This window comes from Dendropsophus ebraccatus, chromosome 4 (assembly GCF_027789765.1).
Source record: "Dendropsophus ebraccatus isolate aDenEbr1 chromosome 4, aDenEbr1.pat, whole genome shotgun sequence".
Lineage (NCBI taxonomy): Eukaryota > Metazoa > Chordata > Amphibia > Anura > Hylidae > Dendropsophus > Dendropsophus ebraccatus.
Window position 1 is genome coordinate 152,202,777 of NC_091457.1, and position 121,896 is coordinate 152,324,672.

Sequence of the window (121,896 nt, forward strand, 5' to 3'; positions counted from 1 at the left end):
CACTAAAAAAAGGCATAGCTTATGTGTATTGCATTTTTAGTGGCATTTTTTGGCCCAAAAAGTGATAATTAGGCTCCCAGGGGGTTAAGTTAACTGTGCTTTGTTAAGGGAGGGGAGTGGCTGTTAAACTTACGCTACTGGTATCTTCACATTCTTCTTCCGGCAATCAACCAATCAACATCTGAGGCCACTGAAGCCTCTGATTGGCTGAGCAGAGACTTATGTTGTTTCAGCTCAGCCAATCAGCAGCTGCACCGCCTTGGCCGCTGATTGGCTGAACGGACATTTAAGGAGCCAGAGCCTATCACACTTCAAGCTGTGTGCCAGACTCTGCTGAAGAAAGAAACGTCTATGGTGAGTATAAACGACCCTCAAGCCACACACTTAACCCCCTTCCTTGCTCATCTGGGTGCATTGCAAGAACAGTCTGACCCCGAAGGATTAAGTGGGGATGACATGTATTCTCTCAACCCCTTGGGTGCCAGACTGTTAGCAGCTATCTGTACATATGCTGCATACTGTAAAGAGCAGAATGCCTGCCAAAATTATGGGCGTTTTGCTCCTGCCTTTTTTGTGTGTGTTTCTCCTTTTTGTTTTTCAGATAACGGTATCCAAAGGATTTGTTCACATTCGTTGGACTACATTGATGTGGCTTTTTTAAAATAAAAAATATTTAGCAAGTGTGTATTTTGTTTTTTTTTTCTTTACTTAACATGCTTAGTAGTGGAAGCTATCTGATAGACGGCATCCATTACTAAGCTGGGGCTTAGTGTTACCCGGTTAAATTGTTAACTCTAACCCCCTTATTATTAACCTAGTACTCACCGCCGCAGGGGTACAGATAGTCCCGGAACGTCAGAATTGGCGCTCCTGGACTGTGCAGGAGCAGGCTGGTATTATTAGGCTGGGGAGGGTCAAAATAAATGGCCCTTCCCACCCTGGTACTGCTAGGCTGCTGCTGTTTGGTTTGTGTACCTGACTGGTTAGGGAAATGGGGGGAACCCTACCAGCTTTTTAAAAATTATTATTTTTTTTTTTATTTTTTTTTTTAAGTATGTAGGGTTCCCTCCACAGACTTCAGCACCATTTTTGACGCTCTGGTACTACTGTTACCCAGCTCTTCCCAGTACCACTGGTGCAGTGGGTACTGGGGTAATATGGGGGGGGGGGGGGTTGTGTTAGCCATTTTACCTGCTAACACTAAGCCTAAACTTTGTAATGGAAGCCGTCTATCATACAGCTTTGACTACTAAGTCTCTAAAGTAAAGAAAAAACACAATACACATTAAAAAAAATGTTTTTATTCAAATAAAAAAAAAACACTCTTCATTGGCCATTTTGTTATAAAACAAGCTGCTGGTCATTGACCTAGTCCATGGAATCTAACGTGATCTCCAGGATACCAATATCTGAAAAAAACAGCAAAAGACTCAAAAAATGGCTGCTTACAGTCTGGCACCCAGAGGATCAAGTGAGGATGTATTTCATCCCCACTTAATCCCCAGGGGACCGCAGGTACGTTTGGGTCAGCGTTTAGACCTGAATACTGACTTCAGCAATGAATTCCATGTTCAGGTCCAAACGCCAATTGGAAAACATCACAGTAAACACAATACACACATACACAAAAAAACTTCTGAAAAGACCATAACCCCCCCCCCCCCCCCCCCCCCCCCCCAAACGAACACATGAAAAAAATTCCATGCGCTGCATTGATGTTTTTTTCTGGCATTTTTGTGGAGGCCAGAAAAGTGCCACAAGAAAGCTGTGTGGGAGAGCACTCCTAAAGCCTCTACTTGGTTTTTATAAATGTTTAATCCTATAGGGTACAAAATATACATGACCTTTGCTTAAAAATCGGGTTAGTTCAACATCAATGTTAGCTGACCTATGCACTTTTTGGCTTGTGCAACATCAGACGCTGTAAACATTTAACCATTTCAGGGAACAAGGATATTTACTGTATAAGTACTTTCTCCATTGCTGGTCAGTATCGGAGAGAGAAGCAACAAGCTGGAGAAGTCTCTGCTCTGGATATATCAGAATGTCTCCATCAGGATTCTTCTTCCTGCTGATATCTGCAATGTCCTGTTGTGCAGCTCCACAGCCGGAGAATGGTGAGATATCATTTACCTTATGTTGGGTTCATGCATAAGGGAAGGTCTACATTGTGCAAGTATTTCCGAGCTGGTCCAGAGACTGTACGTATTGTATAAAATGACAAATCTAAAGATTTGTATTGGATAAAGGTCTAAGGCTATGTACATACACCGTAAAATTAATAGTAAAATGTTGCCATTTGTTTTACTGTTGTTCAAAACTGTAACATAGCCACGGGTTAAAAAAAAAAAAAAAAAAAAAACAGCAGTAATTTTAAGGTAAAAAATACAGATGTATTTTCAATATAATACATTTCATTGAAGTCAATAGAAAATTGTCAGTGATATGCAGGACATTATAAGGTTTATTTCTGCTACTTTATTATGAATTTACATGTTTTTCAGTATTTACAGTATGCATCTGGGCATAGTGCAATTATTGTGTGTTGACTTTAAATCCCATGTATTCTTCTGAGGTGGTTGTCTTTTATTGGGTCATCTTTTGAGCACAAATGACATCTATAATTGTTACATTTTTATTTGCATCTAATAAATATTTAAAGATTCTTTACAATGGACATATATGCCCATGGGTTTGTCTTGGTGGATAGTGTTTTAGTGTGTTTCCAGTGATTGTCTAGAAGTGACGGTTTGCAGTATGCTTAATATAGAGGGATGGAGACCATTGTGGTTTGACCGTCACACAGAGCTTTTGTGTATAATTGTGTGTGAACCTAGTATAATAGATAAAGGTTTTAAACAAAACCTTGCTTTTTCTCAGCTTCCTCCTTTGCTCTGCCTCTCATTCATTCCTAGGCGCTTAAAGGGTGGGAGGCATTTTTTCAGGGTGGGGGGCATTTTTCAGGGTGGGAGGCATTTTTTCAATATCACTGGGGAAGGGGTGGATGAAGACAATGACGTCCGGCACCTGGCACCCGCCCTGCCTCTCTTTGCCGGCCTCTGTAGCCAGGAAACCGGAAGTCTGAGGCTTCTGGTTTCTATGGCTACCATTGGGGCTCTGTGATCACTTTGTAGAGCCCTGATTGACACTGGCAGAGAATTCTCCCTCTGAAGAGGGAGAATTCTCTGCCGGTGTCCAACGGGGCTCTGCGAAGTAGCCTATATATACTGTGTATCTATAGGGTTAACTTTCAGCACCAGAGTGCGGCTCCGTTGCTGAGAGTTGCAGGGGATCCCTGGCTATCTGATAGCCGGGACCTGCTGCGGATGACACAGGCGCAGCTCCTGCGCCTGTGTCATCCTGGATCGTTAATTAACGTCGCTGCAGCCTCAGGCATAGGCTGCAGTGACATTAATTAACTGTGGAGCGGCGGGAGAGGGTTAATATAATAAAAATAAATAAACCAAATATCTGAAAATGTTAGAAGGCAATGCAGTAGTGCAAATAATTATCTGGTCAATGATTTCATAGAAGCACTTCTTAGTCTTTACAAACCTTTTTTTGACCTTATTCCTGAAAATTCTCTTTTTATTGTTTTTTTATTTCTGTAGGTAAAAAATGTGAAATACCTCACGTAGAAAATGGACGTATAGACGGTTACAACGATCCAATAGAACCTGGAAGATCTGTAGAATATCGGTGTAAAGGAAATTATCTGTCACATTATAGAGACTATACGGGGAGGATCACATGTACTGACAATGGATGGAATCGTATGCCAAAATGCTTCAGTAAGAAACTAACCAGTTAGATAACTTGAAAACAATGGCGTTTCTTACTTTCATAGATACAGTCATGTTCACGCTAAGTAAAAAAAAAAAAAAAAAGAGAGAGAGGAAAGGCATTTGCATTTTCTTTTTAAGGCTATGTTCACATACAGTACTTTTACTCAGTATTTTGTTCAGTATTTTTCAACCAAAACCAGGAGTGGATTGGAAACACATAAAGGCTATCATCCCACACTGTTGAAATATAGTGCATGGCAAATAATTACTGTTATTTAAAAAAAACGGCTGTTATTTGCCATTAAATAACGCCCATCCTCTAAGTTTTAACAGTATGTGAACATAGCTTTTAGGTGTTTTCAATCTACTCCTGCTTTTGGTTGCAAAATACTGATCAAAAATACTGTGTGGGAACCTAGCCTATAAGTGAAAAGTAACTCATAGAAAATGTTTTGATTTATTTTAGGAATCTGTTATTACAATTACGCTTATTTTGACAATGCTAAAGTTGATCTTCAAGACATTGAATATCTGGAAGGAGAAAAAGTGGTGTTTCAGTGTACATATGATTTTCTAACACCAGATGGAAAGAATCATGGGACAAGAACGTGTCTTCCTAATGGAGAATTTTCTCCAGCCGAATGTTCTAGTAAGTTTTATTAGTTATTTGTAATAATATGGTGTTTTATGGTTTTGTGTTTTTTTTTTTCAGTTTAACACAGAAACATTGATGTCTTTCCCCATAGACTTTTATAGGTGTTTTTTTCCTGTTATTTTTACCCTTTTACAGAAGTCTATGGGGGAAAATGTCAAACATCTGTTAGTACATACTGTAGATATATTTATATCATTTATAGCAGTAATTCTTACAGAAGTTAAACTAATAAATATGCTCTTTTTTAGGACTGGCTACAGCTGTAAAAATTGTTTGTTTTTTTATATTGGTATTTCCGACCATTAAGAAAAAAAAGCTGATTTTTAATTAAAGTGTCAACTAAAGAACATATCCCAAGTTACTTATATGGTTCTATAACTATATAAGCAGCGAGACTATCCATTTATTTTTATCATAACTGCACTCACCTAAAAAAAAAGTATTATTGTTTCTCTGAAATGTCATACAGGTGTGGTCAGGGCACTGAAGTATCCTGGCCTGCAACACTTCTCCCCACTCTGCTACATGGCTTTCTCCACCATCTCCTTGTATGATTGACAGACAGAGTCTCGGAACCTTGCAAGGAATCACACTCGTGCTCTAAAAATTACTAAAAAGGACAGGCTAGATGGTCTAGGTGGTCTTTTTCTGCCGATAATATTCAATGTTTCCATGCTATCATTGTCAAAGAGATACAACTTGTTCTGGATCCACAGTGACGGTGCACCGTCAGAGCAGGTCCAGAGTGAGCTGTATCTTTCTGGTGCATAAGGACATTTTCATGTAGGGTTTTAAGAGCCCTGTCTGTCAATCACACAAGGAGAGGGTGGAATAGGCCGTATAGCAGAGTGGGGAGAGACATTACAACCTGGAGCAATTCGGTACTCTGGTCTCAACACTTTAGAACACCAATGAAAAGTGCATTTTTTAGCATATTTTTTAAAGCAAATCTATCACTACTGCACCACTTTCTTTTCCCACAAATGTTTACAATTTGTGAATTGATTCCTTAGGCCAATTCATCAGTAGGAAATTAAAGTGGGCACTCCTCTAGTGCACCACACCTGCTAATTTACAATTAGCAATTATCTCAAAGAATGGGCATTTCTCTGGAACAATAAGGCGGAGCTTAAAAGGAAGGGCGGAGCTTAAAAAGCAGGGCATTGCTGGATTCAGTACGACACTAATCAGTCAGTACAAAACAATACCTAGGTCCGAGGTTGATGAGAAACTTGCTTTAATATAATAACCTTAACAAAACATTATAACTAGAGATAAGCGAACCGGGTTTGGGTTCAAGTCCATCCGAACCCGAACGTTCGGTATTTGATTAGCGGCGGCTGCTGAACTTGGATAAAGCTCTAAGGTTTTCTGGAAAACATGGATACAGCCAATGACTATATCCATGTTTTCCACATAGCCTTAGGGCTTTATCCAACTTCAGCAGCCACCGCTAATCAAAAGCCGAACGTTCGGGTTTGGATGGACTCGAGCATGCTCCAGGTTCGCTCATCTCTAATAGCAATTCTAAATTGCTATACAGAATAATCTACAAAAGAGAGAGAGGGAATACAATATAGGGGCCTATCTACAAAGGGAGGCTGCATACAACTACAGAGGGGAATTTACAACTACAGAGAGGGATTTAAAAAATAAATAAATAAAAAGTAAAAAATCCACCTCAAAAATAAGTATTAGCCTTTTTTTTTTTTTTTTCTTTTTTTGAGAAAAAAAAACAATATAAGACCAAGTGCAGCTTTAATTTTTAAGAGCTTTATTAAAAAAAGGACTGTGATTTGTTGCTACTTTTCTTTCAGATAATTTTATAAATGTACTTAATAAATTATATATATTTTTTTTTTAATTTATAAATTTTTATTAGTTTTATCAAACAACAAACATAGCCCATAAAATCAGAAACAATACTACTACTTAAATATCCCTACCCACCCTCCCAGAGTACAACTGTCCAGGTAAGCCCATGGACCAATACAAAACTTATTCCTCCCGTAGAGTCACCCCGCGAGGCAACGAATAATGTTACTCAAATTCTTGAGACAACACATCTCTACTTCCCACTTCCACCTTCCACTAACTATTCAATATCTATTTTACTCTATCCGTACAGGGTCGCCGCCCCGTCCTGCACGAGGCCCACACCAAACCGGACCACACAAAATAACAAAACAAACTAACAAGAATAAATAATAAAATTAAATAAAATAATATTAATAAAGTAGCATGCCAAAATTAACAACCTTCTAAACTTATGACTAGGGATGAGCGAACCGAACTGTAACCAATCAGATTCGTTACGAACTCTGCAAAAAGTTCGGTTCGTCACCAAACCGAACTTGTTCGTAACGGATCTGAGTAAAATAACAATAACAAATAAAAATCAAAGAAATCCAAGACATCTTTAGAAAGTGATGCAAACACCTCTGGAATGCATCTGGGGAAACAGGGAAACAGTATTAGAGGAATCGGCATTACGGGGTTAGCGATCCTCTGCAATAATGCCGATGCTTCTAATGGTTAATATATTTAATTAATAAAACACATTTTCGTTGTAATAAAGTCACTTTCGTTGTTCAATAATTTAATTAAAACGAATCCATCATTGTGCAGTTAAATAAACTGTCAAAATATATATGTATTTTTTTTTTTTATTTATTTATTTTTTAAAGTGTATTTAATTGCACAATGATGGATTTGTTTAAATTAAATTATTGAACAACGAAACTAATTTTATTACAATGAAAATGTGTTTTATTAATTAAAAATTAATTATTGCAGGAAACTATTAAAGTCGTTAATTCATATACCCGGTAATAGAGTTTTCTGTCCTAATTAATACTTTACTTTAATTATTTACTTTAGGGTATAAACCCACACACCGTATATGCAGCAGATATGCAACAAATACGCAGCAGATTTGTTGGTACAGATTTGATGCTGTGTTCAATTATTTAGATCTAATCTGCTGCGAGTTTGCTGCGAGTTTGCTGCGAGTTTTCTGCGTATCGCAGCAGTAAATACGCTGCATATACGGTGTGTGGGTTTATACCCTTAATCTAATTATTTTATCACAATAGCATTATAAGAAGAAATATTTTGAATCATATGTGCGCTCAGCTGATTAGCTGATTGGCTCAGCGCACATATAATTAGCGGGTCCGCAGCACAGTGACTTCATTGTGCTGCGGACCAGCGAAGAGGACACATGGGGACATCAGAGGGTGAGTATACAGCTCTCCCCACCCCCTCCCCAGCACTGTACCCATCCCAGCAAGGAAGGGGGGTCACTTAACCCCTTCCTTGCTGGTATGGGTGCAGTCTGACATCAGTCTGGCCCCCAAAGGGTTAAGGGGGATGCAATGCATACTGTAAGGTGCGATCCGCTGCCGGTAGTGTATTATCCCAGGGGGTTAATGGGGCCGGGAATTACATACTGGCAGCGGGATGACAATCCCGCTTCCAGAATGTAATTTCATTGGAATTCACAGGGGCGGTATCCGCTGCGGATCCGCCTGTGTGAATTTACCCAAGCCGGAGCCGACACACTAAGCTCAGTGTGCTGGCTCCGGCGAAGATAGAAGAAAGAAGAAAGACCACTGGCACCCGGCTCTTCCCAGTACCCCTGGTGGCATTGGGTACTGGGGTAATAATGGAGGTGTTAGTGTTAGCCATTTGTTTTAATTAAATTATTGAACAACGAAAGTGACTTTATTACAATGAAAATGTGTTTTATTAATAAATATATTAACCATTAGGGGAGTCGGCATTATTGCCGGCTATTTTTTTTTCCCACTATTTTTGCACTTTGATTTTTTCCACTCTTTTCATTGTAATAGCAACTGCAACTACACGAAACTATACCCTATCACACTCCCACTATTGTAGCTGCAATTATTCAGCCGTTATTACAAGGTTCGTTTTCGGTTCGGTTCGTAAGAATCCGAACTTCAGGAAAGTTCTGGGGATCGAACCGAACCGAACTTTTCAAAAGTTTGCTCATCCCTACTGCAGACTACTTCAGCAGACTGAGCCGCGGCAGGCCTCTTTAACCATCAAACCCAGTCACACACAGTGCATCTACCAGCGCCAGCCATCCACCTTCTCCAGATGGACGTGCAACACTTGGCAGACCCACCCCACTCTTGTCTCGTTTGCGCTAAACCTCTCCAATATCACTGCAGAGGTGTCGCGCTTCTTCCGTACACCCCTGATGACCAGTCAACCATTTATTATGCCCAACAATGGCGTTGAGGGAGACCAAATTCTTTACACACTCAACACTGGGGCTGTAGCGATGCAAGGTCCACCCAAGGTTAAAAAAAAAACTAAAAAAAAACTGGAGATTTCACCTACTTCTACGTATATTCACACACGGCCACCCCCCTAAGCATTCCCCATATCTTATCACAAACACTCCTGTGCCCCACCGGTCACAATCCTTCATGGAGATATTACACCAAAACTGCCTACCAAGCCATCTCCTTGGGCTATAAAACAATAATGATTACCATGGTTATTCATGTCTTTTACCCACCCCGATCCACCCACCCTTCCAGCTGACAGGAACATCCAAAAAAATTATTATATTTCTATTAGTCAGTTCTGCATCAATGATTGATCCATGATCAATGTGTTTTTACTTAAGGATAGAGATGAGCGAACCTGGAGCATGCTCGAATCCATCCGAACCTGAACTTTCGGCATTTGATTAGCGGTGGCTGCTGAAGTTGAATAAAGCCCTAAGGCTATGTGGAAAACATGGATATAGTCATTGGCTGTATCCATGTTTTCCAGACAACCTTAGAGCTTTATCCAAGTTCAGCAGCCACCACTAATCAAATGCCGAGAGTTCGGGTTCGGATCGACTCGAACCCAAACCCGGTTCGCTCATCTCTACTTAAGGATAAAGAATCCAATAGAGTCCAATAACTCACTTTATAACAAGACAACTTTTTTTAACCTTTTTATTTTTACACATTGAGGCTATGTTCACACTGCGTACGATTCCGGCCGCATTTCGTACGCCGCCGTACATGTGCGGCTGAAACTACGGGCGTGGGAAAAATCGACATGCGGCCGGATGCGTACGAACCGCGAACTTACGCCCATAGTACAGTTATGCTTCCTTAGCTTGTTTCGAAGCGATCTGAAGCAGGTCATTTACTTGGAAATCTTCGCCCAGCCCAATAAAACTCACAGAACCTTTCGGATCAAAAAATCAAGTTCAATTTGGCTGAAATAAGTACTCTGTACAGGACGGCATGGAAATCCACGGCCGTGAGTTGGAACATTTCCGTCCTCAAACAATGGTCTTGTTCATTTTTCACAGCGCCGTATACGATCCGTAAGCTCATACGTAGTGTGCATTGTGCGGCCGTATATCGTATACTTTCAAGCGAACGCATCAACCTCAAAACTACGTGCGTATATTAGCGGTTCACAATACGGCCGAAAAGATACGTAGTGTGAACATAGCCTGAGGGTGATTTATCAAACATGGTGTAAAGTGAAACTGGCTCAGTTGCCCCTAGCAACCAATCAGATTCCACCTGTCATTCGTCACAGATTCCTTTGAAAATGAAAGGTGGAATCTGATTGGTTGCTAGGGGCAACTAAGCCAGTTTCACTTTACACCGTGTTTGATAAATCTCCCCCATTGTTCATGATGCTGTTTCCATTCTCTGATATTATTATTATATGTTATATAGTTCCCATAGGTATAAATTCTTGTATTACATTTATTATTTAATGTATTTTGCAAATTTACAAATTCCGTTTCCTACATTTTTTCCCCTTGATCCCAGAACCATGCCAGGCTCCTGATCTTCCAAATGGAAAATTCAATCCAATTAAAGATGAATTTAAGAATGGAGAATATTTGCAGTATGAATGCAATAAGGGTTATACAACGATCAATGGAAAAGTTGGTGGCACTGCATTGTGTTACAGTGGAACATGGCAAGAAAAGCTTAAGTGTATACGTAAGTCTCTTTTGTCTATTCTTTAAAAACTGATAACAAAGATAAGGCTGGGTTCACACTACGTTTTTGCAATCCGTTTTTAGCAAAAAACGGATGATAAACTGATGAAAAAAACGGATTCAACTGTGTGCAGATCCGTTTTTATTTTTTTTAGCGTACACAAAAACATGGCCAACCTCATTTTTGTGTACGCAAAAAAAACGGATGAAAGAAACGGATTGCCGCAGGCGGTCGCTCATCAGTTCAGCTGGGGGGGGGGGGGGTTGTCGGGTGCTGTGGGCGGCCACCGCTCATCAGTTCAGAGCTGGGGGGGTGCTTTCAGAGAGGGAGACAGTGATCAGCAGCAGCTGTCACTGTCTCAGTGCCCTCCCTCTTTTCAATGTGCTGGGTTAGAAGCAATGACCTAGCCCATTGAAGAGACTGAGGACACGTGATGCCGTCTCGGAGGGTCGGGGCCAGGAGCAGGGAGCGTGTCGGAGTGGACTGAGAGCTGATGATTCTATGCAATCGGTGGGGGGTAGGGGCACATAGATAACAGCAAAACTGTGCAGAATCCATAATAACTTTATATTGGAAAGATGGAAAGCTACGAATGGGCAACGTATTAATGCAAAAATAATTTAAAGGGGAAAACCCCTTTTATTCATTCTTGTGAATGTATGTAGTGTTGTGCATAATTCAGGTCAAGAGGACAAAAAGGTTTCCTGGCAAAATCTGAAATTTAGGTGAATGCCCCCCCCCATGCAGTAAAATAATGAGACAAAATACCTATTTCCACAACTTCCCTGCACCACCCGTTGTCAACTTATAGTCCACACTCCCTTTCTCTTCTCTATCCTTCCAACAGCATTCTGTTCCCTGCTTAGACAATTGCTGGGCTGAGCAGGGAGCAAGACGTTGGAAGGAAAGTAAAGACAAAATGGGACAGTCATCTATGAAAAGCCACGTAGACTCCATGAATTAATAGCTTGTAGAATCACATTTAGCATCAATGTGTCCACTCTTTGCCCACTCTTCTTTACAATGTTTCTCCAGTCCATTAAGGTTTGTTGGCATTAGTTTATAAGCAGATCTTTAAAAAGGGAGAAAAACATGACCACTTTCCTCCAGAGACAGCGCCACTCGTCTCCTGTTTTGGTGGGGTTTTGCAACTCACTTCCATTGAAGTGAATGGAGCTTAATTGCATACCACACCTGAACTGGAGACGACACTCTTGATGTCTCTGGAAGAAAGTGGCCATGTTTTTCTAATGTTGGATAACCCTTTTCAGGTCCCTCCACAGCATTTCAGTTGTTGTGTTGAGGTCGGGACTTTAACTGGGTTATTGCAACACTTTGATTTTTTTCAGCCATTTTATTGTAGATTGGCTGTGTTCTTAAAGGGGTTATCCAGCGCTACAAAAACATGGCCACTTTCCCCCTACTGTTGTCTCCAGTTTGGGTGGGGTTTTGAAACTCAGTTCCATTGAAGTAAATGGAGCTTAAAGGGGTAGTCCACCCAAAAAAAATTTCTTTCAAATCAACTGGTACCATAAAGTGCCAGAGATTTGTAATTCACTTCTATTAAAAAATCTCAAGTTTTCCAGTACTTATCAGCTGCTGTGTGTCCAGCAGGAAGTGGTGTTTTCTTTCCTGTCTGACACAGTGCTCTCTGTTGCCTCCTTTGACCATGTCAGGAACTGTCCAAAACAGGAGCAAATCCTCATAGAAAACCTCTCCTGCTCTCCAGACTCGAAATAATACAACTTCCTGTTGGGCATACAGCAGCTGATAAGTACTGGAAGGCTTGAGATTTTTTAATAGAAGTAAATTACAAATCTCTGGCACTTCATGGCAGCAATTGATTTGAAAGAAAATTTTTTTGGGTGAACTACCCCTTTAATTGCAAACTGCACCTGAACTGGAGACAACAGCAGGGGGAAAAGTGGCCATGTTTTTGTAGTGCTGGATAACCCCTTTAAGGACATATAAATATGAATCTTTATGAATAGGTATTGAGTATTTCTCGATAAACTTCTCTCCACCTATCAATCAAGGTAACACTATGAAGGGATTTATCAACCCAAAGTATGTCGGAAAAAAGCCACAGATTTTTGGTTTCCGCAAAAATCTAAAAGTTGTATAGTTATTGTACTCACTTAGTAGATTTGCTAACTTATCCTTCTTTTTCAGAAATTGGTGCACCGTGTGGTCCTCCACCAGTTCTACCATTTGGAGTCACCATAGGCTTTAGCAAACCCTCCTATAACTCTGGTGAATCTGTGGAGTATGGATGCTCAGAATATTTTATTCTTAAAGGGAAAAAGATTGTTACATGTTTACATGGCGTCTGGGAGGAAGCTCCAGTATGTCTGGGTATGTCCATTATACTTTATCACAATGAGCACACAAACAGCAAAAAGGAAATCAAATCACTATAAAATATGACATACAGAGGAAATATTCTTCTTATGCTGGATTGTCATCCTGAAAAAAGTGTCAGGTCTAGATGGTTTGGGTTGCGGGGCTAACAATATAATCAGAAGTAGCGGAGTGGGCGAACCTAGAGTCAAAGGTGGAGCTGTAAATAAAGGGTGTGGTTATGCAAATAAGGACTATGATAGGTTATTGCATGATTCCCATTCTGTGTATTCATACTAAGAAAATAATATACATACTGAATTTGAGGTCCAGATGTGTCCATCCTTACCTTTCCTCGTGGCTCAGTTTTTAGCAAAATGTGCATTGCATGATGACTAACTTGAAAAAAAAATCATGATTTATAAAAATGTATGTGCTAAATTTATGTGAATATCTTGACACCTTTTTCGTGACATAATATACTGCTTGTCAGTAGTAAATTTGGGTCAATATATTCACCCCTTTTTTGAGAAAAACAAAAAATTCATGGAAAATTTAAAAGTAAGCTTATTGAAAAAACTGCATCCTCAAATAATTTAAAACTGAATTTACAAAATTAACCCTTTCGCTGGCTCACCAGAATTAAAGGGAAGGTGATTCTTTTTTGTAAATTCTGTGTCAATTATAATTAATCAATTATAAGTCATTAACTTCCTGCTGGAACAATAAAAGTATTATCGGAAAATTTGCATTACCTCGACAAATGCCCCACATTGTGCTGGAGCCGCAATCGGTTAACCCTATAGATGCTGCCGTCATTGTGACTGCAGCATCTGTAAGGAAAAACAGAGGGAGAATTCCCACTCTGTTTACCATCATGGCTATGTGAAGTGATCTCACAGCCCCGACTGTAGCTATGTCCACCGGAGGCCTCCAGTGTCATAGCTACGGTGGCTGATCAGCCTCAGCCCTTAGCCCCTAGGCCTAGGTCCCCGTGGTGGGAAAGTTAAAAAAAAAAGTGTAAGTGTAAAAAATAAAAATAAAATAAATAAATAAGTAAATAAAGTGAAATAAAGAAATAACCCTCATATCCCCTAATATAAAGGAAAACTATTTTTTGTCAGTGACTCCTTTTAGCCAGTTATAGTTAGTCACACATTTTGACCTGTTCATCATGTGTTTATTTATCTGAATACTTCTTTATGTTTTTTATTTTAGCCACCACTTGTACAGCTCCGCCTCCTGTTCCCAATTCCAAACTTTCTACAGAAATTAAAGCCAGCTATGCACCTGGTGAAAAAGTTACTTATATGTGTGATCCTGGTTATTCCTTTGGAAGATTTACTACAGGAGAAGCACAATGTGAAAACACAAATTGGATCAAAGTACCAGAGTGTAAACGTGAGTAAAATTCCAACCAAACCTCATTTACTGAGTAACTCTCTAGCTTAATTTATCCTTTTTTTACCCAAAAAATGCGTGCAGCCATATTGCTATCAGATGCTTTGCTGATACAAAAAAAATAATAAAAATCTCTTTATTAAGGTAAATTTTAATTAAAATACATACAAAAATAGATGAAAAAAAGATAAAAAACAAAGAAATTGGGGGAATGAAACAAACCAGGTAATTAGGTGTGTGGGACTTGGTGCAGTGTATACATCCTCTTATTTGGTATGTACATTTATAATCATTTGTTGGTGATTTCACCTTAGTGTATTGATTATTCAGCTATTGGAGCTCTAGACAGGTTGTTTACCGTGTGCACTTTATTTTATGCTGCTAATTAACACTGTTTACATTACTTCTATTCAATAGAGGATGCCTACACTGCCATAGTTATCTTAGTCTCTTGCATGTGCAATATATGATTTCATAAAACATTTTTCTATGTCCCCTCACCAATTTATGTATTTGGTTTGTTTCATTCCCCCAATTTCTTTGTTTTTTATCTTTTTTTCATCTATTTTTGTATGTATTTTAATTAAAATTTACCTTAATAAAGAGATACAATTATATTTATTTGTGAGTGTCCTGCACTTTTTTTGATCCCTTGCGGATTTTTGTTTTGGTATAGTATATATTTCTATGTGCGTTCTGGACTGAATTGTTTTGGGTATTCTTTTTTGGATAAAAAAAATAATAAAAATGTTTGAGAAAACAATCTGATAGAAGCATACAACTAACCTCTGGACTCCAGACCCAAGAATCAGGCCCACAGCCAGTGGTGTAGCTACCACGGTCACAACAGTTGCCGCCGCCGCGTCCGGGCCGCTACCAGGGGGGAGCCCACAAGGCCTGATTCTGCCCCCCTCCCATTCCCCCTTGTGATCGCAAGCAGTTTTGCTTGCGATCACAAGAGGAAGGCTGGGAGGGGCCCCCGGCTGACGCAAGGCTTCCCGGCTCTGCCCGGTCCCATCCCCGGCAGCACATGCATTGTTGAGGTCAGTGTGCGCCGGGGAAGTACTTCCAGCACAGGGAGAGTCTACAACATGTGTTCCCAGTGCCAGAAGTAACATCCCCGGCGCACACCGAGCTCACTGATGTATGTGCTGCCTGGGACGGGACCAGACAGAGCAGGGAACCGCGCGTCAGCTGACAGCCAGAGCGGACTGCAGGAGAGAAGAGAGACACTGCGGGGGAACAAGTTGTCAGGTGAGTTGTGTTGTTGTTGTTTTTTTTTTGCATAGACCGGGGGCCATTATAAGGGGATACATGGGGGACCATCTATAAGGGGGATACAGGGGGGAACCATCTATAAGGGGGATACAGGGGGGGACCATCTATAAGGGGGATTCAGGGGGGACCATCTATAAGGGGGATTCATGGGGACCATCTATAAGGGGGATACATGCGGACCATCTATAAGGGAGATACATGGGGGGGCCATCTATAAGGGGGATACATGGGGATCATCTATAAGGAGGATAACATGGGGGCCATCTATAAGGGGGATAACATGGGGACCGTCTTTCAGGGTGACAACACAGGGGGGCATCTATAAGGGGGAAACATTGGGGGCCATCTATAAAGGGGACTACACAGGGGGTGTATGCAATAGGGCATGTACTATAGTGGACCACACATAGGGGGCATATACTATAAGGGGGGTCACATACAGTCAGCCTACCCACTAAAGGAAGGCTTAAAGAGGCCAATACAGATGTGCAGTTTGTAGAGAGATAACAATGGTGCCAGAGTGAGGAGCCTAATATATTTGTCTGGCAGATTCTGTGGATTTATGGATCGGAGAAATTCTCATAATGGCCCAGGGCAGATGGAGAAAGAAAATGAAAAGGGAGGAACTCCAATCAGAGAAGACGTCCCATGTGAGTCACTAAATATAACTGCACTATAATGTATATGGTGTATAAAACCTGTGTGGAGCTGGGGCTACCTCTATATGACTGGATGAGGTGATAGCGATCTGTGTACAGTGGATTATTCAGTAGCAGCAGTGGTATTAGTCAGTATGTGGTGGTGTTATTTGTTACTTGTAATCTGGTACAGTGTTTTATTGGTCTTGGAGGGGGGGCGGTCAAGTTGACCTCTTGCACCAGGGCCCCGGAGACATTAGCTACGCCCCTGCCCCCAGCATAACACAGGGCCCTAGAGTAAGGCACCCCCGGCATATTACAGACCCAAGAACCAGGCCTCCTCCTCCCCAAACATATCACAGACCCCAGAATCAGGCCCCAGCATGTTACAGACCCCAGAATCAGGCCCGAGCATAACATAAACACCATAACCAGTCTCCCAGTATCCTACAGACCCCAGATCCACCCCTTTCTCCACCTGCTGCTGCCTTCTGCCAATCAAATTCCTCCTTTCCCTTTTTGAAGTCTCTCCGCTCGCACCTCCTTGGCTGATCATTGTTGCATTGCTGCACACCAGGTAAAAGTGCATTTCTGCTATTCCGTGTATCCTGACCCATGCCTGTTTCTCAGATCATTCTTTCTACTTGACATCTGTCTGTACTGTATGTCTCTCCCACTTCCAACTCAATTTGACTTACCTGTCTTTAAAGGCGTTTGCCCTGATCCTTCACCTGTCTGACTACGATACCCATCTCATTACTGGTACTACGCTCAAGACCAGGAGTGCCATTTTTTGATGCTTTGGTATGGGTAGTATCCTAAATACCCTTTTCACAGCTGCAGTCCACAAGATTGAGTTGCTAGATGTTAGGCCAGGGCTACACTGCAATTTCTTATAACGCAAAAAGATTGACTATTGAGCTGCATATAAAGACTAAAAGATTGCATGCATCTCAGTGTATTGCTTTGGTCTGCAGCTATAACTCGATAACTTCAGTCTTGTAGCGCTATGGACCTGGTGTACCTAAACCTTCAGGCAACTTCTTACTTGTGATAGAGACATGTCATAAACTGTAATCATTGCGGGTCTGGCTGCTGAGACCACCAAAACTGCTAGAATGAAGGGACAGAAGTGCCTGGGACATAAAGTTAAATTGTGTGGCAGTAAAAAGAAAACCAACAATAAACGTATTATTATTTATTTTTTTTTTGCTATGCAATTATTATATTCCATTTACTTACTTATCCTTCTTTTTCAGAAATCGGCGCACAGTGTGGTCCACCACCAGTTGTACAATTTGGAAACACCATAAGCTTGAGTAAAGATTCCTATAAATCTGGAGAATCTGTGGAATATAAATGCCCAGAATATTATGTTCTGAATGGAAACAGTGTTGTGAGCTGTATAAATGGTGTCTGGGATGATGCTCCAGTTTGTCTAGGTATGTCCATTATACAGTACTTTATCACAATGTGCAAAAAAATTGTGGTGAGCCCCCAGATGTTGTAGCGGTGGGACGGCCGGTCACTTGTTAGGTCGAAGTGTGACACCACTTCTTGAGGTGGATGGCCGAGATACAGCTTTAGGCTATGTTCACACTAGGTAGAAAGAGTGGGTGGAAAGAGTGCAATAAGAGAACGGGATAGAGAAGAGAGAATAGAGCAGAAGAAAGAAGAAATCCTACTGGACAACAGAATCTGGTACACACATAAACAATAACCCTTTCATTTACTTCAGTTTATGAGAGGTGTAAAGAATAGCAACACCCACAGTGGGACACCACAAAATGACATAATAGGGACCTTCTCCTAGGACTGCATCTAACTTTTTCACGCATCCGGAGTGCAGCAGAGTTCAAAGGCAGCTGGCTGACAAGTCTATGGCCGAGAGTAATGGAGCCCTTCACTAATGCTGTAGATTCACTCATTTCTATTTTTCTCCTGTCATTAATCTCGTCTGTATTCTGACTTTCTGCTATTACTTTTGACTATTCTCTTGATTCTGATTTTTTAACATGTTGTCCATGTTTAACTTCTGTATTTATTTGTTTGTTTTTGTCTGCGTTTTATGTTTACACGTTTGGCACAGGCATGTCGCCCAGTTGTCCACTACCATTTAGGGTATGTTCACACTGAGTAAAACAGGTGGAATTCTGCGGCACAAAGTTCCTGCCTCTCTCAGGAGGCCATAGCGTCTATGGGAGAGCGCACGCTCCTCCACAGCCGCCGCTCTCCGCTCAAAGAAGTGACATGTCACTCCTCTGCACGAAGAGCGGCAGCGGCGGAGGAGAGCGCTCTCTTTCATTCACTCACAGCGGGACACTGAGCGGAATCCCACCATATTTGCTCAGTGTGAACATACCCTAAGGCTACGTGCACACAGAGTAAAACTGGCGGAATTCAACAGCAGAATCCCCCACCGTGGAATCCCGTCAGCCTCCCTGTCATAATGACAGTCTATGGGAGGCTTGCGCGCCTCCTCTCTGCACTGAAAAATGAACATGGAATTCTGCCAGGTTTGCTCTGTGTGCATGGAGCCTTAGGGTAGTTGCGACAAGTAGGTATGGACAGCTGGGTGGGGGTAGCATCAGGGCCCACTGTCTCCCTATTCCCTTCTGGCCAATTTAAAACATTCAAGTAATTTTTTACTTCAAACACAAAGGCACCATACCAAAAATTAGCTACTTTGCCTACCACCAACTCTCAGGTGATTCACTTTCATGAGAGCCCCAGAATGTTTTTTTTGTTTTTTTTTATTACAATCTTCCCCAATACAAGTTAAAATCCCTCCCCTTTCCATTTTACAAAAAAAAAAGTAAAAATAAACATATTTGGTATTGTAGCGTGTGGAATCGTTAAGGTTTGTACGAAGATGAAGCATTGGCTTTTGAATCCCGATGTCTGGCTGATTTATGGAAGCTCAAGGATTGCCTGGAAAATATGGATATAGCTATGGCTTGTATCCATGTTTTCCAGGGTCTTATTCCTGTTATCCAGCCTGTCCTCAGGCTTTGTCCACTTCTCCACAGAGTGGGCAGACAATGGGATTCAAAAGCCAGTGCTTTGAAAGTAGTTATTACAAAACACAATTGTCCTTGAAAAAAAAAACATACTTGGCCTTGTACATGGAAAAATTAAAAGGCTATGAAGGTGAGAAGGAAAAAACAAAAACAGAAAAATGAAAATTGTCTCTGTTCTCAAGGCCAAATGCACTGTGTACCAAAGGGGATAAAATAGAGATCTAGAGACCTAAAATACACGTCAAATATAATCCAAAAATCCCTAACTTTTTGTGAGTAGCGTATATCATATGGTATTATTGATAAGGATCCGATTGGCTAATTGTAATCTTGCTGTATAAAAAAGTTAAACTAATAATGTGAAATGCCCATTTTATGGTTCCAGAGCCGTGTACAGCAAGGGAAAGGGACATGAAAGAAAATAATATACAGCTAAAGTGGACATCTTCTAGAGACCTTTATATTCCACATGGTGATGTCATAGAATTTTTGTGCGAATATGGATATGAGTCTCCTTTATGCACCGAAATGAGAAGTCATTGTAAACAAGGGAGGCTGAATTATCCAAAATGCTTCAAGAGAGGTAAGTTCACAGAGTGATCTTATTACTACTTCCTGTGAGACAGACCATACACCTCTAACGTGACTGCAGCCTGTGAGACAGATCCTACACTTCTAATAATGTGACTGCAGCCTGTGAGACAGACCCTGCCCCTCTAATAATGTGACTGCAGCCTGTGAGACAGACCCTGCCCCTCTAATAATGTGACTGCAGCCTGTGAGACAGACCCTGCACCTATAATAATGTGACTGAAGCCTGTAAGACAGATCCTGTATATCTAATAATGTTACTGCAGCCTTTCAAACTGTGCTCCTCTAATAATGTGCCTGCAGCCTGTGAGACAGACCCTAGGCCTCTAATGATTATACATTCCTATGTAGACCAGATGATTTAAAATAAAAAAAAGGAAGCTGGGGTTCTTTTGAAAATAAAGATTAGAGATGGCTACATTGAGCATATCTGGCTTCAAGGGATATATCTGTATGCGGGGAGTGGGGTACCTGGCTACAAGGGGCATATCTGGCTGCAGGGGGGCATACCTGGCTACAAGGGGAATATCTGATATCTGTCTGCAGGGGGGCATACCATATCCTCCTCTTCCTCAGGCCACCCCAAAAGCACAAAGCACAAGAAGAAATGCTTGAAAGGATTGCTTCTTCCATTGAAAACAATAGGACATGAAAAAACACTTTTTTTGCTGAGAAAAAACAAGTTTTTTATACACAGTTTTCCAGAGGTCCAATAGTCCCATTAGTATAGACGCCATAGTTTAGCTTTTTAATGTAGTTTGTTTAGGGTTCGATTTAGATGAACACAAATTTTACGTAAAAAATCGGCGAACCTGCCGATCCGAACTTTAGAAAAGTTTGCTCATCTCTAAATATTATGTACTAGGCTATGCCTATAGCAAAGCCATCGGCATGCCGTCCTGTAGTGACCACATAGCATATGAAGAGTTACAGCTAATGTACCACTAAATTTAACAAATGTGCTAGTTTGGTGCCCTGGAGGCGGGCACATCACCCCCAGTACCCCCCTAGTTGACATGTCACCTTCTGAATCATTTTCTCCCACAGAGAGAGTCCCTTACCCCTGTCCAATGCTTCACATTTCAGATGATCACTACAGACTACCCAGCATGTGACGGGTTAACTGCCAGGAACAGACTCTCCTCCATTCCCGGCAGTAGTAGCAGGATGTGTATTACAGTCGAAATACTGCTGCTGCTGCAGCGCTGCAGTGTGACGGAGGGAGCTCTCATTCTCATTACATACAGACTTGTCTCGTTCCCTGGCAATTGCAGCAGGGTCCTGGCTGGGGGGGAGGGGGGGCTATTGGGTGCAGTGAAGACACTTCCCCCCCCCCCAGGTGCTACCGTCCATTTATCGAAACGCCATCTGGTTCCCACGTTCGGTGCTGATTTCTTCATGTGCACTGTCCCACTCTGTGCACTATGCTCTATGCCCCTGCTCGATCCCCTCCCTTCGGTGACATGCCTCTATTAGAATCAAGCTTGGTCACGTTACCATGGGGAGAGAATAAAATATTACATTGGGGGCACTGGGCCCACCTCTACTTCATAGAGTCAGCTGGTGAACATAAAAAGAAACTGCCATCGGTCGCAGGAACTTAGCAACCTTTTGAAAAATGGACCACGCCACCGTGATCTCCGTGGTGGTGCCAACCAGCTAGTGGGGAGAAAAATTCCCTTAGCAAACTGGTATATTCACCTTAATGACCTGTCCCAGCCTGAAGTCCAGACAGACGTTGGTCTTATTTTGTAAAATAGATGCTTGGAATGTTTGGAACCCTTTGGATTGTCCTGGACGTGAATCCCAAGGTTTCTTGGGGGGTGTTATTTGGTTGAGTTCACATGTAGAGTCCCAATGTAGAGTTTATTGAGTGCAAGAGGCTTACCCTTATCATGCTACAAAATAACCAGTAAGTGGGAGCAGAGTACACAATATACATTACATCTACATAAAAATTTTGGAGTATAACATAACTCAACAGCCACAATAAGCAGTTTGGTGGGTGATCTATCTGACTGTCATTTCCTTCAGTGGGAGACTATATTACTCCTCATGTACACACAAAAGCCTATTCTAAAAAAAAATCAAGGAAGGTACAGTAAGCTCAACTAAAAATTGGGGACCATTTGCCTTATATCACAATACATCCCATACAGTGCTTATCCTGATGGCTCAGCCTCTCTGCTATCCTGAATGCTTTTCTATGCTCATATCTTTACAATCAAAATGATTATTATTATTATTATTATTTATTTTGCAGGTTATTGTGTATTGGATCAATCAGCAATGCTTACCAATAATATTCATTACAAAATAAGCTCTGTAGTGGCCGATGGACGAACAATTATATTTCAGTGTAATGAAGGAATGATCCCAACATATAACCTGGAAGCCAAATGTGTACAGACAAAAATACACTATCCAAAATGTGTTACTGCAAGTAAGTCTATATGTTCCGGGACTGTGCTTGTAATCCAAATCCACTCTTACACCAAAGCAATTTTTCCCATAAGAAATCATAGAAATGCAGACAATTGGTTCCACACCCCCAAAAAAATGATTTATTATTCTGAATAACATGTAAAACAAATGAAACAAACATTCAGAAACAGCAGAATATGTGATATTATAAGTTACTGTACAGTAATGGAGAGGATGGGAAACACAAGAGCTGACAGAGACTGCAGGGAGCAGGAAGGAATGAGCAGGGCAGATGTGGGCACATATAGCAGCCCTCTCTCTCCGGGGAGAGAGGGGTTACAGCTATGGAGAGATTACCTCCACAGTCATGTCCCCTGATGTAAGCCCCAGCCTGATGTAGGCCCCAGCCTGAAGTGGATCTGCTATGACTTGGGAAGTGAGGGAGACTTCCTGGGTCAGAGTACAGTGCTGTAGACCCCGCTATGCAGACCATGCCCCTCCCCCACTCCCGCTCTTACCCAGAAAAACTGTGAGCTCTTAAACCAAAACTCTCTTAAACCAAGGTACCACTGCACTTATATTTATTTATTTGATATGAGCATTCAATAAACGTAATCATTACAAAAACCATTCTGTTTGCCATTGAAGACACAGTCCATATTTTTCACTCACAGGGCACTGTAAACTCCTGTGTTATACAAGTTGGGTTTCATTAGATTGGATGATTGATTGGCTGATTAAAATTTTTATTTGATTGTGATTTTCCGATTTTTGACACTTTTACATGAACATGGGTTAACAAATTTGTCCTTTTATAATAGTCCCAGTATTTAGCTAATACTAAAGTTTGGCCTTTTTAAAGAAATTCATTAAGATTCGATTCGTGAATATTAACGAATTGGACCCAAAATTCGGGAACCTTGTAAATTCCTTCCTGCTTCGCTCATCTCTAATTACCATTGCTTCTCACTTTGGCGCCCTCTCATATTACAGCTTAAATAAACAGAAATCTAAAGTCTTACCTTTAAAATTAGCCAAAATTACGTTGCATAATCTTTAATCAGGATACCCACTAGACGGGCAAATTACTGGCATTAAGTATCTAGGACTTACAGTTACTACCTCTTCCACAACTCTCCCACTATCTCATGGGAATTATATACCCTTCCTCCTCTTTTTACAGTAAGACTTTGCTTCTCTTAATAAGGTAGAGACCTCCTGGATGGGAGGGTGTTAAAAAAGGATGCTCCTCCCCAAACTCATTGACCACGTTTTTGTGTATGCTAAAAGTAACCATTTAGAAACGGATGCGTTAGATGGATAGGAAAAACGCAGTGTGAACCAAGCCACAGAGTTATTGTTTAGCCTTTATCTTTAATTTTCTTCAAGATTGATTTTTAACATTAGACAAAAAGCAGTAATTCTTTTCTATTTTCTCCTTTTTTAGGACCATCTTAAGTCTGATAACAGTCAATATATACAGGATGTGACTGCAGCCGACAACAGGAAGAAGATACCTGCAATGTCCACTATAGACAAACTTCTTTGTTACTACATTCACTCACATATAACAGTTATCATTTACCCTGTTTTGTAACTTCTACGTGTCTCTTGGTAAAACAGTAAAACTATAAAAACCTGGCATAGATATTTATTTATATTTTTGATGTGCTTTTTCTGTAGCTCTTCTATCTAACAGAAAGCAAACACTAATATTAGCCCCTTCCATCCTCATGATGAACTTGGTATAACTCAATGGAAGTTTACAGTGCACAGTGCATGAACAAACAATCCCCCACAGTCAGCCTTCCTATCCTCTCTGTCCCTTTTTCACTCTGTTAGTCTCTCCCTGCTCTGCTGTAACTGCCTGCTGCCATCCTGCTCTCTCCTCCACACACAGCCGACTGGCCACCTCCGTTACCAAACCGCCTTATATAGAGAGGGAGGTGCTGACATAACAGAGGGGCCTGAAGCTGATTGGATGGGCACTAGGGATTATAGTTAATCCCTTTTCGCACCCAGTGAGGCTCCAGACAGCATATGCGGCCGCCATTTTTTTTTTAGGGGGGGGGGGCAGGGATTTCCTTAACGAATTGTCAGGAATTCGCTTTGCAGAAAGAAGCAAATTGACGACCTAATTTGCAGTGAATTTTGATTTGCCGGATTCGCTTTGCTCAGCTCTACACAGGTAGAGATGTCATAGCTGACCTGTATTCTGGACAACTAGAGACCTATCAGTATAACTTAAACAAGATAAACCAACCCACGTGGCACTGCCAATCTCCGGTCAACCAGTCTGTACAGTTCCGGGACAATCCATTTCTAGAAATAGGTACAAACGTCCAAAATTAGGGTACCGGCACTCCAAAGTTATAAGTGATTTATTTCAGCTCACAGGAACAAAGATAGCAACGTTTCAGTGCCACTATAAGCACCGTTTTCAAACTGAAAACGGTGCTTATAGTGGCACTGAAACGTTGCTGATCGTTGCAGTCGTTTGTCTTTCAACATGTTGAAAGACAAACGACTCACATAGCAACAATCTGCTGCCATCACTCCGAGGAATAGGAGCGGCGGCAGCAAACTGCCTGTATCCCGCCCCTGCACTTACCTGCTCGCTGCCGCCGTGTGTAATAATTGACAGCGCTCGTTTGCTCCTCACAGTCGCCCTGTGTAATAGGGGCTTTAGGACCTACATTTATCAGATATAATTTGGCCTATTCTATGCATATATCCTAAATGTCTGAGATGGAAATGCTTTAAAGGGAGTACTGTATGTGACCAGGTTTACCTTCAAGGTGCTACACTGAGGTGGCAAAGACCCTGATTCCAGCTGTTTTTCTTTAATCACTATTAGGCCATGTTCACCGGCCGTTCTCTGCAAAGACCATCACGCCGGTTGATCTTTCCGGCCGCAGTGTTCTGATGCGGGTGCATCAACGCACGTCCACATCAGAACTCCTCATAGCACACAATGAAGCAAGCGTCCGGAGCCGCTTGCTTCATTGTGTGAACTGACAGGTCTTTCTGCGGCCGCAATTCACTGAATTGCGGCCACAGAAAACTGACATGTCAGTTCTTTGCTGCGCCGCTTGGGATCCCGGCCGGAGCGTATACGATGTGTATACGCTCCGGCCGGGATCCCAAAGAGCAACATGAGGTTAGTCCACTCATACAAAGTATGGCTGTTGTAGCCGATGGCAACAACGGCCGTACTTTTACGTTGTGTGAACATAGCCTTAGGCTATGTTCTCACGATGTAAGAAACCGGCTGTTCCAGGTCACGGAATGGGAGGTCTCTGAATAGATCATCCCGGCATCCGTGCATCCGTGCGCACGCACATCAGAACTCCCCACAGCACACTATGGAGCGTGCGGCCGGAGCCATTTGCTCCACAGTGTGCACTGACATGGTTTTCTACGGCCGCTTTTCAACGAATAGCGGTCACAGAAAACTGACATGTCAGTTGTTTGTGGCGCCGCAAGGGATCCCGGCCGGAGTGTATACCATGTGTATTTGCTCCGGACGGGATCCCATAGACAGCAATGCAACTTAGGCGAGAAGCCTTCTTTACCATGAGAAATGTGAATCTTTGGAACAGTCTACCACAGGATCTGGTCACAAAAAAAACAGTAGAGGGCTTCAAAACCGGCCTAGACAAGTTCTTAGACCAAAATAAGTTAAATGCATATGTATAGAACCTATCACCCCCCCCCCCCCCCTTCCCTGTATCCATCCCCTCCTTGGTTGAACTTGATGGACATGTGTCTTTTTTCAACCGTATTAACTATGTAACTATCTATATTTTCGTAATAATTAAATAAATGTTTTAACGAAAATATATGTTGTGTGAACATAGCCTTATAAAATACAGGATTTAAAAAATATATATATATATATATATATATATATATTACACCAAGTAACAGAGTATTATTGACCCTTTCAGACCTTCATGATTGATTTATGACCTACATAGGGTATGCCTACATGGGGGAACTGTCTACTGGGGTATGTTTAGGGGGTCTGTGTGTGGTGTCCCACCATGAGTGTTACTTGTCTTTACACCACTTGCAAAAGCCTGTACTCCAAAGTATCAGTGTTAGTGAAGTATTACCTATGTTTTGTCACTAGATGTCGCTAGTATATGTACTGTATGCTTAAAGTTTCACTGTCAATAAACATTTTTTTGCAGAAATCATTAGTACAGGCAATTTTAAGAAACTTTGTAATTGGGTTTATTAGCCGAAAAATGCATTTTTTATCATGAAAAAGCAGTTTGAACCATCTTCCCCCCCTGTCTTCATTGTTCCCTATGAAGAGGGGAAGGGTGGAGGGAGATGAGGCACCAAAACAGGACAACAAAGAGTTAATTTACAGCTACATCACCAGGCTATCTCCTCTGACATCAGCACTGACCTCTCTGACCTCTGAATAGGGGTTTTCAGCGGCTTCCTGTTGTGTAATTCTTTGTTCTCTGCTCTCTGCTGCCCATTAATCTCCCTCCTCCCCCTTCCCTCTCCATAGAACAGACAGGATCAGACTGATGTAAAACAGTCGAGATTTCCTGATTCTAAACAGTGGATGACAGAAAGGAGAGGAGGGGGGGACCTGGGAAAAGTCTTTTTAAATGCAGATAATGGCATATTTGCCTAATAAACACAAATACAAAGTTTCTTAAAATTTCCTGGACTATTGATAACAGCAGTGACTCTTAAAGTATTGCACAGCTGTAGCAGTTAAAGGGTTCATCAGGGATCATCCCAGCCCACGCCATGAACAAGTCTAAAAGTGCAGGACAGTATCCTGAAGTAATAGGAACTGATCCAGATAGAGCAAAGTTGCTAGAAGCCTACGTACTTTATCTCACAGCGTAGGTGTCACCAGGAAACCTTGGCCACTCTGCTCATTCCAGGTAACAAGGTCTGGAGCTTGTGTCACCCTCTAGTATGGGTCGCCCAACACTGGTGGGCAATAGGTTGTGCAAAGACCAAAAAAGTCAAAACACGGCACAAGTATTCTCTATACTTTCAATTATTTCTATCTATTCCACTTCTCAAGTTCTGGCAGAGCACAGTACTACCTTGGATTGGGACTCTCTCGACATCCCCCTCTCTACTTCTCTGAACTCCCTCTACCTCTCAGCGCGCAACCCAGTTAACACAGCTGTACTCTCTTTCAAGCTCTCAGCACAGATGTGGTTACTAAAGTCCAAGATATCGTATCAAGCCAAAAGCCTATTGTGTATCACTGTATCAAGTATTCCTGCAGTAAAGAAAAGTTTATTTATTGTAACGGGACTCTGTGATTCTTGTCCAAGCACCTACACCACCATTGCACTTTCCTTTGGTCATCTCCCCTTTCTGTGGGTGGCAGTACCGCTAGTCCAGGTGGGTCACAACTCCACTCCGGACCACTATGATAAGCACCCAAGGGAACCTCATATAGCTCGACAGGTTACTGACCACAGAGGAAAGGGTATAGCCAGCCTTACTAAACTAAAAGCAGGGGTGCAATCATACCTGTGTGCCCAACCGGCACTGGCGTCACGACAACATGACACCTGGCTGAGCTATATCCCGACCAACCACTACTGCAGTGGAGTCACACTTCATCATCTGGCAAGTGACCGGTCGCGCCTCAGCTGGGGGGCTGAAGGTTCCTCATTCCTGGTAGAGAATTTCAAAAGGTTTTGAATACATATAGCCTACTGTATATGAACATCTGGGCATATGCACACATTTGGTCAGATAATACATAAACATTTAGGGGCACAACTTCTATCTCCCTCCTAAATGTGGCAGCCCTGATTCTCCAGATAAAATTGTGTATTTTACATTCCAGGATATCTATATATTCCCCTGAGCAAAGGCAAGGGCTGATGGGAGCCATGACAATCTCTATGCAGCACAGAGGAATATATTGATGTGGTTCAAGGAATAGGAAGTAAATCCAATAATATTCTCCTGTCTATTATATCAGTGTTTGGAAAACATTCACTTCTTTTAGCCTTGGTTTTGTTTGTGCACAATGCACAGTCTGATACAGAATACCGCCGACCTTTGCTTAAAAATAAATACCGTCCATACAGACTGATCCTGTTATATAAACACAAATGTTAGGCAACCTATGGACTTTTCTACTCTTGTGACATTACCAGGTTTTATCAAGGAACAATGTATTTGATATGAGATAAACTCTCAATCGTTGGTCAGTAGTGGAGAGAGAAGCAACAAGCTGGAGAAGTCTCTGCTCTGGATATATCAGAATGTCTCCATCAGGATTCTTCTTCCTGCTGATATCTGCAATGTCCTGTTGTGCAGCTCCACAGTATGGTGAGATATCATTTACCTTATGGTGGGTTCATGTATAAGGGCAGGTCTACACAGTGCAGTTTTTTAACCCAAAGAAGGACAGGATACATGCAAGTATATGTCTTAGATATCCTTTCTCTCTTTAAGATTCACTGTTGCTTTTGGGCAAAAAAAAACAAAAAAAACATCAAAGACTATCCTGTGTAAGCCTAACTTAAAGGGGAACTCCGGATAAGAAAAACTTGTTTTCTATTAAAAGTACATTAAAAGTTATATAGATGTGTCTATAAAATATATTACCGTATCTGTGAGGTTCTGCCACACTAGTAGCTGATAGAAATCCAGGAAGTGAAAAAAATGGCCTCTGTACCAATCCACATTGTCTCCTGCTCCTTCTGCTCTCTCACCTTGGGAGACAAATCTTCCATGCCTCTGTCTCACATTGTGTTTGTTTGCTGAGCACAGGCTGATGATGCAGACAGGAGGCAGGGTGTGATATCACAGGAGGCTTGGCTGTATCCCCCAATCCCCTGAGTGATTCACCATCTCTGACCAGCCAGAAGCAGGTGCAGCACTTATTTTACTGATTGTGTGGGTGGGGGACTGTGATGATCAGCTGAGGGAAAGCATTGCATTCTGGGAAATGCTCAACCAGGAAAGACAAAAACACAATACAGAACACCCCCCACACCCCCCACACCCCCCCAAAAAAAAAAAAAGGAAAAAGAAGAAAAAAAAAGGATTTTTGGCAGTTTCTATTGAAGTAAATGCAATAAAGTCATAATATCACACACAACCTGAGGACTGGTGTGGTGAAGCTTTGGGAAGAAATCAGCTATGTTTTCTTTAGCCGGGATATCCCTTTTAAAGAGTTTATCCAGTGCTACAAAAACATGGCCACTTTCTTTCAGAGACAGCACCACTCCTCAATTCCATTGAAGTGAATGGAGCTTAATTGCAAACCGCACCTGAACTGTCTCTGTCATCTTGTCTCTGAAAGAAAGTGGCCATGTTTTTGTAGCACTGGATAAACTCTTTAAAAGGGATATCCCGGCTAAAGAAAACATAGCTGATTTCTTCCCAAAGCTTCACCACGCCAGTCCTCAGGTTGTGTGTGATATTATGACTTTTTTGCATTTACTTCAATGGCAATTAGATGCAATACCACACACAAACTGAGAAAGGGGTGGCGCTGTTTCTATTTTTTCCCCTTCTTTTTTAAGTGCTGCAGAGTGTGGTAATCTTTTTATTTATTTATTTATTTATTTATTTTGTGGTCAGTTGCCACAACACCAAATATACTTTAGTCATTCTCCTGACGAAGCATGGATGTGCGAAACATGTGTCGGGCAGTTCCAGGGGCCCCAGGGGTACTGGTGAATACCTGATTTTCTTTCAAGTATTATTTTGTTTGGTCTCCCCATACCATTTTTTCTTTTCTGGCCTAAATATACTGTTTGTTTTGGCTAGGCCTTTTTCGGTGATATATGTGTTAAAGGGGTAGTGCGGCGCTAAACACCACAGAGGGGGGGCCAGCATGAAGGACTGTTGGAGTGATTCGGCCGGCCTCCCAAAGACGACATCATTGTTACAAGATGGCAGCTGGGGTCGACACGAATCAGGTGAGTATAGAGCACTACACTTCCGGGTCTAGCTTGGGTGGGGGGGAACAAGTTGTATAATTTTGCAATGTGTGTTTAGTGAATAATTGTTTAGCGCCGCACTACTCCTTTAACCCCTTAAGGACAGAGCCTGAAATGGCCTTAATGACAGAGACAAATTTTATGAATATGACCTGTGTCACTTTATTCATTAATAACTTCGGGATGCTTTTACCTATCCGGCTGATTCTGAGATTTTTTTCTCGTGACATATTGTACTTTACATTTCTGGTAAATTGGAGTCGATACTCATAACGAATAAGTTTATGAAAAAAACCCAAATAATGTGAAAAAATGTGAAAAACTGCATTTTTCCAACTTTGAAACTTTTTTGCGTATACAGAAAGTGGATATACCACATAAATTATATATTAAATAGCATTAGCAACATGTCTACTTTATGTTGGCGGCATTTAATAAACGATCTTTCATTTTTTTTTAGACAATAGAAGCTTAAAACATTAGCAGCAAATTTCCAAATTTTTAGTAAAATTTCAAAATCAGATATGTTTAGGGACCTGTTCAGGTTTAAAGTGTATTTGAGGGGCCTGTATGTTAGAAAGCCCCACAAAGCACCCCATTTCAGAAACTGCACCCCCGACACTCTGCAAAAGCATATGCAGAAAGTGTTTTAACCCTTTAGGGGAGTCACAGAAATAAAAGCTAAGTGTGTAAGAAATTTGAAAATTTTAATTTTCTGTGCAGAGATTTTATTGTAATCCAATATTTTTCATAATTATAAACCTATTACCAGAGAAATGCACCCCAATATTGATTGCCCCGTTTCTGCAGTTTATAGAAATACCCCATATGTGGCCCTATTGCGCTATTTGACGCAACCAAAAGCCTTAGCTATAAGGGAGCGCCTAGTGAATTTCAATGGCTCCGTTATATTTGGTCATTTCTGACTGTACCACTTCAGGTTGGCAGAGGCTCTGGGGTGCCAAAACCTAAAAAACACCCCTAAAGGGACACCATTTAGAAAACTACACCCCTCAAGGAATGTAACAAGGTGTGCGGTGAGCATTTGGACCCCACAGGTGCTTCACAGATTTTCCAAACAATATGGCGTGAAAAAAGAAAAATGTATTTTTTACACTAAAACGTTGTTCTAGCCTTCAATTTTTCATTTTCTTAAAGGGATAAGAGGAAAAAAAAGACACAAAATGTGTAGCGCAGTTTCTCCCGAGTACGGAAATACCCCACATGTGGACAAGCACGGCGCTTTATGTCCACATGTGTGGTATTTCCGTACTCAGGGGAAATTGCTCTACACATTTAGTGTTTTTTTTTATCTTTTAGCCCCTTGTGAAAATGAAAAAATCATGACAAGATTAATGATTTAGAGTAAAAATTTTACAAAAATTACACTAAATGTTGGTCTAGCCTTGATTTTTTCCATTTCCACAAGGGGTTAAAAAGAAAATGAACACAAAACGTGTAGGATAGTTTCCCCTGAGTATGAAAATACCCCACATGTGGGCATAATGTGCCATATGGGCACAGGGCAAGCCACCAAAGGGACAGAGCGCCATTTAGAGGCTGGAATGGAGGATGGAGGCCATGTCGCAATTACAAAGCTCCTGTGCTGCCAGGTCAGTAGAAACCCCTGACAAGTGACCCCATTCTGGAAACTACACCCCATAAGGAATCTAACAAGGGGTGCAGTGAGCATATGGACCCCACTGGTGACGGGCACTTACGTAGAACATATGCCGAGAAAATAAAAAATACCATTTTTTTCATTTTCACGTCCCAAATGTGGCCGTCACCAGGGGGCCATATCCCCGCTGCCCCCCTTGTTAGATTCCTTATCAGGTGTAGTTTCCAGAATGGGGTCACTTGTGGGAAGTTTCTACTGTCCTGGCCGCACATAGGCTTTGTAATTGCATCATGGCATCCTCTAATGGGAATGGCGGCCATACCTACTTAGCTGGGAAAAAGGGACAATTCTAATTTATTTTGGGGTATTAGGCCAATTATTAGTTTATAAGGTTGGAAATGACAGGTGTCCATCAAACTCAACCTGTGTTGATCCAGAGGAAGGCAAAAACCCCTCGTGAGGCAGACGACAGTAGCCTCATCACAGGGGAAAATTCCTTCCCGACTCCATATTGGCGATCAGAATAATCCCCGGACCAACGTGACCCCTGAAATAGGAATAAGGGACAGAATTTAGATAATGTACGTGTGGTACGCCTTGGAGCGATCCAGTATGCAGAGGCCGGGGTGATCAGGACAGGCGTCACACTGGAAAATGGCGTCCTTTCTGATCCCCCTGTTACGCCACACTCTGCACTTCTTCTGGGGTCTCCCGTTCTCCAGTGTGGGGGACGTCACCTGGAAAATGTTGTCCTGGTGCGATACGGGGTCCCTCATATCCAGAAGCGCTGGGTCCGCTCCATGGCTGCTAAATATTAGGGCTCTATTACTACTTCTGATATTTTCGTATCGTGCCGCAAGCTACAGTAGCTCGGGCAGCGAGGGACCGGAAGAAGGGGTGCTGGTATAAAAGTTATCCCCGTACAGGTGGTGACCTTTATCCAGCAGTGGGAAGATCAGTTCCCGGACGATCTTCCCACTTGTTCCGAGGATGGGGGGGAGGGGGCATCTAGGGGCTGCATTCGGGTGTCCCTTCCTTCATACACTCTAAGGGTACATGCACACTGCGGAATCGCGACAGATAACCCTTCGTGCATTCCGCAGTTGGCACCCGCCGGCGGAGTGATGCAGGCGCTCGTCTCCATCCGTGTCATAGACTCCATTCTATGCCCGGGCGGATTCCGCTCTTCGTCCAACGTATTCATTCTTTGGATGGACGACGGAATCCGCCCATGCATAGAATGGAGTCTATGACACGGGTAGAGACATGCGCCCGCATCAGTCCGCCGGCGGGTGCCAGCTGCAGAATGCACGAAGGGTTATCCTTCGCCATTCCGCAGTGTGCACATACTCAAAATCTGTAAGTGTTCCCTGAGGTACGCTCACAGAGTTTGTAGAATTTCACACCATACCGTCATCTCTTATTGGGACGGTACTGGCAGAAAAGACGTGTCTGGGGGGCACCCGGAAAGGTTCCGATCGCCGCTATTGGCTGATCTGAATTGATCAGCCTATAGCGGCGATCGTAAGCACGGGGGGTGTTAACCACCCCCCGTGCCGTGAAGCTAAGATGGCCTGCTATGATTTATAGCAGGCCATCTTCCCCGATCGCTGTGTGCGAACACGCAGCGATCGGGGAAACATCGGGCGTAAATTTACGCCCTGATGCGCCAAGTACCAGGGCGCGAGGGCGTAAGTTTACGCCCGATGTCTTTAAGGGGTTAATGCAATAGATGGTCACTGAACTGCATGAAGCATTTTACCTATATGGCCAGCAGATGGAGCCAGAGTACTATGTAACCTAATATTATACTTGTTTCTGTTGTAACACTATAAAGGCCTGCAAAATATTGATGCCTGGCATCCTTACCAGTACCCTGTGCATTCCCCTGGATGTTGTTTTTTTTTTTTTGTCTGTGAAGTAACCGGTGAAGTCTGTAAGGCTGGGTTCACACTACATTTTTGCAACCCGTTTTTTATTTTTAACATGCACAAAGACGCACAAGACCTTATTTTTGTGTATGCTCGAAAAAAAGGAGGCGTTTTGATACTTTTTTATGGATGTCGATGGAAAAACGGATCAAAACGGATGCACACCAATGCATCTGTTTTTTGCAAGATCGCAGCGTTTAAGGGTTTAATGGCGGGCGGCCGCGTGATCGCGGTGGCCCACCATTGAGAGTGAGGGCATGGCTGCACATAGCAGCCGGTCTTCACCTGCTATGGGGTGAGCTCAGCTCGTAAGCCCACTCCATAGCCCGGAACCCCGGCAGGGCCAGTGGCGTAGCTACCATGAAGGCAGGGAAGGCGACTGCTATGGGGCCCCTGCAGGAAGGGGGCCCGAGGAAGCCTGCCCTGCCTTCATGGTAGGTAATGACACTAACATCCGACCACTGTACTCCCAGGGGTCCAGAGAGGAAGAGGGACCCGCCACTGCACTGTTCAGCCCCCTCACTGTAGTGAGCGGGACCTGCTAGGTCCTGTACGGCACAGGAGAGGAATGAAGGACCTTATTGTCACATGACCCAAAGGTCCTTAATACTTCTATGTGAAGATCAGCCCGGACTACTGGAGGAGGAGGAGGAGGGGGGAAGCCTGGTAACTGTAAGTGCTGTGTATGTGTGTCAGTGAGTGTATGTATGTAACTGTGGGTATATGTATATGTCAGTGTGTGTATATATGTATCTGTGTATACAGGGGCGGTCTTGGCATTTTTGGGGCCCCAAGCGAAGTTAAGTCTTGGGCCCCCCTCGACACGCATTCCAAAACAATAGAGCGCTGTGTGTTGCCTCCAGTAGTATATACCCCTTGTGCGCTACCGCCATTAATATATACTCCTTGTGTGCTGCCCCCAATAGTATATACCCCTTGTGTCCTGCCCCCAATAGTATATAGCCCTTGTTTGCTTCCCCCAGTAGTATATAGACCCCTGTGTGTTCCCCCAGTTATATATAGCCCCCTGTGTGCTCCCCCAGAAGTATATAGACCTCCCGTGTGCTCCCCCACTAATATATAGGCCCCCTGTGTGCTCCCTCAGGGGTATTTAGCCCCCCTGTGTGCTCCCCCACTTGGATATAGACCTCCTGTGTGCTCCCCCACTTGGATATAGACCCCTGTGTGCTCCTCCCGTAGTATATAAACCCCCTGTGTGGTTCCCCCAGTAGTATATAGACCCCCTGTGTGCCCCACCAGTATTATATAGACCCCTTGTGTGCTGCCCCAGTAGTATACAGACCCCTGTGTGCTCCCCCAGTAGTATATAGCCCCCCTGTGTGCTCCCCCACTTGGATATAGACCTCCTGTGTGCTCTCCAAGTTGTATATAGACCCCATTCTGCTACCCCAAGTAGTATATAGACCCCTGTTTTCCCTGCGGTCACAAGAGGCCGCACTCCCCTTGTCCTGGCGCCGATGCTCCAGTGATGTCACTGGAGCGCCGGCACCACAAGGACAAAGCTGCCACTTGTGACCGCAGGGAAAACCCTTCCTGCGGCCACAAGAGTGACTGACAGGAAGGGAGCCAATGTCTCCCGCCCTGTCAGTGCTGCTGCATGTAACTATAAGCACTCATTACGAGTGCTCATAGTTACAGTTCAGATGGCAGCAGCGAGCGGGGCAGAGGCCCTGTCCAGAGGTCTTGAGCACAAGAGCGGGGAGTGGGGGCCCCCCTGGATGTTGGGGGCCCCAAGCGATCGCTTGGGGTGCTTGGTGCCAAAGACCGCCACTGTGTGTATATATTTATATGTCAGTATGTGTATGTATCTGGGGCTATATGTGTTTGTGTATGTCAGTAATGTCTGTAGCACTGGTGTACTGTATATGTGTGTGTTTGTGTATGTTAGCAATGTCTGTAGCACTGGTGTATATGTGTGTGTATGTCAGTAGTGTCTGTAACACTGGTGTATGTGTGTTTGTGTATGTCAGTAGTGTCTCAAGTGATTGACAGGATTGCTCCCAAAGATGTTCTGCAGCAGCTTCTATTAATGCTGGGCTCTAATAAAGGAACCCACCACTAATATCTGCTGCATTTTCTTTTATTTCTGGTTGAGTATTTCTTATTACAATGAGATGATTTCCCTGTGTACAGTCTATTCATGGTGTATACATCAGCACTAGTGTAATTAGATTACGGCGTATATATGTGTGTATGTCAGTGGCGTGTCTGTATATATGTTAATGGTGCCTCTGTGTGTGTATATGTGCGTCATTGCGTCATATTCAAGTCAATTTACTTTATTCTTTTTGTTTTTTCAGGAAGCAGTGCACTGTGTGGTCCACCACCAAATGTACCATTCGGAGAAATTTCGGGCTTTAGCAAACATGTCTACAGATCTGGAGAACATGTGGAATATAAATGCTCGCAATCTTATACTCTTAAGGGAAACAGAGTTGTAAGATGTATGAATGGCATCTGGGAGGAAGTGCCAGAATGTCTAGGTATGTCCATTGTACTTTATCACAATGCATATGTGGTGTACCCCCGGTTTGATGTTATATCGGGGGAGCGGACAGTCACTTGCTAGTTGTTGTAGTGTGACACCACTTCTGTGATGGATGGCTGAGATTCAGCCGGACCTTGAAATGTTGTCATTTGACGCCAGTGCCTGGAGGGCAAACAGGTGTGCTAGCACGCCTGCTTTTAGGAGGTCGGCTGTACCCTTTTTCCCTGTGGTCAATGTCCTGCCAGGATGCTACCGGGTCCCTTGGGATGATGTAGTCACGGATGGCCAGAGTGGTATGGGTGACCCTTCCGGATAGTAGGGGAGAATGTCCCAAGGTTGCGGTGTGTGTACTGTGTCAGTGGTGGTGGTGAATAATCACAGACTCTTGAGATAAAGTTGAATTGATTTACTACTTGTAAATGTGCAGCAGGTAATACAGAACGTCTCTGAGACACACTTGACAAAGTTCCAATAAACTCTTGATAAGAGGACGACCAGAGGATAAGGATAAGTGCAGTGTAGGATAAAGTCGTGTTGGTTGAGCTGTGTTTAGTAAAACAAGAAGTAGAGTAACAGAGAGGAGGATGCCGTGAGAGTCTCAACCCATGTAGTACTGTGCTCTGCCGGGATGTTGGAGGATGAGGTAGAATACTTGCAAGAAGAATAAGAATATGAAGAACACCTGTGCGCCCATGTATTGACTTTTGACTTTAGTCTTCACACCACCTTATGCCCACTAGACTCAGCTGAACCTTCCTAATGGGTGACACAGGCCCCAGGCCTTGTTACCTGGGATGAGCGGAATGCTGAGGGTTCCCTGTTTACACCCACGCTGCAACACAGAGTTCATAGACTCCTGCTACTTTGCTCTGTCCAGATCAGCTCCTGGCTTTTTGGCTCTGTAGTGGATACTGTCCTGCTCTGTGACTTCTCCTTGTCCACGTTGTGGGTTGAGGTGGTATCTGGCTAGTCCTCTCTTAAGAGGAGTTTAACAGTGCATAGTGCTTTGGAGTGTAGCTAGTGAAGAAGTTGGTAGCAGTGTACTGTCTTGCGTCCTTCCCATGCGAGGTACTAGCTAAGACTGACTTGGGTATGGGGACCTGGCAGAGGGCCAGGGCCCAGATAGGACCACTGTGGAGAGCTATCTAGCTTGCTTGCGTCCTTCCTCCACAATGTCCAGAACGAAAAGCTCATGCTCCTCCTCCACCCATGAGACTAACTTCCTCCCTAGCATGTAAGGTATGTTGAGAGTGAATAAAAGAGTGCAACAGAAGAGGAAAGGAGGGAGATGATAGGAGAGAAGAAAGCAGATATCCTACTGGTCTACAGACTCTTGTGACACATAAACACGATAACCCTTTGCGATCCTTTACCTGTACATCTTCCATACAGATATGCATATTACAGCGACATCTAGTGGCTAACTTCTTGTTCTACTTTTACCACGATAAGAATACAAGAAGTACAGACTCCTAAATACTAAGGAGCTCTTGTACAACGTCACCCCTCAGACACAAAAATATGATCTAGGTTATCTCAATTTTTTTTTTTACTAATTAAAGTAAGATATTAAAAAATTTCTGACTGTAATCTTTTTATTTCACTTTTTGTACATTGTTAAGGTATCGATCATCTAGCCTGAGCTGCTTTTAATAGGATTAAGTGACATGCTTTACAGCAAGCCACATGGACATAGACATGGGCTCTTGGCGGTGGTCATCCACTGACTGGCTGGCAACCTTGTTGAACTGGATCACTGGGGCAATCCATGAGCCCCGCACAGAGTTGGCCTCTACAATGTTGTGGGTTGAAAAAATGTAGCCTGTCGATGAGAATGATGCCAAAATGGTCTTGTGGAGGGTGGCACAGAAGAGGTAGCCACCCCCTCAGTTGTAGTCACTAGAGATGAGCGAACTTTTCAAAAGTTCCTTCCGACCAGACTTCCGGATTTTTTCGGAGAGTTCAGTTTGATCGAATTTCAGATTTCTTCGGATTTCATAGTTTAAAGCATCTATATGATACGGGGGTAGTGTATTTGGTTGAATTTAGGGCTCTACATGTCTGTAACATCATTATATTTTCGATATCTCAAAGTCATTTTTTTTTTTTTTAGACTTCAATATTCACCATTACAGGGTCTATGCAGGAAATTCACCATTACTGCACCAGGTATTTTTGTCTGTCAGGATAAGACGGGTGTGATATACACACTATCAGAAAGGTCCAAGTATAGAAATTGTCTATATGTATAGCACTTTTTTAAAAGACTTTTATGCTATACACCTGCACCAGGTATTTTTGTCTCTCAGGACGGATGTGATATCAGAAGTATAGGACTTGTATATCTGTACAACACGTTTTTGTACCGTGCACCCTATGCTGTCCTATGCCTAATCTATCTATCTTTCGCCCTCTCTATATTTCTCTCTCAATCACTAGATGTTTCTCCTCTCCGCTTTCCTAATCTTTCCTTTGCTTTCCTACAATATCTTCTCAGTAGTCTGTAGTACACAACAGCAGCAGCAGCAGCAGCACAGCACCATTTTGATAATAACAAACTGTGTGCACTGCAGCCAGTAACAACCTCCTTCCTCTCTCTCTGTGCAGACTCCTCTTAAAGCAATAGCGACGTCACACAGGGAGTGGGCTAGTGCAAGATCCCTGCTGATTGGATGTGTTCCGGGCATCATGGGAAAGCGCTTTTCCCACCCGGAACACTTCCTGCTTTCTAGAATCGTGGCTGCCATTTTAGAAAGCAAGAAAAAAAAAATCGGAGTGGATTTCCAAAAATCAAAATCCAATCGGACTCGGATTTTTGGAAAAATTCGAACCGGATTCCATACTGGCCGAACCGGTTTGCTCATCTCTAGTAGTCTGCAGTAGAAGTGGTAGTAGATATTGATTTCTGGACTGGTATGGCCCCTGCGGAGACAGGAGCTCTCCCAATTAGTAACCCGGCTGGAACTGGTTTCAGGTGGAGACCCTTTAGTGATGGGAGTAACGCAAGGGATGACCAATTCGGATCCTCCTCCTACTTTTCTGATGTTGCCATCCTCGTGGACCCTTCATAGGAGTATACTCCACCTCTTCTCCTGATTGAAGATTGTGGAGGTAATCCCAATTTACCCCTCCCCTGACTCACAAACAGGGTTCCTTTGTCTTCTATAAACCTTAACCACTACAGTTAACAACCATCTCCTTACCTCCCACTCCTGCTGTTTCTTTGTCTTGAACCAGCTCAGAGGGTTCATGGACGGCCCCGCAGGGTTGGGCTTATGGTCCTTTTACACGGAACAATTGATCGTTCGAATTTGCGCGATAACAATCGAATTCGAACGATAATCGTACGTGTAAACACAGCGAACGATCAAACGACGAGCAAAAAATCGTTCATTTTGATCTTTCAACATGTTCTCAAATCATCGTTCGCAAAAAATTCGCAGATTGTCCAGTGTAAACAGTCTTTCAACGATTTCCCCTATGTGTGAGATAGGCTTAAGCGTTCGCAAAACGATCAAATACGAATATTCCGTACGATGTATCGTTCCGTTTAAACGCCGATCGTTATAAAAAAAAAAATTGTTCATTCAAAATCGTTAATCGTGCGATCGGGCGAATTATCGCTCCGTGTAAAAGTACCAATAGGGAGCTGTACAGATTTACAGATTTGAGACAGTCCTCATTCCCAAACAGCTATGGTGGAATAACGGGTGCTTCCAGACTTGGGGGCCTTAGCATGACAGTAGTCGGCCTCATAGTTGGTACCTCAGATGTTTGAGACTATGCCTCCGCTTGCTCCATCAGGTCACCCAAACTAGATGATACGACCCTACTGTGGGTAGAGGAGCTGGAGGATAGCTGTGGTACTCTGAGGCGTGTCAGGTGTGGCTTGTACAGGATCATACTCGTGCTGCTCTTTGCTTACCATGCTGACTGCTTCTGTTCTCTCTCCTCCCCCGGATGGTAGTGGCAGGTCATGATTCTTCCCGTGCTTTAGACAAACCTGCTACACTATATTGACGGGCAGTGGCCATCAATAGGGGGAGACTTTGAGCTGCAATAACACTACTAAAAGTGATTAGGGATAATCCCATGTTCATGCCACTGTCCAAAAACATCTTAAAAACATTTCCCAATGGCATTTTTTTCAAGTGTCACTGTCGTTACATTTTCTTTTTCTTTTTTTCAGAAAGTACAGGCGATTTTAAGAAACTTTGTAATTGGGTTTATTAGCTGAAAAATGCATTTTTATCATGAAAAAGCAGTTTGAAGCTATCCCCCCTGTCTTCATGGTTCTCTTATGGAGAGAGAAGGGGTGGAGGAAGATGAGGCACCAAAACAGGACAAGAAAAAGTTAAAGGGGTATTCCCCCCTAGAGCAAAAAAGTGAAATACTCCCAAACCTAGCTGGTCTTACTCACCAAGTTCCCCTGAGTATTTTGGGCCGTCTCCTATCTTTTTTAGAAAAAAAGTTTTTCTAAAAGATGGTCTATTATCAAGATAGGAAACTACATTTCCCATCTGTTCTGTCCCCACATGCGGCGAGTGAAGGTTTATCTGACTAGTGGGCCTGACTGGAGATTTCCTACCTTGTATTCCAGCATATGAGGCAGACAGGAACCAGAATAAGCGTCAGGTAGAGTAGAAAGTTGAGCAGAACGTAGTTTAATAACTTCACATACAGCTTAGTCACAGATGCGGTATAGTAGTTATATTGTGCTGTTGCTGCTTTCCTAGAAGATACCTTGCTGACACTTGTAATTTCTGGTCAGAAGATTATGACTCTGATAAGCCCAAGCAAGCACTACTTCTCCAGTCAGAAGCAGGATGAAGAATGCCTGCTACAGGAAGTGACGTGGAGACTGGGCTATAAGACACACCCACTAAGGGACAAACCAAAAAATGCGAAAATGGAGGGGAGTCTAAACTCTTGGCCAGCAGATGGCAGCACAACAAGAATACATGTAATGAATACAACAAGGAATGAATGTAAACAATGCAGTTATAAAAACATCTGAATAACATACAGATAAGTGAGGAGAACATCACACTCCCCGTCTGAAATTCCCTTAGGGGGATTTCACTATAAACTAATTTCTATGAAATATAGTGCAGAACCTGAAACAAAACATGTTAATATGCAATATAAACAGTGAGATAATCCTGTTTCATAACTGAGGAATAAAGTTCTTTAAAAGAAAGTTCAATCCTGTTCATCCGCCAGAAACATCCTCAACAGGCAATATCAGGATCAGTTCGTTGATAGGCCTTGCAAACGTTTTGGTCTCACCCTTCCTGGAGATCTTCAACTCCACCTTCCGGATCTTGCCATCCTTGCTGGGAAGAACTTTTGTAACTAGTCCCATAGGCCAGTCCATCCTTTCGGTTTGTTGTTCCTTCATCAATACGAGGTCTCCTTTTTTCAAGTTTGGTTTCTGGTGTTGCCATTTTCTTCTTCCTTGAAGAATCACAAGATACTCCTTTCGCCATCTGTTCCAGAAGTAATCCGCTAAGTGTTGTACACGTTTCCACTGTTTTTGGTAGATGTTTCCATGAGTGTACTCTCTACTTGGCGTCAGTTGATTCCCAGTTTTCTGGGTGAGAAGAGTAGCTGGAGTCAGTATAGCTGGTGCTTCAGGATCCATTGATACTGGAACAAGGGGTCTTGAGTTGATGATGGCGGAAACCTCAGCGAGAAGAGTAACCAGAGTCTCATGTGTGAGTCTTGAAGAATTCACATCCATAAGCATAGAGTTCAAGATGCTGCGGGAGATCCCGATCATCCTTTCCCAGGCGCCTCCCATGTGGGAACTATGAGGAGGATTGAAAATCCAGGAGCAACCCTTCTCTGCCAGCTGATCTTGGATGGGCTTGGTGCTAATATTCAGTTCTCGGCATGCTCCAATGAAGTTGCTTCCACGGTCAGACCTCAACTGCTTCACAGGTCCTCTGACTGCGAAGAAGCGTCTTAAAGCATTAATCAGGCTGGATGCGTCCATGGATTCTATCACCTCTATGTGAACGGCACGCACGCTCATGCAAGTGAATAGTACGGCCCAACGCTTACTGTTAGCGTGGCCGCCACGGGTCCTGCGTGCAGACACCATCCATGGCCCAAAGACGTCTAGGCCAACATAGGTGAATGGTGGCTCAGTACTTAGTCTGTCCGCAGGCAAGTCAGCCATCTGTTGGTATAACTGTTTTCCCCTTGCTTTACGACAATGTACACAGTCATGCAGTAAGTGCGCCACACGCCTCTTCATGCCTAGAATCCAAAGGCCTGCAGAACGTAACTTGCCCTCTGTTATTTGCCTTCCTTGGTGTTCAGTCCTTTCATGGTGGTGCCGGATCAGCAAGGTGGTAATGTGATGTTTGCTGGGAATGATGAGAGGGTTTTGCTCTGCAACTCCTAGGTCAACTTGATTGAGTCGACCACCAACCCTTAGCAAACCAAAACTGTCCATAAATGGATTCAAATTAGCAATAGGGCTTTTCACTGGAACCTGCTGTTTGTCGTACAAGCACTTCCACTCAGCACTGAATTCCCCCTGCTGCACATGACGTATTATAAGGGATTCACTATGAGAAATGTCCTCAGCAGAGAGGGGTTTATGGCAGACATGCCAGCCGCGACAATCGTGATCTCCAGGCGTATGGTGATAGCATCTTGCAATATGCGCCAACCTTGCAATAGTCCTAACAAGTCTCATCCAACTGGAGAAACGTTCAAAACGTTGACAATTGAGGTTGGAAGGTGGCTTTGTTCCAGTGACTAATGCGCCGACTTCAGTGCGGATTTCTGGATCATTATCTGGATCTTGGATGCTGTAGACCTCCTGAACATGTTCCTCTGTCTGTTCCAGCAGAAATTCTGGGCCTGTAAGCCATGAAGAGTTTGCAAAGGAACCTATAGACATAGGCCTGGTGGCGTGATCTGCTGGATTAAGCTCGGATGGTACGTAATGCCATTGTTCAGGTTTGGAGGACCTCCTGATTCTCTGAATGCGGTTACTGACGTACACATAAAATCGCTTGGTCTGATTGTAGATGTAACCTAAAACGACCTTACTGTCAGTGTAGTACCGGACCTCGTCTATGTCGGCACCCAGTTCTTGCTGTATGAAGTCTGCAATCTCCACTGCTAATACAGCTCCGCAAAGTTCAAGCCTGGGAATAGTGTGATCAGGCTTGGGGGCTAACTTGGCTTTGCCAAAAACGAACCCAATATGAACTTGACTGTTGGGTTCTGTCGCCTTGAGGTAGGCAACGGCTGCTATGGCCTCTGTGGAAGCATCCGAGAACACGTAGAGTTCCTTCCCCTTGCTGGCAGTAAGTGAGGCTTTGACATAGCATCTTGGGATGTTGATCTGATCCAAGGCATACAAAGATTGCTTCCAGGCTTCCCACTTTTGCTCCTTATCAGAAGGAAGGGGGGCATCCCAATCCTTGATGGTTTCAGAAAGCTGTCTCAGTAGGGATTTACCTTGTATGGTGATGGGCGCTACAAATCCCAGTGGATCGTATAGGCTGTTCACAACTGACAGGACACCACGTTTTGTAAAGGGTTTGTCTGCACGACTTACTTGAAAGCCAAAGGAGTCGGCGGACAGATCCCACCTCAGGCCTAAGCTTCTTTGCACTGGTGGATCGTCTTGACCCAGGTTTATGTCCTTGAATCCAGGAGCATGATCATCTGACTCGAAGGCTCTCATGACAGCCAGACTGTTTGAAGCGATTTTGTGTAGCCGTAGTTTGGCTTGGTACAGCATGCTTTGAGTCCTTTTAAGTAAATCAATTGCCTCTTCTTCAGTAGGTAATGATTTGAGTCCATCATCTACGTAGAAGTCTTTTTCTACAAAGTCTCTGGCATCCTTTCCATACTGGGACTCTCCCTCTTTGGCGGTTCTGCGAAGGCCATAAGTCGCTACAGCAGGTGAAGGGCTGTTCCCAAATACATGTACCCTCATGCGGTACTCCATTATCTCCTCGGTGGTGTCATTGTCCTTGTACCACAGAAATCTGAGGAAGTTCCTGTGGTCCTCTCTGACTATGAAGCAGTGGAACATCTGTTCAATATCAGCGGTGATGGCAATAGGCTCTTTTCTGAACCTCATCAAGACTCCGACAAGGTTATTTGTCAGATTGGGACCTGTGAGAAGAACGTCATTAAGAGACACACCTTGATGTTTGGCGCTTGAGTCAAATACAACCCTAATTTGATTAGGTTTTCTGGGATGGTATACTCCGAATGAAGGCAAGTACCAGCACTCCTCGTTCTTCTTCAAGGATGGAGCTGGTTCTGCATGGTTGTTCCGGAATATTCTTTCCATAAACGTGACAACGTGTTCTCTCATTTCAGGCTTGCTGTTTAGGGAACGCTGAAGAGAGTTAAATCTTTGCAAAGCTTGTTCCCGGTTGTTTGGGAGTCTTACCCTGGAAGCTCTGAACGGTAGTGGAGAAACCCAGTGATTGGTTTCCTCCTTAGAGAATTCACTGTCCATTATCTTGACAAAGTCTCTGTCCTCTACTGACAATGCTACTTTATCGTCATCCTTCGTTGTGAGGAACACTGATCTCCCCAAGTTGTCAGCATAGGGGGAGGGAATGACGTCAGGCAGCTGTATGAGGTCTGGCGGTTTCTCTTTGACTTTATAGTGATGAGGGCACGGCTTGATGCAAGATGTGCGTCCGTCCCTGTGCACGTAAGTCTTAAAGGAGTCAATTCCTGATTGATCCAAGCATACATTCCCAATGATTACCCATCCCAAGTCCAGTCTCTGGGCGTATGGGGCATAGTCAGGACCGTTACACTGCTGACGCACTTTGTGTACCCTTAGATTGTCTCTGCCAAGCAGGAGTAGAATTTCAGCGTCCATATCCAAGGGTGGGATAACACTGGTCAGGTGCCTTAGGTGTGGTTGGTGAAATGCAGCTTCTGGGGTAGGAATCTCATCCCTGTGATCAGGTATTTGGTCACATTCAATCAGTGTAGGTAAGGGTATCTCTGTGTCTCCATTGATGGGAGAAGCAATGAATCCCTGTGCTCTTCTTCCACAAGTCTCTATGCTGCCTGAGCAGGTGTTTAAGGTATAGGGTTTTGTGGGTCCCTCGATCCCAAAGGCTTCAAAGAATTTAGGTCCGGCTAGGGACCGGTTGCTCTGGTCATCAATGATTGCATACATTTTTAGAGCCTTTTTTGGTTGTCCTTCTGGGTAAACCTTGATCAGACATATTCTGGCACAACATTTGTCCCTTTGGTTCTCCCCACATACCTCCGAGCATGAACAGGAAACATCAGTGGTAGAGTTAGCATGATTCTGAGGCTCCCCGCCATGGCTTGTAGTGGGAATACTGGTAACTGCAGCCGATGAATCGCTGGTGAGTGGGGTTAGGTGCATAACTGTGACATGTCTGTCGCTGTGACACTCCTCACACTTAATGGCAGATTTACAGTTCTTAGCCATATGCTCCAATGAGGCGCAGCATCTGAAACATACTCCTAGCTCAGTGAGGATTTTCTTGCGTTCCTGTATGGGTTTGGACCTGAAGCCTCTGCATTTGTTTAGTGAGTGAGGTTTTTTATGAATGGGACATTCACGATTAAAGGACTTGTCTCTTGATGAGTTAGTTTGGTGTTTACCCGTGGATGCTGCAGGTGGTGGCAGGTTAGTCTTTCTAACACTCGCACAGCTCTTAAAGTCTCTGTGTTTCTGTGTGACACCTTCATACCTTGATGATGATGCAGCTGGAATGTTGAGCTCCAGGAAGTCGAGACTGGGGTCATTCCTCATCTGGGCCTGTTCATCGATGAACCTGCAGAAGTGGATGAATGGTGGAAAGGTGACATCATGTGCTCTCTTATATCTTGAGACTGATGTTGCCCACTTCTCCTGCAAACTATATGGCAGCTTTGTGACGATTGGGTTTACCCCATGGGCGGTATCCAGATAGCATAGTCCAGATAGACGAGGATCTCTTTTAGCAAGTTCCAGTTCCATGAGCAGATCACTTAAGTCCTGAAGCTTGTGGACTTCCTTCAGATTAATCTTTGGGATGTTCTGCAGTCTCTTGAATAGGGCTTTCTCTATTGCTTCGGCACTGCCAAAGGTACGTTCAAGTCTCTGCCAGGCAGCGGCAAGACCTGCTTCAGCTTGTCCCACATAGACAGTCCTTAAGCTCTTGATGCGATTTGTAGAGCCAGGGCCCAGCCATTTGACCATGAGATCAAGCTCCTGCTCTGCGGTAAGGTTGAGGTTGGCGATGGCAGCTTTGAAGGTCGCTTTCCAGGCTCTGTAGCTCTCTGCGCGGTCGTCAAATTTGGAGAGACTGGTGTTGATCAGCTCCCTGCTAACCATGTACCTTGCGAACTCAGATATATCTGTTTTCTCACTTCTTGTTGCCGTGTCAACTCGTTGTACCCCTTGGGCGTATGGGTTGGTTGGCGTGAAAGGGTGAGATGTTCCAGGGTAGAATGATGTTGCTGCAGGGTTGAGCTGTGGTTTAGCCTCTATAAGTTCTGACGACCGCTGCTTGTTCTGTGCGACTACGCCAGGAAACACTCGGTAACCATCTTCCTGTGATAGTTGTCCTTGAGAAGGCACATCTGGGTGATGATCATCAGTTTGTGCGGGTGCTATAGGTGGCACCGTAGCTGCAGGTAGAGCTGACTTGGAGATTTCAGTGTTGTCAGCTTGAATGGTGCTAGAAATAGGGGGGGCTGCAGGTAACTGATTCAGCACATAGTCATTGGTGCGATCGACAGGATTGTCTGTTTCTTGTGGCAAGCAAACTGGATCGAGACCTTGGCTCATTGCTTGCTCAAGTACTTTTACCTTGGCCAATGCAATTTCCTCTTCCATCTCTGTTTGAAGGATCTTTATCTGAGCCTCTGCTTCTTTAGCCTTAGCTTCGGCCATTACTTCCTTTTCTCTGAAGGCACGCCTTATTTTGGATTGCTCTGCATCTATGCGGGCCTCTAGTATCCTGTCGCTCAGGACTGAGCTTCTTGAGCACGAGGATCTGTATGACCGTGATGAACGTTTAGATGAATTTGATCTGTGCGATCTAGTCTCTTGTAGATGAGAGATACGGAGCTCCGCTTTATCTTTAGCATTCTGCACCATGGCGTCTCTTTCTATTTCTGATGATTCTGCCTTGATCAGCTCTGTTAAGGCTTCATCGATATTAGAGGCTTTTAAGAAGGTGATATACTTTGCAAACAGTCTCTTATATCTTTCATGCTCTGTATTCAGCCGTGCGACAGCATCTTGTTGACTCTCGGCGTCACCCTTGAAGGATTGAAAACTTGCCATGAGGGAGGTAACTCGTTTCCATCTCTCTTCCAGGTCATCACGGAGCTCATTTTTAGCAGTATGATAATTTTCAATTACTTTTAGTGTCGGTTTGAGAGAGCGTCTTGGTCGGACAACTTGGTCTGTTGGAAGTGTGAGTCCTGCTTCCTGCTGTTCCAAATCATCACTATCAGCTTGTCCATGCTGTGTTTTATCACTGGGGAGTTGCTCGGGATGCTTTTCGGCCATTTTGATTTAAAGTGTACTGTCTCTTTAAGAAAATTAACTTTGGAATTGGGGTCTGAAAATCGCAGCACAGCTTCTTTAGGACACCCCGATATGATTCCCAGCGTTATTTGAGTGATTTGTGGGGTTTTCAAGTCTGGGTGGCCAGACCAATGGGAGGTGGTATGCAGCAAGTCTCTTAGGAGGGGTATGGTCTGAGGGAGCTTCACACACAAAACTGTTCTTCTACTGAGTGATGAAAGGTTCATGTAAGATATGAGAAACAGCTTGGGGTGCTTTGTGGAAGACTTCTATGCAGGTGTAGAATACAGCAGACACACACTGTGCTTGTCCTGAGGCCTGTCCAGACGTGCTGTCTCAGATTAGCTGACCATGTGCTTGTTGCTATGGAGACCTCAGACTGGTCTGGGTTACAGGCAATTTCTAGCTGTGATTTTGGGCTTTTTAAGTGAATCTTCTGACTGTTCTGTCCCCACATGCGGCGAGTGAAGGTTTATCTGACTAGTGGGCCTGACTGGAGATTTCCTACCTTGTATTCCAGCATATGAGGCAGACAGGAACCAGAATAAGCGTCAAGTCGAGTAGAAAGTTGAGCAGAACGTAGTTTAATAACGTCACATACAGCTTAGTCACAGATGCGGTATAGTAGTTATATTGTGCTGTTGCTGCTTTCCTAGAAGATACCTTGCTGACACTTGTAATTTCTGGTCAGAAGATTATGACTCTGATAAGCCCAAGCAAGCACTACTTCTCCAGTCAGAAGCAGGATGAAGAATGCCTGCTACAGGAAGTGACGTGGAGACTGGGCTATAAGACACACCCACTAAGGGACAAACCAAAAAATGCGAAAATGGAGGGGAGTCTAAACTCTTGGCCAGCAGATGGCAGCACAACAAGAATACATGTAATGAATACAACAAGGAATGAATGTAAACAATGCAGTTATAAAAACATCTGAATAACATACAGATAAGTGAGGAGAACAGCACACCATCATGCAATGCTTCTGCCTGATGAAGAAGTAGTAGAGCTGAGATGATGAGATGGCGTAGCAGAGGTGAGATGGCGTAGCAGAGCTGAGATGGTGTAGCAGAGCTGAGATGGTGAGATGGTGTAGCAGAGCTAAGATGGTGAGATGGTGTAGCAGAGCTGAGATGGTGAGACGGCACGGGTGAGCTGCGGGGGTGTTGGGGGCTTCGGGTGATAGGGAGGGGGGTTTTCGGTGGTGCCGCGGGTGAGCCCAGCCATAAAGGGTTGGGGTGCCTCAGATGAGTCCAGCTCGGTGTGCGGGGCGAGCGGCACCAGTGACAGTCGTGGGTGACAGGTGACGGATGGGTGCTGCGATTGATTCCATTGATCCCAGTGGGGGGGGGGGGGGGGCGCCGGTAAGCGAGTGAGCAGTGTAGATGCCGTAGGTGGAGATCGAGTCCCGGGGGGGGGGTTGGGGATTGAGCAAGTGACTCCATCTCCACCTACAGCATCTATACCGTCACCGTGGGTGACTGGAGCTGCGTCGGAAGAGCCCTGGAGTGGGGGTGTGTGGTGCTGCCGGTAAGCATCGCCGTGGGTGACTGGAGGTGCCGCGCGGGGTGTGTGTGTGTAGATGGAGTGACCAGGGGGGGGAGGGTGCCGCGGGTGACAGTGTAGAATGTACAAGCTGTGGGGATGGAGTCACCCGCGGGGGTGCCGCTATTGATCCTGGGGGGTAAGCGAGCGGCGCGGGTCACAGTGTGCCGCAGGTGACGGGAGGTGCAGTGGAAGAGCCCGGGGATGTGGTGTTGCCGCCGGTATGCATCTTTGCAGGTGACTGGAGGTGCTGCGGATGAGTCCAGCAGGGGGGGTGACAGGGGTGCCGCGAGTGAGGGGGCACATTCAGGGGGGTGAGCTCTGGGGCTGGGGGCACACGGTACGGGTGACGGGGGTGGCTGTGTTTTGGGTTTTTTAGGTCCCGTCGGAGTTGTCCTATAAAGACCAAGGTCCGTTTTGTGAACCTGAGATGAATCATTTTACGTGGTTTTAATTTTTATGTAATGCTTTTGCTTATCTAAATGATTCTGACACTGTTTTTTTATCTTATGACAAACTGTACTTTATGTTTGTGGTAAATTTTGGTTGATACAATTAGCATTTATTTGTGGGGAAAAAGTAAAAATTTTGAAAAATCTGCATTTTTAAGAATTTGAATATCTCTGCCATGTGTATTAAAGTATTTTCCCCCAAAAATGAATTGCTTCTATTATTATTATTATTATTATTATTTATTTATTTATTTAAAAAGCGCCCTTAGTTCCAGAGCGCTATACAAGCAATAGGAGTAAGAAACAGGAACAAATGGCAGACTGGTACATGGGGGAAGAGGACCCTGTAAGCGAGGGCTTACAATCTATAATCTTGCAATCTATACAATCTATGTTTCTATGGTCTGTAGAGCTACTAGCACCGCTATTCCCAGGGCCGGCCTTTGGGGTGTGCGAGCTGTGCGGTTGCACAGGGCGCCTCACTCCCGGCCAGCAGGGGGCGCTCTGGCAGACAGCTGCACATCTAACTTAGAAACAGAAGTTAGATGTGCTTTCTGTCTATCTGCCAGAGCGCCTGGCCTCCTCCTCACATAGAAGTTTGTTTGGGGCGCTCTGGCAGACAGACAGAAAGCACATCTAACTTCTGTGCAGCTGTCTGCCAGAGCACCCCCCTCCTGCCTCCTGCAGTGGTATAATCCTCCTCTCCACTCTCCGTGCTTGCTGCAGGGCATCTTTGTTGCTGATTGGTGCAACTGTACGAGCTCCCCTGCTGTTCCACCAATCAGCTTAGCTGCTCTGTGAAGAGAGACAGGCGGCCAGAGCAGAGAGAGAGAGAGGGGAAGCTCCCCTCCCCCGGCTGACCCGTCCTGACAGAACAGCAGCAGACAGTGTGAGTAATGTCTCTGTGTTACCTCCATCTCTGCTCATGCTGTGATCCTGTCAGGTAGCTGGGAGTGGGCTGTGACAGGGATAGCACAGCACTGAGGTGGGGGCAGCACAGCACTGAGGTGGGGGCAGCAGTCCTGTCATAGCCGGGATGGAGGAGGAGAGGGGGGATGAGACCATTGTCCTGCTGTTTCTCCTTATCTGTAACTTTGATTTATTGGGGCAGGAGAGGTTTAACCCTAACACTGCAGCTAATGACACAGAAATATATGGTGAAAAGCAGTGAAAGAGTTAAACCTGACTTGCTGTAATAAATAAAAGTCACAGCTAAGGAGGCAGGAGAGGCCATAGGTGTGTATACTATGGGGGTCCCTAATACACAGGACATGATGAGTGCAGCCAGGGCCATACAGCAGCAGCAGCAGCCCACCCCAAGACAGATCCCATTCACTTTAATTGTAGTCAGCCAGTGACTGGTCAGGCCACTTCCCATTGATATACACAAATGTAACTGGACTAAATAGTGGGATACGCTGCACTATTGTGTCCTGTTACATGTGCGTATACCAGCAGGACGCGGTCTGACCGTAGTCACCTGCTGAGGTGACCTGAACGCGGCCCAATTATGGTGGGAGGCTGATAGCTAAGATACACTGCATACATGCTGCAGCAATCTAATATATATATATATATATGTGTGTGTGTGTATTATAAAATAGTCCTTACCTGTCACATAGCATTTTTCAGAAAAACTACCCATTTGTTTTCAGTGTTTTTCCCCCTTTTGTGGCCAGCAGGTGGTGTTAGGCTGTTTCCACATTGGTGTCCAAACATGGATGACATCGCGCTTTCCTCTCCAATAGCCGTGCAATGCTGTGGGGATTATGGGCAATATTCCACGGCTCTTGCAATAGGGACTTTGTTTTCCATGTGTTTAAAAATGCATTCTGAATGCAAAGATGGAAACACAGCATTAGATGTACATTGTACTTGCTCAGGAGGATATCTGTAAGGGTGACTTTACACAGACAGATTTATATAACAGATTATTGAAGCCAAAGTCAGAAACAGACTATAAACAGAGAACAGGTCATTAAGGAAAGACTGAGATTTCTCCTCATCTCAAATCCATTCCAGGCTTTGGCTTTAAGTTTGTAATTGTGTGGGGGCTGGGGGGTACTTGTTTGTATGGGGGGGGGTAGTCGGGTAGTTGTGTGAATGGCTGGGGGGGGGGGTAGGGTAGTTGTGGGTAAGGATGGGGGGGTAGTTGTGTGTAAGTCTGGGGGGGGGGTAGGGTAGTTGTGTGTAAGGATGGGGGGGTAGTTGTGTGTAAGGCTGGGGGGGGTAGTAGTGTGTATGGCTGGGGGGGGGTAGTAGTGTGTATGGCTGGGGGATAGTTTTGTGCATGGGGGGAGGGGGAGGGTAGTTCTGTGTATGGCTGGCGGGGTAGTAGTCTGTATGGTTGGGGGATAGTTTTGTGCATGGAGGGAGGGGTAGGGTAGTTGTGTGAATAGCTGGGGGGTTAGTTGTGTGTATGGTGGAGGAGGGGGTTGAGTGATGGGTGTTCCATGTTGTCTGCAGTAGGGATGGTCCGAATCTTCCGAGGTTCGGGTTCGTATGAATCTGAACGCTAGGCATCAGATTCCTGCTGTCTGCCCGCTCCATGGAGAGGGATGGATACAGCCGGAGGACCGCCTGGAAAACTGGGATACAGCCATAGCCATAGGCTGTATCCCAGTTTTCCAGGCGGTCCTCCAGCTGTATCCACCCTCTCCACGGAGCGGGCAGACAGCGGGAATCATTGCAGAGAGTTCGGGTTCCTACGAGGATGAAGGAGCTTTACCTTAAAGGGGGGCGCTGAAAAAAGGTTTCGCACAGGGCGCTATTTACCCTAAGGCCGGCCCTGGCTATTCCTCACTGTGCTATATGCTCAGTGTATGTCTCTGATGTTGTGGTGGGTGGGTATAGAGCAGTCATGTCAAACTCTGGCCCGTGGGCCAAATCTGGCCCATGGTGCCATTATTTTTGGCCCGCCAGGTAAGGCAGAGTTTGAATTACATCTTGCCCGCCATTACATTAGATTAAAATATGGGTGGTCAGGACAGCCGTTTGGAACACCCATATTACAATCTTGTAGGCCATAGGCAGTTTTTAGCCTGTGAAAAAAAGGAAGAGGTAGTGGAGCTCTCTATAAAAGAATGTACCTGAGGTCAATGGTCGACCCTGTACCAAAAGGGTAAAAGATGTATGGGGTAGTGAATTATATAGAATTTACAAATGCTCAAAGGTGCATTACATTAAAGTGGGTATATACTTTATTTCTGATAAATTAAAATAAGGATAAGTTCAGTAGTCTAAAAGTTCAAATAAATAAAAACACAAAATATAAAAATACAATCGGAACATGGAGCTGAGAGACATATGATTACGTAACCACTCTACCCAGATGGTATATCTGATTAGTCTTAGTGGATTAAAACAGGCAAATGATGTGCCAATAGTGCATCTGTTACACTATATTATAAATGTATTGGTTCGTCTTGTTAGTGCACAATATATATTCCAGGAGGCAGGTCAATCTCATTCCATCAAGTCTATCAATATGATAAAATGAAGTGAAATGGAATGAAAGTTGTTTGGTGTATAACACCTCTCACCGATTCGGGATTGCAGCGACTGGCCGACTTTTTTTAAATGACAGTGACACTTGAATATTGGACATTGAATATAATATGCTTCATTTTGTTATGCTTTTAATATACTCAAGTCTATTTACTTTTTTATCCTTGTTTTTATCCTTGTTTTTCAGGCAGTGCACCGTGTGGTCCACCACCAGATATAAGATATGGAGACATCCCAAGCATTAGCAAAAGTGTCTACAGATCTGGAGAATCTGTGGAATATATATGCTTACAATATTATACTCTTAATGGAAACAGTGTTGCGAGATGTATAAATGGTGTTTGGACTAACGCACCAGAATGTCTAGGTATGTCCATTATACTTTATCACAATGCATACCCAGCTGGGGGGAGAACAATGATGCAACCTGCAGGCTGGCTGGAACTTGAGGTGTGCTACAACCAGAGAAGATAATGGTGTGTCACTGATTGGCAATAAGGGCTTCTGCAGGGGCAGGCGGCTCTCCAGTGCTTCCCTACTCCGCTAAAGTAAATTTAACCCTGTTGAATTCCTACCCATAGTGTACGATTGTTTGTAATAGGTTTCTAATACATGAATTGGGCCATTTGTCTGCAAAGAATCCTGTCCCTGAAGCTCCTGAAAATCCTTCTTTCCTGGTCCACCTTGTCCACTTCCTGATCTTCTGGCCCCCCTCCCTACTGAGACCAAAGTCACATGATCTGTCGCTTCTGTTGCCAGGCAAGCTGTAACACCTCATCTGTAACACCGTACACCATTGACATCCAACCTTTCAGTGAGCACCTGACCAAGGGGTCTCCTGAGCACAGGGGCCTCCTGAGCAATATAAGGGAAAGGAAACAGTTGTTTCATATATCTCTCTTTCTAATCTATCTATGTAGATGCATATAGATAGATAGCTTACAGTGTAAAGTAGAAGAAGATTTAGCCAGCGATGGGAAGATACTACAAGATGAGGCGGATACTTGGCAGTTGGCTGTGAGGAGCAATGCATGCTGGGAGATGTAGTTTCCCGACTGGCTCCATCTTCAATATAGACCAACTTTTATAAAAACTTGTAACTCAGTATCAGGAGCCGCTAGAAAGATGGGAGGTGGTTCAATTATTTAGGTGGACTTGATGAGTAAGACCAGCTAAGTTTGGGAGCATTTCATTTTTTAGCTTTTGGGTGGAATACTCCTTTAAATGCTGGTACAGAGGTTATGAGATCTCACTGAACAAAGAACAATGATGCAACCTGCAGGCTGACTGGGAGTTTAGGTGCACTGCAGCTAGAGATGATGATGATTTGTCACTGATGGGCAATGAGGGCTTCAGCAGGGGCAGACAGCTCTCCAGTGCTGCCCTCCTTATTTTATAAGGGCTGGTGCGCACTGATGTGCTGGTCGATGGCATGGACCTCTTCCACCATGGCATACCCTGATACTGTGTCTGGTAGTTAGATGGCATTTAAGATATAGTAGCTTAGGGTACAATGCAACACTTTTTGCACTTAATAACACAGTCTTGGTGGCTCTAAATGGGTTACCAGTGTGGATAGTTTTTTTTTTTTGTCTGCTTTAGTAAATGCATCACTAGTGCATCGTAGTCCTTTAGTTATTGCCCTGACGGACCTTAGATACTTTCCTTGCATACCTTCCTTACAAGTTTGGGTCCTCATTCTCGTTTCCCCTGTCCCAATTAAGGGCCACACTTTAGAGGTTATCTGGGGGAGCTGAAAAACTCTGGGCCAGGCCATAAGCCAACATACAAGTCCTAGATAAATACTAAGGGACTCTTGTACAACTTCAGTCCTCAGACACAAAAACATGGCAACGAGGCTAGGTTATCTCAATTTCCGGAAAAACACAGGACCTGGACTATAGATCTCAACATTAATAGTTGTGTATGTGACGGACTTTGTAACTCATTCAGATACACTAAGACAGAGAAATACAATAAATACAATCATAAATATGAATAAGATATAGCCAGTGAATAGAGACCGTCTTAACAGGGTACTCCAGGGAAAAAACAATGTTTTTAAATCAATCGGTGTCAGAAATACAGATTTGTAAATTAACAATAGTGCCCTGAATAATTCGTCCCTAAGCACAAAAGATACAAATCAACAAAATGGGAAAATCTAAAACTTTATCTTCGTTAGTAGTGTGATAAAATGTGATTATCCAAACAAAAGAATCAAAAAGATGTGGTACCATCACCATAAAAAAATGCCAAACCTCATATTGGCCATGGATTGCCGTATGAAAGATGCCAGATATGTTGCAGTTTGGAGCAACAATATGAATGGGAGTTTCTATACCTGACAGCGGGCCGGGTAGGGGGTGGGGTGTCAGGAACAACTGGGAGGGATACAGGGGTAAAGGTAGGCTGAGACCTGTGACAGATCGAAGAGGCGCATTAAGTGATAACAAAGTGTGGGAAACTGGGTGTTATTCAATCTCTTGGATCGTCATCTCCCAGGTGTGAGATGTTTGGCACATCACATATTGCAAATCTCGATATAAGAACAGGTCTCACTGACAACCATCTTGAAATATACCCCACATTACGTATAACACCACACGGCGTATAACACCAGCTGTTCTGTGACCCGGCCAGATGATCTTCATTTCTGGTGAATTGAGAAGCAGACCCACCCATGTGCAGGCGCATCCCAATTTACCGCTGTACACAATGAAGCATATGACTGGAGACGCATGCTCCATTGTGTGAGCGGCCGCAGAAAACTGACATGTCAGTTTTTTGTGCGGACGGAACATATACTATGTGTATATGTGGTGTCCCACCACGGGTGTTGCTATTGGTTACACCCTTCGTATCAGCCTGTACTTCTAAGTGTAAGTGGTTATGTAGTAGTACCAGAGTTTCGTCACAAGATGTCGTTATTGCAAGTATGTATGCTCCGTTATTGGACATGTGTAGTACTCAAATGGTTATTGTTTCTTTGTGTGTCACATGGATCTGTATGCCAATGAGAGTACTTTCTTCTTCTCACCTATCATCTCTCTCTTTACTTTTAACACACGCACTCCTAACCCACTCAAAGCACACCTTACATGCGCTGCAGGTAGGAAGTCACATGGGTAGAGGAAGTGTAGAGGTCTTTTTGTCTTTGGACTTTGTAGAGGAAGGACACCAGCCAGAATGGTCTCTACCACGGTCCTGTCGGGCCCTGGCCCCTGCCAGGTCCCCAGTCTAAGTTGTGGTCTAGACGCAGAACACATGTACCTAGACACAGTTTCTTCTTCAGTAACTCCACTCAACACTATACAGTGTTAAACCTTCACTAGAGAGGACAAGTCAGGGATCATCTCAAGCCACGTCATGGACAAGGAGAGACACAGTGCAGGACGATATCCTTAGAAAGTAAAGGAACTGATCCGAATAGAGCAAAGTTGCTAGAATCCTATAAATTCTATATGGCTTGTGTCACCCTCTAGGACGAGTCAATCGACACTGGTGGGCAATAGATGGCGCAAAGACCAAAGAGTCAAAACAAAGGCACAATTATTCTCTCTTTCTCTTCTCAAGTACTCTTCTATTTCTACCTCCGAAGTTCTGGCAGAGGGTTGGAAGTCTCACAACATCCTCCTCTCTACTTCTCTGATCCTCTCTTCAACTTCTCAGCACGCAACTCAGTCAGCATGACTGTACCACTCTTTCCACTCTCAGTACAGATCTGGATCCTAAAGTATTAAGTGTTTTATCAAGTATTGTATCAAGGCAAAGCTGTATTATGTACTGCCTACCTCAAGTATCTTCAGAGTAAACAAGATTATATTTATAGTAAAGAGACTCTGTGAATCCTCGTCAAGCACTGACACAGTACACACACACTCCTTTGGTCATCTCCCCTTTCTGTGGGTGGCAGTGCCAATGGTCCGGGTAGGTCACTGCTCCTCTCCGGACCACCATGATAAGTACCCAAGGGACCCCACAACAGCCCGGCAGGTCACTGACCACAAGGGAACAAGGTATATCCGGCACCATCAAAATAAAAGCAGGTGTGACACCATACCTGTGTGCCCAATCGGCACTGGCGTCACAACAAATTACCATCACTGGGCAAGGCTATATCTCGACCATAGAACTGGCATCACACCAAACCATCTGGCAAGTGAGCGGCCGTATTTCCTCCACACCGGGGGTGGTCACCACATATACGCTCCGGCCGAGATTCCATTCATTAAAATGCAACGTATGTTTAGCATAAATAATGGCCGTTGTTGCAAATTGCGTTGTGTGAACATGGCCAGAGATTGTATATGTTATGTACCTCAAGTTCAAGTAAAGTCAATGTTTCATCTCAAGACCTCGACTCCCTGTTGTCTGCTTTACTCTGCACCCCACCAACATCAAGGGTATCTCCACCAACATCTCAGACAAAAGAGAAGCCCCGGGGGAATTTCAAGGTCCACAATGTGAAATGGCAAAGTCAGAAAGAAACTGTATTTATGTCATTGTGCATATTTTATATGGTATTATTGATAAGGATCTAGTTGTCTAATTGCAATCTTGCTGGGGAAAAAAAGTTAAACTAATAGTGTAAAATCCCCTATTTTATGGTTTCAGAGCCGTGTTCTGTAAGGGAAAAGGACATGAAAGAAAATAATCTACGGGTAAAGTGGTCACCTGATAGTAAGCTTTATCTTCCACATGGTGACTTCCTAGAATTTGGGTGCCAATCTGGATATGAAGCTCCTTTTGGCACTGAAATGAGAAGTTATTGTCTACATAGAAAGCTGAATTATCCAAAATGCTTCAAGAGAGGTGAGTGCCAAAACCCAGTCATGTGCACAGAGCGATCTTATTACTAGGGATAAGTGAATGTACAGTAGGCGCAGTTCGCTAGGCTCGGCGGTCGGCTTGTCAGCAGGCTGCCTTTGAGCTCTGTGACGCTCTGCTCTGGGTGCCTGGAAAAGGTTAATACAGTCCTAGGAAACTTCTCTAAAGTCTGCATCCCACTTTTCCAGGCACCCAAAGCAGAGCGGCACAGATCAGAGCGGAATTCAAAGGCAGCTGTCTGACAAGCCGACCGCCAAGCCTAGGGAATCACTTTGCTAGAACAGCAAATTCGCTCATCCCTACTTATTACTACTTACTATGAGACAGACCCTGCACCTAACAAGGAATGCTGATTTATTTATTTGTTTTAATGATATTCCATTTCAATCCATGATATTCCATTCCAATTCACCATCGCACTCAATGGAGTGTGCGACTGGAGCCGCACTCTCCATTGTGTGAACCAACAGGTCTGTGTGTCTGCTATTCTATGAATAGCGGCGCAGAAAACTGATATGTCAGTTTTTCGTGCAGACGGATGAAATTCTGGCCGGAGTGTATACACTCCGGCCAGGATCCTATTTATTCAAATACAACGTATGTTTAGCATAAATCACGGCTGTTGTTTCAAATTGCAACAACGGCCGTGATTTATGCTAAACATACGTTGTGTGAACATGGCCTAACTCGGCAAGTATTAGGGCTGGGTTCACACGTAGTCAACCTCATTTTTGTGTCCGTTAAAAAAAAAAACGCATCCGTTTTGATCCCTTTTTTTTGATAATGGAAGTCAATCGAAAAATAGATGAAAACGGATGCACACAATTGCATCTGTTTTTTTCATCCCTTTTTCATCTGTTTTTTTGCAAAAACGTAGTGTGAACCCAGCCTAACAGAGACATGCAGATAGACCCTAGTAGAGAGCTATATGACTCAACTATAGGAATCAGGCATGAAGGAGCTCATAGTGAGGCCTCCTTTTTCCTAGGATATTTTGCAGCCACAGAGACCTTGGGGTACCAAAACTTAAGAAACACCCCTAAAAAGACCCCATTTAGGAAACTACACCCTCAAGGAGTTTTATCAAGTTGTTTGGTGAACATTTAGACACCACAGGTGTTTTGTAGAACTTATTAGTAGTAGGCCGTGAAAGTTTTAAATTACATTTTTACATGAAAGGGTGTTTTGTTTAACCCCAAATTTGTCTTTTTTTTTTTTACAATGCAGAATATGCATAATAAAATTAATAATGAAATTTCTCCTGAGTAAGGGTGCGTTTACACAGAGAAATTTATCTGACAGATTTTTGAAGCCAAAGCCAGGAATGGATTTGAAAAGAGGATAAATTTCAGTCTTTCCTATATGACCTGTTCTCTGTTTATAGTCTGTTCCTGGCTTTGGCTTCAAAAATCTGTCAGATAAATCTCTCTGTGTAAAGGCACCCTAAGGCCAATACCCCATATTTTTGGATGCACAGAAGGGCTCAGAAGAGAAGGAGTGCCATTTTTCTTTTTTAGTTGCAGAACCCCCACCCACCTCCTAGACATTGCCTTATTTCGGAATCTACACTTCTCAAGGAATTTATCCAGACATGTACAGAGCATGTTGACCCCACAGGTGTTTGAGAAAGGTTTTGGTACTGGGCCTCAAAAATGGAAAAAAAAATTCCACAATAATATGTAGTTTAGCTCTAAGGGGGAGATTTATCAAACATGGTGTAAAGTGAAACTGGCTCAGTTGCCCCTAGCAACCAATCAGATTCCACCTTTCATTTTCCAAAGCGTCTGTGAGGAATGAAAGGTGGAATCTGATTGGTTGCTAGGGGCAACTGAGCCAGTTTCACTTTACACCATGTTTGATAAATCTCCCCCTAAGTGTTTAGTTTTTACAAAAAAACAAAAACAAAGGGAAAAGCAAAAAAGAAAATGTTCAGCAGGTTATCCTGAGTTCAGACATCCCCCCCCCCCCCCATATGTGGTTATAAACTACATTCTGGAAACAGGGGAGGGTTCAGAAGGGAAGATCTGTCATTTAGCATTTTTGGTGCAAACTTTCTTAGAATGATTGTTGGCGCCCATGTCCCATTTGTATTGCCCCTGTAGAAATTGCCCAGAAGAGCCCCCATTTCGCCAACTACATCTCTTGGGGTATTTGCAGTGGCATAGAGCAGGTTGCCGCTGCTTTATTTCAGCATATGTAGGTCGGTACTGTATGTTTGTATGCTTTGGGATAGGAAGATGTAGTTTGTACTCCCACCACTTTGTGTCACTGTCTCTCAGTACATCATAGATACAGCTGAAGCCTAAGAGACAAAAGAGTTAACTGTTTCTTGATTGACTGTATGTTATAGCCTGTTATGTGTTTTAATTTGTAAGCTGACTGAGACGAATCAAGCCGAAAACTCTGCTGCCAGCGCTAGGAAACAATTTGATCAAAGAGAGGGTACCATCTGACCAGGGGCGGATTAACTTTACCATAGGCCCCGGGCTGTTCACCAAGCTTGGGCCCCCCTACCCCACTGTAACTAAGAATTAATACTTCACACCAAAACACCATTGTAATTACTGAACACGTATAAGGGTATGTTCATATCTCGTTTTTACCCGCACGTCGGGCTACACGGCAGAAATCAGTGAAAAAAGGATGCTGCTGTGCAGCCCGACGTGCGGCCGACGGCCACATGACGGCCACATTGACTTTAATGAGCAGGACGGAGTCATTATGTGACTGTGTTCTGCTCATTTGTGGCCGTCATGTGGCCGTCGGCCGCACGTCGGGCTGCACAGCAGAATCCTTTTTTCTCTGATTTCTTCCGTGTAGCCCGACGTGCGGCTAAAAATGAGATATGAACATACCCTAAGGGTGCGTTCACACCTACAGGATCTGCAGCAGATCTGCAGCAGATGTGATGCTGTGTTCAGTTATTTAAATGAAATCTGCTGCAGAAAATCAGCTGCAGATCCTGTAGGTGTGAACGCACCATTAATGTATTAAAATAAAAAAAATACAGAAATTAAAAACAATATATATGAAAGTACAGAATGAATTAGCAAGAGAGCAAAGATCACCCTTTAGCAGCATTGGAGTACAACTCCTATCATGGAAGTTGCTGTCAGCAATGATAGGGAAGTAGTCCAGAATTAACAGTCCGATGTGCTTTTTGTTTGTTATAAACTTCACCAAACAAACAGCACATCGGACTGTTTTAATTCTGTGCGCTGATACTACTGTGCATAGTCCATCCTGATCCATTAGCTGATTCTGGACTACTTCCCCATCATTTGCTGACAGCAACTTCCATGATAGGAGTTGTACTCCAATGCTGTACTCCTGCCTGCAATTACCTGACCCCCCTCCACACACACACTTCCCCACCTGACCCTCATCCCCCCACAAACACACAACCTCACCAGACCCCTCCATACAAGCATACAACACCACCTGACACCCCTTCCCCCCAAACACACACACACACACACACACACATACATTACCTCACTTGAGCATGATTGCCCTGAGGTGAAGAAGCGCGGCGGGGCAGGACCTTGCAGGGAGACTTCCAGGAGCGAGGCTGGGCAGGAGCTTGGCGCTGCGGCGGACGGCCGCGCGCACGGTTGACATGACTGGCGCTGCGCCCTCAGGTACCGCTCACTAAAGGCGGCCAATGTATGTTGTGGGCCAGGCCAGGGGTTAGAGGTTGCGGCTGCTGCCAATCCGGCGCTGGCTGCGGCTGCGGGGGGGGCGGGGAGCGCGGACTCTAGGGACAGCGTGCCACAGCAGCACATCACTCAGGGACCCACTGGGCCCCGAAAGTGATGTGCTGCTGTGTAACCTCATGCACAGTAATAATGTGGGCAGCATGGGCCCCCCCAGAGCCTCGGGCCCCGGGCGGCCGCCCATACCGCCCACATTATAATCCGCCACTGCATCTGACCATTTTATGGTAACCTCAGAAAGAGATGGTCCTACACTAATGCGATGCCCTGGCCCCTGGGGGCCACTTCCGCAGTGCTGGTGTTATGAGCGGGCAATGACCGGGGCAGCTGCAGGGGTTATACTTGTCACAGTATAGGCCTGAGGGCGGCACAGCTGTAGAGCCGGTCTGTAGAATCTGCGGGTGATGACAGGACAATCAAACAACAGGAATGAATGACGAGAGTGAGTGTGATGAGGTGTGTTTCCCACGCCCAAGGCACAGGTGAGAAGAGAGAGAGAATGAGAAACCCTAGTGGCAGGACTTCACCTAGGGGTGCCTAACGTACTCTGGCGACCAGGTAGCTAGTGCGTGAACCATCTGACGTGTAAGCCAGGAAAACGTAACTACTGGCGGGTGACCCTCCATATTCCAGCCAGTTAGACAGTAGGTTTTCTGTTAAATGTGTTACCCTACTGGAGGAGAACGTGAAGACCTGTGTACTACCTTGGCGTGTCTGAGTAGTGTCTTGGATACCTGGAAGAGAAAAGAACAAAATAATAAGAGCAAACATACATGGTGGCCCCTTTCATACCACTCAATCATACAACACAATTATCCAATAGGCCAAACACACGAAAAGGTATCCAAGGTGCAATATGTATGAACCAGTGTGAATGTTAGGTATGACTATGTGTGATAACTACTATGTTGGGACAAGACAGAGGTGAACAAATACTGGAAACAAAAGGAAGGGAAACACAAAAGACAACAAATACTGCGAGGTCTTGAGGAGAACTGGCTCACATGAATCTGAATGAAACCTGAGAGAAATCTGCATACGAACTGGCTCAACTAAATCTTTCCAGCTATAGATATGATAATAATACACAATAATGAGACTGGATGAGAAAATACACTCCTACATAAACTGGACTTTCTCTGAGGTATATGTAAACTGACTTCTCTTACTCAGAGGAGGAGCTATCTGACTTAGACACTGGAAAATATACTGTTTTACAAAAGAGGCACTCTACTCTGAGGCAATCTATGTAACCTTGTGCTTACTCAGAGGAGGAAATACAAAGACTTTGATAACACTGGAATGCAATAGTACAATAAGTGCAATAATTAAATAAGTGCAATAATACCCTGTGTGGAACACACAATCACAGGAAAGTGCATTAGGAAGGAATGGATTAAGGGTCTCTGTTAGGTAGAGTCTCTTTTAGGCAATTAGACATCGTCCATGTAAAAGGCTCTGGGACAGGCACTAGAGAACTGTTATTGTAAGTGTCCATCAGCTCATGGCTGGTTAGTACAGGGATCTTGGTCAGGAGGACCAGGCACGAACCTTAAACGTTGCAAATCTTTTTCCAAACCTGGAATAAAACAGTTAGACAACAAAAAAAAAAAACAGTTTAACCCCTTAAGGACAGAGCCAATTTCGATTTTTGTGTTTTCGGTTTTTCCTCCTTGTGCTTAAAAGGCCATAGCACTTGCATTTTTCCACCTAGAAACCCACATGAGCCCTTATTTTTTGCTTCACTAATTGTACTTTGCAATGACAGGCTGAATTTTTACATAAAGTACACTGCGAAACCAGAAAAAAATTCAAAAGTGTGGTGCAATTGAAAAAAAAAAACGCATTTTGTTTATTTGGGGGAAATGTGTTTCTACGCCATTCGCCCTGGGGTAAAACTGACTTGTTATATATGTTCCTCAAGTCGTTACGATTAAAACGATATATAACATGTATAACTTATATTGTATCTGATGGCCTGTAAAAAATTTAAACCATTCTCAACAAATATACGTCACTTAAAACCGCTCCATTCCCAGGCTTATAGAGCGGGGCAGCTGCAGGGGTTATACTTGTCACGGTATAGGCCTGAGGGCAGCACAGCTGTAGGGCCAGTCTGTGGAATCTGCGGGTGATGATGGGCATGCGATTCTTCGCTGCACTTAGTCAGGGCACCAGTTAGTGGACACCAATGCCAGGGTTCAGTAACAGCGGTTTTATTATAGATGAGGTAACTAGTAGCAACAGTTCTGTCCGGATGCAACCGGGTATATAGCAGGCTTTGACAAATAAAGCAGGAGTGGTGCTGCATAGGCTGTGAGAATACGTGCCAGATGATGGGAGTAGGAGTATGAGAGAAATAGCATTGCTGGGTAGTTTACTGGAGAAGAATACTTGCTGTGAATCCTTGCAGCGATGAGGAGAGATAACGGAATGACACTCAGATGAGAGAGAAGACTCCGGACACTTGAGCAGGCAGATACAGCCGAAGACTTGAATACAGCAGAGCACTCGATCCACACTTCTAGTGGTGAAGTGGGAGCTGCAGAGAAGAAGCCCAACTCCTCTGAGGCAGGAGAGGGACGACACACACCCTCCTTGCTTGGAAGCAGGGGGAAGACTAACTTGTCAGGAGGAAGTGGGAGGTCACATGGTTGCTCCTGGCCAGAGCTAGTCGGCCATTGGAGGAACCATGGTTACAGGGCACTGGCACGGTCACGTGATCAACAGCCTTGCATACCACTGTACAATGTAATAATACACAGGAATACATGAGAATGCACATTACCAGAGAATACTAGGGGAAAACCAGCAGCAGTTGCAGTGCAAACACTTACCAGAACAGGCATGGACACAGCAATAGAAATGGCCATAATAGGAGTAGTAGTCCTTGCGTTCTGGGACACTGCACTAACACTGGCCTCCAGACATGAGCGAACGTGCTTGTCTGAGCTTGGTACTCGATCGAGTATTAGGGTACTCGATGGTACTCGTTACTCGGACGAGCATCTGGCGATACTCGAGGAAATCTCATCATCCGTTTCCTGTACGTTTGCTCGCTATTTCGCAGCCAATAAACATGCAGGAGACTCATTGGTACATCCTGCGATCACGTGAGACCCATACATGTCGATAGCAGCGATTGGTTGGCCAGATCAGATGACCCTGCCATATAAAACTCGGCGCCGGCAGTGCTCGCTTCAGACGCATGCTGTGAGAGATCAGGGACAGAGCTGCTGCTGGTCAGGGAGAGTGTCAGTGTAGGATTTAGCGTTCCAGTAGGCAGGGTATATATTAGCAATACAAACAAACAGCCCTTTTCAGGGCTTAAAAGCTTTTATTAATACTATTACTACAAACTGCTGGCTGGGAGTTGCAGTGCTGCTACCACGATTTAACCATCACACTGTGGTGACCGGCTGCTGGCAATAAGGGGGCATTAGGTATTGAATACACACCCCTAAGAAGTGCTTAGTGTACTCCTTTTTGATTTTGGGGCTGGTGGTCCTGGTGTACTGCACTGTATAGCTGGAATGTGTAGTGCATCCCGCATAGAACTTACTTCACTGCTCATTGTATTCGGGTGACCAAGTGTGTACAGTTGGTGCCTATACCAGATAGCACCATCAAGCCCCCCCCCTAAATTAGCGTGTACTGCACTGTATAGCTGGGAGTTGAAGTGCATCCTGCATAGATCTTACTTCACTGCTCATTGTATTGGGGTGACAAAGTGTGTACAGTTGGTGCCCATACCAGATAGCACCACCTAAACTAGTGTGTAATACACTGTATTGCTGGAATTTGTAGTACATCATGCATAGAAGTTTACTGCTGATTGGAAGGGGGTGTCAGAGTGTGTATAGTTCACAACAATACAGGATTAAACCGCCCGGCCCCCCCTAAACTAGTGGGCACTACACTATATTGCTTCTGTATCACTTGTAATGGTTCTCTGTGTCCTTACTGCCATGCTCTGACATCACACTACATCTGCGGAGGAGCGCGACTGGTTGCCGGGGGCCCGTCGATCGCGCCCCGGCCAACCTGGCCAGCTTTTTAATTTAATTTTTTCCTGTCTAGCCGTGACCGGGGCCTCACCACCCCCGAGAGAGAGGCATCAGGTGTACTCTTTATGGTGAGTGGTGAGTGAGAGCAGGCCTAGCCAGTTAGCTATCAGCACCCGGGTTCATGTCCACTACATATCCCAGCCCCTGGACTCACTCCAATTTTTGGGTGGGCTTAATTGCTTCCTCACTCACTTGTAAATGTGAGACAATTGCCAGATCCTCAAGGATCAAAGTCAATTTCAAAATGAAAAAAGCGGTAGGGGGAGAGGTGGTGAGTCACATTATGCAGGTAATGTTACCCCAACTGCTACATTCAAATTGAAAATCGAAAGGGTGGTGGGGGTAGGAGTGGGGAGTCATGTGATCCAGGGAATGTTACCCCAACTGCTACAGGAGTGGGACTAGTTGCCGGGGGCCCGCCGATCGCGCTCCCGCCAACCAGCAAGCTGTTTTATTTTATTTTTTCTTGTCTAGCCGTGGATGACGTGCCCATGAGGTTGAATTCCACCTTCCAGATGGTAGCCAGGGTTTACAAGCAACGCAGAGCCATTGTGGAATGCCAGATGTTTACCTCAGTTTTGTCCATTTCAAACCAAATGATTTGTGGTCCATATGCCTACCTCTGCCATCCTTGTTGACTACTGGTGTGCCTACCCTTGTCTCCTTGTTGCTGGGCCTTAACTGGCATCCATGTCGACTACAGGTGTGCCTGCCCCTGCCTCCTTTTGGCTGGGCCTTAACTGGCATGCATGTCGACTAATGCTATGCCTACCCTTGCCTCCTTTTGGCTGGGCCTTAACTGGCATCCATGTCGACTACTGCTGGGCCTTTAGTTTACTGGCATGCCTAATTTAGCCTCATTGTTTTGTCCATTTTGTACCAAATGATTTGTGGTCCTGTTACATATTGATGTTGTAGCCTTCTCAAATGCAAGATTGACCAGGTCTTTTTTAATAGACACTTGCCCTCTCTTAGAGACTCTTTAAAGGATTGAAAGTGTATTCATTCTTTCAAATCAAATTACGGGGCCTCTTAAGAAGACTGTATTGTTATTCTTCGTCCCTACCTCCAAAGAGATGCTTCTCAAGCAAAACTGCATGAGGGTGTGATTTGCCTCATCAAATCTAGCCCTAAACTATTTTACTTTTAGGCACAGCAGCAGCAGCACTGCCGTGTGTAAGCGTCAGCAGGCGGTGCTCAAACTGATGAACAGCACCTTCTACCTTCCTTGGATGTTTTAGCCGCTTTTAAGGCAGGATTGGCCAGACCTTTCACCAGTAGCTTCTTTCCTCTCTTGGCTGTTGTAGTAGCCTTTTTGAAGGCAGGATTGGCCAGGCCTTTCACCAGTAGCTTCTTTCCTTTCTTGGCTCTTTTAGTATCCTATTTGAAGGCAGGATTGGCCAAACCTTTCACCAGTAGCTTCTTTCCTTTCTTGGCTGTTGTAGTAGCCTTTTTGAAGGCAGGATTGGCCATGCTTTTCACCAGTAGCTTCTTTCCTTTCTTGGCTGTTGTAGGCTTTTGGAAGGCAGGATTGACCACCAGGTCTTTTTAATACACAGGCTACCACACTTGGCGTCTCTTAGAGACTCTTTAAAGGATCGAAAGTGTATTCGTTCAAATTCTGGGGTCTCTTAAGAAGACTTTATTGTTCTGTGTCCTCACTGCCATACTCTGACGTCACACTACGTCTGCGGAGAAGCGGGACTGGTTGACGGGGGCCCGCAGATTGCGCCCGCGCCAACCAGCCGGCGGTTTTATTTTATTTTTTCTTGTCTAGCCATGGCCGCGGCCTCACCACCCCTGGTCGAGAGGCATCAAGTGTACTCTTGATGGTGAATGGTGAGAGAGAGCAGGCCTAGCCAGTTAGCTGTCAGCACCCGGGTTCATGTCCACTACATATCCCAGGGGGTGTCAGAGTGTGTATAGTTCATGCCAATACCAGATTGTACCCTACAGTCCCACCAAACCAGTGGGTACTCCAAGTATTTTTCCTGATTTCTGTATTTCATACGCAAGGCCTATCTAAGTTCCATACTGTGCAGTGTCCATAAAATGGTGAACCCCAGGGGTAATGGGCGTGGGCGTGTTGTTCCAGTGATGAGTCCATGGTTTAGGGCAGGGTGACACAGCAGCACCTGTTGAGGAGGTAGCAGTGGCAAACCGCAGATCTCCACTCGCTAGCTTTTTTGCCCAACTTACAGGGGTCTCAAGGTAGACCGTTATTGAAACTGCAGCAGTGTGAACAGGTGATCACGCACCCCTTTACCTCCACTCTGCTCCACACCCTCCTCCACACCCTCCAACAAGGTGTCCAAGCGCAGCGTTCAACTGTCCCTGCAGCAACTGTCCCTTGCCTCTATGTTGACTACTACTGGGCCTTTACTGGCATCCCTAATTTAGCATCCTTATGTTGTCTATTTCGTAACAGATAATTTGTGGTCCATATGCCTACCTCTGGCATCCATGTTGACTACTGGTGTGCCTGCCCTTGCCTCCTTTTGGCTGGGCCTTAACTGGCATCCATGTCGACTACTGCTTTGCCTGCCCTTGCCTCCTTTTGTCTGGGCCTTAACTGGCATCCAAGTCGACTACTGCTATGCCTGCCCTTGCCTCCTCTTGGCTGGGCCTTAACTGGCATCCATGTCGACTAATGCTATGCCCACCCTTGCCTCCTTTTGGCTGGGCCTTAACCGACATCCAAGTCGACTACTGCTCGGCCTTTAGTTTACTGGCGTCCCTAATTTAGCCTCATTGTTTTGTCCATTTCGTACCAAATGATTTGTGGTGGTACTGGTCCATATGCCTACCTCTGGCATCAGTGTCGACTACTGCTATGCCTGCCCTTGCCTCCTTTTGGCTGGGCCTTAACTGGCATCCATGTTGACTACTGGTTTTGGACAACACAGATTACTGGGTGTTCACTCTCCTGCACCCTTGGTAGAAGCCGAACTTTTCCACTGTCATTCCTGCCGAGGAACGCAGTATGAGAGTGAATCAATATCAATAGGCCCTGGTGCAGAAGCTGAAAATGTGCTTCCCATCTGACACCACTAGCACCAGAGGACGTAGTTCTGTGGGCCAAAGACCGGAGGAGAGGAGCGGTGAAGCAAGCAGCTTGTAAAGGGGCAGGGGAACACTCTCCAAGGCTTTTTGACAGTTTCATGGCACCCCAGCAAGACTATGTCAACCGTCCCCAGTCTAGACAGAGTAGGGGGAAAGCCTTCAGGAAGTTGGTGAGGGAGTACCTTGCTGACCATACCAACGTCCTTCCCGATCACTCTGCCTACAACTACTGGGTTTCAAAGCTGGATACGTGGCCCGAACTGGCGCTTTATGCCTTTGAGGTGCTGGGCTGCCCTGCCGCTAGCGTGTTGTTAGAGCGTGTCTTCAGTGCAGCTGGTGCCATCATCACTGATAAGCGCACCAGCTTTCTAATGCTTCTCTGTGTCCTCACTGCCATGCTCTGACGTCACACTACGTCTGAGGAGGAGCGGGACTGGTTGCCGGGGGCCCGCCAATCGCGTCCCTGCCAACCAGCCAGCTTTTTTATTTCATTTTTTTTTTGTCTAGCTGCGGCCGGGGATTTATCACCCCTGGTCAAGAGGCATCAGGTGTACCCTTGATGGTGATCCCCTAAAACTCGTTGGTACTACACTGTATTGCTGGGATTTGAAGTACACCTGCATAGCACTTCACTGCTCATTGTAATGGGGTGTCACAGAGTGTTTATAGGTCCAGCCACTACTAGATTGTACCGTACAGCCCCCCCAAAACTTGTGGGAGCACAAGTATTTTTCCTGATTTCCGTATTTCATACGCAAGGCCTATCTAAGTTCCAAACTGTGCAGTGTCCATAAAATGGTGAACCCCAGAGGTAAGGGTCGAGGACAAGGGCGTGGGGTTCCAAGTGATGCCGTTGCCGGAGGCCGTGGTTCAGGGCAGGGTGACACAGCAGCACCTGTTGAGGAGGTAGCAGTGGCACACCGCAGACGTCCACTCCCTAGCTTCTTTGCCCAACTTACAGGGTCTCAAGGTAGACCGATTTTGAAACCGCAGCAGTGTGAACAGGTGATCAATCACTCACTCACTTGTAATGGATCTCAGTGTGCTGAATGCCATGCTGTGTCTGGCCTAATTTTTGGGAGGCTCACTTTCTTCCTCACTCACTTTTAATGATTCTCTGTGTGCTCACTGCCATGCTAGGTCTGGTATAATTTTGGGGAGGCTGACTGGCTACCGCTTCTACCTTGTGTTCTCACTGCCATGCTGTGTCAGGCTGAGTTTTTGGGTGGTCCATATGCCTACCTCTGTTTTAACCAGGCTGTTGCACAGAATTAGGCATAATGGTGCCATTAGGCAGCCTCAGAGGCATGCATACATGCTGCCCCTGCTGTTTCCTGTCCACTTCCGTTGTGTTTCCATCAATTTCCTAAAAAACAACTCTTAAACTTGCAGCCCGTGCCAAACAGGAGTATCTGTGCCCTAACTTTGCACCACCCCTCTGTCCCTCCTCCCCACCCTCTTCATCATTAGGAATGCAACTGGAACATTTTCTACATGCTGAACATTGCACAGGTGGCCTACCGATCCAGCCCATGTGCCGTGCTAACACAGGTGGGGAATAGGAGGCAATCTGCCTGGAGCATTCCTAATGATGAAGAGGGTGGGGAGGTGGGACGGAGGGGTGGTGCAGAGTTAGGGCACAGATACTCCCGTTTGGCACGGGCTGCAAATTTAAAAGTTGTTTTTTAGGACAATAACTGCATCACCTGCCGAACGGACCGCAGGACAGATCTTGGATTAAAAACAGCTATCCAAAGATACAAGCGGTTTGGGGTGTCAGATTGTGGATACAGATTCGCTTTAAGCCTACAACTGGACATGTAGGATCCAACTAAACTCTGCTTAAAACAACTACAGGAGGTGGGTGGAGTGCAAGACAAAAGGAGGTAGCCACACTCCCACATATAACACAATGCAAAAATTGGCCAGCACTCCAATACTACTGTTCACAAAAATGTTAACAAAGTTAACTATTGGGAACTTCAGTCCATACATAATGGGAATTGTAGTATGTTTCTAGTGTTCTAGAGAAATACTGTAAATGAAACCACAGTCCCACAGAGGGGTACTGATGCACACCAGTTGACTCTTGCTGGGTATTTCTGACTCTTGTAGTTCAACAGACAATACCCAACTGTAGTTTGTAGACAATTAGCCACAATGCATGAAACAAAGCACAGTTCTTTTTGACATTATTCAAACATTATTCTAAGCTGCTATTATGACAATCAAAAATGTATTATTATTTTTATTTTTTCAGGTTTTTGTGAATTGGATCAATCAGCAATGTTTGCCAATAATATTCATTACAGTACAAGCTCTATAGTGGATTACGGAGAAACAATCATATTTCAGTGTTATGAAGGAACAATGGCAGAAAATAACCTGGAAGCCAAATGTGAATTGGGAAAAATAACCTATCCAAAATGTGTTCCAGGTAAGTGTACAGTATATACATGTGCTTGATATAAGAAATCACTAAATCATTACAGTAACCAGGCTGTTTGCACTGACAGCAAAGAAGGGGAAAGCTGCTTACCAACAATGATTATAATTCCCTCGGTGCATTGATGTTCCCATTAAAAAAAAAATCCATGTAGGCAAGTGGTACATGGTACATATATCTATCCTAAGATAATAAGAAAGGAAATACTTTAAGGGCAAACAAGATGGGCTCGGAGGGAGCTTTTTCTACCAACAGTCTTTTATTTTTTTGTGTTTCTATACTGTGTTTCTATTACAACTGTACTGGACATCGACAGTTGGAGTATATATGGTCGTATGTGTTAATAATTAAATTATTATTTTTTTTTTATTAGAAAATTATTATTATTTATAAATAGTAGTAGTAATAATAATAATAACAACAACAACAAAAGCCTAAAATAACAAGCAGGATGATCTCATAAAATAATTTATTTAATTACTTGGGCTTTTCTTCCATCCCACTATGTAAAAGTCCAAATTTTTGTATTCATCTTAGGAGCACTTCTTAGTGTTAAGGGGAATGTAACATCAGGTACATCCACTTAATATGACCATTTTTTGAACCACGGCCCAGTTCCTGTGTATGGCGCCGTTCTATCCACGGGTACCGGGCCGGGGCAGAAGCACTGGCGGTGGGCCAGCCCGTCCCCAGTTGTGGGTCCATTAAAATTAATGAAGCCGTTTCATAGAGAGGCGGGGGTTTCCTCCCACTGGGAGCAGGCCGGCCTGCCTCCATAGCTTCAGCCCTGGCCCGGAACCCGTACATAGAATGGCGCCGTACATGGGAACCGATCTGTGGTTCAAAAAATGGACTGTGGCACTGGCTTCCCCGTTCTTGCGCTGTTCTATACATGGGTCATATTAAAGCGAATGTACCTGATGGTACATTCGCTTTAAGCTTGCCATACACCTTCAATAACTGACAACTAAACAATTGTTCAGCTGTCAGTTACCTCTTTTAACCGACTCCTATCCTCCCCATACACTGGATTGTTCTACATGTTCTCTATGGAAAGGAACAAGCTGCAGCTAGAGAGCTCTTGCTGTGGCTTATCACTCCCGAAAATATAATGGGTTGGGCAGTGATTTTCCATCATGCCCGAACCCTATATTCACTAACATCATCAATCGGTGGTTGGTCAGGAGAGCCCCATACAGCTTTGATTGACACCTAAACACACCCCAAGACTTTTAGGGACTTGTGAAAACTTTTTTGACCTTATTCCTCAAAATTTCTTATCTATTGCTTTGTTTCTGCAGGTAAAAAATGTGACATACCTACCATCAAACATGGACAAATGGACCACCCTTACCCTTACTACTACCAAATAGATCCTGGAAGATCTTTAGATTACCGATGTGATAAAAATTATCTGTCACATCAGAGAGAGTACTGGGGGAAAATCTGGTGCACTGACAATGGATGGAACCCTGAACCAAAATGCTCACGTAAGAATCTAACCATTTTAATAACTCTCTTGAAAATGATACTTTTACTTCAATGGCTACTATCATACAATTGTCTATTATACTGTACTTTCCTTTTACCATGTGGGATTATCATGTTAAAAATAAAAAGGAACTGATAGGAAATGTTGGGATTTGTTTCAGGACAATGTTCATCCATAAAAGCTGCTTTTGAAAATGCTGACCTTATAAATCCCCAGCGTGAATATCTGGAAGGAGAAACAGCGACATTTCGGTGTAGATATGATTATTTAACACCAAATGGAAGAGATAATGGAGAGAGAACGTGTCTTCCTAATGGAGAATTTACTCCAGCCAAATGTTCTAGTAAGTTTTATTCATTATATGTGAAATTTATTCATCAGGTAAGCTGCCAGAAACACATGGTCTCAAGTAGAGATTTAGGGGGGCATTTATTAAGTCCGGCGGTTTTTACGCCGGACTTAAAAATGCCCCCACAGCTCCGGCACTACGGGGATTTATGTAGAGGCGGACTGCCTCTACATAAATCCCGTGCGTGCCGGTGCGCACCGCCGAAAACCTACGCCAGCTGAGGACTGGAGTAGGTTTTCGGCGTACATGTGGGCGGAATGGATGGTAAATCCCGTGGACTCTAAGTCCGCACCCTCCGTTCCGCCCACTACACGGCCCCTTTCCGCCCCCCTGGCGTACTCGTCGGAAAGTGCCGATTTGCGAATATTTTATTCGCAAATCGGCCATTTGCGAATAAAAAAATACGCAAATCGGCACTTTCCGCCGAAAATCATCCGTTCGCCGGATGATACATGTGGCCCTCAGAGTCTGCAATATCCAGAGCTTGTGCCACAGAGACCTATGTGTGGGTTGTATGTTTGATAGCCAGGAGTCCCAGCAACCTCCTCATCCGTGTCTTTCCTTAACATCTACAACTCTCATTCTGCGGGGTTATAGGGGTACTCTGACATAGAGTACTGCAGTTAAGGCTATGTTCACACTACGTAAGAGACCGGCAGTTCCGTGATCCGGCCAGGTCACGGAATGGCCGGTCTCTGCAAAGATCATCCTGGCCGGTACTGAGTACCGTCCGGATGATCTTTATGGCCAAAGAGGTCTGATGCGGGTGCATCAGCGCGCCCTCGCATCAGCACTCCCCACAGCACACAATGAAGCAAGCGTCCGGAGCTGCTTGCTTCATTGTGTGAACTGACAGGGTTTCCTACGCCCGCAATTCACTGATGTGTATACGCTCCGGCCGGGATTCCATAAAAGAATAGGCAGTTCCACACTGTACAAAGTGGGGCCGTTGTTGTTTGCCTCAGCGTCGTGTTTTTATAGCATGTACGTAACATAAGTAATGACGCTAATTGTTCAGCCAATCCCATTAATGCCAGTAGTGAAAACTGCTACTACATTACCGGATGTGCCCTTCCTTCCCCACACGTTCATTGGCTCTTTCAAACTGGTGGGAGGAAACTCATGCAGTTGTGTACATCACAAGATAAACGTTCACATGTTGGAAAAAGTTTGTTATAACCATTCCAATCATCAAATTATTTGTGATCGGCGAACACGAACTATTATCGGCATGTTCGTACAAACATATGAACATTTACAAACATGTTCACTCATCACTACATAGAAAATTTTAGGCAGGCAGTTAATGAGCTGGAAATACACCTTCAGGCTATGTTCACACTACGTGTACGTATAACTATGTATAAGCCATCGGCAACAACGGCTGTACTTCATGCGCCTGTGAACATTGCCTGTTTCTTTATGGGATCCCGTGCGGCGCCGCAAATAACTGACGTCAGTTTTCTGTGGCCGTAGGCATTAACACTACAGAATTCTCGGGGATAACATCTAGCAGAAATCGACACTCACCCTCGCGCGCCTCCACTTGAATCTCTATTCTATGCTTGGCCAGATTCTGCCGTCCGCTCGCAGAATTGACAAATTTGTGATTTTTTATTTTTATTTTTCATTTTCTAAGATTGTCAGGTTTTAAAAACGCTACACATAAAAAAAAAAAAAACTTATGCCGCTCCGGTGGTGGCAGATTTATTACATAAATATGTCTCTCATAGTGGTTTTTAAAGGGATTCACCCACTTTTCTGTTTTAAAGTTTTAAAATACAAATCAATGAGTCGTTTTTCGGAGACTTTTGCTGCGTACAAGATTAGTGAATGTGGGAAAACCAATCAATTTTAGGAAAAATCTAGCAAAAACTGTCAATTTGATGATTGAAACACATTAGTAAATGAGGACCATTGTTCATGGTGTTGTTTGTATTCTCAGATATAATATTTAAATTTTCTATTGTAGTCGTGGATTCTTGTATTACATTTGCCTCAATATTATTTAATGTTTTTTTTCCCTCAGTTTTCTTATGCACCAACTTGTTTCCAACAATGTTTGTCTTTCTCCTTGATCCCAGAAATATGCCGGGCTCCCGAACTTCCAAATGGAAAATTCATTCCAAAAAAAGATCATTTTGAGTTTGGAGAATATTTGCAGTATGAATGCAATAATGGTTATATGATAAAAAACAGAAAACTTCATAGCACTGCTCAGTGTCTCAGTGGAGGATGGTCTGAAATGCCGTCATGTATACGTAAGTCTCATGGGTCTGTCTTTTAAAAAAGTGGGATGTGGACCCGCTGTGCTACTTGAATGGGTACTCCGGCAAAATAAATAAATAAACTGGTGTCAGAAAGTTATATAAATTTGTAATTTACTTCTGTTTAAAAATATAAAGTCTTCCAGTACTTATCAGCTGCTGTATGTCCTGCAGGAAGTGGTGGATTCTTTTCAGTCTGACGCAGTGCCACCTCTGTCCATGTCAGGAACTGTTCGGAGCAGTAGCAAATCCCCATTGAACACCTCTCCTGCTCTGAACAGTTCATGTCATGGACAGAGGTGGCAGCAGAGAGCACTGTGCAAGACTGGAAAGAATACATCACTTCCAGCAGCTGATGAGTACTGGAAGACTTGAGATTTTTAAATAGAAGTAAATTACAAATCCATATAATTTTCTGACAGCAGTTGATATGAAATATATATATATATATATATATATTAACCAATTTGACTTTAAGGCAGAGTGTAAGCACAGTGTAAGTGTCCTCTAGGTCTTTACCCTCTATTCCATTCCAGAATGCGTAAGCTGGACTAGGTAGAGGACATTGCCAAGCATGGCCCCAAGTTGGTCCTAAGAACTAGACAGTGCAAGTGTTAAGCATAGGAGAATCGGGCAGAATGTGCATAGTCAACAGGCCAGGTCATCAACACGATAATCTGTACAATACCAGGCATAAGGCAGCAGCATAATCGATCAGGATCAGGGCCGGCAGCTTTAGATGCAGGTCAGACATTCCTGATCAGTCACACAGGACAGAAACAGTCGGGCAGGCAGGCATAGTCTTAGGGCCCTATTACATGGAGCGATAATCAGCTGAATCGATAAACAATGATTAGCCAAGGCACTGACCATGCATCTCTATGTGTAATAACGATAAGCGGCTGATGGCTGACGTTTCCCATCACCTGACACGTTACCGTTCCCTGCTCTTACTGTTCTCTCCTGTGCTCTGCAGCTTCCCGTTTCCGGTGGCTGAAGCATCTGAGTGTCCTGTCAGCAATTCACAGTGATTGCAACGTTTAAGGTAGTCAGTGACAGGACAAGGACCTGTCACTGACTGATCAGGACCCCTGCAGCCTGACTGCGGCAGGCAGGGGTAAGCCACTTGCCTCCATCCTATCAGATCTTCAATCTGTAGATAGGGTCTGCTCTCAGATGTACAGATCGCTGATAATACGGACGAGTGCTATGCTATGGCATAGCATTCATCAATATATGCAATCAGAGCATTGCATATACAGTATAAGGGAAATACAAACTATGTAAAAGTATAAGGGAAATACAAACTATGTAAAAAAAAAAAAAACCAAAACGTTTTAAGACATATTGACATATTTTAACCCCTTAAGGACCACGGGCATATATTTATGCCCTGCGGTCATTAAGGGGTTCAGAGCGGGGCCGCGCGGCGACCCCGCTCTGAACCGCTGCGGTCCCGAGTGCCGCATGTAGCCCGAGACCACGGCTATTAGCGGGCATGGTCCCTAAATAAAAGTCAGAATCACCCCCCTTTTCCCAAATAAATAAATAAACATGTTTGCTCTCGCTGCGTGCGTAATCGCCCGAACTATTAATTAATCACATTCCTTATCTCGCAAGGTAAACGGCGTAATCGCAAAAAAATCCCAAAGTGCAAAGTTGCGCATTTTGGGTCGCAACAAATCCAGAAAAATTGTAATAAAAAGTGATCAAAAAGCCGCATATGCGCAATCAAGGTACCAATCACATCATGTTGCAAAAAATGACACCTCACACAGCCCCATAGACCAAAGGATAAAAGCGCTATAAGCCTGGGAATGGAGAGATTTTAAGGAACATATTTTTGTTAACAATGGTTTGAATTTTTTACAGGCCATCAGATAAAAGAAAAGTTATACATGTTATATATCGTTTTAATCGTAATGACTTGATGGACATATATAACAAGTCAGTTTTACCCCAGGGCGAGAGGGGTAAAAACAAATACCCCCCAAATAAACAAAATGCTTTTTTTTTTTTCAATTTCACCACACATTTATTTTTTTTCTGGTTTTCCAGTGTACTTTATGGGAAAAAAAAATTCAGCATGTCATTGCAAAGTACAATTAGTGACGCAAAAATGAAGGGCTCATGTGGGTTTCTAGGTGAAAAATTGCAACTGCTATGGCCTTTTAAGCACGAGGAGGAAAAAACGAAAACGCAAAAAACGAAATTGGCTCTGTCCTTAAGGGGTTAAAAAACATAATAAAAATGCCCCAATAAAGATTTATATTACCCCCTTTCCCTATATATATATATATATATATATATATATATATATAAACATTAAATATCGCAGCATGTGGAATAACCCAATCTATTAAAATGTAACAATATCATCCCTACACGGTGAACAGCGTAAAGGAAAGGTGGGGGAAGAAAAACACCATGATTGCAGATTTTTTAACATTATATATTAGAAAAAAAAATTATAAAAACAATTAAAATTTATTTCTCACACCAATAGAAACTATAGATCATGGTACAAAAAATGACACCCCAATCAGCCCTGTAGTTGGAAAAATAAAAGTGCTATGGCTCTTAGAAGCGAGGAGGAACATTACACTAATTGGACTCGGACATCCGGGCACCAATGACCTCAGTTATGTAGGGGTTCAATGCAAAGAAAATAAAATACGGTTTTGCAGAAGTTACATGCCCGGTTTCTGACCAGAATAATCTTATACAAAGCCCAGTTAGGTATACAGTATTTACAGAGGGCAGGATCAAGTTTCACTTAGCTGTGAGCAAGGCTCAATAACTACTTGTACTCCAAATGGATGGAATCCACCATTTATTTTCAGCCTGACACAGTGATCTCTGCTGACATCTCTGGTCGAGACAGGAACTGTCCAGAGTAGGAGAGGTTTTCTATGGGAATCCACAACCAAGTCCACAACCTCAATCACAACCAAAACTTGTCTCCGTCTGTCCCCTCAGTGCCTCACTCCAGTGTCTCCTGGCCCACTGGGCCAGCTGCCACCTACACTAGGGCCTCTCCCAGAAGTAAAAAGTTGATAGACCCAGGCAGTGAAGACTAGTAGAGATGAGTGAACCAGGTTCGGGTTCGAGTCGATCAGAACCCGAACGTTCGGCATTTGATTAGCTGGGGCTGCTGAACTTGGATAAAGCTCTAAGGTTGTCTGGAAAACATGGATACAGCCAATGACTATATCCATGATTTCCACATAGCCTTAGGGCTTTATCCAAGTTCAGCAGCCACCGCTAATCAAATGCCGAACGTTCGGGTTCGGATGGACTCGAGCATGCTCCAGGTTGGCTCATCTCTAAAGACTAGATCTTCATGGGAGAGGATAAAAGGAAGAAAACCAAGGGGATATAATACCAACATGCCTGGTAAAGTTTGGAAGTTTATGGCTTTGAAATACTGGGTCCTAATTGTAATCCCATGCACAATTTTCAGAACTTTTCTTTCTTTTTTTTTTTTCATTTCTTACGACTTTTAGTAATATAAATTCTCCCAGATTCAGTTATATATGACCTTAATATATTCAACAATTTATGGTAATAACTAAACTTTTTTGCAGAAATTGAATGTACCATTTCTGATGAGACTAATGTTTTACGGAGCCCAGTTAAACAAACTTACAGATGGCAGGATCAAGTGTCACTTAGCTGCGAGCAAGGCTCAATAATAAAAGGCTCCAATATAGCTACTTGTACTCCAAATGGATGGAATCCCCCTTTACCAGTTTGTGTAGGTCAGTATATGTACTTCTTGTAGTACTGCTTTGTTACAGTGTATAATCCCAGTCTGTCTTCCCGGTCTCTCTATGCCTGTTCCTTGGTACCAAGTTGCATTATCTCTTATGTATGATCCCCCTGATTGACAACAAACCTGTGCTGCCCACCTAGACCTGTTAGCCTTCTTCTGACCATGCCAGGGCAGTATGTGTGCGGCACTACAGCAGATTTCCAGAATTGCTAATTTAGCTGTTGTAGTACTGACCACACAGGCCTACAGCTTATACATGAATACAGTACTGGGCAGCTTTAAAGGGAAACTATCAGCAAGTTCATATATACAAACCTGCTGAGATGTACTTACCTATATGTACCTGCACATTTCAGGTGCCAGTCTTCTTATTTTCCTATGTGGCGCAGTTTCACAATATTTAAATCTGAAACTAATATGCTAATTAGTCTGTTTGGTGCACTGAAGGCATTCCTCAACCCCTCCCCTCCTCCCGTCAACTTGAAAGTCCCTGCCTACTCATGCATAGGAAGGAGGAGCTACCAATATGATACTCAGATATACAATTTCTTCCTACATGCATTTTTTAAGGCATAGAAAAACAAATAAAATTGCACAGCACATCCAACGGAACTAGCAGTGAGACCCAATCAAATTTTTTGACATATCCCTGTGACATGACAGAAGTTTTTCTAAAAGGCGGGTACTCTTCAAGAGGGACAATTGTAAATTTTAGATATGTTTTAATTTTTATTTTATTTTACAAAATACCAACATATTTAAAGGAAAAACTATAGTGTTTTTTGTTTGTTTTTTTGTTTTTTGCAGAAATTGAATGTACCATTTCTGAGAATTTTATATGGAGCCCAGTAAAGCAAATTTACAGAGAGAAGGATGAAGTTTCACTTAGCTGTGAGCAAGGCTTTAAAATAAAAGGACCCAGCAAAACTACTTGTACCGCAAATGGATGGAATCCACCTTTACTACTTTGTGTAGGTCGGTATATCTACTCAGGGCCGGATTAAGGTTGGTGGAGGCCCCGAGCGACAATTCCCCCCCAAAATAAATAAATAAACTATACAGCGATCTATACAGATGGCTGCTTACTGTAAGCGACTTAGCACAGACCCCTCCTCGCTCCTGGCTCTATGGCTCAGCATCCTCCTCTGTTGCGCACATGATGGTCACTAGAGGCTGCAGTGCAGAGGAAGATGCCAGGCCCTAGAGACGGGAGCGGGGAAGGCTAAGCATCAGAGTGTATTCCCACATTGTGTTTGTGTTAATAACGCAATGTGAGAACACAGCACTTTCTGTGCGCTGGTTGCCCACTGTGTTAGGGCCCTATTACACGGCCTGATATCCTGGGTAAGCAGCGTCGTTCTGCTAGGGTTCGGACTGGTGGGGGCCCTTAAGTGGTGGAGGCCCCAGGGCACATGCCCCGGGTGCCCTCCCTTTAATCCGGCCCTGTATCTACTTATTAATGCTGTTTATTTACAATGTATGACCAGATCTGCTTTCCCAACTGTGTCTCTGCCTGTTCCTTTGTACCAGCCTGCATCATCTCCCATGTATGATCTCCCCTGATTGAGTACACAACAGTGTTGCCCACCTAGTCCTTTTTTCCTTTCACTGACCAAATAAATACGCTGCCAGACGACAACCTCAGACATGACACAGACTTTTCTCCACCTGTTTTCTCCTCAGTGCCTCACAGCAGTGTCTCTTGGCCAACTGGGCCAGCAGCCACCCCCACCAGGACCACTCTCAGAGATAAAAGCCCCATTCAGTGAAAACCAGATTATCATAGGAGAGGATTAAAGAAAGAAAACCAACCTTGTTCTGGACTGATCTCCCATACACAGTATTCATAACTTTTATTTAAACTTTTAATTTATTAAAACCTGGTTGCCCGGGCCCGCCACCATTCTATCTTCGGCCCCACAGGGTGCCACATCTCCCCACGCTCCTTGGTCTTCCTTCTCTCACTGTTGCACGTGTCCTCGTCTCTTAGGACACATTCACGCAGACTTTGTAAAATTTTAAGGGCCAGAGTGCCCTTGATTGGCTGCAGGCTCACTCCTATAAAAGTGTGCTTGCATAAGGCCTCCTTGTTGGAGCCTCTGCATGGTTTCCCAGTGTGTGGTCCCAGCTAAGCCCGTAATTCGCAATATCCTCGTCCTTCTGGCTATTTATCTTGTGCTATACAGCTCAGAATTTCATTACCTTTTCCTACCACCTAGCTGCCCTGGAAATTCATTCAAAGCTGTCATTTCCCTAAATCTTTCTCTTCTGAAGTCTTTGCTAACAAACAACTGCCACTAGGATACTCGGATAGAAAATTTCTTCGAACTGAATGCTTTGACATGTCAAAGTTTTCCTTAATGACAGGTTGCCTGCAAGAGGAAGAATTGTAATTTTTGGATGTAATTTACATTTTTTTTTTTAAATATTTTATTATATTACAAAATGCAAACATTTAAAAGCAAAACTGTGCTTTTTTGGCAGAAATTGAATGTACCATTTCTGATAATTTTATACGGAGCCCAGTAAAGCAAATTTACAGAGAGAAGGATCAAGTTTCACTTGCCTGTAAGCAAGGCTCAAAAATAGAAGGATCCAGCACTACTACTTGTAACGCAAATGGATGGAACCCACCTTTACCAATTTGCATAGGTCCGTATGTTTACTACTTTATGGGGTTTTTTTTTTACAGTGTAGAATATTAGCCTACTTTTCCAACTCTGTCTCTGCCTGTTTCTTCGTAAGAGGCTACATCTTCTCCTAAATGTAATCCCCCTTATTAAAGGGGTTATCCGGGATTGTAAAAAGCATAGCTACATTTTTTTTACAAAACTGCACCACTCCTATCCACAGGTTGTATGTGGTACTGCAATTAAACTCCAGTCACTTCAATAGAACTGAGCTGCATAGCTCCACACCCAACCTGGAGACAAGTCATGCTCTTTCTGGAAGAAAGAGGCCAATTTATTCTAAACCTGGATAACCTCTTTAACTACTGTACAAACCAGTGCTGCCCATCTAGACTTGTTTTACTTTTACAGACCATGACAGCACCATGCCAGACCCCCAACCCTCATCATAACCAAGACTAGTCTCCTTCTGTCCCCTCACGCCAGTGTCTCTTGACCCACTGGACCAGCTACTACTCACACTAGGAAAATTTCCATTGATAGCTCCATGTAATGAAGACTAGATTTTAATAGGAGAGAATTAAAGGGGGGGGGGGGGCAAGGGGATATATGACCAATATATCTGGGGAAGGCTGGAAGTTCAAGGCTTTGAATTCCTGGGTCCTTGATTGATCTCTTATTAACAGTTTTCAGAACTTTTTCTTCATTTCTGGCTGTTTTACCACTTTTAGAGAGATCATTGCTCATTGAATCAGATATAAATAAAATCTATAATAATAATACTTTTTTTTTCAGAAATTGAATGTACCATTTCTGACAAGACTAATCTTGTACGGAGCCCACTGAAGCAAGTTTACAGAGGCCAGGAACAAGTCTCACTTAGCTGCAAGCAAGGCTCAATAATAAAAGGCTCCAATATAGCTACTTGTACTCCAAATGGATGGAATCCCCCTTTACCAGTTTGTGTAGGTCAGTATATGTACTTCTTAGTGCTGCTTTGTTACAGTGTATGATCCCAGTCTGTCTTCCCGGTCTCTCTATGCCTGTTTCTTGGTACCAAGTTGCATTATCTCTTAAGTAAAACCCCCCTGATTGACTACAAACCTTTGCTGCCCACCTACACCTGTTTGCCTGTTTGTGACCATGCCAGGGCGGTATGTGTGCGGCACTACAGCAGATTTCCAAAATTCCTATTTTAGCTGTTGTAGTACTGACCACACAGGAATTCAGCTTATATATGAATACAGTAGTGGGCAGCTTTAAAGGGAAACAGTCAGCAAGTTCATACATACAAACCTGCTGATACTTACCTATATGTACCTTCAAATTCCAGATGCCGTTCTTCTGATTTTCCTATGTGGCTCAGTTATACAATATTTAGATCTGAAACTAATATGTTAATTAGTCTGTTTGGTGCACTGAAGGCATTCCTCGACCCCTCCCATCTTCCCATTCAGCTCGAAAGTCCCCTCCTACTCATGCATAGGAAGGAGATGTGGCTACTTATGCATTGTTAAATATGTCTAACTAGGAGAGGACATATGAGCCACTGGATAGGCAGGACGTTTGGTGCACTGAAGACATTCCTTGACCGGTTAGTGCACCAAATGGACAAAAGTATGTTTATTTTAGATCTAAATACTTTAAAAAAGCGCCATATAGAAAAATTAAAAGACCAGAGAAGGAATGTACACCTCTGCCACAATAGTAACATAGTAACAGGTTTCTATGTACGGACCAGTTATACCTCCAGCTATACAGCCCAGCATTCCATTAGTTTTTCCTACCTCCTTGTTGCACTGGTGACTCATTTAATGGCTGTCAAAAATCACTACCCCTAAATCTTTCTCTTCTGAAGTCTTTGCTAGTACACAGCTGCCAATATGATAGCCAGATAGATGATTTCTTCTTTCCACGTGCATTTTTTAAGGCATAGAAATTTGCAAAAATATTTTACAGCACATTCAATAAAACTAGCAGTGAGACCCCAACCGATTGACATATCCCTCTAATATGTTTTTCTTAATGGCAGGTACTCTTTAAGAGGGACAATTGCAAATTTTAGATATGTTTTCAATTTTTTTTGACAAAATACAAACATTTTAAGGCAAAAATATACATTTTTTGCAGAAATTGAATGTACCATATCTGAGAATTTTAAAAGGACTCCAGTAAGACAAATTTACAGAGAGAAGGATCAAGTGTCAATTAGCTGTGAGCAAGGCTTTAAAATTAAAGGATCCAGCAAAACTACTTGTACCGCAAATGGATGGAATCCACCTTTACCAATTTGTGAAGGTTAGTATGTCTACTTATTAATGCTGTCTCTGCCTATTTTATCTTCTATGTATGATCCCCCGATTGACTACAAATCTGTGCTGCCCACCTAGACCTGTTTGCCTATCTCTGATCATGCCAATACACTGCCAGACCACAACCTCAGTCACAACCAAGACGTGTCTCCACCTGTCCCCTCAGTGTCTCACACCAGTGTCTCCTGGCCCACTGGGCCAGCTGCCACCCCCACCAAGACCCCCACCAAGTTTTTGTTAGTAACAGATATATTTTTTTTTATAGAAATAATTGTAAAGCTGTGATTTCAATATGCAGGGTTTTGTTTTTGTGTTTTCAAAATGCAAACAAATTAAAATACAAAACCATTTTTTGCAGAAATTGAATGCATCATTTATGATGAGACTCATCTTATACCGAGCCCAGAGAAACAAGTTTACATAGAGCAGGATCAAGTTTTACTTATGTGTGAGCAAGGCTTTAAAATAAATGGATCTAGCATAACTACATGTACGGCAAACGGATGGAATCCACCTTTACCAATTTGTGCAGGTCAGTATTATTAGTATTTATTTTTAAATTGATCTTGATTTTAAAGGGCAATACAAGTGATAGGGGGTGACAAACAGAAAATCACACAATTAAAACAGGTTACATGAATATGGTAAATGGCAGACTGGTACATAGGGATAGGGGTCGCTGCCAACGTGGGCTTACAGCCTATAAGGAATGCGGAAGAAGATGGTAAAGGGCAGATTTTTTGTAGGTTGTAGCCTAGTTTAAAGAGCTGGACTTTCAAATTGCTTTTAAAGGTCTTCATGGTGGATGAGAGTCCGATGTGTGGGATTAATGAGACCCAGAGTATGGCGGAAGTTCGGGCAAAATTTTTGAGGCAGTGTGTGAGGTACAAACAAGGGGGGAGCACAAAAGGAGGTCATTGGAGCATCGGAGGATAAGTGATGGACGGTAGCGGGATAACAGGTCAGAGATATATGGAGGGGACAGCTTCTGAATGGCCTTGTATGTCATGGTGTATCTATTTATTAATGCTTTTTTGTTACAGTGTATTCCAACAGTCTGCCTTTCCAACTCTGTTTTCACCTGTTCCTTTGTACCAGGCTGCATCATCTGCTATGTATGATCCCTCTGATTGACTACAAGCCTGTGCTGCTCACCTAAACCTGTTTTCCCAAACATGCCAGTACACTGCCAGACCACAATCCCAGACTTGTCTCCCCCTGTCCTCTTAGTGCCTCACACCAGTGTCTCCTGGTCAACTGGACCAACTGCCACCCAGACCAGGACCACTTGTAGAGGTTCAAATTTGATATTCTCCTGCAGTAAAAGTCAGATTTACATAGGAGAGGAGTAAAGTGAGAAAACCAAGGGGGTATATTACCAATGCGCCTAGTGAAAGTTGGAAGATCATGGCTTTGAATTCCAATCCCCCCCCCCCCCCCCCCGAAAAACCCTGTAAAAAATCATCTCCACTGATCAAGGGTCGGCCCCCTATAGATCATTATCGGGCTGCCTCCTCATTTACACAAGTGCTGATAACCCTAAATCGGTAATGCTGATAACCACCTCCAATCTCATCTATATTCAAGCAATTACAACCCCCCCCCCCCGGCCTGTCCAGTGAGCCACTCTCCACCTATTTTTGTGTTATTTGTTTGTGTTTTCTCCGTACTCTGCCATTACATTTGCCTCTATACTATGTAGGTATTTATTACCCTTTATTTTAGATTTTTAGATTTGTAACGTTTTTCTTGATCCCAGAACCATGTAGGGCTCCTGAACTTCCAAATGGAAAAATGTATCCAAATAAAGATCAGTTTGGGAGTGAAGAATATTTGCAGTACGAATGTAATAAGGGCTTCATGACAAAAAGCAGAAATGTTATAAGAATTGCTCAGTGTCTCAACGGAAGATGGTCCGAGGAGCCCAGCTGTATACGTAAGTCTCTTGCCTCTATCTTCTAGACGCTGCAAACTAAATTATAAGATGTAAACTATGAGATATAGAAAAACATTAAACAAATACAGATCAATTCTGTGTACATCAGTTTATTCTTTACTATATGGTTCTTCTATAGGATGGCATATAGTATAAAGAAGAAGTAAGAAGTTTTAAATTCTGTCAACATTTTTTCATTTTTTTTTATTTTATTTAATATTATTTATTATTAATATTAAAATTTTTATTCACTTTTCCAAATGGGAAAAAACATACCTTATCAACACCACTTAATAACATAATTTAAATAATCCAAGAAAAGAGGAAGAATTTAGAAGACTTGAGTTTCTTAACTAAAAGAAAATTACAAATATAACTTTATGACACCAGTTGATTTAAAAACTTTGTTTTCCCCTCTGGAATACCCCTTTAATTTCGAATGGCATTCTATCACTTACCCTCAACTGCTCCCTGCCCTGTTTTCTAGCCACTACATTGACTGATCAAAATGTTTAACATGTCTCACTGACTTGTAAAAAGTTTTTTTCTCTTTCTTACTTTTTTTTTTTTTTCTTTTGGCAGGGGGACAGTACCTCTTTGCATTGTCAACATTTGTCTTTGTTCGTTCTTGTGGTACATAAGTTGTTGTGGGAAAAGCAGTGCAGAGAGGGTTTTATACAATTTCTTTCATACTTTTTAGGAAGCTACTTTTGTTCCTACTCCCTAAACTGGGCTTATTTTTTATGGCTTGAAAGAGATGTTGGTTGCTTTACTTTTTCTACACAATTAAACAAGCTGCTAGTTACCACCAGGTACCATCCATTTACCCATAGCTATGCATGTTGCTTTCACTTTCACATAAACTTTGACTTAGAGACAGCTACAAAGTTTTTATTTTGCACACACTAAATTTTATAGTTAAAGGGGTTGTCCGGCGATAAAAAATTATTCACAGAATAACACACATTACAAAGTTATACAACTTTGTAATGTATGTTATGTCTGTGAATGACCCCTTCCCCGTGTCCCACCACCCCCCACCACCCCCCACCACGCGGCCACGTCATCAGCTGCTCAGCTGCGATTGGCTGAGCACAGTTATGCTCAGCCAATCGCGGCTGAGCTTCGGATGACGCTGCAGAGGGCGGCCGGCACTCGGGAAGATCCGCTGGCCGCCCGAAGAAGACGTCACTGCTGAGGATCGGAGACCGTGGTCGGCACGTGACAGGTATGTATAGCGCACCACACTTCCGGGTACACGGGTGGGGGGGGGGACACGGGGAAGGGGGCCATTCACAGACATAACATACATTACAAAGTTGTATAACTTTGTAATGTGTGTTATTCTGTGAATAATTTTTTATCGCCGGACAATCCCTTTAATGATTTTAAATTACCTTATATTAACCTCCATTCTATGGCGATTTTGGTGGTCATTTTATACTGTAAACATATAAATAACTACCGTATATTATAAGTTTAGACTAGTTTTGTCATTTAATGTATGAAAAATTAACAATTTGTTTCCATTCTTCCCCATTAGCTATTACCTGTACTTATAAACGTGTCTCCTACAAAGATGGACATATTATTAAATATACATGTCCCAAAGGTCAAACGCCAGAATCTGAATTCGGGCAGTGTTTTTACTATGGATGGGGTCCACCACCTGATTGTCAAGGTAATCAGAATCTAAATTGCTCTTCCTCCCCCATCCCTGGTGTCTAGTGGGCAGATCGCGCCCCCGGGGGGGGGGGGGGGATCCGTTTAACTTACCCGGCCGGGCCTCAGCGTCAGAATGGCACTGATCCCGTCTAGGTATACAATTGATGTGGTCTGCAGCAGACCAGACTAACAGAGCACCAATCTAATGGATCGTGCTCTATTGATCTCAATGGGAGATAAAGGCTGTGTATATATAAGTCCCCCGGGGGACTTCTAATTACTGTGTAAAAAAAAGAATAAAGTTTTCTTCATTAATAAAAAAAAAAAAATCCCCTTCACAAAACATGTGTTTAAAAAAAAAAAAAATTTTTATTAATACAAAATCCCCTACCCTAATAAAAGTCAGAATCCCCCTCCTTTCCTTCTTTTAATAATGAAAATAAATAAATGAATAAACATATATGGTATTGCCGCCCACGTAATCGGCTGAACTATTAAATAATCACATTCCTGATCTCGCACGGCAAACAGAGTAAGCGTCAGTAAAAGTCTCCTATGCGCAATCAAGGTACCGATAGAAAGTACAGATCATGGTGCAAAAAATTACACCTCAAACCCTTCCCATAGACCAGGTTAGTGGACTAACTGGTGGAGAAGGCCCTATGGACTATGGGAAGATTTATCAAACACGGTGTAAAGTGGAACTGGCTCAGTTACCCCTAGCAACCAATCAGATTCCACCTCTCATTTTCCAAAGAGTCTGTGAGGAATGCAAGGTGGAATCTGATTGGTTGCTAGGGGTAACTGAGCCAGTTTCACTTTACACCAGTTTGATAAATCTCCCCCAGTGTCTTCAAAGGGGGGACTGTAAGGATGTGATATTTTGTATATTTAGTGAAGCCATTACAATATGGCCGGTCTCATATGTTGTGTGAACATAGCCTTGAGGTGCATCCATAACAAGAACTGTGTGCACTGGTCCTTTAAACTGTAGCCAGTACACAGCCACTGTCCCTAAAAAAAAAAAAAGACTATAACGGCTCTAGGGGACTAAGAAAGAGAGATGCCAGAGGGGGAAGCCCATATATGTAATTTTGTCATAGAGCAAGGAGACATGTTTTACAGTCAATGATCTTTCCCCAACAGGTACATTACCCACCGTTAGAGATTTATAGCCTTTAGCATTTAGGCCTTTAGGCAACAGGGAAAGCACTATTATTTTCTCTTGTGGTAAGACCCAGTGTCTAATCAGACATCATGTCCAAGTTTTGAAGAATTACAACACTTCTGTCTGATTCATTTTTTGTAAATTTCCCTGTAGATCGTTTCTTGTTCCGTCAGTCAGGACTTCCTCTCTGCACGCGGCAATCACTTGAGTTCACCCCTTGTTGTACTTCTGCGACCAGGGAGAGAAGAGGTCACTCCATTGAGGCCCTATTACAAAAAACGATTAAAGGACATTCAAGCTGATAATCGTTTCGTGTAATAGCTCATGTTAAAAGGCAACAATCAGCTGACATGCACAATGTCGGCTGATCGTGGTTATTCAACATGCTGAAAGATCGCGATCATGTCCACAACGGTCTGTTGCTTGTCGCTCTGCGCAACCGCAGCAGCGTTAGCAGACCACCACTGACTGTAATCGGCAGCCTGAATGATGTAATGATTGTTCGGGCAGCCCCTCCTAATGCTCCTTGTGGCCCTTCCCGCTGTTCCCTGCTTGCTGTCTGTGCATAGGCAGCAAGTGGGTAATGAGGGGGAAGCGAGCACTGAACTCTTGCTTGCTTGCTTCCCCGGTAGTGTTGTAGATAGGACACCACTTTTGTGTACATTGACTTCCACACCCCCTCACTACACATGGCTACCAAATAACATATCCAAAAAGAGAGGTAGGTAGGATCACTCTGACAGTAATACACACTGATCCCACCACCTCCCTTTACATTTGTTTTACTTTATCTTGCATTGTTTTTTTTGTTTTGTTTTTTTGTTTGTTTGTTTTTTTATTTCTGGTGCCACTGACTGACCATCTGCATGAAAATTTAGTGCAGCAGACTTCACATATGGCAGCAGGGAATGGCTCACATGTCCTCCCCCACCAGCGCGTGGGAGTTACGTTTTACATGGGAATGTATGCTGGGGGGCAATGGGGGGGTTGGAAGAGATGCTGTTTCTGTGGAACTAAAGGGAGGGGGTACTGTTATTTATAAAGGACTGTATGCTGAAGGAGCTGAGGGGATGGGGTAAAAGTCACATACTGACTGTTACCACAGCATACTGACTAATGCTACTGTATAAAATCCTCTGTACAAAGACCAATATCACCTGATACAGTGACCATATAGAGGTACATACCAGCTCTACACAGGCTCTGAAGCCCATATAAGTGATTACAGTGCAGTTGCCCCATCTGTGCCCTCATATAGTGGGTAGGCCCAACTTTGTGCCCCATATTATATTTAGCCCCCTTTATGCCCCATACAGTGTTAGGCCCCTCAGTGCAGCCCTAATATAGTATTAGGCCCCTTTGTGAAACCCCATATAGAATTAGGCCCCTTTATTCAGTTTTCATCTTATATTAGGCCCTTCTGGGCAGATCCATATAGTGTTATACCCATCAGTCCAGCACACATATAGTTTTAGGCTTCTCTGTGCAGCTTCAATGTAGTTTTAAACCCCATACAGTAACCCCCCCCCCTTTCTGCAGTCCACAAAGAGTAGAGGGCCTCCACTTTGCAGTGCCAATATAGTAGATGGCTACCATGTGCAGCCCCCATACAGTAGATGGCCCCCATTTGCAGAGACCCCCATGTGCATCATCCATACAGTATATTACCCCCTCTATGCAGTCTCTATATAGTAAATGGCACCTATGGGCAGCTAATATACAGTAGATGGACCCCCACTGTATAGCTGTCATATAGTATATTGTTATATCATTTACACATGGCTGTATGCTAAAGGAGAGTATGGTGTTATTTACATAGGATTGTGCTGGAGGAGCTGAGGGAAAGGGGTGATATTTGCAAGGGACTGTATGCTGTGTGTACTTTTGTGGTTTATGTCTAATGATATGACTTTTATTTCTTATGTTTAGGTGAGAAAATTGACCAATCAGGGGCCACTGACCCACCACAAGGTGTATATGAATATGAAGGTAACTTGCTGTACATATTATGACCATGAACAAATCCAGTTTACTTATATGTATAATTCCAACCATACCAGTTTACAAGGGACACATTTTACCACCACACTGACTAATGTCACAACATTGCTCCTGGTTTAAATTCACTGTACATAGACCAATATCACCTCATAAAGGGACCATATAGAGGTAGAACCAGCTCTACATAGGCTCTGCAATAAGTGATTACAGTGCTCTACAAAGGCTCTACATATAAGTCATTACAGTGTAGCTACATCCAGTGACTAACAGGGGGAGTTTCTGAGTGATTTATAGGGGGCTTCTTCTCTGATAAGAGCTGATCACTTTTCCTTTTCTTCTCCATCTGGCCTGGGCCATTATGAGTAAAGATGAGCAAAATCACATTACAAACAATGCAAAGCACTTTGTTTGCTCAGCTGGAAAAGCTGGATCCAGTCCTGGGAAATTGGTAGAAGTTACCCAGGACTGGATCCAGCTTTTCCCGACACCCAGAGTGGAGCGGCAGGGAGATCAAAGGCAGAAGAGTGCCAAGAAAAGTATGCGCTTTGCTTCGTTTGTAATGTCAATTCACTCATCTGTGTTCTCCCAATCACAACTGGTCTATGCACGCACCGGCACTGCTTTAATTTAAAGGGCTAGTGTGTCCTTAATTGGCTGCTGCACAACAGCTCTAAAACTATAAATAGCATCTCCTCCCTGGCGTCCTTGTTGGAGCCTCTGCATGTGTCCTAGGGTGTGGTCCCAGCTCGCCCGTAATTCCTGCCCGTGGTTCCAGCCCATGGCTGCTGCTGTTCCTGGTTCCAGCTATCTGCTGGTGACTGCTATAATGGTTCCAGCTGTGAGTCCTACTGTGTTCCAGCCTGCCTACCTTAGTGTCTCCAGCTGCACCTCGCCCCTAGCAAGCTAGCAAGCTTAGCCATAGGGAGCAACCTTGGGGTGGCGTGCTGCAGCAAGTCCATCCCGCCTTGCAGTAGGCACTGTTGAAGACCAGTGTCCCCTTAGACTCCACTCCCTGGTTCGGCCTAAATCATTGCTAGTGGTGGTACAGCGGATCCACGACTCCAGTCGTTACAACTTACATAGGACTGTGCTGGAGGAGCTTAGGAGAGGAGGTGAAAATTACATAGAACTGTATGCTGTGCATACCTTTGTGGCTGATGTCTAATGACATGACCTTTTTGTATTATTTAGAGTATGCTGATCAATCAGTGGCCACTGACCCACCACCAGGCGTCACTGAAAATGAAGGTAAGTTTTACATTGTTCCGTAAACATTTTTTTAACATTTCCTGTTAAATTTGCTGTGTGATTGATAGCAGCTGAGCCATTCGATCTATGAAATGATGTCCATTAATATAATAATTTTTTTTTACGTCTAGAAAAACGAAGGAAATGTCCTCTTGCATATCACCCAATAAATGCTAAAATTAAAGATCCAAAGGAAGCGTATTATAGCAACGACAATGTTACCATGACGTGTATAGGAGGATATAGGATACACGGCTCTCCAGTAGTTCGATGTATTGAAGGAAAATGGGAACAACCTCCTGAGTGTATCCGTAAGTTACTTGGTTTTATGTTTGTTTTGTTTGTTTGTTTGTTTGTTTTTATTTATTTATTTTAAATAAATATTCACATTAAAATATCTTTAGTATTGGTCAGGATTCTGTCGCTTTGAGAAAGATTTTTTCTTATTCATAGTGTTAAATGCTAAAATTCGGATTACCTGCAGCCTCTACTATAACACTGAACTGATAAATAAAACTAGATAAAGTAAGATTATAACCTCTCCCTATAAATTTCAGGTTACAAGACTTCTATGATACTGCATAACCCCTTCACAACACATGACTTATATGTATGTCATGGAGTCTGCTCCATACATGGAGGGGGCCAGCGGCTGTGTAGAGCTGACATCAACCATCAGTGACTGGCTATAGCCCCATCCCCCTCTCTCAACGCTGATATTCTTTTTTTTTCCTTTTGGTTCTGCACTATAGCCATAAGTTTTTTATTCGGTTTCCCAGAATTCTTAAATCTATCTTCACCAAAAAATTCCATTTGATTTTTTGCCTTTTCTAATAAATAATTCTCTAATTCTTCCTGACTTATTTTTAAATTGTGCTCACTCTCTTGTGTCTTTTCTCTTATGTATTTCCTCAGCTTTCTTTAGTTTCCCCATTAACTCCCCTTCTTTCTGTCTAAACCCTTTTTTTAATTTAGTAATAATCCCAAAGAATTTCCTTCTTATAATAGCTTTAAACGTGTCCTATACTATATAGCCCGGAGCAGTGCCCCAATTAAGTGCCCATAAATCTTTAAATTCTTCTTTTAACTTATCTTTAACTTGTATTAATTTCAACCAATGTGCATTTATACGAATCGGTGTATTTATTCTAACACTAGTACTAACTAACTCCACAACCACTGGTGAATGATCAGAAAAACACCATGCGCAGGAACAGATAGGAGAGGAATTTAGGAGTTATTTTGAGAAACTGTACACCTCAGAGTATAGGAGAGAAAAGGGGGATCTAGCTGGGTATCTAGAAAAAATTTCTTTTCCCAGAATAAGTGAGGAATTGAGAGAAGAGTTGGATCAACCAATTACAGTTGATGAATTAAATAGAGCACTGGATAGTATAAAAGGGAATTCAACACCGGGAGGGGATGGAATCCCATATGAAATATATAGAGAGTATAGGGAAACCCTTATAGGGGGACTCCATAAAGTTATCAGCGAAGCCTTAGTAAGAGGTAAATTGCCCGCATCGATGAGAGAGGCAACAATAGTACTGCTACAGAAACCAGATAAGGATCCCCTTGAATGTGAATCTTACAGACCGATATCCCTTATAAATAGTGATGCAAAAATTTTTGCAAAGGCGCTTGCGATCCGGGTGGGAAAGGTGGTGGGGGAACTAGTTCATCCGGATCAATGCGGTTTTGTGGCGGGGAGAATGGCGAGAATTAATATCCGGAGAGTCTTTGCGAATATGCAGATAGCCGGGGGGAGGGGGGGGGACCACTCCATCCTGTCATTGGACGCGACTAAGGCCTTTGACAGGGTGGAGTGGGAATTCCTCTGGGGTGTGTTGAGGAGATACGAGTTTGGGGAAAAAATTATAGGGATGATTCAGGTTCTGTATGAAGAAGCAAAAGCAGTGGTATTGGTGAACGGAGAGAAGTCAGCCTCCTTTGGCCTGAGTAGGGGCACCCGGCAGGGATGTCCTCTTTCCCCTCTACTCTTCGCCCTGGCAATAGAACCTTTAGCAATACAAGTTAGAGAAGATTCTGAAATGGTAGGCTTTGGGGCGAGGAGTGGAGGGGACAGGATATCCCTGTACGCGGATGATTTGTTATTTTTTCTCAAATATCCAGAGATTAGTGTACCTAAAGTTATTAATTTAGTAGAGGTAATGGGGTCTTATTCAGGGCTAGCTATTAATTGGAAGAAATCGGTGCTGATGGTGTTAGATGAAGATAGGATTAAACCTTATGCCCCCCTGCGTACTTTAGGGAAGGGGGAGAGTTTTAGATATTTAGGGATCCAGATATCTAGGAAGATTGAACAGTTTAATCTTTTGAACACGAAAGTAGTGGTGAAGGCAATTGAGGATAAGATCAATATATGGGAAAAATTATGGCTATCAAATGCAGACAGGATTGTTCTAATAAAAAGTATTATTTTACCCAAGTTGTTATATTTATTTAGTGCAGCACCTATATGGGTTGAAAATAATTACTTTAAGAGATTAAGGGGAGCATTGAACGCATTAATTTGGGGTAGGAAACATGAGAATGAAACTGGAAGGGTTATGTGAGTTAAAGGAGAAGGGAGGTCTGGGAGTACCTGATTTATATAAATATTTTGTAGCTGCACAAGGGGTACGTTTTATTAATTCCAAGAAATATGATTTTTTTTTAATTTTTTGATTGGGGAAATAGGAGAAGAGGGTACTGACATATTTCAAATTTTGGAAGCAGGTTATCTGGAGGAGGACAGATGGAAGCAATGGGTACTGGTTAAAGATTTAGTAAGAACATGGAAGGAAATTAAAAAGATATTGAAGGTAAAAGGTATCCTCAATTTTGCACTTATTTGGAAAAATAAATTTTTAGAGGAAGTATACAAGTTAGGAGAGTTGAAGAATCTCAGGGTAGTAGGTATAAATTATATTGGGGATATAATCAGGGGGGGGGAATTAAAAGTTGGGAAGAACTGAGAGGGGAATTTCATCTACACAAGAGAGCTTGGTTTGATTATATCAGACTTAAAAGTGCTGTAGATATGACTATAAGAAAAAATGAGGGAATTTTCGCAGCTCCAAATAAATTTATTGAAAGAATTAGGACTCAGAATATAGAAAAAAAAGGGTTAACTATAATGTATAATAATTTGAGACAAGATCAGGACCATAGTAAGAAAAGTAAAAGAAAATGGGAAGAAGATATAGGGTGGATTGAGGAAAATTTATGGGATAATATATTAAAAAATATGAAGATGATTTCAGTGTCAATGGACTTCCAGATAATACAGTTTAAAATTCTACATCGGTTATATTATACCCCAAGTTTTTTATACAGGATTAAGAAAAGGGAAACTGACGAATGTCCTAAATGTGGCCAAAAGGAGGCTGGATTTCTGCATATGGTTTGGGAATGTGTAGAGTTAAGAAAATTTTGGCTCCAGGTTCATGATAATATTCTGAAATGTACGGGAGTGGTTGCGGAGCTGGAGCCAAAGATAAGTATATTAGGAGGAACCTTGGAGGTTAAAGCAAATAGAAAAGTAAAACAGAAAATAATCAGGTTATTGTTCTATGCTAGACTGATTATAGTTAGAGGATGGATGGCCCCTGGGGTTCCAAACATTGAAGAATGGGAAAGGTGTGTGATGAGATATGAGAAATTATATATGAAATAAATTTGTTGAGTAGTACTCTCTTGGCAGGGGGATGGGAGGGGGGGGGGTGGTAGAGGGAATTTTTTTCTGGTGTTCTTTTTGTAATGTATTTGTGATGTATGGGGGAAAAGGGTTTTTTTTGTATTGTAATTTTTATACGATGATGGCTTTAAGATTTACAAATAAAGAAAAAAAAATTTAAATAAAAAAAAACCATCAGTGACTGGCATCAGAGATCATTTTTTTTATCAGCTATTTATATGGGGTTTCCAGGACCAGAATGAAAATAAAATAAATAAATTTAAAAAAAAAATCCAAATCCATAGTGTGTGCCTATAAAAATTCATGTACAACTTTCTAATGTTTCTCTGTCTTTACTGTTCTTTTTTTTTTTTTTAGAAAATCCATGTGCTGAGCCTCCAGACGTTATGCATGTAACGGTTGTAGAAAAAAAGAAAACATTCTACCAAGGCGAAAAATTTAAATATGAATGTAAAAAAGGCTTCCGATTGTCTGGAGAAGATTCAGCCAGTTGCGTAAAGGGAGAGTGGATGAATATTCCATCTTGTGTTGGTAAGTGTTCCTGCCTTATACTATATATCCAAAATGATATGACATAAAAGAGTCAAAGACAAAAAATGTATATATTTTAAAGATTTCAATCTACAATGGGTAAGTAAAGCTATAGTAGATATGATGTACCAGGGGTGGACAAAGACTGCATAGGGCCCTGTGCAGAAAATTTGCCTGGGCCCCCCATAAGCAAACCATGCAACCACATTCCTGGCTGACCCCCTTACCCACACATTACCCATCCTGGCTGACCCACATCCCCACACACTACCCATCCTGGCTGATCCCCACACACAATATCCCACCTGACCCCCCAGCGGTCCTCCAGTTCATCAGGATGCCCAATGCCGCGATTGCCAATGTACGACCATCAGGTGACGTCACGGATGCGCGTGTCCCGAGGCAGGGCAGGAGCGTTGCGCCACTCCGGACAGCCATGGCTCACATATCTGGCATTTCAGCACTGGCGGGCCACGGGGGGCAGGGCATCTGATTAGGCTCCTGGTACATGGGTGAATGGACTATATATATCACCTTTGCGACGGGGCCCAGGGCAATTGAGGGGCACGCTAGGCTGAGGCTCAGAGTCCGAACCTGGAGGGCCCCTCTGTTTGCCTGGGCCCCTGTGCAGCTGAACAGGCTGCACAAGTGATATGTCCACCACTGTGATGTACTGCATATAGCCATCAAATATGTAAGGTAATGGAAAGCAGAAAATATAAGTGTCATACTACCTTTCCTATTGTCGCTTATTGTCCAGCGCTGAGCAATAAATTTTAGATGTTTTTATGCAAATTAGGGGATAAAGCACATTGGGAGTTGCCCTGATCTGCAAAAGCCCGGCAATATTCAAAGAGTAGGCCTTTCCATGCCGGCATAGAAGAGAAAGGAGTGAACGTTGCTTTGTGGACTTTGCCTCCTAATTTGCATAAATCTTCTAACCTCTAATCTCAGCGCTGGAGAGAAGGATTAATATAAGAGTTATATCTCCTGATTCAGGGTAAAAAGCCCTATCATACACTGCCTTTACATAAAAAAAACACGTATATTTAAAGGGGAAGTCTGGTGTAGGACATTTTTTTCAAAAGAGGAGGTAGCTGAACATAACAACATGCACTGTTTACTGGCTGAGCGGGGCTTACACGTCATGACCAAGGTCCCCCCTCAGACCAGAAGGCGGCCAGGGGATCGGGAACCAGAGAGGTGGACAGTAAACTAAAACATCAGACTGTGTTCACACTGCATTTTTGTGTAACATCATTAAATACAGAGAAGTTCTTGTTCTTTTTTTTTTTTTTTTTTTTTTCTGTGACTACTTCCAGACTCTTAAATATAATCAGACATGTTGACCTGGTTATGTGTATACTAAATATTCTTGTATATTTTTTGCCTTTAGCGACCTCTTGTACATCTCCACCGACTGTTCCAAATTCAAAGATTAATGGATCAATTAAAGCCAGTTATGAATCTGGTGAAACATGTACTTATGAGTGCAATGCTGATTATTCCATGGGCCGATCTTCAACTGGTGCTGCAATGTGTGAGAACGCACAGTGGATTAAAGTACCAGTGTGCAAAAGTAAGTAAAACTCCAACTTAACCTCATTTACTGAGTAACTACCTAGTGTAGTGTATCTCCTTTCTTTGTTTTAAAAAAAATAAGACTATTAACCTCTTAAGGACGGAGCCCAAAATGGCCTTAAGGACCGGACCGATTTTTAATTTAGCATTTTCGTTTTTTCCTCCTCGTCTTCTAAGACCCATAACTATTTTATTTTTCCAGCTACTGGACCGTGTAAAGGCTTGTTTTTTCAAGAACAGGTGTACTTTATAAAGGTGCCTTTTGATCTTCCATACTATGTATGACGGAACCCCCAAAATATCATTTATAGGGTGAAATTGGGGGGAAAAAAATACAATTCTGCAAATTGGGGGGGGGGGGGTTCCCTGTTTATGTAATGCACTCTACAGTAAAACTGAAATTTTATCTTTATTCTGTAAATCGGTTTGAATACAGTGATATGCATTTTATATAACTTTTCTAATGTTTTACTATTTTTATTAACAGTAAAACTTTTTTTGCAAATAGGTGTGATTACAATGGCATTTTTTTGACTCTTATATTTTTTTTATACATTTTCACGTATGCGGCTGTATGGGGCGTCATTTTTTGCGCCATGATCTTTAGTTTTTATTAATACCATATGTGTGAAAATGAGGCATAATTGATCAATTTTTATTCATTTTATTTCAAATGAAATGTAATAAAAATAATCAATCCTGGCTTTTTTTAACCGCTTTTTTTTATGCCTTTCACCGTGCTGGAACAACATTGATTTATTTTATTGGATCGGATGATTATGCACGCTATGGTATATTATATGTTTATTTTTTTTTTGTGTGTTTTATTTATAAAATGGGAAAGGGGGGTAATTTAAACTTTTATTGGGAGAGGGGCTATGGTGCGTTTTTTAAAACTTTTTAAAAATTTGTTAACACATTTTATGTCCTCTTAGGGGACTTTAACATTTTTACGTTGGATTTTTAACAATGATTATTGCTATGCCATAGCATAGCATTGATCAGTGTTGTCTGCGATCAATGCATAGAGACTGCCTGAGATACAACGCTGCTGGGGTCCCGATCATGCTTTGCCTCCTGCTGTCTGGAGTCGGCTACCAGTTCTTTCATCCTATAAATATTGGCTACCTTGGCAAACCAACTACAAACAGTAGGGGCAGCATGCTCTTCCACAACCCGGGAATCATGCAGCGTGCAGCCATCTAGGGAAAACTGAGAAGTGACTTAACAAGCAGGGAACATCTCGTTGAGTACCACTGGTACCGGGTACCATCTAGTCAAGAGCTTATAATTTGTCTCTTGAGCCTTACATGAAATGGAAGTTTCAAAGCACATAGTCAAGGATTTATCCCAGTCTGACTTAGAAATGTCTCTACCCGGATCCTTAACCCATTTCTCAATATACAGCAATGGCTTAGTATGAAGAGGATCCAACAGTAAAGAATAAATCATGGAAACTATCCCTTTCAGTGGGTTGGTCTGCACACAGAGCTGTTTTTACCTTGTGAAAAAATAGTTCGACTGCACGTACTCCATATGCTGCACTGCAGAACGCATCTTAGCAGGAACCAACTCTTCATGTGCTCCGAGAGTACCTTCTTAGACTATGTCCCAAAACAGGTCCCATAGGCACAAGAGAAACCTAAGTAAGTTAAAGCTTCAGAGGCAAGCGGGAATACTGGGTTACCAATTATCGGCGAGAGCGGGTCATCTGCTATAAAAAGACAATGATTAATGGGCACCGAGGCTAAAGCCTCCAATACTGATCGCAAAACAGGGGGCATATGGCCTCCCATGGCCTGCCTAGGCAGCCAGGACTAGGGATGAGCGAACTTTTGAAAAGTCAGGTTCGGTTCGATCCGGCGAACTTTCGTGAAGTTCGAATTCGTACGAACCGAACCTAAAACAAACCTTGCTATAACGGCTGAATAATTGCAGCTAAAATAGTGGGAGTCTGATAGGGTATAGTTTCGTTTAGTTGCAGTTGCTATTACAATGAAAAAAGTGGAAAAAATCAAAGTGCAAAAATAGTGAAAAAAAATTAGCCAAGGTGTAAGTGATTACACGGGACATAGGACACAAAGTTCCTAGGACCCAGTAGGGTGGGAAACAGACATTTGACAGAGGAACCAGCAGCAGTAATAGTACTGTATTGGACCCAGTGTGGTTGAGAACAGACAATTGAGGAAGGAGGAGGAGGCAGCAGCAGCACTTGATTGCGCCCAGCCCAATATGGTTGAAAAGAGACTATTGGAGGAGGGGGCACCACTTGATTGCACCCAGGCCAGTATGGTTGAGAACAGACTATTTGAGGAGGAGGCAGTACCTGATTGTACCCAGGCCAGTATGATTGAGAACAGACAATTGACGGAGGAGGATGTTCAGCTTTGAAGTGGTGGCATGGGAATCCTCGCTGATGATGTTGTTCACCGACCTTTCCAGAACACGGACGAATGGGATGATGCCGTTGATCCCATAGTCTTGCCTCCTCACAAACAGAGTCACGTCCTCAAAAGGGATCAACAATTGGCTGGACATGTTCGAAGAAACCTGTGCACTATGAGGTTTATCACGTGTGCCATACAAGGTGTATGACTCAGCTCTCCCTGCTGCACTGCAGAGACAATGTTCCTCCCTTTGTAGGCTACAGCACTTCCCATCGTTAGTTGACCTGGGGTCAGCCAATTATATATCTCCTCCCTGATGGTCCGGAGGAGCTCCTGCCCACTGTGGCTCCGTTCACCCAGGCTCACAAAATGGAGGACAGCCTGAGAGCGCCGGCTTGACATCGTTGGTAAGACACAGGGGCAGGTTGGACTGTAATCAAAGCGGTGGATGGTTGCAAGCTGGTGGAGGCAGAACTGGCCCCCTAAAGCACCAATGAGGTGACAGTGGCAAGAATGGGCTAACTCTCTGATGGTCTTCTGGGAGGATGTTGACCCAATGGGCAGTAACAGACATGTTCTGCCCTTGCCCATAATTAAAGGACCAGAGATTAGCACTGGGGTGCACGGTCTTGGACACCAAGAATCCCAATAAGTCGCCAACATTTTTCTACACAACTGTGCAGTGATGGGACAGCCAATGGGACTTTTTTTTCTGGGACAGTGATGGGACTTTTTTTGGACTGTTTTTTTTTTTTTAAACTTTTTTGGTTGCGGCTAAACGGGGTTCTCCTATTATTTTTTTGAAGCTTTATTGTAAAGATATAAACAGATTTTCACTTAATAAAGTAGATCAGCTTGAACACTGAAGTTGCTTTCATGTGTCTTGGTTAAATCTCACAGACAGCTGTCACATTACATTTTTGATTAGGCAGCACCCAGGTATCTGAGGAGACAAATTTAAGATCTCATCCTAACAGGGGTGACGTCACACATCTTGATATTCACAGAAAACCAGGATACAAGGGATTATAGGAGTAATAATGAATTGAATTTTCTTTTTTTTTGGGTTAGGAAAAAATCCCAAGGTGGTTTTTGCTTTTCCTGATCTCAGGTTTTATTATCTTTCAGTTGCTCATATAGAATCCTTGACTGCTTTCTTTCCCAAACCGCCAAACAATGGGTGGAATTTGAACGGTTCACATCAGGAAAAGAGCCTAGTGCATGGTCCTGGCTAGGGATGAGCGAACCAAACCGTAACGAACCAGATTCGTCGGGAACTTTGCAAAAGTTTGGTTCGTCACTGAACTGAACTTTGAGAAAGTTCATAACGAATCTAGTTAAAATAACAACAACAAATAAAATCACAGAATAGACCAGGATACAAGGTGATTTGAAAGACAATTTTTTGTTTGGTGAACAACCCCTTTAATGATCATGATCATTAACCCCTTAACGACATCGGGCGTACGTATATGCCCCCGCAGCGTGGGCTTTAACGCAAACGGGTGTATACGTACGCCCGATGTTTCCCCGATCGCTGTGTGTTCACACACAGCGGTCGGGGAAGATGGCCTGCTATAATGTATAGCAGGCCATCTCTGCTCGTCGGCACGGGGGGTGATTAACAGACGATCGCTGCTATATGCTGATCAATACAGATCAGCATATAGCAGCTGAAAACAGCTTTACGGGTCCCGGAAAGCAATGGCGATTGGTGCTGTCCGAGATAGCACCAATCACCATTAGTGTCCTAGGGAAAGATGGCGCAGATGCCACCCCTACGATCGCTGTGATAGGCCGGCCAGTACCGGCGATGGTACTGTAAAGAAACAGTTTTGCTGGGTTCTGCACCCCTCAGCTAGGTAGCTGAGAGGTGCAGAACAGGTGTGTGTGGTGCAGGTGTACCATACTCACCTGATCTGGCCGTCCGGAGCGAAGATCTGCGGTCCGCACCGTCCTCGCGTCGTCTTCGGGTCACTTCCGGGTTCGTTCGTCCAGCGTCGGAAATCTTCGGAAACACTCGGTTCTTCGTGTTCGGCGGGCCTTGGCAATCTCCGGCAATCTTCTCTCTACTGCCCCCTAGCGGCTGATCAGTGAATATCATTCACTGATCAGTTGCTTTGGGTTAAAAAGATTTTTTTTTTTCCAATTTTTTTTTCTTTTTTTGCGCCCTAACGCCGCTGAGTACTGATCAGCATTGCACGTAAGTGTGCCGCTGATCAGCAACTCCTCCTTTTTGGCGTAGGGGCGTTTTTTCCCCCCTATATCCTACCGCCACTGTCTGCTGATAAGTGCCGCACATAAGTGCGGCATTTATCAGCAGCTCCTTTCTTGGCGTAGGGATATTTTTTCTTACTGTCAAAAAAACACGTAAAAAACACTACACTACACCACACTACATGGAATAAAGTTTTACACTACACCACTACACATTTACATACCCCATATACTAGTCCCCGTATAAAGATGGCCCCCAGGGTGTTTTCGACGTCGGACGCATATGCCTCCGACACAGAAACAGCCAGTGAGGATGAATGGGAGATCCTTCTTTCCTCCATTCATCCTCATCATCCTCATCATCCAGTGATGTGTCTGGGCGTAGCGTAGCGTACGCTGCCCCCAGACACGTCTTTTCCGCCAGTACCGTCCCAATAAGAGATGACGGTATGGCGTGAAATTCTACAAACTCTGTGACAGTACCTCAGGGCACTCTTACAGATTTAGGGTACGTGCACACTGCGGTATGGCGAAGGATAACCCTTTGTGCATTCCACAGCTGGCACCCGCCGGCGGACTGATGCAGGCGTGCGTCTCCGCCCGTGTCATAGACTCCATCCTATGCACGGGCGGATTCCGTTGTCCGTCCAAAGAATGAACACGTTCATTCTTTGGACAGAGGGCGGAATCCGCCCGTGCATAGAATGGAGTCTATGACACGGGTGGAGACACGCGCCCGCATCAGTCCGCCGGCGGGTGCCAGCTGCGGAATGCACAAAGGGTTATCCTTCGCCATTCCGCAGTGTACATGTACCATTACACTGTATGAAAGAAGGGACACCCGAATCCAGCCCCAGATGCCCCCAGATGAACCCACTCCCCCCCTCCCGTCCTCAGAGTTAGTGGGAAGATTGTCTGGGAACTAATCTTCCCACTGCTGGATAAAGGTCACCACCTGTACCGGGATAACTTTTATACCAGCACCCCCTCTTCTGGTCCCTCGCTGCCCGAGCTACTGTAGCTTGCGGCACGATTCGTAAATATCAGAAGTAGTAATAAAGCCCTAATATTTAGCAGCCATGGAGCGGACCCAGCACTTCTGAATATGAGGGACCCTGTATCGCACCAGGATAACATTTTCCAGGTGACGTCCCCCACACTGGAAAACAGGAGACCCCAGAAGAAGTGCAGAGTGTGCCATAAAGGGGGATCAGAAAGGACGCCATTTACCAGTGTGACGCCTGTCCTGATCACCCCGGCCTCTGCATACTGGATTGCTTCCAGGTGTACTACACGTCATTGGGGTTCTACATATTCTAAATTTTGTCCCTTATTCCTATTTCAGGGGTCACGTTTATCCAGGGATTATTCTGATAGCCAATATGGAGTCGGGAAGGAATTTTCCCCCTGTGATGAGGCTACTGTCGTCTGCCTCACGAGGGTTTTTTGCCTTCCTCTGGATCAACACAGGTTGAATTTGATGGACACCTGTCATTTTCAACCTTATAAACTAATAATTGGCCTAATACCCCCCAAATAAATTAGAATTGTCCCTTTCCCCAGCTAAATAGGTATGGCAGCCATTCCCATTAGAGGATGCCATGTTGCAATTACAAAGCCTCTGTGCTGCCAGGACAGTAGAAACCCCCCATTCTGGAAACTACACCCCATAAGGAATCTAACAAGGGGGGCAGCGGGGATATGGCCCCCTGGTGACGGCCACATTTGTGGCGTGAAAAGGAAAAAAAAAATTTTTTTATTTTCACGGCACATGTTCCACATATGTGCCCGTCACCAGTGGGGTCCATATGCTCACTGTACCCCCTTGTTAGATTCCTTATGGGGTGTAGTTGTGGGGGGTTTCTACTGTTCTGGCAGCACAGGAGCTTTGTAATTGCGACATGGCCTCCATCCTCCATTCCAGCCTCTAAATTGCTCTCTGTCCCTTTGGTGGCTTGCCCTGTGCCCACATGGCACATTATGTCCACATGTGGGGTATTTTCGTACTCAGGGGAAATTACCCTACACGTTTTGTGTTCACTTTCTTTTTTAACCCCTTGTGGAAAAGGAAAAAATCAAGGCTAGAACAACATTTAGTGTAAAAAATGTTTAATTTTTACACTAAATCATTGATCTTGTCTTGATTTTTTCATTTTCACAAGGGGTTAAAAGATAAAAAAAACACTAAATGTGTAGAGAAATTTCCCCTGAGTACGGAAATACCCCACATGTGGACATAAAGGGCCATGCGGGTGCAGGGTAATCCTCCAAAGGGAAGGAGCGCCATTTGGCTTTTGAAGGCTGGATTTGGATGGATTGGATTTCGAGGGCCTTGTTGCATTTAAAAGGCCCCTGTGTTGCCAAGACAGTTGAACCCCCACACAAGTGACCCCATTATGGAAACTACACCCCTCAGGGAATGTAACAAGGGGTGAAGTGAGCATATGGACCCCACTGGTGACGGGCACAAATGTGGAACAATATGGTGTGAAAATGAAATATTAAATTTTTTACACTATAATGTTGGTTTAGCCTTAAATTTTTCATTTTCACAAGGGGTTAAAAGAGAAAAAAACACACAAAATGTGTAGAGCAATTCCCCCTGAGTCCGTAAATACCCCACATGTGGACATAAAGCGCCATGTGGGCGCAGGGCAAGCCTCCAAAGGGAAGGAGCGCCATTTGGATTTTGGAGGCTGGATTTGGCCAAAATGGATGATGAACGCCATGTCGCATTTACAGAGCCCTCGTGCTGCCAAAACACTGGAAACCCCCCACAAGTGACCCCATTCTGGAAACTACACCCCTCAAGGAATCTAAAAAGGGGTGCAGTGAGGATATGGACCCCTTGATGACGGCCACATTTGTGCTGAGAAAGTGAAAAAATGAAAACTTTCCCTTTCGCGTCACATTGTTCCACATTTGTGCCCATCACCAGTGGGGTCCATATGCTCACTGAACCCCTTTTTAGATTCCTTGAGGGGTGTAGTTTCCAGAATGGGGTCACTTGTGGGGGGTCTCCAGTGTCTTGGCAGCACGAGGGCTCTGTAAATGCGACATGGCCCTTGAAATCCATTCCAGTAAAATCCAGCTTGCAAAGGCCAATTGGTGCTCCTTCCCTTTGGAGGCTCGTCCTGCGCCCACTTGGCACTTTATGTCCACATGTGGGGTATTTCTGTACTCGGGAGAAACTGCCCTACACGTTTGGTGTTTTTTTTTTTCTTTTATCCCCTTGTAAAAATGAAAAATGAAGGCTAGAACAACATTTTAGTGTAAAAAATAGAATTTTTCCTTTTTTACACCACATTGTTCTGAAAATCTGTGAAGCACCTGTGGGGTCCAAATGCTCACTGCACCCCTTGTTACATTCCTTGAGGGGTGTAGTTTTCTAAATGGTGTCCCTTTAGGGGTGTTTTTTAGGTTTTGGAACCCCAGAGCCTCTGCCAACCTGAAGTGGTACAGTCAAAAATGACCAAATATAACGGAGGCGTTGAAATTCACTAGGCGCTCCCTTATATCTGAGGCTTGTGGTTGCGTCAAATAGCGCAATAGGGCCACATATGGGGTATTTCTATAAACTGCAGAAATGGGGCGATCAATATTGGGGTGCATTTCTCTGCTTATATGTTTATCATTATGAAAGATATTGGATTACAATAAAATCTCTGCACAGACAATAAAAGTTTTCAAATTTCTTACACACTTAGGGTATATTCACACGGGCGGGCTCGCAGCGAGATTCTCGCTGCGAGCCCGGCAGGTCCTGGCAGTTCCCATAAACTACATACTTGCTGCGGTCTAAACGACCGCAGCGAGTATGTAATTATACCGCCCTTAACCCCTTCTGCTCCCGCCGGCTCCCCCGCTGTAAGCAGCATACATTACCTGTCCTCGCTGCACGGGTCCGGCGTCCTGCTCTCCCGTCCGGCCAATTAGTGTGTTGCCCAGCCGCAGCCACTGATTGATCGGGCGGGAGAGCAGGACGCCGGACCCGTGCAGCAAGGACAGGTAATGTATGCTGCTTACAGCGGGGGAGCCGGCGGGAGTAGAAGGGGTTAAGCGCTGTATAATTACATACTCGCTGCGGTCGTTTAGACCGCAGCAAGTATGTAGTGTATGGGAACTGACAGGACCTGCCGGGCTCGCAGCGAGATTCTCGCTGTGAGCCCGCCCGTGTGAATATACCCTTAGATTTTATTTCTGTGACTCCCCTAAAGGGTTAAAAAACTTTTTGGGTGTGCTTTTGCAGAGTTTGGGGGGTGCAGTTTCTGAAATGGGGTGCTTTGTCGGGCTTTCTAACATACAGTCCCCTCAAATACACTTTAAACCTGAACAGGTCCCTAAAAATATATGATTTTGAAATTTTACTGAAAATTTGGTAATTTGCTGCTTATGTTTTACGCTTTCTATTGTCTAAAAAAAATTAAATATAGTTTAATAAATGCCGCCAACATAAAGTAGACATGTTGCTAATGCTATTTAATATATAATTTATGAGGCATTACCATTTTCTGTATAAGCAAAAAGGTTTCAAAGTTGGAAAAATGCATTTTTTCAAAATTTTTCACATTATTTTGGTGTTTTTCATAAAGATTCGTTATGAGTATTGACTCCATTTTACCAGAAATGTAAAGTACAATATGTCACGAGAAAACAGTCTCAGAAACAGCCGGATAGGTAAAAGCATCCCGAAGTTATTAATGAATATAGTGACACAGGTCATATTCATAAAATTTGTCTCTGTCCTTAAGGCCATTTCAGGCTCTGTCCTTAAGGGGTTAATAGAGACCATTGTTTTGCAACATGGGTTATTTCTTATTTTTACACTGAAGGAACATTGCCTTAAACTTTTTTTACTTGGTCATCAGCAATTAATTCATACAAGTCCTTCAATACCAGTAATGGGCTATGTTTACACACCAGCAATTTTGTTGGGCAGCTATAATTTAAAGGGGTGCTCCAGCGTGGGGGCACTTTTTCTTTGGGACCGGGGAGGAGGTGGCTGAAATAAAAGACGTCCACTTACCTCCCCGGTTCCAGCGGCGGGTCCCGCATCACAGCGCTCCGGTGCCCGGTTCCCGGCCGCTTACGGGTGTCTGACACTGCCCGAGACGCTACGTCTCAGGGCCGCTCAGCCACTCAAAGGGTGCGGACTTGAAATGGATCCATCATTATTTGCTGTTAAAGTGACTCTGTTCCCACAATCTGACCCCCCAAACCACTTGTACCTTCGGATATCTGCCTGGGTTCTGTCCTGGGGTCCGTTCGGCAGGTGATGCAATTATTGTCCTAAAAAACAACTTTTAAACTTGCAACCTTAGTGCCCAACGGCCGTGGCTTAGAATATCTGCGCCCTAACTTTGCACCACCCCTCCGTCCCTCCTCCCCACCCTCTTCATCATTAGGAAGGCCACTGGAACATTTTCTCCTTTCTGAACATTGCAAAGGTGCCTTAACGATCCAGCCTATGTTCGGTATTCACACAGCTGATGAATAGGAGACAATCTTCCTGGAGCATTCCTAATGATGAGGAGGGCAGGGAGGAGGGACAGAGAGGTTGTGCCAGCCTAATGCATACACAATCTAAGTTGCGGCCGTTGGGCACAGGGCTTCAAGTTTAAAAGTTGTTTTTTAGTACAATAACTGCATCACCTGCCGAATGGACCCCAGGACAGATCTTGAATTAAAAGCAGCTATCCGAAGGTACAAGCGATTTGGGGGGGGGGTCAGATTGTGGGTACAGAGTCGCTTTAAATGACACTCGTCCAATAAAAACTGCTGTCATTTTGACAGTGTGACAGAGCCGTATACTGTAGTATTGCAGATAAGAAAGTCATTATGTGGAACTAATAAGAAACCCAAATCTATAATGCCTTATTTAGTTCTATAGTTATTGTGTTCTATTAGTACATTTACTTACTGATCCTTCTTTTTCAGAAATTGGTGCGCAGTGTGGTCCTCCGCCAGTTGTACAATATGGAGACACCATAAGCTTAATAAACCCTTCTTATAACTCTAGTGACTCTGTGGAGTATAAATGCTCAGAATATTATACTCTTACAGGAAACAAGAATGTAACATGTTTAAATGGATTCTGGGATGAAGCTCCGGTCTGTCTGGGTATGTCCATTATACTACATCACAATGTGCACACAGCATAAAGGAAATCAAATTAAACGGCTAAAATTATAATGACAAAAACATTAAAGCGTAACTGTCATGTTTTTTTTTTATTGCAGAAATCAGTAGTATAAGCGATTTTAAGAAACTCTGTCATAGGTTTTATCAGCCAAAAAAGCCTCCTTCTGTACTCAAGAAGCAATCTCCCAGCCTCCCCCCCCCCCCCCCCCCCCCCCCCTGACTTCTTATCTGTGCATTATCAGGCAAATCCGTCTTCATTACAGAGAAGCCAGTGAAGACGGGCTCTGCTCTCTCCATTGTAAGCCTATGAAGGGGGAGGGGCCGAGGGAGCAGGAAGAGGTGACATGAAGGTCAGCTGTTTGGAGACTCTCTGGGCACCTAAAACGCTGGATTCAGGTTTCAGAAAGGTCAGTGCTTATCTATGAACTTACTGGGAGAAGATTGCAGGGTGTTGTGCTGTGCAGGACTGCTCCGTGCTCAGTCACTCCTCTCAGCCCCTCCCCCCTCCATAGCCACATAATGGACAGAGAAATCCTGCTTCTTCTGCAGTGAGGGGGGAGGCTGGGAGATTGCTTTTTCAGTCCAGAAGGAAACTCTTTTAGTACATAAAACCTATTAGAGAGTTTCTTAAAATCGCTTGAACTGTTGATTTTTAATGTTTTTTAAAAAAAATACCCTGAAATGACTGTTACGCTTTAAAATTATGATACACAGAGGAAATATTCTTCCTGAAAAAAATTGTGTCAGGGCTTGAAGGTCTAGGACAGCAGAGGTAGAGCTAACAATATAAAGAGAACTAGCAGAGTAGGAGGACCTAGAATTAAACGTGGAGCTGTAAATAAAGGGTGTGGTTATGCAAATAAGGACTATGATGAGTTATTGCATTTCTATTCTGTGGGTTCATGTTAAGAAAAATATAAATACTGAAATTAAGGTACAGATGTGTACACCTTCCCCATGTGTCCCCCTTCCCCCAAAAATCCAGGAATGAATTTGAAAAGAGGAGAAATCTCAGTCTTTCCTTTATGACCTGTTCCCTGTTTATAGTTTGTTCCTGGATTTGGCTTCCAAAATCTGTCAGATAAATCTCTCTGTGTAAACGCACCATAATGGTACTTTTACATGGTGCGATTATTCGCCCGATCGCACGATGAACGATTTTGAATGAACGATGTTTTTTTATAACGATCAGCGTTTAGACGGAACGATACATCGTACGGAAAATTCGCTATGCGATCGTTTTGCGATCGCTTAAGCCTATCTCACACATAGGGGAAATCGTTGAAAGAATGTTTACACTGTACGATCTGCGAATTTTTAGCGAACTATCAACGATGATTTAAGAACATGTTGAAAGATCAAAATGAACGATTTCTCACTCTCGTTTGATCGTTTGCAGCGATTACACGTACGATTATCGTTCAAATTCGACCGTTATCGTGCAAAAACAAACGATAATCGTACCGTGTAAAAGGACCATTATGCTGGGTTTGCACGGAGGGATTATCGTGCAAATTTGCACGATAATGATTGAATTCGAACGATAATCGTACGTGTAAACGCAGCGAACGATCGAACGACAAGTGAAAAATCGTTCATAAATTGTCGTTCGTCGTTCTAAAAAAATTCGCAGATCGTTCCGTGTAAACAGTCGTTCACTGATTTTACCTATGTGCGAGATAGGCTTAAGCGATCGCAAAACGTTCGCAAAGCGAATTTTCTGTACGATATATATACATGAAACGCTGATCGTTATAAAAAAAATTGTTACTTCGAAATCGTTAATCGTACGATCGGGCGAATTATCGCTCCGTGTAAACCCAGCATAATGCTGGGTTTACACAGAATGATAATTCACCCAATGGGACGATTAAAGATTTTGAAGCAACGATTTTGTTTTTATAACAATCAGCGTTTAGACGGAGAAAAATCGTTAGAAGATTCGTAAGAAAAATCGTTATTGCGATCGTTTGTAAGATCGCTTAAGCCCATCTTCTACATAGGAAAAATCTTTGAAAGACTGTTTACACAAGGCGATCTGTGAATTTTTAGCAGACGAATGATGATTTAAGAACATGTTGAAAGATCAAAATGAACGATTTTTTACTCATTGCTTGATTGTTTTCTGTGTTTACACGGAAAGATTATCGCTCAATGCAATCGTTGTCGCGAAAATTCGCCCGATAATCGTTCCGTGTAAACCCAGCATAAGTGTGTCCTGCTGCTCTGCTGTTAATGGGCAGACCATGTGCAAGAAATGTTTAATCCCCTTTCAAGTTGCTACCACATGGGCTCTGAGTTGGCCAAGGTGACTGATGGCACCACTGACTTGTCCAAAGTGAGAAGTCCTGTCTCACATGTTGATTGCATACAGGGCTGAGTTTTCAGTCAGCAACTTTAGTGCTTCTGCTCCAGGTCAGCAATAGGTCAGCTATTTGCAAAACTGAAACAAATACAATGTTTTCTCACTTCTCACTTTGGACAAGTCAGAGATCAGATATCACTTTATTTTGTTACCTTAATAATGCAAGCTAGGGGCTGCCTAGCAATTGAAGTGAAACTCAATACTAAACTACTGACATTTTAGAGATCAGATATCACACATCATTTTATCAGTAGTCAGTTGTTGGTAGTCATTTGTCAGAAGTCATTTGTCAGAAGTTAGTAGTCAGTAGTCAGTTGTCAGAAGTCAGGTATCAGAAGTTAGTTTGTGTGAGTTTTCTCCGGGTACATCAGTTTTCTCCCACCCTTCACTAAGATACTGGTAGTGTAATTTGCAGTCCACGGTGTAATGACAAGTTCTGTACAACAGAGACATTTGCAGAAACCTTTACACAGCAACACAATGCAGAGGTACAGTATTATGTCCATATTAGGACATATTCAGAAGTCAGCAGGGGCATAGCTAGGATTCATGGGGCCCCATAGCAAAAAAAAACTGTATGGGCCCCCCCTCCCCTACACACTATTGTATATATACAAGGTTATAAGAGTAGTGAGGCAGAGAGCTAATTGTCTTCTGTATTAACCCTTTTTTTGTGTTGCAGCATGTAAGTGAACACTGGGTCACTTACACACTGCAGTACATAAGGGGTTAAGCAAAAGGACACAGGAGGCTCTTATCTTTCCTGTGCATCCCAGGGCCCCCCTCCCTCCAAGGGCCCCATAGCAACCGCCTTCCCTGCCTCTATGGAAGCTATGCCACTGGAAGTCAGAGTGAAGAATCATTTTTACACAAGTGTGACACTTGACTCTGAGTATTGACAAATAACCTTTGACTACTGACCTCTGACTTTGACTACTGACTTCTGACTTTGACTACTGACTTTGACTACAGACAACTGACTTTTGACTCCTTACTTCTGACTTCTTATACCTGACTTCTGATAAAATAATGTGTGATATCTGATCTCCGAAATGCCAGTAGTTAGGTATTACAAGTCCTCATTCAGTTTGAGTTTCACTTTAACTTCAATTGCTAGGCAGCCCCTAGCTTGCATCATTCAGGTAACAAAAGTGAAGTGATATCTGATCTCCGACTTGTCAGGAGTGAGAAATCAGGAGTGAGAAGTCAGACATCCTGTCTCCCTTGTTCATTACATACAGAGTTATCTGTGTGAAAAACAGAAACAAATACCATGTTTCAAAACCTAGATCTGTATGTATTCAACAAGGGAGACAGGATGTCTGACTTCTCACTCCTGACAAGTCAGAGCTTAGATATCACTTCACTTTTGTAACCTGAATGATGCAAGCTAGGGGCTGCCTGGCAATTGAAGTGAAACTCAAACTGAATGGGGACTTGTAAGACCTAACTACTGACATTTCAGAGATCAGATATCACACATTGTTTTATCAGAAGTCAGGTATAAGCAGTCAGAAGTAAGGAGTCAAAAGTCAGTTGTCAGGTGTCAATGGTCAGAAGTCAGTTGTCAGTAGTCAAAGTCAGAAGTCAAAGTCAGTAGTCAGAAGTCAATTATCAGAAGTTAGGAGTGTCAATACACAGTCAAGTGTCACACTTGTGTAAAAATGATTCTTCACTCTGACTTCTGACTATGTTCTTATATGGTCACTGTACAGAGGAGGAGGGGTGAACAGAAGATGGACACTGAACCTTGCAGAAGGTAACTATGTCACTAATGGCAGTCTCACTTACTTACTTGGGTTATGCGGGGAGCAGAAAAGCTCCGACCTATTCTTCTCCCTGGTCCAAATAACTAGTTGTAATTTAGCTTTATATAAGAAATCAAAATAATAGATCAAGAGTGTCCATTTCTGTTTCCAGAGCCATGTATTGTAAGGGAAGAGGACATGGAAGACAATAATATACAGCTAAAGTCGGGAAATAAAAAGACATTTGTTGTTCATGGTGAAAGCTTGGAATTTGATTGTAAATCTGGACATGAAGCTCCTCCTGACATCCAGATGAGAATTGTTTGTGAAGGACAAAAACTTCTGGAATATCCAAGATGCTTCAAAGAAGGTAATTGTCAAAACCCAGGAGTGTGCACAGAGTGATCATAATATACTGCCGCCCCTGAGGAATACTGCCATCAAGGGTGAGAGAACTGCTCACTGCTTCAGACTCAGACTTCTCTTACTCAAAAGTATAAGAAAACAGAGCAAACCACCTCTTACAGAATTCAGCAGGCCTTTCTTTGGCTTCCTTCAGGATAAAGGAAAAGCAAGAGATTTTAGGGGGTCCAACCTCCGTACCCCCCGCCGATCTCTGTATTGGGCCCCTTTTCTATATTATGAAAAAAAAACAGGGGTATGGCACGTGACCCGCAGCTCTATTCATTCCTATTGAGCCACCGGATAGAGCCGAACAAGCTGAAAGAGTGCTTACTTGGCTGTTTCTGGCAGGTCCATAGGATTGAATAGAGCTGCCAGAGAGAGCCGAATAAGCTGGAAGAGTGATTACTCAGCTTTTTCCAGCGACTCTATAGGAATGAATAGAGACGTGGGTCACGTGCCAGACCCACGGCTTTATTCATAACAAAGAAACCCAGGGCCCGATACGGAGATCAGCGTGGGGTATGGAGGTATGCGGTCACTGCTCTCTCTGCTCTCTAACCAGAAATCATTAAACTCAGAATTTTTTGTATTTCCAGGTTTTTGTGTATTAGATCGATCAGCAATGATTACCAATAATATTTATCACAATGAAAACGCAGTATTGGAAAATGGAGAAAGATTCAGATTTCAGTGTAATAAAGGAACGATCCCAGAGAATAATCTGGAAGCCAAATGTGAATGGAAAAAAATAAACTATCCAAAGTGTGTTACTGCAGGTAAGTCTATAGTATATACCTGTACGTGATATGAGCATTACAGCTACTTTTATATACTGTATCATTGTACTAAAAGTAAACAAGGGGAACACGGCTTAGCAATGGTTAGGGTTATCCTGTCTCAATTCAAAGCACTAATTTTATGTGTCTATATATACTTTTTAAGGCCATGTTCACACAACGTGAAACACCGGCCGCAGGGCCGGTTTTAGACTAAATGTGGCCCTGGGCAAAGTTGAAGGTGGGGCCCTAAATGCTCAAATATTGTAGCAGCAATTTAAGGTTCCCATACACTTTTTGGTGGTACCTGCTGCTCGTGGTGGGTTCGGCCATCAGTGTAAGGTGAATGGGGCTCTTTGTACAGTCCTCTGACATGATATCAGTGGACATATGGGGTTGGGCTTGATGGAAAATCAACATCCAACCTCTTTGTTCTCAGAGAGACAAGCCGTCATCAGATCTGTCTGGCTATGGCTTACCCCTCCTATAGAGAACACAGAAACGCTCAGCTGTGCCGAACATTCCTGTGTATGGGGAGGATGGGGCCAGATGAGATTATATATATATATATATATATATATATATATATATATATATATATATATCTCATTAGTGATGTGTGTGCAGCCCTTGCTGTATATCGTGAACAATGAAGATATATCCTACCTGACCACATTCCCCAGTGTCCTCAGGCCTTGTCTGTGGGATCCCCCAGTCCCAGCTCTCACTTCTGGTCCTCTCTCTGAAGTGATCGGCCATTCAGCCAATCACTGGCCGTAACAAACAGACAAGGCCTGAGGACACCGGGGAACGTGATCAGGTAAGTACCAGCTTTATTATGTTATACGCACAATCAGCAGACAATGATTTTTACACTTGCCAAAAGACAATGATCATTTGATTACTGTTGTCTCTATATACACAGAGCGATATCGGCCAGGTTAGGACAATTTTCGCTCCGTGTATTATGGCCCTTAGTAACATTGAGTCAATTCAGAAGGTTACATGCCGGGACTGACGCTACATGTCAGGACTGCCGCTACAAGGTGGGACCGCCGCTACATGCCGGGACTGCCGCTACATGGTGGGACTGCCGCTACATGCGGGGACTGCCGCTACATGTCAGCACCGCCGCTAGTGGTGTAAACACAAAAACCATCTATATGCATTGTTTTAAAAAATAAAATGAAAAAATCACTATATCAGGACCAAATATTACCTCCATACCGTTATTGATGAAAACATACTATGTATAGGCCAATATTACCACCATAAAGTGACCGCCCCATAATGACACTATATACACACCAATATTAGCACCACACCATGACCGCCACATAATGATTCTATATACACTATATACAGACCAATATTACTACTATAGACTGACCATCACATAATGACTCTGTATACACTATATACAGACCAATATTACCGCCATAGACTGACCGCTGCATAATGACTCTGTATACACTATATACAGATCAATATTACTGCCATAGAGTGACCACTGCATAATGACTCTATATACACCATATACAGACCAATATTACCACCATAGTGTGATCACCACATAATGACTCTATATACACACTATATACAGACCAATATCATGTGACGGTCACTGTATGGCGGTAATATTGATCTGTATATAGTGTATATAGAGTTGTTATGCAGCGATCAGTCTATGGTGGTAATATTGGTCTGTATATAGTGTATATATAGAGTCATTATGTGGCGGTCACTCTATGGCGGTAATATTGGTCTGTATATAGTGTATATAAAGAGTCATTATGTGGCGGTCACTCTGGCGGTAATAACTTTCTATACACACTATATACAGACCAATATTACTGCCATAGAGTGACCACTGCATAATGACTCTATACACACTATATACAGACCAATATTACTGCCATAGATTGACCACCACATAATGACACTATATATACACTATATACAGACCAATATTACTGCCATAGAGTGATCACCACATAATGACTCTATATACACTATATACAGACCAATATCATGTGACGGTCACTGTATGGCGGTAATATTGATCTGTATATAGTGTATATAGAGTTGTTATGCAGCGATCAGTCTATGGTGGTAATATTGGTCTGTATATAATGTATATATAGAGTCATTATGTGGCGGTCACTCTATGGCGGTAATATTGGTCTGTATATAGTGTATATAAAGAGTCATTATGTGGCGGTCACTCTGGCGGTAATAACTTTCTATACACACTATATACAGACCAATATTACTGCCATAGAGTGACCACTGCATAATGACTCTATACACACTATATACAGACCAATATTACTGCCATAGATTGACCACCACATAATGACACTATATATACACTATATACAGACCAATATTACTGCCATAGAGTGATCACCACATAATGACTCTATATACACTATATACAGACCAATATCATGTGGCGGTCACTCTATGGCGGTAATATTGGTCTGTATATAGTGTGTATATAGAGTCATTATGCATTATGTGGCGGTCAGTCTATGGCAGTAATATTGGTCTGTATATAGTGTATATATAGAGTCATTATGTGGCGGTCACTCTATGGCGGTAATAACTCTCTATACACACTATATACAGACCAATATTACCACCATAGACTGACCACTGCATAATGACACTATATACGGACCAATATTACCACCATACAGTGACCGCCACCTTATTTTTTTCTCAATAAAATACACCGTGTTGCCTTAGTGACATCATTATACACTATACATAGGAGCTGCAGCCAATCAGCGGCCTCAGTGGTCACCAGAGAATGGCTGCAGCTCCTATATACAGTCTATTCACCTCAACACTTGGAGTCAGCAGTGCTTCTTATACACACACTAATTATATATATATATATATATATATATATATATATATATACACACACACACACTCTAACACATCCATGAAAACACATTATACAGATTCAAACCATCCAGCCCACACACTACACACATGACATGTAACAGACACTACATTCATCCATTATACACATGGCATTCATACACACACTGCATGTACAGTATACTTACCCCCTCTAACAGCATGCTGGGTGTAGTTGTCCTTGTCCATGGCGGCGGCAGTAGCAGGAGGCTGGGATCCTCACCCTGCAAACCTCTCCTCCATCGTCCCGACAGCTCCACACCAGCCTCACCAGGAAGACCAGGTCACATGGTGCAGAAGGGAGAAGGGAGAAGGGAGGGGGAAGCTACACTCTCCGGAGCAGAGCGTCCTGTAGCCTCTGTGTGACCCCTGATAGCAGCCATCAGCTGCAGCCAGAGATCACTGCCAGAGGCTGCAGAACGCTGTCTGTGCGGTCCTGCACCTAACGCTCACTGTAACTGGGGCAGGGGGCCCCTGGGGGATGGGGGCCCTGGGCAACTGCCCTCTTTGCCCCCCCCTAACGCCGGCCCTGACCGGCCGTTCTGTGACCCGCCCCGGTAACAGAATGGACGGTGTTAGTGAAGATCATCCCGGCGGGTACTGCAGTACCAGCTAGATGATATTCATTTGTTCTCAAATCCCAATTCATCATTGAATACAGCACACAACACAGCTAGAGCCGCACTCTTTATTGTGTGACCTGTCAGGCTTGTGCGGCCGCTATTCAATGAATAACCGGCACTCAAAACTGACATTCCAATTTTTTGTACTGCCGCTAGTGATCCCGGCTGGAATGTATGTTATGGGGGGATTTATGAAGACAGGCGAGTGTAAATCATGATAAATGAGGCGCGGGAGGAGGCCACGCTTCCTCCCCGCCTTGTCATGCCCCTCATCAAGCTCCTCCAGCCCGCCCATCAGGAGAACGTGGCGGACGGCAGGCGTACGCCAGGGCGAAGGTGCAGATTCGCCCCTTCTCACTGGCATATGCCTCAGGTGGACTTTTTATAAATGTCCCCCTAGGTGTATACACTCTGGTCGAGATTCCCTCTAACTGCACTGCACATAAGTTGTGTATTAATCCTGGCCATTGTTGCACATCGCCAATGGCCATGATCAATACACAACTTACGTTGTGTCAACATGGCCTAATGGATTATCCTAATTTAAAAAAACCTTGCTGCCTTCTTCCAAAAACAGCACCACACCAGTCTTCAAGTTGTGTGCGGTATTACAACTTAGTTTAATTAATTTCAATGAGGACAAGAGTGGCGCTGTTCCTGGAAGAAATCAGTCATGTTTTTTAGAAAGTGCCTTTGGTAGGACTGGGCTGTGACACTAATCCAAGTAGAAATTGAGACAGCAACTTCCATTTCAGCTTATACATAAGCCTTTCTCAAGTGCGGTGAGGCGTGCACATACTTCGTATGTTCCAATGCTGTTGTTGACCTTTTTTCATGGGCTGTGATACTGACGGACTGATCCTTTATTGTGACACAAGATAGGAAAAGTGGTATAAAGTAGCTATAGAAGGTAATAAATAAGTAGTAAAGTAGGTATAGAAGGTAATGGTGATAGATAGACGTACCTAGTCACATTGCATATTACACTATGAGCACAGCTTAACAAGCATCCAGGAAAAGTGGAAGCCTTGGAGCTTTGAAAGCCTTTGTTTTATGAGATTTGGAATAATACTTTGTTAGCCCACTCTTTGGTCTACATTGTCTGCTCCTCGCGCCAGATAATTGTGTTTCACCATTGCTACACTGAAAGGGTGGGTTCACACTAGGGAATCCGCGCGGATAAGTTCCGGTGGATTCTGTCATTCATACCTGCTTGCGGCGTCGTGCATCTCCGCCCCCACCACAAAGACGCCATTCTATGGCCGGACGGATTCCGCCTTCCGCCGAAAGAACTGACATGTCAATTCTTACGGCGGACGATGGAATTCGCCCGGCCACAGAATAGTGTCTATGGCACGGGTGGAGATGCACGACGCCGCATGCGGGTACAAGCAACTGAATCAGCTGGAACTTATCCGCACGGATTCCGTATTTTGAACCCACCCAAAGTGTTGAAATCCATGCCTGATATCTCCTTCCTAGATTTATTTGCTTTTCATAGTAACTTTTAAATTTTTTAGGTGATTTTTTTCCATCTAATTATATGGATTTGGGTTATTATTATTTAGTGGCAGATTATTGTTTAGCCTACGTTTTATACTGTATATCTTATGTGCAGTTTATGTGCTGTGTTATTTATTTATCACTTTAGATATAAAGCAGTAATTCTTTTTCATTTTCTCTTATTTCAGCATAACTATCATTGTGGTTACTGTAACTAGTGGGAAGAACAGGAAGAAGACCCCTGCAATGATGACTATTGATAACTTTTCCCCCCTAAATGTATTCACTTAAATATAATAATTTTCTACACCCTATGTACAAATTTATAAAAGAAATAAAATAACCTAGGTTACATAAGTATTCTTGTTTTACCTTTACTTGATTATTAATACAAAGCAAACACTAGTAAGAAAAACAAGATTCCCAGCATACAGTAGCTTGCAATCAGCGCAGTGTGCATAAGAGTGTGAACTGCAGCCAACTCAATGGGATCAGATTTGGGTGCCCATGATGGTGCTCTGCCTCGTGGAGATATAGATAATAAACAGTAGATGAAAGATCAGGTGGCACTCACCGAATCCAAGGAAGGTCATTTATTGTGGATACCAACACCGATCTTGATTCATAGGAGACAAGCAACATTCAGGGGTGTTCCACAGTGAATGGTGATTGCTAATCAGTGTATGTATCCACAATATATTACCTTCCTTGGATTCGGTGAGTGCCGCCTGATCTTTCATCTACCACTAATATTAAATCTAGTGATGAGCGAGTACTAAAATGCTCGGGTGCTTGTTACTCGAGACGAATATCTCCCGATACTCGAGTGCTCGTTTCGAGTAACGAACCCCATTGAAGTCAATGGGAGACTCGAGCATTTTTGCAGGAGACTCAAGTTCGGTAGAGGGAAGTTTGTGTGAAAACCTGTCAATCTCAGAAATTGATGGAAACACAACGGAAATGGAAAGGAAACAGCAGGGGCAGCATGTATGCATGCCTCTGAGGCTGCCTAATGGCACCATTATGCCTAATTCTGTGCAACAGCCTGGTTAAAACAGAGGTAGGCATATGGACCACCCAAAAACTCAGCCTGACACAGCATGACAGTGAGAACACAGGGAACCATTAACCCCTTAAGGACCGGGCCTGAAATGGCCTTAAGGACCGGAGCAAATTTTATGAATTTGACCAGTGTCACTTTATTCATTAATTACTTCGGGATGCTTTTACCTATCCGGCTGATTCTGAGATTGTTTTCTCGTGACATATTGTACTTCACATTTCTTGTAAATTGGAGTCGATACTTATAACGAATCTTTATGAAAAAACCCAAAATAGCGTGAAAAATTGTGAAAAAATGCATTTTTCCAACTTTAAAACTTTTCTGCTTATACAGAAAATGGTTATATCACATAAATTATATATTAAATAGCATTAGCAACATGTCTACTTTATGTTGGCGGCATTTATTAAACTATATTTCATTATTTTTAGACAATAGGAAGCTTAAAACATTAGCAGCAAATTTCCAAATTTTCAGTCAAATTTCAAAATCAGATATTTTTAGGGACCTGTTCAGGTTTAAAGTGTATTTGAGGGGACTGTGTGTTAGAAAGCTCCACGAAGCACCCCATTTCAGAAACTGCACCCCCCAAACTCTGCAAAAGCACATCCAGAAAGTTTTTTAACCCTTTAGGGGAGTCACAGAAATAAAAGCTAAGTGTGTAAGAAATTTGAAAATTTTAATTTTCTGTGCAGAGATTTTATTGTAATCCAATATTTTTCATAATTATAAACCTATTACCAGAGAAATGCACCCCAATATTGATTGCCCCATTTCTGCAGTTTATAGAAATACCCCATATGTGGCCCTATTGCGCTATTTGACGCAACCACAAGCCTCAGATATAAGGGAGCGCCTAGTGAATTTCAATGGCTCCGTTATTTTTGGTCATTTTTGACTGTACCACTTCAGGTTGGCAGAGGCTCTGGGGTGCCAAAACCTAAAAAACACCCCTAAAGGGACACCATTTAGAAAACTACACCCCTCAAGGAATGTAACAAGGGGTGCGGTGAGGATCTGGACCCCACAGGTGCTTCACAGATTTTCCAAACAATATGGCTTGAAAAAAGACTAAAGTATTTTTTACACTAAAATGTTGTTCTAGCCTTCAATTTTTCATTTTCACAAAGGGATAAAAGGAAAAAAAAAACACAAAACATGTAGCACAGTTTCTCCCGAGTACGGAAATACCCCACATGTGGACATAAAGTGCCAAGCGGGCGCAGGACGAGCCTCCAAAGGGAAGGAGCGCCAATTGGCTTTTGGAAGCTGGATTTCACTGGAATGGATTTCAAGGGCCATGTCGCATTTACAGAGCCCTCGTGCTGCCAAGACACTGGAAACCCCCCACAAGTGACCCCATTCTGGAAACTACACCCCTCAAGGAATCTAACAAGGGGTGCAGTGAGCATATGGACCCCACTGGTGACGGGCACAAATGTGGAAAAATGTGACGTGAAAGTGAAAATTTTCATTTTTTCACTTTCATGGCACAAATGTGCCCGTCATCCAGGGGTCCATATCCTCACTGCACCCCTTGTTAGATTCCTTGAGGGGTGTAGTTTCCAGAATGGGGTCACTTGTGGGGGGTTTACAGTGTTTTGGCAGCACAAGGGCTCTGTAAATGCGACATGGCGTTCATCATCCATTCTAGCCAAATCCAACCTCTAAAATCCAAATGGCGCTCCTTCCCTTCGGAGGCTTGCCCTGCACCCACATGGCGCTTTATGTCCACATGTGGGGTATTTA

General features: G+C 43.5%; 2 protein-coding genes across 3 annotated transcripts; both read left to right on the top strand.

The window, feature by feature from the left end:
• Positions 1–2,044: 2,044 nt before the first annotated feature.
• On the top strand, positions 2,045–23,928 carry LOC138789356 (complement factor H-related protein 1-like). The gene is made up of 10 exons (XM_069967966.1): positions 2,045–2,117; positions 3,612–3,791; positions 4,252–4,434; positions 10,263–10,439; positions 12,612–12,794; positions 13,998–14,180; positions 17,356–17,538; positions 19,502–19,699; positions 21,971–22,150; positions 23,579–23,928. Exons 1-10 carry the CDS (start codon positions 2,045–2,047, stop codon positions 23,587–23,589), a joined length of 1,551 nt encoding a protein of 516 aa, XP_069824067.1. The 3' UTR covers positions 23,590–23,928.
• A 4,416-nt stretch (positions 23,929–28,344) lies between these two features.
• LOC138788994 (complement factor H-related protein 4-like) lies at positions 28,345–119,361 on the top strand. Of its 2 annotated transcripts, XM_069967471.1 has the most exons (17): positions 28,345–28,467; positions 53,399–53,578; positions 57,829–58,026; positions 71,148–71,324; positions 72,635–72,823; positions 72,986–73,168; positions 75,259–75,435; positions 87,638–87,775; positions 90,857–90,916; positions 92,120–92,176; positions 92,308–92,487; positions 96,234–96,407; positions 97,804–97,986; positions 108,530–108,712; positions 113,019–113,216; positions 113,848–114,027; positions 119,273–119,361. In XM_069967471.1, exons 1-17 carry the CDS (start codon positions 28,401–28,403, stop codon positions 119,275–119,277), a joined length of 2,529 nt encoding a protein of 842 aa, XP_069823572.1. In that variant the 5' UTR covers positions 28,345–28,400; the 3' UTR covers positions 119,278–119,361. The 2 variants fall into 2 exon arrangements, with proteins under 2 accessions (XP_069823572.1, XP_069823573.1); XM_069967472.1 differs by lacking the exons at positions 87,638–87,775; positions 90,857–90,916; positions 92,120–92,176; ... (5 more) ...; positions 113,848–114,027; positions 119,273–119,361 and adding exons at positions 79,029–79,202; positions 80,024–80,191; positions 81,701–81,868; positions 82,642–82,815; positions 83,977–84,159.
• Positions 119,362–121,896: the final 2,535 nt, after the last annotated feature.

Bases quoted from the DNA above. Each gene is read 5' to 3' on its own strand.
- LOC138789356 (XM_069967966.1), top strand. From the start codon at position 2,045: ATGTCTCCATCAGGATTCTTCTTCCTGCTGATATCTGCAATGTCCTGT. The intron at 2,118-3,611 runs GTGAGATATCAT...TTATTTCTGTAG, and splicing joins AGCTCCACAGCCGGAGAATG to GTAAAAAATGTGAAATACCT. The intron at 4,435-10,262 runs GTAAGTTTTATT...CCTTGATCCCAG, and splicing joins TTCTCCAGCCGAATGTTCTA to AACCATGCCAGGCTCCTGAT.
- LOC138788994 (XM_069967471.1), top strand. From the start codon at position 28,401: ATGTCTCCATCAGGATTCTTCTTCCTGCTGATATCTGCAATGTCCTGT. The intron at 97,987-108,529 runs GTAAGTAAAACT...CTTCTTTTTCAG, and splicing joins TAAAGTACCAGTGTGCAAAA to AAATTGGTGCGCAGTGTGGT. The intron at 113,217-113,847 runs GTAATTGTCAAA...TTGTATTTCCAG, and splicing joins TCCAAGATGCTTCAAAGAAG to GTTTTTGTGTATTAGATCGA.